A 131,822-nucleotide genomic window follows, 5' to 3' on the forward strand; every position below is an offset into this window, starting at 1 on the left:
TTTGTCTACATCCTCACCAGCATTTCTTTTTTTTAAAATTTTGATTGAGGTATGATGGGATTTCAGTGTGGTTTTAATACTTTTCTCTGATGTGTACTGAGCGTGAATGTTTCCTTGTATGTCTAATACCCACCTGTACCCATCTTTTGAGAACTGTTCTGAACCAAACCCGGCGCTACAAACGTTCTCCTTTAGAGGGCCATGTTCCCCACCTTTAATCCCAGCACACAGAAGGCTGAGGCGGGTGGATCTCTGAGTTCAAGACCACTCTGGTAAACATAACTGAGCTCCAAGTCACCTACACAGTGAGATCCTGTCTCAAAAAACAAACGGTTTCCTTTAAAAGGAACAATCTTAACCCCAGGAAAACATGGTTATTAAGGTTTCTGCAGAGTTATTCTTTTGTTGTTTGGGTTTGGTTTTGGGGGTGAACTCGACTGACCTTTAGCTCCTGATCCTCCAGCCTCCACCTTATAAGTGCTGGGGTTACAGGACTGCAGCGTCACACCGGGCCGGAGTGAGGATTTGAACCTGAGGTCCTAGCTCGTCTTATGCTGTTTCAGGTAAGCCCATCTTCCCCTCTAAAAGGCCTACAGAGTGAGATGAGACGCCTCCTGTTGAGCAGACTTGTAGTTTTAGGGGCCTGTGCATTTAGGAGCCAGTAAGAGCCAAGGACCAAGCCAAGGAGTAGACCTTAACTATCTGAGAGGGCAGAGAAGAGCAGAACCTATAGGCCGCTCGCAGGGCGAAGGAGTGGAGCCCCTTAATCCTACCCAGAGGACCCGGAAACCTGGGCGTGGCCGGGCTGTGCTAACAGGTCGCGGGCAAGCAACAGAAAAGTGACTTTGGTGAGGTTCCGCCGAAATCCTACTGCGCACTCCCGGGAGGGAAACCTGAGGTGTCCACGACAGCTAGCACGGCCTCCCTCGACTGTTTCTGGTTTCCTCACCTCCCGGCGAGTTATTTCCTTTACTTGGCCCCTCGAGTGAATTTCATCTTGGTTTGGCCTGACGCAGACCCGGCAGAAGTCCGCAAAGGCCCGCGTGGCTACCGCGCAAGCGCATCCGGGCGGGTTGGGGAGGGGCCGGAGCGGGCGCACACCTACATGGGCCCCGCCCCTCTGCCGCGCCGCCCGTGACGTCACGGGGCGCCGGCCTCCGCCCGGCTGCAAGCGGTGAGAGCTAGTTACGGTCCGTCCTGAAGCCACTGGATCGGGAAGGGATGCGGGTGTCGAGATCCTTCTGGAGGGGGCTTTGGGGAGGACGGGAGGCCGAGATGCACCAGCCGCTACTGCCCCTCAGACTCTGTCCTCCTTCTTCCTACCTTCCCCCTTGCAGAAGTTCCGGGACGTGGGGCCGCTCAGGGGCCGAGCATATGTGACACTTGGCCTTTCCCGGTGGCTTCCACACTCTCCCGTGCTCTCCCCCCACTCCTTATGCTGAGCTCCTGCCTTCCAGATGTTTATTTTCATCAGTCTATCGCTTCTTGCCTGGAATAGGGTACTCGGAAGTTGGAGACGGATTCCAAACCTTAACCCTACTACTTCTGTGTTAAAAGCCACAATATTACTTCTACTGGCTTCTGGTCTTAAGGATCAGTATGACACCAATAAAAAGAAAGGAGATGGATGTCTGTTGAATTCCTGCATGGCCAAGTACCGAGCAAACTACTGCCCCATCGAATCCTCATTACTTGGTGTTTTTAGAACTTCCAGTTCACATCTTAACCTCGCTAGAGAGCAGCAAGACGGAGTCATTGTTCATTCCTACTTAGCAGGTTAGCTTAGCTCCAAAGTACGATCTTTGACCCAAGACACTTCCAGTCTGGCTTCTGGCTGGACTGTTTGGCTGCCAAACCCCTGGCCTCAGATCAACTACTTCCTCTTTTCCAGGCGAGAATTCTTTTCATATCCTCTTTGCTAGTACAGAAGGCTGTCCCCTGCTTCTCCCTTGGTTATTTTAGCAACGAAATTGAGCAAGCATTTCTTAAGTGCTCTAAGGAGGTGGACTTTTTGAGTACAGAATCTTAGATTTTGTTCGTTGCTCTGGCACCTCCTGTGTGTCCTTGAGCAAATTAGTTGTCTTCTAGCTTTAGCTTGCCTTTGAGTAACATGGGTGAGGGCCTTCTGACCTGTAGGCTCTTGTCCAGTTCTCCCTCACTGTCCTCCAGCAGGCACTCCGCGGAGGCCCAGACCCCTCTGCTCCCCATGGGCAGCTGCCAGGCAGGGCACAATCTGCATCTCTGTCTGGCTCATCACCCACCTTTGGTCTGTGCCACTTTGATCCTGCTGCTCCTTGGCCTCTCTGGTCTGGGCCTCGGTGGCTTCCTCCTCACGCATACATCTGGCCTACGTAGCCCTGACATTCCCCAGGTAAGTGCCCGGGTGCTCACCCTACTGGTGTATGCCTGCCTCTGCTGCTAATCTCACTTCTCTCTTACTCCTCTTTTGCACACAGGATTGGGTTTCCTTCTTGAGGTCTTTTGGCCAGCTGAGCCTGTGCCCCGTGAATGGGACAGTCACAGGGAAGTGGCGAGGGCCTCACGTCGTCGGCTTACGTACTACTTTGAACTTCGGAGATGGTCCAGATAGAAACAAAACCCAAACATTCCAAGCAAAGATCCTTGGTAGTCAGATAGGATTGAAAGGTGAGAGCTGGGGAATATGGGGGTCCAGCATCAGAACAGGTAGGGTTGGGCCCCACCTCTGGCTTCACCAGACTGGTGACCTTGGGCACCTCTGTACATCTTAGCTACTCCTGCTGCAACACAGACCGGATAGAAGATGCTCGCAGTGAATATTGTCCACATTCACTATGTTTTGACTTTGCTTTTCCAGTTCCAAGGTTCTTCAGTTCTGTCCTAGCATGCCCCAGGAGGCCTTAGGTTTAACACCAAATACCCCTCCCCAGTATATATATATATATATATATATATATATATATATATATATATATATATATAGAGAGAGAGAGAGAGAGAGAGAGAGAGAGCTCAAGCATGCCAGTACTGCCAGGGTTACATTGGGAGTTCGTCTAAGACTACATAGCAAATTCTGAAACCACGTCACATACATATATATGTCTGACAACACTGAAGTATGAGTCACCGCGGATGTGTGTTCCCCTCATTTAAAGTAAGTCACTTTTAGTCTATTTACACGATTGGGAGTGACCCTGAGATCCATTTTATAGCTTTTTTGTTTGTTTGTTTTTGAGACAGGGTTTCTCTGTAGCTTTGGAGCCTGTGCTGGAATTAGCTCTTGTAGACCAGGCTGGCCTAGAACTTTTTTTAGTTGTCTAAGTAGATCTGCACCTTAGCTGTCCTTGCCCTCTTTTCCCCAGGTTCCCTGGCCTCTTGCTTTCTACTTGCTGTCTCTGGTGGTCTACCTATTCTGGACATTGCTACGACACATAGTCCTTTGTGACTTGAGATTTTTAAGGTTCATCATGGTGCTGCATACTTTTAATCCCAGCGCTGGGGAGAAAAAGGTGCGCAGGCAGATCTCTACAGATCCCAGGCCAGCCTAATCTGCATAGCAAGGCCCCAGCCAGCCAAGGAAGAAAGAAAGAAATTATGCTATTCTTTTTGTTGCTGTCGTTTTTTAGACAGGGTTTCACTGTAGCTTTGGAGCCTGTCCTAGACCAGGCTGGTCTCGAACTCACAGAGATCTGCCTGCCTCTGCCTCCCGAGTGCTGGGATTAAAGGCACGTGCCACCACTGTCCAGCTGAAATTATGCTATTCTTTTTTTTTTTTTTTATTTATTATGTATACAACATTCTGCCTCCATGTATCCCCGCACGCCAGAAGAGGGCGCTAGATCTCATTACAGATGGTTGTGAGCCATCATGTGGTTGCTGGGAATTGAACTCAGAACCTCTGGAAGAACAGACAGTGCTCTTAACCACTGAGCCATCTCTCCAGCTCCAATTATGCTATTCTTAACAGTGGTTTTTGTGTGAACATACATTTTAGTACCATTGAGAATATAGGCACAGCTGGAATATGGGGTTGTTCTGTGGTTAATCTTTTGAGGAACATCCAAACTGTTGTACCATCTTTTTTTTTTTTAAAGATATATTTATTATGTATATAATGGTCTGCCTGCATGTGTCCCTGCAGGCCAGAAGTTGCACCTGATCTTATTCCACGTGATCGTGAGCCATCATATGGTTGCTGGGACTGGAACTCAGGACCTCTAGAACCATCAGTGCTCTTAACTGCTGAGCCATTTCTCCAGCCCCTATTGTACCATCTTACAGTCTTACAGCTGGAGCTTTGCATTTTCTTCTGTCCTCACTAGCCCTTTGTTTTGTGTGTCTGTGTTTGAGGCAGGGTCTCTCCATGTGGTTCTGTCTGTGCTCACTGTGTAGATCAGGCTGGCCTATGCCCCAAGCGCTGAGCCAAAGGCGTGCACCACCGTTCTGCTCGACAGTGCTTACTTCTCATGTCCACTCTGCCACCCTGATCACTTAGAAGCTCTGGTTCGCTGTGGTTCTGGCAGTGATTTTTCAGGTGTCTTAGCCGTCCCTTTAAGTTGTTTACAGTCTAACAAGAATACAGACTCAGCAGGAGTACACACCTGTCAGTGTATGAAGTAGGCTGGTGAAGGAAGACCTTCCAAGGATACAGCATCCAACCTGAGGCTTTTAGAATGTTTAGCCATGTATCATCCAGGCAAAGGGAGCAGCAGACACAAAAGCATGTAGATGGAAAGGAACCAGGATGGCGTGTTTAGGAACTTTCCAGGGTCAGTTTGGATGGTGCCTACAAGGGACGGAACGCTGAGTTGGGAAACAGGTCCAAAGCAGGAAGTAGAAACTCATGGACAGTCTTTTAATTAATTAATTACAATTATTTAGTTACTTGTTTCTGTGTGTGTGTGAGAGAGAGAGCATAGGTATGTGCTGCGGCATACTTGTGTAAATCAGAGGACAATTTGCAGGCAGTGGTTCACTCCTTCTAGGTATGAGCTGCTGTCACTGGCGTCCCATAAAAGATTTTGTTTTGTTTTGTTTTTTGTTTTGTTTTGTTTTTCGAGACAGGGTTCCTCTGTGGTTTTGGAGCCTGTCCTGGAACTAGCTCTTGTAGACCAGGCTGGTCTCGAACTCCCAGAGATCCGCCTGCCTCTGCCTCCCGAGTGCTGGGATTAAAGGCGTGCGCCACCACCACCCCCATAAAAGATTTTGTATGTACTGGGCGATGGTGGTGCCCTGGCTGTCCTGAAACTCGCTCTATAGACTAGGCTGGTCTCAAACTCAGAGATCTGCCTGCCTCTGCCTCTCAAGTGCTGGGATTAAGGGTGTGCACCACCATGCCTGGTTTGCATATATGCATGTCTATGACTGCTGAGTGTGCATGCTTGTGTGTGTGTGTGTGTGGTATATGTGTATGTGTGCAGGCTTGTGGGGGGATTTGTGGGTGTGGGTGTGCGTGTGTGATATATGTGTATGTACGTGTGGTGTGTGTGGGTGTATGTGTGCAGGCTTGTGGGGGGTGTATGTGGGGTGTGTGTGTTCAGGCTTGTGTGTGTGTGGTATATGTGTGTGTGTGTGTGTATGTGTGCAGGCTTGTGGGGGGTATATGTGGGGGGTGTTTAGGCTTGTGTGTGTGTGGTATATGTGTATGGATGTGTGGTGTGTGGGGGTGTATGTGTGTAGGCTTGTGGGGGGTATATGTGGGGTGTGTGTGTGTAGGCTTGTGTGTGTGCGAGTGTGTGGTATATGTATGTGTGTGTGTGTGTGTGTGTATGTGTGCTGGCTTGTGGGGGGTAAATGTGGGGTGGGTGTGTGGGTGTGTTTGCCCGAGGAGATCTGAAGAAGGGATCAGATCCCTTGGAGCTGGAGTTGCAGGCATTTAGAAACCTCTAGATGTGGGTGCTGAGAACTGAATCCACAGCCAGTGCTCTTGGTTGCTGCCCATCTCTCTGACTGCCCACTCAGTTTTCCATCTCCTGTCTTGCGCCTCTTGTAGGGTCCTTTGCAGGAGAGTCTATCCTCGTCACAGCCAGAGTGGCCTCAGGAAGAACTCCAGAGACCTGCCTCTATTTCAGTGCTATTCCAGAGACCCTGCCCTCTAGCCAACCACCTATATCCTGCTCAGAGGAGGGAGCTGGAGATGCTGCCCTGAGCCCAGTGATGGGTGAAGAGTGTGTCAGGGTCTGGAGCCACGAACGCCTCGTGCTCACCAAGCTCCTTACTTCGGTAAGTGCCTCAGGTTGTTCCTCGAGGCTTTTTTTTTTTTTTTTTTTTTTTTTTTGGTTTTTCGAGGCAGGGTTTCCCTGTGGTTTTGGAGCCTGTCCTGGAACTAGCTCTTGTAGACCAGGCTGGTCTCGAACTCACAGAGATCCGCCTGCCTCTGCCTCCCAAGTGCTGGAATTAAAGGCATGCGCCACCACTGCCCGGCTCCTCGAGGCTTTATGTGGAGCGCTGTCCTCACGAAGCAGAGCTTGGTCTGTTGGAGTGCCAGCTCTCTTCCAGCTCTGGTTCTTCAGAGTCTGAGGCTGGAGGATTGAAACTCACGGCTGGTCTGGACTTTGTAATGACAGTATGTTAAAAAAGAAGAACAAGAGTGAGCAAGCATGGGTTTTTATAACCCCGCCTTAGGTTAGAGGCAGTGTGATCTAGAGCAAACATGGGAACCTCTCTAAGCTTCATCACCTGTGAAGTAATTTACAAATTCCAGTAACTGAGGACTGAGTAGGAACGACCTAAAGTACTCAGTGCAGTGCCTGATGCGAAACAGGTTTGGTCAGAGACCACAGCCATTTGGAGACTAACATTGTCTACGAAGAGAGTTCCAGGGCAGCCAGGGCTACGTGGTGAGACCAGGTAGGGGTCCAGCCTCTTTTCCCTGGGAAGATGATCCTTCAAGGCGGAAGTGAGTACAGCCAGCCTGTTGGGATTCACATGAGGGCCGCAGGAGATCGCAGTCTCAGCCGCTTTCGGAGCTGCTGTGAGTGTTAGGCCAAACGTTACTGTCGATACCGACGGAGCCGCCTAGAGCGCTCAGAGAAGAGAGGCACCTGAGTGGAGGAGGAGACTGGGTAAAGAGCTGCTACACTCTCACACCCATATTTTAAAAGGCCTCTTGGTGGCCTACGCCTTTAATCCCAGCACTCAGGAGTCAGAGGCAGGCAGATCTCTGTGAGTTCAAGGCCAGCCTGGCCTACCAAGTTCTCCGACAGCCAGGGCTACACAGGGAAATCCTGTCTTGAAAAGAAACAAACAAAAAGGCCATTGGGGAAGCAGAATCTGGCTCTACTTGCACAGTCCCTAAGCAGGTAAAGCCATTTGCTGGCAATGAAAGTTTTGTGGCTGAGAGATGGCTCGGTGGTTAAGAGCACAGGCTGCCCTTCCGGAGGACCTAGGTTCCATTCCCAACACCCACATAGTCGTTTACAACTATTTGTGACCTTAGTTCTAGGAAATATGATGCCCTCTTCTGGACTCTGCAGGCACTACATGCAGGTGGCACACAGATAATGTATGCAGACCAAACACCCATAATACAAATATACATATAAAACTATTTTAAAAGGGCCGGGTGGTGGCAGCGCATGCCGTTAATCCCAGCACTTAGGAGGCAGAGGTAGGTGGGTCTCTGTGAGTGTGAGGCTAACCTGGTCTGCAAAGTGAGTTCCAGGATAGCCAAGGAGAGACCCTGTCTCCAAAAAAAAAAAAAAAAAAAAAACCCAACAACTTAAAGGAACATGCCTGGATGTGATGGTAAACACCTGTCAGCCCAGCACCCAGAAGGCTGAAGGCAGGAGGAGCAAGAGGGTTGAGGCCAGCCTGAGCTACATAATAAGGCCTTGTTTCAATAAAAAGGGGGGAGGGAGGGAAGAAAGACTGGTGGAATGTGGAAAATAGTGACTCCTGGGAGTTCAGCTGATGACTGGGCAAGAGAGCCATTTGGAACCCATCAGGACAAATGTGCTCTTTGACCTGCCCCAGAGCCTCTCCCTGGGTGTCAGGAGGACTCTGCCCCCTGGGGCTTACCTCTGTTTTTCAGGGTGTGGGGCAAGCTGTCTTCCCACTGGGAGATTCCCAGCCCTCCTGTTGTCATTTCCCATCCCTCCCTGTCCCCACCGCCAGGAGGAGCTAGCTCTGTGCGGCACCAGACTGCTGGTCCTGGGCTTGGTCCTGCTTCTCTTCTGTGGTTTGCTCTGCTGTGTCACTGCTGTGTGCTTCCATCCGCGCCCAGACTTCCACTGGTCTCGAACACGGCTTTGAGGGCACCGGCCTGCCCTCCCTCTGTTCTCAGGTGAGATTCTGTGGGAACCGGTGGGAAGGGATGACAGTTGTAACTTGGTAAAGCAGATCCTTTGACTCCATCCTTAGATGCTGCTTCCTGTAAGTCCCTGAGAGCCCTATTCAGCTGTCTCCTTATGGGAACTGGAAACAATTTTTTTCCATAAACATAGAGTGTTTTTATTATTTTTCCTTTTTTCTTTGTGTGTGTGTGGCCGAGCATGTACCGTGGTGTGCATGTGGAGGTCAGAGAACCACCTTGTGGAGGTGATTCTCTCCCTCCACATTTATGTCGGGTCAGGAGAACTAACTCAGGCTGTCAGGCTCGCTTTCATGGCCGGAACCTTTACCTGCTGAGGCGTCTTGCTGGCCCTATTTTTACTATGAAATAAGTAACTTTCATGTAAAAAGAAAACCCAAGCCGGGCAGTGGTGGCGCACACCTTCAATCCCAGCACTTGGAAGGCAGAGGCAGACGGATCTCTGTGAGTTCGAGGATAGCCTGGTCTACAGAGCGAGTTCCAGGACAGAGAAACCCTGTCTCGAAAAAGAAAGAAAAACAATAAACGTATATTTTGGGAAATTATTGTAAAGTGGACACACGACCCAGGGAGAAAAAGACTATTACCAGCAATTCAGATGCCTCCCCTAAACTGGGTAGCAGCAGCAGTGATGCTTGCCTTTAAACCCAGCACACAGGAGGCAAAGGCAGACAGATCTCTGTGCGCTGCAGTTCAGCTGGTCTACATAATGAGTTCCAAGACAGCCAGGCCTACACAGAGAACCCCATCTCAAAAAAAAAAAAAAAAAAGGCGCCTCCTCCCCTTCATTCCTGACAGTGCTCCCGCTCTCTCTGTAAGTCCCTGCTGTTATCCTCCCCTTCATTCCTGACAGTGCTCCCACTCTCCCTGTAAGTCCCTGCTGTTATCCTTTCCAGTTTTCTTCAACTGTGCACTCGGAAGGCGTGATTAGTAAGTGACAGGATCGCAGCCAATGAAGGTTATTGGAGGAGTGGTTATTTAAACGAAAGCTTTCCCCAAGTATGGATGTGGTTTAATTTTATTTGTTTCTATTTTTTTAACCCCCTAAAAGCCTGCCCTTACTTTTTTGTAAGATTTATTTTTATTTATGTGTGTATGTGTGTGCCTGCATGAGTTTATGTACATCATATGTGCACAGGAGCTCAGGGAGGCCAGAAAGGGTGGCAGATCTCCTGGAGCTGGAGTTACAGGTGGTTTTGAGCTGCTACATGTAGGTTCTGGGAGCCAAACTCAAGTTCTCTTCAAGAACAATGGAACCACCAGCCCCTTACTTTCCTTTTTTTGTTTGTTTTGAGATAGGGTCTCATTTGTAGCCCCAGCCAGCTGACAGGTACTGTGTAGACCAGGCTGTCCTCAGAGTCACAGAGATTCACCTGCATCTGTCTTCCAAGTGCCGGGATTGAAGACATTTACCAACATACGGGGGCCTTATTCTCTGACTTGCTTTGCTTTTGTACACGTCCTCTGTGACTGCTGTCTTCCGAGTCATGTTCTGACTGTAAGACTCGTCGGAGCATCTTTTCACACCTACGCTTATGGCAGCAGTGATGAATTAAGAGGGTTCAGGTTTGGTGATCTGTTCTGAATATGTAGTCTTGCTTTTTTTCCTGAAATTTATTTAATATTGGTTGATTCATTTTGAGACAGGATCTCATTATGTAGCCCTGGATGGCCTGAAGCTTGCTGGGTAAGCCAGACTTAGTCCCAAAGTCACAGAGATCCACCTGCCTCTGCCTCCTGAGTGCTGGAATTAAAGGCATACACCAGTACCCCTGGCAAAACTATTATTTTTTAAACTCCTTTTATTTACTTTAGGAGAGCCATGTGTTTGTGTGCACACAACAGTGCACACATGAAGGTCAGGGGACAGTGTCCAGCAGTCTGTCCTCTCTTTCCATCCTGTGGGTCTTGGGACTCACACTCAAGTTGTTAGCCTGGTGACAACCATCCTGCTGGCCTTCCTGGAATTCTATTCAGACAGCTCGAAAGAATCTAATTAGTGGTGATGCCTATTAACTGGACTTTTCTTCATATAGTCATCATTGCATTTAGAAAACAGCTTTCTCTGCTAACCAGATTTTTGGAGGGAATGAGCTTGTCAAATGTAGCAAAGTATGGCCTACTACTGTTAATACCACTGGTTCACATCCTCTCATTGAGTGAAAAAATCAATCCAAAAAAGATCTCCATCTTGTTGGGAGACTTCCACCCCATTTGAAAGTATTATGCAGCCCGGTGGTGGTGGCGCACACCTTTAATCCCAGCACTCAGGAGGCAGAGGCTGGTGGATCTCTGTGAGTTCAAGGCCAGCCTGGTCTACAAGAGCTAGTTCCAGGACAGGCACCAAAGCTACAGAGAAACCCTGTCTCGAAAAAAAAAGAAAAGAAAAGAAAGTGTTATGCATCCAGCTCTTAAGTCCTCCTCAGGTTCTGCTGGCCTTTGTGTGCTAGGAAATTACTGTGGGAGAGTGGAAGCAGCCTAGACTGTGGAACCGCTCCAGCCTTTGTTAATGTTCCTTGAAGCTAGTTCTCACTGTCTCATCTTCTAGACTTAGAATTGCAAACAGTGGAGCCTGTTCAGTCCAGGAGCAGGAAAAGGCTTTCAGCTTTCTGGTCCTTGGGTGGTCCTAGGGTTCTGAGACCACCCCTATGGGATTAATGCCACAACCTGTCTCCAGATGTCCCTTCCGTTCGTCCTTCCTCAGTTTTTGGACTTTCTTACCTGTTCTGTTTTTTTCTTTTTCTCCAGGTGAAGATAAAATTCTTGGGCCTACTTCTGAGCTTAGGAGACCTATTACAAAAAAAAGAAGAACTGGAATGTGGGAAAATAAATGGCTTTTTGACCACTATTGTGTAAGGTATTTATTGGGGGTACTTTTCCTTGTTGACTTAAAGGATTTCCTTTTCTTATTGTGTGTGCACACGTGCATGATGTATGCACATGCCACGTCATGTACATGGAAACCACAGATCCATGACTGTGTTATCTTCTTCAGCTTTTCCGTGGGTTCAGGGGATGGAACTCAGGTCACCAGACTTTCGCGGCAAGCACCTGCTTAGCCGTTTTGATCCTGTCCCTTTTGTGGTGCTGTGAATTAAACAGAGGGCCTCAGATACGCTAGGTGAGCGCTCTGTCGCTGAATGATATCCCTAGCCTTGTTTCGTTTGTTATTTGAGATAGGATCTCACTATATAGCCCTGGCTGACCTAGAACTCACTCTGTAGACCAGGCTGGCCTTAAACTCAGAGATTTGCTTGCCTCTGCTTCCCAAGTGCTGGGATGAAATGCCTGAGCCATGTTGCTCCTTGAATTATTTTTTCTTTTTTGAGATGAGCTCACATTGTGTAGTCCATGTTGGCCTGAATCTCAAAATCTATGAATGTCACCCTCTTCAGGGTACAGATGACTAACATCCTTGTTATCCTTAGTTTGGAATATAGGTTGGCATAGAGCATAGGTCACTTACTACTTTGTCCATGTTTGTGGATTTGTTTTGGAAAACATTTGTGAATGTTTGTTTGTTTGCGAGACAGTGTTTCTCTGTGTTCCAAGCAGCCCTGGCTGTCTTGGAACTCACTGTGTAGACTAAGCTGGCCACGAATTCACAGAGATCTGTCTGCTTCTGCCTCCTAAGCGCTAGGGTTAAAGTCATGTGCCACCACGCCCAGCTTTTTTTTTTTTTTTTTTTTTTTTTTTTTTGGTTTTTGATACTGTGACTCCATTAGGTTACATGCTACTGAACTTGTATTCTGCTTCAGACTCAGCCTGCGAGTGCTGGAATTGTAAGCATAGGCTTCACTGTACCTTTTAGACATACCATACCCCCCCAACTGTGGCCATTTGGTCACTTGTTTTCTTCCATAAACTTAAATTGTTGATTCTGATTAGGTAGGGGCCTTCAGATAGCAGAAATACTTTGACATGAATGCATCATGACTTTTGGCAAGTTATGCAACCCTACTGAACCTCAGTTTTCCTGTAGGGATTTGACCTGTTGAGTTTCCCCAACTATGGTACGTCAACCTCGCACTTGAGAGCTCAGGTCTAGTTTTGATACTTAGTAACATCATAATGGCCCGTTTTCGCGCCTTTTCCGTGCAGCTGCCAGCACCCTTGCTTTACTCCTCTCAGCCTTTATCCTGCACGCAGGCGCAAACCACAGCTTTTCTTCCTTGCGCGCCCCCTCAGAGCTTGCCCTAGCAACAAGCTCAGTCGCAGCGCGAAAGCTGGGCGGGCGCATGCGCCACAGCTCTTTCCACCGGCAGCCGTCGGACTGCGCGCTCGGGCTCCTCCCCAAGCAAGTCCAGCCTTTCTCCTCTCCTCTTCCCACCCAGCATCCGCGTGGCGGGGCGCGCGCGCACTTGGGCTCCAGGGCAGCTTCTCGTCTTGGCCGCGGCTGCTGGAGGCGAGGGGCGGGGTTATTTCCTTTGGGGCCCCACCCCCTTTGGCCTGGCGTCCCTGCCGCGCCTGCGCGCTCCCGCCCGGTCTCCATCTTGGAATTGGGAGGAAGAGGGAGAGGGAGGCCGGGACGAGAGCAGGGCTGTGGTGCGGTGGGAAGCTGAGACGAAGAGGAAAGGGAGTGAGGACGCAGGGACGATCAGCAGCGCCTCAGCTACATTCTTTCAGCTGTTCCGGAGAGAGAGGACGGGAAAGGGAGGAGGCCCGGGCTGGAGTGGGGGCTGTCACTCTCGGACCCCAGCTTGAGAGGAGCCGTGCAGCCGGGCGTCCTCGGGGTGGGCCCCGTGTCGGTGGCCGAAGACCTGGGGCTCAGGCCCCTGGGTCCCAAATTTTGGGGCTCGGCCCCTCCTTTCTTAAATACCCAGGTATCAAGCCCTCATATATCAGATATCTGGGACTCGAGTCCCAACCTTTACAAACCTGGGTCTCTGTTTTATACAATTTAAAATACCTGGGATTCAGGACCTTGCGTGCACCAGTATCCGGGGCTCATTCTCCAGACGTCCAAATATCGGATTCATTTTTGGTCCTTGCAAATATTCGGGGCTCAGACCCCACAATCGGAAATCCGGGATTCAGCAACTGTCGCCCTCGAGTTGGGGGAGGACTGGACCGCGAGGTCAGATCAGGTTGTCACCCCCTCCCCTCCAGGGGAGGCTTCCCAGGCCCGCCCCTCAGGAAGGGCGAAAGCTGAGGAAGAGGTGGCAAGGGGGAAGGTCTCCTTGCCCCTCTCCCTGCTTGTCAGAGCAACTGGAGTACCTCAGGCGGAAGCGGAGGCGCTGGGGCACCATAGTGACCCCTACCAGGTGAGACATGGGTGCATGGGCATGAGTCTCTGTGCCAGCTCCTTTCTAAGAAGCTGGGGCTGGGTAGGCCCTCTCCCCAGGATGGGGAACCCCTGCTGGGCCCATGGTCAGTTTCTGGCCAGCCTTGCCTTCTGCTGCCACCTTTCTCCCTTCCTCTTCCCTTTATTGTGTCTGGTTGAAGGGGGACCTCGGGTGACAGGGCCTGTCATGTCACCAAGGGTCACGCCCTAAGATGCTTAGCTAATCCAATGGATTTCCACCTTTCGAGTCCTCTCCCTCGTTAATTTTGCCATCACCTCTTCTACATGATTTTATTATACTCCTTTCTCTCCAGACTGCTCTAGGGTGTTGATTCCCATGTTGGTGGGCTTATCTTTTTATTCATTCATTTATTTATTTATTTTTGGTTGAGACAGCCTTTCTGTAGCCCTGGCTGGTGAAGCTGGCCTTAAACTAGAGGCAGTCAGTCCTGCCTTAACCTCTCTGCTGCTTTGACTGGAGGTGCAAGTCACATTGGCTGCCTTATATTCTTTTCTGGCTTGGTCTAGTTGGAGTTTTTTTTTTTTGCCCGTGTGTGTGTGTGTGTGTGTGTGTGTACTTACTAATATTTTCCTCCAGCTGCGTTTACCCACCTGTCCCTTGCTGTGGCAGTGTAAATAATCTCACATTTGCCAAGTGGCCTACCCTTTACAAAGTACTTTAGAATACATTTTTCTCATGCCGCACTCAGACCCATTCAACCCATGAGAATTCTTTCATTATTGTCTTCCCATTTTACAGTTGAGAACATTGATGCCCAGAGAGGTTGTTCAAGGTCACCCAGTGGCAGAATCAAAATTTTAACCCAAGTCTTGGTCCCTGCTTGTACCCATTTCTTGCTATCCCTTTTCTTTGGAGCCTGGGCTTGATTAGGGCTCCACAGGAGGCGGTATCAGGGTGAGGTTTTAAAATGAGGGTATAATGATCTTCCTTTTCAGAAAGGTTATACTCAAGAGCTTTTCCTGAGAGGAAGCCCTGCTTGTGTTCTGCCCCATGGGTCTTTTTTCTAATGTGACCTTCATTTTTACCCTGTTCCCAGACTTTGGCCTGGGTTCCAGAGATAGCTTTCTCTTCTGACAAATGATAGTTCTAATGGCCTTTCTTAGCTGTTAAGTTAGAATGAGCCCCTCTCCTCCCCACAGCCCAGGATTAAGCCTTGTGGCAACCCTAGAATCAGGCAAGGAAAAGCATTTGTTTAGGGTCTACACAGTGTTCTGAGTGTGGGATCTCGTGGAGTTGCGCTCTGTAATCCACTTAACCAAAGAGAAGTACCTTTGCTATGCTGAATCTCTGAATCTATATGTTGCAGATGGGATGCACTGCCGGATCATTTAGGGACTCTTTTGCAACATGGATTTTAGAAGGTGATTGTGATTTAGTCCAGGCCATGGTAATTGCTCAGGTGTTATTATAAGGAAGGGGCCTGTATGATGTTTTTCCAATGGCTAGCACTCTTTCATGTGGCCTGAGGTTCTGGTTTGGCAGTCTTGGGCTTGTTACTGGTTAAGAAGTCATGAGGGCAAGTTGTGAGCACCTGCCTTTTGTGTGGGTATGTGGTGAGGGGTGGTTACCACTATTGCTCCAGAAGAAGGGGGCCTGCCTTGAGCAGACTAAAGGCTGCTGGGGGCAGTCAATCAATCAATCAAGGCTATTCTGAGCCCTTCACACCCTGGGGGCCCACCAAAGACTCAGGCTCCCTTCCTACCCTCCAGCTGCCAGTCGAGCTGAGGAGACAAAATTAACAGCATGGACAGGAAACAATGCACCACGGAATATAATTATATGCTGAAATTGTTAGGTACTTTTAAGTAGCTAGAACTCTGCCTTGGGAGTCCAACTCTGCTGAGGGCTCTTTGTGTCTAAATCCCCCACTAGTCCTTTAAAAAGCCTGTCTTGGAGTACCTCAGTGTTCTGGTTCTGGTGCCCTGCAGCAGCCTACTCTCTGAATTTGGCTTGGAGCACCCCACCCTCTAAGGGCTGGAATGACCTGGGAGACTTTCCTCTAATGGAGAGGCTAGGCTTGGTTGCCCTCCTAACAACAATGCTGTCCTGAGCAGAGAGAAAAAGGTCTTGTTCTGTGACCTTGGGAAAGCCTCAGTTACTCTGGAAAATGGTGATCCTGGTCATGCCTTGCTGGTTTTATATGGTTGTCCTGGATGCCTGGTGGTGGCAAACCAGCTTTGGGCAGATCATTTCACCTTTCTGAGCCTGTTTACTTATCTGTAAAGGATAAAGGTGACAATAGTGTTGATCTGTAAGGTTGTAGGAGCCCAGTGAGAGGTGATGCTTGTGAGATGCTCCAATGTCTATGCTTAGTACATGTTGTCTGTGACCCACAGCATCCATGCTCACGCATGCTGCTGATGCAGTGATTGAATAAGTGAGACAACCCAGAACACAGAAGTTCTCAGTCAGGTGCCTTCCCTACTGTCCCCATTCTAGATGTCCTCCTTGCCACAGTGTCCCTATGTTTTTTTGCAAATGAGTCTCCTGGTCCCTTTAGGCTAGTACCCACTTGTAACAATGGACGGATATCACCACATCCGGCCCGACTGTTTCCTGTTCTCATCCAGTGTGTGAGAGCTTGAAGGAGGAGGTAGCCTCAGCACCAAGGGGGACAGGAAGGTGCCTGGAAATCACTGGGCTGTGAGAACTTGTAGGGCAGGACATGTTGGCTTATGAAGCTCTGGCTGGGCGGCAGAAACTTTGATGTCTGAGGGGAATGGTTGTGTATAGGGAACTGGGAAATGGTTGAAAACTGAGGGGGTTATGAGGATGCTTAGATTCCCAGAATTATCTTCCTGGAAACTTTAGTAGTACAGGAACCCAGTGCCCCCTCCCCCCGCTTTTTTTTATTTTTTTAATTTTTAAGCTTTGGTGTTGCTCCTAATAGCCCCCTGCCCTTCCTCAGCAGTACCTCCCTCTTTAGCGAATGAGGGGCGGAAAAGGCAGAAACTTGAGGGAGGCTCTTCATCTCCCTCAGAGCCCTGTCCTTGCTCTAATGGTACTATCTACTTTTCCCAGGCAAGGTCCCAATCTCAGGGCCCCCAGGGGCCATCATGCCAGCTGGGGGCCGGGCCGGGAGCCTGAAGGACCCTGATGTAGCTGAGCTCTTCTTCAAGGATGACCCTGAGAAGCTTTTCTCTGACCTCCGGGAAATTGGCCATGGCAGCTTTGGAGCTGTGTACTTTGTGAGTTGGATCTTAAAAGAGGGTAAAGCCAGCAAGGGTGGAGTCTTTTTAACCTGTGGGTCGCTATTCAGGCTTTCTGCGCCACTCTATCACAATAGCCCTACCCACCCTCTCCTGCTGACTCAGCAGGTCCTCCTCCACACCATGCCCAAAGTATCTTTCCCATTCTCCAATCTGGTCCTCTAGGCCCGGGATGTCCGGAACAGTGAGGTGGTGGCCATCAAGAAGATGTCCTATAGTGGGAAGCAGTCAAATGAGGTTAGTTGGGTTCATTGAGATCAGGTTGTAGAGGGCAGAGGACCCTAGTCTCAGCATGCAAGCTAGGTAACCCCCTCTTCTCTTGTCCTCCTAGAAATGGCAGGACATTATCAAGGAGGTGCGGTTCTTACAGAAGCTACGACATCCCAATACCATTCAGTACCGGGGCTGTTACCTGAGGGAGCACACAGCTTGGGTGAGCCGACCTACAACTGTTACATCTTTTCCTGGTCCAGCCTCCTAATTGGGAAGTCTCTCCTGACCATATTAGTCCTCAGGAAAACCATGAGCCAGGCATAGTGGCTCACACCTCTAATCCCAGCACTGAGGCTACAAGCACAGGTAGCTCTTTGTGAGTTCAAGGCCAGCCTGGTCTACATAGTGAGTTCTGGGCCAGCCACGGCTACACTGTGAGATCCTGTATCAAAAAGAAAAACAAAAATATAAGCATTTGTATAGGCACAGGATGAGAGGCTGATCCAGAGAGGCATGGACAGTTGACAAGCTGCAAGGGACATGTGTTCTTTAGGAGGAGGTGATTGAAGGGGACTTTAAAGGGATCTGGATGGATGGGAGCAATGGTAGGTGTCTTGGAATCGTTCTCAGGGAGGCCTTGAATCCAGAGACTCTCCTACCACCTCTTGTTTTCTCTAGCTGCCCTTCCTCTCTGTCATTACCCTTTTGGCATTGCCTGAGTGGAAGATAAACAAGAAAGTTCTGTTTTGAGTTTCTGCTCAAGGGAGCTGGGCCAGGGGTGGCCAGAACCTGCTGATCTCTAACACTTGACCCTTCCTTAGCTGGTGATGGAGTATTGCCTGGGCTCAGCTTCTGATCTTCTAGAAGGTAAGTAAACCAAAAAGTGGGGTGAAGAAGATAAGCAGGAAAGCTTTGGGAGAAAGTAGCCTACTCCACCCCTGTGGCTCCCCCAGTTTGTTACCTCACTTCCTTCTACAGTACACAAGAAGCCCCTTCAGGAGGTGGAGATTGCAGCAGTGACCCATGGGGCGCTTCAGGGCCTGGCGTATCTACACTCGCACAACATGATCCATAGGTACGACGGTGCCAGGGCTGGGAGTGGGGTGGGTTGTACCAGACCTTATTTTACTGAAGCCTCTCCACATCTTTTCTGAGATGCATTTTCATCTTTTGCCTCTGTCAGGGATGTGAAGGCTGGGAACATCTTGCTGTCTGAACCAGGCTTAGTAAAATTGGGAGACTTTGGCTCTGCATCTATCATGGCACCTGCCAACTCCTTTGTGGGCACTCCATACTGGTGAGTGGGAGAGGAGAGGTGGTGGGTGAAGAGTCCAGAGATGTTGGAGATAAGACATGTACGATCTGGGTCAGTGGTCAGCCTTCCTTTCCTACTGTCCTCCCAGGATGGCTCCAGAGGTGATCCTAGCCATGGATGAGGGGCAGTACGATGGCAAAGTGGATGTCTGGTCCTTGGGGATAACCTGTATTGAGCTGGGTAAGGATGTCCTCTTCGCCTCCGCAAATTATTCTCCTCTCCCCATCCCACCCCATGGACCCAGTGCCTGTCCATTTTGACTACCCTGGAGCTTCTCTGACACAAGCAGTTGTCAAACACTACCTTGTTTTTTAAGAAACGGTTTCATTGTGTAGCTCTGGCTGTCCTGGAACTTGCTCTGTAGACCAAACTGACCTCAAACTCAGAGATCCACCTGCCTCCTGAGTTCTGGGATTAAAGGCGTGTACCACCACACCCAGCCCCCTGCCAATTCTTTTTTTTTTTTTTTTTTGGTTTTTCGAGATAGGGTTTCTCTGTGGTTTTGGAGCCTGTCCTGGAACTAGCTCTTGTAGACTTGTAGACCAGGCTGGTCTCGAACTCACAGAGATCCGCCTGCCTCTGCCTCCTGAGTGCTGGGATTAAAGGCGTGCGCCACCACCGCCTGGCCCCCTGCCAATTCTTTTTTTTTTTTTTTTTTTTTTTTTTTTTGGTTTTTTGAGACAGGGTTTCTCTGTGGTTTTGGAGCCTGTCCTGGAACTAGCTCTTGTAGATCAGGCTGGTCTCGAACTCACAGAGATCCGCCTGCCTCTGCCTCCCAAGTGCTGGGATTAAAGGCGTGCGCCACCACCGCCCGGCCCCCTGCCAATTCTTACACCTAAAAATTTTCTAACAGTTCTTGCCTCTTGCCCACTCCCTGGATTCTAAATCTGTTTAAGTGCCCAGTGTGCTGGGTTCTGGGGGCACAGTGGTAAAATTCCTGCCTTCGTTAAAACTAGGGAAGCTAGGCATGTTTTCTGTCAATGGGATAAGAGTGTAGAAGCTCCAGGAGTGGTACGGAGCCAAAACTTGACCTAGTTTAGGGGTTAAGGAAGCCCTGTGTGTAATAGAAATGTTTAAACAAACCTGCAAGACAAAGAACTGCTAGAAAGATGCGGGGTAGAGCGTTCCAGACAGAAAGCAGCGTTGTAGAAGCTGAGAGGGTGAGCAGGCCTGAGGAACTGAGACTAGCTTTTGGAACTACATGTGTAATGCAGGGAAGTGAGTTGACAGGTCCCAAAAGTTAGGCCCAATGAGTTAGGCCTCGGAGCCATGTTGGTGCTCTCTTTGCATATCTCTTTGCACTACCAAAGCAGTTGTCTAAGGTGTAAAGCTTGTAAGACTTCCAGCACAACACCAGTCCAAGAAAGAGTAGTTTTTACTGATTGCTTCCTGCAGAGATCTTTCCTCTACCAGTCATCCACCCCTCTACAGCCACCCCCCATAACACACACACACACACAGGCTGGCCTCGCACTCAGAGATCTGCCTCCTGAGTGCTAAGATTAGAGGTGTGTGCCGCCACTACCTGGCAGCCAGTCTCTACTTAATAGTCTGTGATATACTCATGCCAAGGAGGTCTGTCTATGCTCGGTGCAGTCATTTCAATCCCTCCTCAGAGCCATCAGTGGCTTCCTGTGGCCTCCTAAGCCGAAGCTATCTTATACCAGGCTAGAGCCTCTGCTTCCTCTTTCCTATGTGGGCTCTGCCATGTGGAGCATGTTAGGAGCTTGTGCCTGCCATCAGAGAGCTAGTTGTACTTGTGCCCTCTGAGGCCATGGCCAGACAGGTGGTGAAATGTGTGGAATAGGTCATAGAGACGAGCTGTCTACTGTATTCTTAGATTTTGTAGCGATGTGGATACACAGGTTCTCCCTATTGAAAGCCTCATTAGAAATGACAGCCAGTAGGGCTGGAGAGATGGCTCAGCAGTTAAGAGCACTGGCTGCTCTTCCAGAGGACCTGGGTTCAATTCCCAGCAACCACATTGCTGCTCAAAACTATCTGTAACTCCAGCTCCAGAGCATCTGGCATCTTCACATAGACGTACATGTAGGCAAAATACCAATGCGTATAAAAATAAATTATTAAAAAGAAAGGAAGGAAGAAATGGAGAAGAGAAAAAAAAAAGAAAGGCAGGAAGGAGGAAAAAAAGACAGACAGGAAAGAGAAAGGGCAGCCAGTATTCAGTGTCTGGATCAGTGTTGGAGGAGGCAGGACAAGCTGGAGGCCACCATTCCTATAGTGGACCACTATTGCTTAGTTTCTACTCATTGTTATATAGGGATAGAGACTCCATTTTACCATATCTGATTCTTTTTTTTCATAATTTATTTAACCTTATTTTATGTGCATTGGTGTGAAGGTGTCAGATCTCCTAGAACTGGAATTATAGACAGTTGTGAGCTGCCATACGAATGCTGGGAATTGAACCTGGGTCCTTTGAAAGAACGGCTCTTAACTGCTGAACCATCTCTCCAGCCCCCATATCTGATTCTTAAAGAAAGACTGCAAATTTATATTCTTGTAATTATTGTTGGCAAGGAAGTTTTTGAAATCACTATTTAGATCAAAAACAGCTAACCAGCCAGGTGGTGACGGCTCATGCCTTTAATCCAAGCACTTGGGAGATAGAGGCAGCTGGATCTGTATTGAGTTTGAGCCCAACCTGGTCTACAGAGCTGGTGTTTCTTTTTCTTTTTTTTTTTTTTTTTTAATTTTTTTTTTTATTTTTGAGTCAGGGTTTCTCTGTGGCTTTGGAAGCCTGTCCTGGAACTAGCTCTTGTAGACCAGGCTGGCCTCGAACTCACAGAGATCCGCCTGCCTCTGCCTCCCAAGTGCTAGGATTAAAGGCGTGCGTCACCACTGCCCACCTACAGAGCTAGTTCTAAAATAGTCAGAGACTACAGAGAAACCCTGTCTCAAAAAAACAAAATAAAAACATTTCTCTGGGCTGGAAGGAGTTCCTGGTCAACACTCTTAGAGCTGCTGCCAGTATTCCCTTTTCTAAACACCTCTCCTTAGTTTCCTAGCCATTTATCTGTTTCCCTCCTACCACAATTAACAATGCTAACTTGGTGTTACTGGTTTTGTTTTGATGGTTCTGGGAATCAAATCCAGAGCCTGGCACATGCTAAGCAAGTATTCTACCACTAAGATACATTTCTAGCTCTGTCTAGTGTTGCTTGTTTAGTTAATTTTAGACTGGAAGTTTCTTGAACACAGAACATATCTCTGTTTTTTTTTTTCCTTTCCCACACTGGTAGGTTTTGTTCTCTGATAATTTGAGTGTGCTTCTTTATGCCTCTTTGCTGTTTTCTCTAATCCTTTCTCTGCCCACGTGCAGCAGATAGGATGGGTATTACATTTTACTGAGAGCAAATTAAGACTCAGCAGGATCGGGAATTGCTGAAAGTCAAGCAGGAAGGAAGCTAGGGAGATGGGATTTGAACCCATGCTGTTTTGAGTTCCCTTCTAGTTTCTGATCATCTACCTCTTCTCACCTTCTTCCTTTGTCCTTTCTGTAGCGGAGCGGAAGCCACCACTGTTTAACATGAATGCAATGAGTGCCTTATACCACATTGCACAGAACGAGTCCCCTGCTCTCCAGTCAGGACACTGGTAAGGACTGGGCTTCTTGAGCCAAGGGGTTCTGGGGTTTAGCTGCTTGGCTCATGCCTGCTATCTCATTCTTCCTGGGATGTCAGGTCTGAGTACTTCCGGAATTTTGTTGACTCCTGTCTTCAGAAAATCCCTCAAGATAGACCAACCTCAGAGGTTCTTCTGAAGGTGAGCACTCCCTGGCCTAAGTGTTCTGGAACAGAAGCTGGTAGAGCCGCAGAAAATATGGGTCAGTGAGTCCCAATTCTTCATCCAGGAATCTTCCTTTATAAATTTTGCCCCAGGCCCTGATGCCTCAAGGCCCCTGTGTTTTGCTAGATTTTATCTGCCATACTATCTTACTTTAAGTAGTAATTTGTTTTCACATTTTTCTTAGTCAAAGATCATGGATAAATGTATGATTTCCCTGAGATGTTTTTAAGTTTTCCAAACTGGAGAAACCTCATTCCTTTCACAGACCCAAAGTGTCCTCTAAGAAGCCCTAGTTGGGACTAACAGGCTCCTAGATTGACCTCCTGGTTTTTTAAAGGGTAACTTTTGAGGGCCTGAAGAGGTTATGTGATACCTCCAAAAGCATTTAGCCTTTGGTACGCAAAACTAGATTGGGGTCTCCTTAATACCTTACCTATCAGTGATGCCTGGAGAAATGGAGCTGTTGGGGTAGTAAGACAGTTACTGTGAGAAACAGGGATGAGACAAAGGTGAGCATCCAGCTGCGGTAGGCATGGCCTCTGGCCAGGAGATACCGAGAGGCCTGGGATGTAGAGGGATGGGGAGAACTGACAGCAGATCTCAGGTGTTCTGTTTCCCTAGCACCGCTTTGTGCTCCGGGAGCGGCCACCCACAGTCATCATGGACCTAATCCAGAGGACCAAGGATGCTGTACGGGAATTGGATAATCTGCAGTATCGAAAGATGAAGAAGATACTATTCCAAGAGGCACCCAATGGCCCTGGTGCTGAGGCCCCAGAGGAAGAGGAGGTAACCTAGCTTGTCCTGACAACTCCCCATACTGGGCTTGGCCCTTCTTCCCCACCTGTCTTCACCTTCTTTCCTCGTGCTACTCCATATTCTTGTCCTTCCCTTTCACTGCCCAACAGCTCACACCCTGTTCGCAGGAAGCAGAACCCTACATGCACCGAGCCGGGACACTAACCAGTCTAGAAAGTAGCCACTCGGTGCCCAGCATGTCCATCAGCGCCTCCAGCCAAAGCAGCTCAGTCAACAGCCTAGCAGATGCCTCGGACAATGAGGAGGAGGAGGAAGAGGAGGAAGAAGAGGAGGAAGAAGAGGAAGAGGAAGGCCCTGAAGCCCGAGAGATGGCCATGATGCAGGAGGGGGAGCATACAGTCACTTCCCACAGCTCCACCATCCACAGGCTACCGGTATGCAGCTCACCCTGAGCAGCTTGGGAGGCAAGAGGCCAAGTTGGAGCTGTTTTACTGAGGAGCTGCCTAGGTCCCTATTCTCATTCCAGCCTGGATGAGTCTCCTTAGGTAACTCTCTGGGGTTCACTGGCACCTGAACTTTGGGCATCCCCTCTTTCTTCCCTTTTTCTAGGGCTCAGATAACCTATATGATGATCCCTACCAGCCAGAGATGACCCCGGGTCCACTCCAACCACCTGCAGCCCCTCCCACCTCCACCACCTCTTCTGCTCGCCGCCGGGCTTATTGCCGTAACCGGGACCACTTCGCCACCATCCGTACTGCCTCCCTGGTAAGTGTGGAAGTGTGGCCAACCTCACTCAGGGTTTTTTTTTTCCCCCTTTGGGTTTTTCAAGGCAGGGTTTCTCTGTGTAGCTTTGAAGCCTGTCCTGGCACTAGCTCTGTAGACCAGGCTGGCCTCAAACTCAGAGATCCGCCTGCCTCTGTTTCCTGAGTGCTGAGATTAAAGGCGTGCGCCACCACTGCCCGGCCTCACTCAATTTCTTTATAGTCTTTTTTTCTCTGTTACCTGGATACATCAGACAGAAGTCCAGAAATGACTTTCTCCCTGTGACACATGATTTACATCAAGATTTCCCCTTCACTTTGCTGCTGTCTTTGCCTGCTCCCTTTCCCAGCAGACTGTTTAGTCACATTGCCTGTTCTGGGTATTCTTAGCCTAGCGAACTATTGTTGTTTTTAGGCCTTGTTGAAATAACAGCTGTGGAGACCTTCCTGAGCTCTGACTGCTCAGGTGCTTTACATGCCTGCGCAGGCATGTGTCCCCTGCTGTGGTGCTCCTGGTGGCAGTGTGCAGGTTTGCTGGATTCAGTGTTTCAGAGTGCAGGGGCGGGGTTCAGAGATCTGCCTCATGTCAGTGACTTGTTTTCAGGCCCACGCACATGCTTATGTTTAATCTTTCCAGCTTTACCTGGGAGGGAAAGGGTTGAATCCCATTTAGGAGTTGAGGCTGCTGTGACTTAGGGAGGCTGTTTGCCCAACATACTTGCCCAGGCATCTTTGGGTGGGGTTCTGTTTGTGTAAATAGCATCTTAGTCTTCTAGAATCTCACTTTTCTCAATTCATAGGGGAAAAAAGGTGTTTATTTGCTTATCGAGATGGGTTCTACTAGTAGCTCAGCCTTGAACTTGTGATCCTTCTGCATTAGATTCCCAAGTCCTGGGATTTATAGTCATGTGTTACCATACCCAGTAAGTTCAGGCTTCTCATAAAACATAGTTTTCTGTTTCTGCTCTTGATAAAACTTTAGGTGGCATTCCAATTTGGGATGTATTTGAGCACCAACAATTCCCTTAGAGGCCACTGAGCAAGTCTAATGCATTTTTCAAGCTTTTGCTTGTGCCTGGCCAGGAGGGATGGTGGGTTGCTAGGACCACTCTAGAGCTGCTGTTGCCTTGTCATTCTGTGCAGAAAAAGCTGATTTTCCTGGGCCGTGGTGACCTAGACTAGCTTCAGAGCCACTGATAGAACAGTTAAGGTGAGACCAGAGGTTGGAGCCAGAGATCTTGATCTAACATATCAGGACTCAGAATCTGGCTTAGTACCTGGAACATGGTAGACCCTCAGTAGTGTTTGCTGAAGGGAGGATGCTAGCCAGCTCCCACTGGTTCATTTTTCTGTGTGTATTGCACTTGTCTATTGAGTACAATTGTTGGCCTGTGTCACAGATGAGAGTTGGTGGTTTGAGAGGTTAGCGTACTTGAGATGAAATGATAATAATGGACAGAGCTGGGACCTGAGCCCAGATGTATCGGATTCATTCTTTTGCACTTATCTAAGCTGTACCTACTTTTGCACCAGGACCTGTACTTACCAGTTTTTATCTTCTCAGTCTACTACACCAACCCATGAGGCAGATAATTATTCAGTTGAGGAAATAGATTCAGAGAGTTTAAGTGTAGGGAAGATATTTAATAATAAATAATAGTGAAACCTTATTCACCATATCTGTATAAGTGAAATGGGGGCTAGGACTGAGTCCCACTGTTTATTCTTTCTCCTACTCTAGGTCAGTCGTCAGATCCAGGAGCATGAGCAGGACTCAGCCCTGCGGGAGCAACTGAGTGGCTATAAGCGGATGCGGCGTCAGCACCAGAAGCAGCTGCTGGCCCTGGAGTCCCGTCTGAGGGGCGAACGGGAGGAGCACAGTGGGCGGCTGCAGCGGGAGCTTGAGGCACAGCGGGCTGGCTTTGGGACTGAAGCTGAGAAGTTGGCCCGGAGGCACCAGGCCATTGGTGAAAAAGAAGCCAGAGCTGCCCAGGCCGAGGAGCGGAAGTTCCAGCAGCACATCCTGGGGCAGCAGAAGAAGGAGCTGGCTGCCCTGCTGGAGGCACAGAAGAGAACCTATAAGCTTCGGAAGGAGCAGTTAAAGGAGGTTTGACCAGATCTGCCTTGGGTGAGCCAAGGGCCATCAGGTAGGCAAGACAATGGCAGGCCTTAACCCGTTCCCCCAATGCCCTTCCCAGGAGCTCCAGGAGAACCCTAGCACACCCAAACGAGAGAAGGCTGAGTGGCTATTGAGGCAGAAGGAGCAGTTGCAACAATGCCAGGCAGAAGAGGAGGCGGGGCTGCTACGGAGACAACGCCAGTACTTTGAATTGCAGTGTCGCCAATATAAGCGCAAGATGCTACTGGCTAGACACAGCCTAGACCAGGACCTGCTCCGAGAGGTAGACCTGGCCCACCTGCCCTTCTTTTCCTCACAGTCCAGGATCCTAGCACCTTTCTTCTCTCATTTGCCTTGCTAATGTCTTCTTTCTTCTCTGCTTTCCTAGTGTTTTGGTTTGGCTTTTTTCAGCATTATTCCAGCTTTCCATCTCTACTGGACCTTGCTAGGATGCCCTTAGGTGTCCCTTTCCTAGGCCAACCAAGAGCTTACACTCCTCACCTCCCCGACTCTCGGCTAAGGAATCTTGTGCTCTTAATTCTTCAGTACCAAGAAGGCTCCCTGACTGGGCTGTGGGTCCTGCCTCTTTTCTGCCTTAGGACCTGAACAAGAAACAGACACAGAAAGACTTGGAGTGTGCTCTGCTGTTGAGGCAACACGAGGCTACCCGAGAGCTAGAGCTTCGGCAGCTCCAAGCTGTCCAGCGTACACGTGCTGAACTAACCCGCCTCCAGCACCAGACAGAGCTAGGCAACCAGCTGGAGTACAACAAGCGACGGGAACAAGAGTTGCGGCAGAAGCACGCGGCCCAGGTTCGCCAGCAACCCAAGAGCCTCAAAGTACGTGCAGGCCAGCTACCCATGGGCCTCCCTGCTACTGGGGCTCTGGGACCACTCAGCACAGGCACCCCTAGTGAAGAGCAGCCCTGCTCATCTGGCCAGGAGGCAATCCTGGACCAAAGGATGCTGGGAGAGGAGGAGGAAGCAGTGCCAGAGAGAAGGATTCTGGGAAAGGAAGGGACCACCTTGGAGCCAGAGGAGCAGAGGATTCTGGGGGAAGAAATGGGAAACTTTAGTTCCAGCCCACAAAAACATAGGAGTCTGGTTGATGAGGAAGATTGGGATATATCTGAGGAGATGAAGGAGATTAGAGTCCCATCAACGGCATCCCAGGAGAGAAGTATTATTGGCCAGGAAGAGGATGGGGCATGGAGTTTGTGGGGGAAGGAGGGTGGGAACCTTGTGGATGTGGAGTTCAAGCTTGGCTGGGTCCAGGGTCCTGTTCTGACTCCAGTCCCAGAGGAGGAGGAGGAGGAGGAAGAGGAGGGAGGGGCTCCTATTGGAACCCCCAGGGATCCTGGAGATGGTTGTCCTTCCCCAGATATCCCTCCAGAACCACCCCCATCACATCTGAGACAGTCCCCTATTAGCCAGCTCCCTGGACTCCTATCTCATGGCCTCCTGGCCGGCCTCTCCTTTGCAGTGGGGTCCTCCTCAGGCCTCCTGCCCCTGCTCCTTCTGCTGCTACTCCCACTGCTGGCAGCCCAAGGTGGGGGTGGCTTGCAGGCAGCACTGCTGGCCCTTGAGGTAGGACTAGTAGGCCTGGGGGCCTCCTACCTGTTCCTTTGTACAGCCCTACACCTGCCCCCCAGTCTGTTCCTTCTCCTGGCTCAGGGCACTGCACTGGGGGCTGTCCTTAGTCTGAGCTGGCGCCGAGGCCTTATGGGTGTGCCTCTGGGCCTTGGGGCTGCCTGGCTCCTAGCTTGGCCCAGCCTGGCTTTACCTCTGGCAGCTGTGGCAGCTGGGGGCAAATGGGTACGGCAGCAAGGCCCCCAGATTCGTCGAGGCATCTCTCGACTCTGGTTGCGGGTTCTGCTACGCCTGTCACCCATGGTCTTTCGGGCCCTACAGGGCTGTGGGGCTGTGGGAGACCGGGGACTGTTTGCACTGTACCCTAAGACCAACAAGAATGGTTTCCGAAGCCGACTACCTGTCCCTTGGCCCCGTCAGGGAAATCCTCGCACTACTCAACACCCACTCGCTCTATTGGCAAGAGTTTGGGCTCTGTGCAAGGGCTGGAACTGGCGCCTAGCACGGGCTAGCCACAGATTAGCCTCTTGCTTGCCTCCCTGGGCTCTTCACACACTAGCCAGCTGGGGCCTGCTTAAGGGTGAAAGGCCCAGTCGGATCCCTCGGTTGCTACCACGCAGCCAGCGCCGTCTTGGGCTCTCTGCTTCCCGACAGCTACCACCAGGGACTGTGGGTGGACGGAGATCTCAAACCCGCAGGGCCCTGCCTCCCTGGAGGTAACCAGTTCTAACCCTCCACCCAAACTTAGGGCATTGAGCACTTTATCTCCTGCAACTCAGTGAAGTTTCTCCAATCCCCTGGCCTCTCCTCCCCTTTGACCTTTCTTCCTCAGTATATTTCCCCAGGTCCGGTCCCGGCCCCAGAGATCTCTAGTCAGACAGCCTCCTCTACTGTGGGGTCCAGAAATGACACTCTGTGTTTTCCCCCATTCCCTAAGTTATTGCTGTTCCCCTGCTGTGTGTGTGCTCATCCTCACCCTCATCGGCTCAGGCCTGGGGCCAGGGGTGGCAGGGAGGGAAGTCATGGGGTTTTTTTCCCCTCTTTGATTTTGTTTTTCTGTCTCCCTTCCAACCTGTCCCCTTCCCCCTCCACAAAAAAAAAAAAAAGAAAAGAAAAAAGAAAAGAAAAAGAAAAAACGAAAAACACAAATAAAATATCTGAGCGGAACTATACCTTTGGCCCAGGCTGCCTCTGTCTGCTTTGTCCTGCCGCCTAGCCTCCCTGGTTTGCCCCGAATCTGGACCCTTGGCCCTCAGCTCCATGACTCTTCACCCCATCTCCGTTGTCTTCACTCCTCTCACTCCTCAGCCTCATCCTCTGCCTTCATAGCTTCATTGCACCATGACCACAAACAGCTCTGGGCAGTGAGCCCCTGTGGAACTTCCACAGATCTTCCTGACCTCATAGTTCCCGCTGTGGGACCTTTGCAGAGAAAACCTAAGGTCTTTTGGTCACTTTGCCCCTTTACTGTGGACATGATTTGGAACTGCGTCTATCAGCTGGATCAGACTTTAGTCACGGGGTTGGGGGCTGGGACAGCAGATCCTCTACAGTCGAGGGTGGTGAGGTGGGACTAGGTAGAATGTGCAAACTAGAGGCCTGGGATTGCTGTGGACTTGGAGTGGGGGCTGAGTATGTTGGATCTGGTCAGGGTAGGGTGGCAGCTGCTCTCAGTGGAACTTCTCAGACCTTTTCTGGCCACCCCCTGCTGCCCTTTCCTTTCTGTGACCTGATATGGGGTGACCTCTAACCCAGCCCTCAGCACAGCGCTTTCTCCTGCCTTCCCTGAGGTGCTGGACCCGGGCCTTCCTCTGCCTGCCCTTCATCAGTGCTGTGTGCCTCGGTCTCACTCGTCTTTGCGTTCCTTAAACATTTGGTCACATGCTTCTGTCTCGGTGATTTTCTCCCTTTCTCTTTGCATGAGCAGAGCTTCTTTGTGTCCCCAGTCCTCTTAGACTCTGAGTTCCCTGTCTAAGATCTTACATTCCTTCCTGTGACACCCATGCACCTCTGATGTACTCTCAGAACCTCCCGTTTCTCCGCCTCTCTTGCCCATGGAGACTTTCTTCATCTCAACAGTTCCATCTCTCCGTGTCTGTCTGTGTACAGCTCCCCCCGCCCCCTCTGTCTAACATGTTTTCTGTTTCTCTCCCTCTCCCTGTCTCTGCTTCTGTCTCCTTCCTCTTTCTCCTTTCCCCTCGTGTTCCTCTTCTTCCTCCTTCTCCCTGCCCCATTTCCCTTTGATCCGTTCACTGCACAGTCGAAGGAGCTGCAGATCAAGAAGCAGTTCCAGGAAACGTGTAAGATCCAGACACGGCAATACAAGGCTCTTCGGGCACACTTGCTGGAGACCACACCTAAAGCTCAGCACAAGAGCCTCCTTAAGCGGCTCAAGGAGGAACAGACCCGCAAGCTGGCGATCCTGGCCGAGCAGTATGACCAGTCCATTTCAGAGATGCTCAGCTCACAGGCGGTGAGGCCTGGGGTCTGGGAGGGAGACTATGGAGGTTGGCCTTTGCTTTAAACGTTGAGGCAAAGGAAGGTGGGAGGTGTAAACAGAACTTTTAGGAGACTCATGTGCTCTTACTATTGACATTCTTCATAGTGGTTTTATTTCGTATTCTTTGCAGTGGTCTTATTTTTTTCCCTTACTATTTTCCTAATGTCTTAACAAAGTCATCCTGCCTGCTCTGCCAAGAAACACCAAGGAAAATAATGGCTGTAATATTTTTTTTTGGACCAGAGTTTACTTTGTGTGAACAGGGAGCAGGGGAGCAGATTACTGTGAGTGTGGCTCTCAGGCCTTTTACTCAGACTTCCGGAATCTGGAAGGTTGCTTTTAGGAAAACTGTACACAGCACTGGAGTGGGCTGCTTCAAATGCACATTGACTCCAAAGAGCTAGAGGGCCCCACTCTCACCCAGTCCTGCCTCTCAGAGGTAATTTTGTAGTGATTAGCTTGCATAGTTTCCAATGCATATCTGGAAAATTACATACAAATTTTCAACACAAAGGAATCAGACTTTACATAGTTTTCTGACTTCCCTTCCACCCAGTATTTCTCGGACATCATTCCATGTCACTATACATATCACATATCTCATTTTTATACAGTATAGAATTTTCCATGGAATGGCTGTACCATAATTTATTTAACCCATCCCTTATTGGTGGACATTTAGGTTGTTTCCAGCATTTTGCTATCACAACGCTTCCGTGAACACTTGGAGCACATGTGCAAGTATACCTGGGGGATAGATTCCTGCAAGTGTAATTGCTGTCCACAGGGTATGACCATCTTCCATTCTGGTAGAGGTTGAGACTGCCGCGCCTTGCCACCTTAGGGCCCAGGCCTACTGGGGCAGGGGAGGATAGTGGGGACAGAGGAGGAGGTCCCTAAACCCTCCCCTCCCTGTCCTCCAGCTCCGGCTTGATGAGACCCAAGAGGCAGAGTTTCAGGCCCTGCGGCAGCAGCTCCAACAGGAGCTGGAGCTCCTCAATGCTTACCAGAGCAAGATCAAGATCCGCACAGAAAGTCAGCATGAGCGGGAGCTGAGGGAGCTGGAGCAGAGAGTAGCACTGAGGCGGGCACTGCTAGAGCAACGGGTAAGGGGCTTGCCCCCCAACTGGGAAAGGGAGAGCGGGTTCTCCATTCCAGTACTCTCACCCCTGTTTTGGGCGTCCCAGGTGGAAGAAGAGCTGCTGGCCCTGCAAACAGGGCGTTCTGAGCGAATCCGAAGTTTGCTTGAGCGGCAGGCCCGTGAGATCGAGGCCTTTGATGCCGAGAGCATGAGGCTGGGCTTCTCCAGCATGGCACTGGGGGGCATTCCAGCTGAAGCTGCTGCCCAAGGCTATCCTGCTCCACCCCCAGCCCCTGCCTGGCCCTCCCGTCCAGTTCCCCGTTCAGGGGCCCATTGGAGCCACGGTCCTCCTCCACCAGGCATGCCCCCTCCAGCTTGGCGTCAGCCAGCTCTGCTGGCTCCTCCAGGGCCTCCAAACTGGCTAGGGCCCCCAACACAGAGTGGAACACCCCGTGGAGGGGCTCTGCTACTGCTAAGAAACAGCCCTCAACCCCTGAGGCGGGCGGCATCAGGGGGCAGCAGCAGTGAGAACATGGGCCCACCTGCTGCAGTACCAGGGCCGCTGAGCCGAAGCACCAGTGTTGCTTCCCACATCCTCAACGGTTCCTCCCACTTCTATTCCTGAAGTGCAGGGTGGTGAGCTGAGGAATAGGGCAAGGTGGGAGTGGGTGATGCCTGATCCTACAGGCAGGCTTGCAGCCTACCCAGTGGGGGTGGGGACAGGATGTTGGCTCCAGCTCCCCATCAGACCTCCACATCTCATGAGCTTCTTGGGGCTGGCCAGTGACCCCAGGCCAGCTTGGGCATTGGTGCCCCAAGGCTGACCAGGAGCCCTGCCTCCCCACCATGGTGCCAGGGTCTCTCTCCATCACCACCTACAAAAGGTGGAACTGTGAGTGTCAAATATTCATCTGGTCCCCTGGGGGAGGGGAAGGGTGGGTCTAGATATATTATATTCAGAGAACTATACAACCCTTGTGATGGGGCCATGAACTGGGGACAACAGGCTCCCCAGACCTGGATATGGCAGGGCAGGTCTGGTGCCCAAGGCAAGGAGAATGGGAAGAGGCCTTCCTCCAGAAGGATTGGGGGTCTTGAAGTCAGGATGCCTAGGTCTCACCATTCTCCTGTTGCTGTCTGATGTCCTGTGCCGTCTTGTCTTTTTTTTTTTTTTTTTTTTTTAAATTGGGGTCAGGGCTGGGGCGGGGTACAAGGGAAGGACCTTGGAAAGGGCTGCTGCCAAGCCTGGGAGCAGTCAGGGGAGCCCCTCTCAGCTATGGGGCTGGCACAGAGCCCTAGGGCAAGCTTTTAATAAACTGTTGGTTATTCTAACAGACCCTGGGACTTCTCCCTTTCTGTCTAAGGTGTGTGTGAAGGACCGATGAGTAGCAAGTGATAGTGTTACTTGTACTTAACTGGGTCGTGTGATTAAAAGTTCTAATGATTTTAATGACTGCACATATGATTGGGAGATCATCAGCTTGTTGATCCCTTTATTTCTGCTTTGCTTTGGGTTCAAAGCTTCTCAGAAAATCTTAGTACAGAAACTCCCCAGCAGCCCCATGTCTGTATCTTACTAGATGCCTGCCTGGACACGGAATTCTGCAGAGGTTTGTCATGCTCTGATTGGTCAGTGGTTATCTACTATGCCTACCTCTTGAAGGCTAAAAGTCCCTGGCAGTGTGGGGAAAGAAGATGAACTGAGCCGGGGGTGGGGGCGGTGAGTGGGTGCTGGGATTGAGACCAGGCCTTTGTTGATGTTAGGCGTATATTCTACCATTAGGCTTCGTGTTGGTCAGGCCAGTTTGACTAGAGACCTGGTTGCACTGAAAGGACAACTGTGTCCTCCGATACAGCCTGGCAGGCCCGGGGCTGGGGCAACTGGGAATCCATAAGAGACTACTAGCTAGTAGCAAGGGCTATCTCCCAAAAGATGGGGCATGAGAGTTGGGGTCTAGTTCAGATGAAGTAATTACAAACATTACTTTATTGACTCTAAAAACAGAAACCCACAAACCCCCAAACCTTAGAGAACATAAAATTGAATACTGTGCCTACAACTTAGGTCCTTGGGGCTATAGTATCTTTTTAAGACTGCTTCAGTGCCACAGGCTCTTTGTATAGCAGGACAGGGTCCCTGCTGGAGCATGGAGTTCAGCTACTCTCACCATCACTGCTAATGATGCCCCGCATATGGGACCAGTCTGGAGGTGCTTGGCGTGGTCGCTCCTCTTCTGAATCCAGGGTTCGGCGATAAAGCTCCCCTGGGGCGATTCCTTCCCCTGAAGGGTTCCAGGCATTACTTCTTCGTGGTCGGCCTGGGAAGTGGGGGGAAGAAAATTAATTATCTGACCCCAGCCTCTTCCTTTCCTAAAGAGAAAATTACTTACCCGAACTGCTGATGATATTGGCAACATCCAAGGAAGCCACCTCAGCTGCCTCTTCTCGCTGCTCCTTCAGGGCCCGACACTTCTCCAAAGAAGGATTGCCTGGAGCAGAAGTGGCTCATGAGCTTCTCTTCCCCCGTGCCCTCGCCCTCCTGCAGCTCTTGGGCACATCCAGTCTCACCCTTCATGCCCAGCGCTTCCAGCTCAGCCCTAAGGACACTAAGGCGCTCCTTGTGGGAGCGGCAGGACCCCAGGAGCTTCTTGTAGTTCCGATGGGCACCACAAGCCCGAATATAACGCTTTAGTCTCACCACAGCTGGATGGTCCTCTCCACAGCGTCGAGACCTAGCCTAGTAAAGGAATTTGCAGCTGAAGGCCCAGCCTTTCCCCTGGTGGAGGCCACCCACCTGGTTTGCCCTCTCACCTTCTGGCTTGTGGGTTCTGGACTTGAGTCTGATGAGGAAGAAGAACTTCGTGCTTTGCCTTTCTTGGAGCTCTTCTTGGAGGAGCGGTTCTTCCTCTCCTCTTTGGTGCTCTCTCCTGCCTGGGAGTCACTCCCTTCCCTCTCCACATCACTCTCCCCATTACTGCTGTCTAGCGTGCCTCGCGTGCCTGTCTCTGTAGTGTCCTGAGCAGCTGCTGGCTCCTGCGTGCTGCTCTCACTGTCCTCGCTGCTGGCACTCTGCCTTCTGCTCTCAGTCTGGGACCCGGCCTTGCTCCTGTTTTCCTCCTCTTCCTCCCCACTGCTGTCCCCACTACTTACTGCCCCCTTTCCCTTCTCTTCCTCACTGTCTCCCATGCCTCTAGTTCGCCTCCCAGCCCGGCTTTTCTGCTTAGAGCTCTTTCTCTTCCCTTTGTTGCTCTTCTGTCTGGGTTCCCTGTGCTCTTTCTTCTTGGCTAGGGTCTCCTCGTCACTGTCGTCACTTTCCTTGTGGCGTTTAGCACCTGTTCTTTCCCCCATCTTTGCTCTACCCTGCATAGCTTCTTCACTGCTTCCACTTTCTTCCCTAACCTGCTGCTCAGTGGCTGAAGCCTTGCTTGGTGCTTGCTCGTTCTTGGTCCCAGCTTTCTTTTTAGCCCCAGCCTTCTGCTCTTTTTCCCCATCCTCCTCCTCAGTGTCCTCTTCCTTCCAGACAGAGCCCTCCCCTTCCTCCTCACTGCTCTCTAATCCCATCTTGGGCGCCAGGTCTGTTTGCTGTTCTTCATCTGTGCTCTCAACTGCTTTCTTTACGGCTCTCCTCAAACATGACTTCTCCTTGGTTGTGCTGTTCTTTGTTGGGCGTCCTGAGCAGTCTGGACTGGATGGTGTAGAGCTGGAGTCTGGAATATGGGGACAGGGCTAGGATAGGTTCCTCCTGCTCCTTACATTTAGGATAGGGTACCTTTAGCTCTACTCTGGTTAGGAGTGAAGGACAGCAGGGAGCACCACAGTTGTGTATGGTTCCACCTGGTCCCTGCCTCCCTGACCCTCATTTACTGCGGTGCAATGGAATACATGCACCCTGCCTTATCAATAAACCAGTGATGCTGTAGTCACACACAGATAAATGCAGGGGAGAAGACACTAACCTGACTCTGAATTGAAGCGGAACCTTTTTGCCTCTGGGTCACTGCCGGGAGCAGGAGACCTCTTCACTTTGATGAAGTCTAGCTTTCCTTCCCTGGTACCAGCATCCGTCTGTGGGTGCAGCATGAGGGCAAACCGAACCAAGGTTGTCCCAACCCCGCAGCAACAAACCCTGTCTCTCCTGGCCCAGGCTCACCAGGCTCACGCCCACACCTGCATCTTCAGCAGCTCCTCCTCCACCAGCCGCTTCAAAGCCTGCTTCTCCTCAGGTTCAAGGTGATCCTGGCCCACGTGGGTCAGAAATTGCTGTCGCACGATGGCGTGCGTAACCGTGCTACAAAGACACGTGTCAAGACAGAGTCCCAGTCCGACTTCTGCCCTTTCCAATCCAAACTCTTCCCTATGCACCTGAGGTCAGGGGAACCTCAGAAGAAGCTGTGCGTGAATTCCAGCATCTCACCTCCCGGCGCCATTTTGCGCCACCGGGGATTGGTAGCTCCCGCCTTTTTTCTTCCGGGCCGCCTTCAGTGAGTTTGACAGCAGTTTGCGCACGCGCAGTGACGCCGCTCCTGAGGGGCGGGACCGTTGGGCCTCCGCTGTTCAAGCGCTGGGACGGAGGACTTTGCTAGATCTTGCTTTCCCTAAGCAGTTGGTGGGTCTCGAGGTTTCTGCTCTTTGCTAAAACTACTTATTAAAATTCAAACTAGAAGCGGAATTCGCCGCCGGAAATCTCTGGCTGTAACGTAATCAACTCTTCACGCTGCTCTGTGGTCAGGATATCCAAGTTAGGTCTCTGTTGTTTCGGAAGGCAGAAGGGAATGGGTATCCTCGCCAACACAATGCATTTCTGGTTATCTTTTATGGCTCCCAATCTTTAGTCAGTTTAGAACCAACCGCCCTTTAGCGTCCGGCTCCTCTGTGACCTCAGCGCACCGCGAAGCCATTGGAAGCGGCGTAACTTTCAGGTCTTTCCCTGGATGACCGGCGGTGTGATTACGCGCCCTGCGCGCTGAGCACGCCGGGAGTTGTAGTCCGCTTCGTACAGCGTTGCCAAGTCTCCGGAAGTGGAAGTGTAAGAGGCCGGGCCGATTTGGCTCTGGGTAGCGGGACTCCCACACTGGGGCGATACTCCCAGGCGGGTCATGAACGGACCAGCGGACGGCGAAGTGGACTACAAAAAGAAATACAGGAACCTGAAGCGGAAGCTTAAGTTTCTCATTTACGTGAGTGCTGGTGTGAGGAGGTTGTGGAGTGGGAGGCCTAGCGCTGAGAGGACCTCAGTTTACCCATGTGGTAAAGGGGGTAGGTAGGGAGAGATGGAAGAGATGTCTTTGGGTTCTGGGCATTTTACGGATTGCTCTTGGCTCAGCACCTGCCCTGTCCGATACAGGAACACGAGTGCTTCCAGGAGGAGCTCAGGAAGGCACAGAGGAAATTGCTGAAGGTTTCCCGGGACAAGAGGTAAAAGGCTTCTTGAGGGACAAGAGCGATGCTACGCCTAGGGAATCCTCCTCCTGGCTCCATCCTGAAATAGGACCACAAATGCATGCCCTCCTAGGAGGATCCAGTGGGCCTTCTAGGAGGAACTAGATAGATATCTTGCCGGAGAACATTACTAAAATGAGAATAATTCTTCTCTTTTCCACTTCTCCCCAGTTTCCTTCTAGATCGACTTCTGCAGTATGAGAATGTGGATGAAGATTCTTCCGGTGAGCAAAGTCATGAACATTTGCAGGAAGACATGAGATACTGGTGCTTTAAACAAATTGTGCCTGGTCCGTCCTCCTAGGATGTGGAGCTGGTGCAATCCCTTCAATAGTTTTGGTTGTTTTTTTGTATTTTTTTTTCCGAGAAAGGGTTTCTCTGTAGCTTTGGAGCTTATCTTGCAACTAGCTCTTGTTGTAGATCAGCCTTAAACTCACAGAGATCCGCCTGCCTCAGCCTCCTAAGTACGGGGATTAAAGGCGTGCGCCACCACCCGACCCTCCAATAGTTCTTAAGTCTTATTGCTTACCTTCTGCTGCTGCTTGCCTTCCTCCTTTTTTTCTTCTTCTTCTCTCTCTCTCTCTCTCTCTCTCTCTCTCTCTCTCTCTCTCTCTCTCCCTCCCTCCCTCCCTCCCTCCCTCCCTCCCTCCCTCCTTCCTTCCTTCCTTCCTTCCTTCTCCCTTTTCTCTTTATTTCCTTTCTTTTCTCTGTGTAGCCCTAGCTGTCCTGGAACTCACTCTATAGACCAGGCTGGCCTCAAATTCATAGAGCCCCACCTGCCTCTGCCTCCCAGGTGCTGGAATTAAAGGCATGCAACTGATAATGAGAGTTTGATGAAAAGTAAAACAGGATTAAAGGGTAATAATTATAGTATAACAGAAGTTGATAAATTTCCTTTGCAAAGGATCAAGAAAATATTTTTGGTTTTGTAAAATATTGTCTCTGAAACAAACTTCATAGTTCATGTGAAAGCGGCCATAGCCAGCATATTAATTAACAAAATGGCTGTTTTATTAGAACTTTATTTGTGAACATTGAATTTTATATAGTTTCATAACATTTTTGACATTTTTTTGAAGTGTGTTTTTCGTTTGTAGCTTTTGTTGGTCCCAAACTCACAGTCCTCCCTCAGCTCCCCAGTGCGGGATTTCATGCTTGTGACACCACCACCTCCTCCACCACACATCACCCCTGACCCCCACCACTCAGACACCACCTCCTCCTCCACACACATCACCCCTGCCCCCCAGCTTCTTCTGTTTTTTCAAAGATGTTTTAAGTGTATGGGTGTTTTGCCTGCATTTGTGTCCTATGTATGTGCAGCTCCTGTGGAGGCCAGAAGAGGGCACCGGATCTCTTAAAAAATGAGTTATAAATGGTTGTGATCAGTGAGGACTCGGAATTGTTCCCAGTTTCTCTGGAAAAGAAGCCAGTGCTCTTAGCTACTGAGCCTTTTCTCCAGCCCCTCAACCAGCTTCTTTTGATATGACTCAATGAGCAAAGACACTTGAGTTCAGTCCCCAGCACCCACAATGAAGGAGAGAATGACTCTTAGGTTGTTCACTGAACCCTACATACATGCGCTCCTATACACACAAATAAGTAAATCTAATTTTTTTATATTTAAAAAAAAGCAACCTAGTTACTTTTAAAAAGGAGGTGGGGAGTAAAAAGCAAGACATTGTATCTTGGCCTTTAATCCCAGCCCTTCTTAGGAGGTAGAGGCAGGAAGACCAGAAGTTCAAGACCAGCTTCAGCTACATAATACCCATCTCTAAACAAATAAAAGTGAAAAGCTACAAATGCAGTCACTGCCTGGGAATGCTGCCTTATACCTATGATTTAGCACTGTGAGGATGAGGCAGGGGGATAGGGCTAAGTTCCAAGCCAGCTTGAGCTACAGAGTAAGATTCTGTCTCAATAATAATAATAAAATCAAATAAATGAAAGCCAGTTGGTCATGGTGGAACATGCCTGTAATTTTAGCACTCAGGAGGCTGAGCCAGGAGAATCACCACTTTGAAAGCTAGCCTCATCTACACATTGAGTTCAGACCGACGGATTACAGAGAGCCTAAAAGACAACATCCAGCGGTGCTAGAAACATTCCAGCTTGTAAATCACACAAGCGTGATGTCTGAATTATGTGCGGATGAGAGAGAACAGTTGAGGGTTTAGGAATTAGGGTCAGTTCCACCTGTGAAGACGCGGCTGGAGCTTTCCGGGTGAAAACTGATGAGAGGAGGCCAGGTTGGTGTGCACCAAGGAACAGAAACAGGTTGATCTTTTTCCAAGACGGGCTTGCTCTTTGTAACCCTGGCTGTCCTGGAACTGCCTCTGTATACCAGTCTGGTCTCAAATGCTAGGATTAAAGGTGTATGCCACCACCAGCGCACAGCCCAACTTGAGTATTTATTTTTTTTTAAATATTTATTTATTATGTATACAATATTCTGTCTGTGTGTATGTCTGCAGGCCAGAAGAGGGCACCAGACGTCATTACAGATGTTTGTGAGCCACCATGTGGTTGCTGGGAATTGAACTCAGGACCTTTGGAATAGCAGGCAATGCTTTTAACCACTGAACCATCTCTCCAGCCCCACTTGATTATTTTTTAACAATTAACTTTAAATTGCAACCAGAGAACTAAAGAGATGGCCCTGTAGTTTAGAGCACCTCCTGCTCTTGGAAAGGACCTGGGTTCAGTTCCCAGCACCTGCATGGCAGCTCACAGCCACCTCACTCTATTCCAGGAAGTTGAATGACTCCCTCAGGCTTGGGCATGCACCTGGTGCACATAGATACACTCGCACGGAAACATCTAAGTAAGAATATTATATTAGGGAGGCAATAGCAGGAAGATCTCTGAGTTCGAGGCCAGGGATACACATATACTGAGACTGTGTCTCACATATAAATTAAGGATTTGAGTAGGAAATAACATATATCACGTACAATGATCAGTAAGTGAAAGGCGAGCCTTCTAGGAAGAAGACTGAGCTAGGAAATAGATGTGGAAGAATGAGGGCCTGCCGCTGTGGAGGCCAGGATTGCAGTTCTGAAGTAAATTAACTAGCCCAAGTGCAGGAGGTCCTGCACTTAGTCCTTACCTAGTCTTCCTTAAGGGAGACTGAAGACAGATATAAGAACCTGCTAAAACATGTGGACAGAGTTATTCAGTTGTGTTGAACAGTAGGGGCAGTGAGTGGTGAGGTGGCTAAGTGGGGGATTTTGATATGTTGGTGGCCTGAACTTGTGGCAGTTGGAATGTGGAACAGAGAAAGAAAATATAGTTTTGAGGGGTGTTTGTTTGTTTGCTTGTTGTTGTTGGTTGGGCATTTCTTTTCTTTTCGAGACAGGGTTTCCCTGTGTAGCAGCTCTGACTGTCCTGGAACTCACTTTGTAGACCATGCTAGGCTTGAACTCAGATCTTCCTGCTATTGCCTTCCTAATATAATCCGCTGCCTCCGTCTTCTAAGTGCTGATATTAAAGATGTGCGCCACCCCCGGGCTTGAGGGGTGTTTTAGCGGGTATCTGGATAAAGCTGAAAGTTCCTTAGAGCATATGAAAGGGTGGTCTGAGATGGTCACAGAGTCCCAGACCTGCATTCAGGCCCATTCATACCTTCTGAGCTTAAAAAGACCAGGAGAGTGTCTAGGAGCCTGTATGTGGTGTGTGTTGGCTAATGTGCCATGGAGGTTCTAAGTAGGGAACGGGTGTGAAAGCCGAGGGACGCTCAGAATCACATGCTCTGTATTCTCGGGGTCACAGCCCCACTGACCAGCCCTCCCCACAGATTCAGATGCCACTGCCTCTTCAGATAACAGTGAGACCGAGGGGACGCCCAAGTTGTCTGACACACCAGCCCCCAAGAGGTAAGAAGGAGCTGTAATTGTCCAGAGTAGGGGTTGGGGATCTGGGCTTTCCAGCTGCCTCTGACCCTTCTTCCTATCCCTGCTCCAGGAAGAGAAGCCCTCCGATGGGCGGTGCCCCGTCCCCTTCCAGCCTCTCCTTGCCTACTTCAACAGGATTTCCGCTGCAGACTTCTGGGACCCCATCCTCATACCTGAGTTCGGTGAGTTGGGATCAAGACCAGGAAGTAGTGCATGCACTACCGTGCCTGGGAAAACAGTGGGCATCATTTGGGCAAAGGGACTAGGTCTCAGGGCGAGGCTTCCCAACTCAGGATGTGTCCACATGTGGCCAGCAAGTAGCCTTTGGAGGGTGTGAGTCAGGCTGCCTACATCTCTCCTGGGTAGGACTAGGGGCAGACCCAGGACACAGTCCTGCTGCTGTCCCTCCCCTCTGTTCTCAGGAGCCTGGGAGCCACACTCATCAGCATCTCTTGTTTTTCCATTCTCCTGTGTACATTTCCGCCCTTCACCCCTCGCCTTTACCTACTCCATTCCCATCTCCATCTTCCTACTCCCACCTCAGCTGGCTTCTCCCCCTTACCCCCCATTCCCTTCTGACTACCTGGCCCTGCAGCTGCCTGAGCCCAGCCCCCTGAGGCCCAAGCTGGAGAAACGGCCCCGCCTACCCCGGAAACTCAAGGTACCCTGATGTGGGAACTCTAGGGAGGGGCCACAAAGGCAGGATATCCACCTGGAGGAAGCTTAAGACTAGAGGGCGCGCACAGAGACTTTGGGTGTTTTGTTTGAGAAAGGGCCTCTTGTAGGTAGTAGATGACTTTGAACTGTTGGCGTTCCAGGCGCTAGGATTACAGGCATATGCACCACATTTGGTTCACACAGTGCTGACTTGAGCCCAGTGCTTCATGCGTGTTAGGCACACACTATACCAGCTGGGATGTATCCCCAGCCTGATATCCAAAATTTGAAAGATTGGTTTGAAATGCTAAGACTCGGTCCAAGGCTCAACCCTGAAGGGCAGAGCAGAGGAGCTGCCAAGTTAGGCTGCTTGAGGTTCTGCCTCACAGCCGGGCTCTCTGAGCAAGCCCTACAGCATAGCTGGAGTGAGACAACGTTTGTACATAGTCCTGTTGGAGCTGGGCAGGACTGTGGTGTGTAGAGTCCCTGCTCCCCAAGTTCAGAGCAGTGTGACTTTGACAGGGGATCCTAGGCTCAGAGTGATGAAACAGGGAAATGAGCAGGTGGCCATGGAGCGCCTCCTGTGCCGAGAGCCTCGCTGCCCTGCTGCCGCTCGTGACAAACAGGGAGCCAGACCCTGTAACCCTGTATCGAGCTCCTGCTCTGTCTGCGGAATGGGCAGAAGGTAAATAAGGTGGATTGGCCCCAGCAGAGAAAATGAAGACAGTGGTAGGACTTTGAAGGTAGATTATCTAGGGTGCTGCTGAGTGGGTATAGGAAGGACGCCGTGAGTGTGCTTGTTGAAAGACAAGGGGGAACACAGCATGCTGGCACACGTCTTTAGGCCCAGCCACCTGGGAATCAGAGGCAGATGAATCCCTGTGTGTTCAAGTCCAGCCTGGTCTGTAAAGTGAGTTCCAGGCCAGCCAAGGCTACATAATGAAGTTGTATTTCAAACAAGAAAAAGAAAAGTGGGGGAGGGCTGGGCAGGTGGTCAGAGACCTGGTGCCTGAGGGAAGCACATAGGACCCTGAGGTGAAAGAGAGACAGGAGTGAGAGCCACTTGGGCAGGTTAAGCAGGGCAGGATGTAGTTCCGCTTGCATTGTAGACACATGGACAACATGGCTGTGTGGAGATAGGCCTGGAGTAGTCAGGATGGTAGAAAGGAAGGGCCTTCAAGAGACCCAGAAGAGCTCCATGGCTCCATGTCAAAGACGGGCTGCAGGGTTTCCTCAGAGACCCAGGTTAACTGTGAGAGGGAGAAGGGAGCCCAGAAGGGCTCCAGGGCTCTCTTCCCTGAGCAGTGAAGAAGTAGGGGGCAGTGTTTCTGGGATGAGGATGATGGAGGAGCTGATTTTAGAGGGCCCGTTGAGAAGGTGTCTGCAGTGCTAACTAGACGGCGGCCTGTGTGAGCTAAGTCTCTAGGTGAAGGGAAGAGGCCGGCCATGAAGCCCCAGGAGTGATGAGAACTGAGCCAAAGATGAAGGAAGGTGGGAATGGCCATCACTGGACCAGGCTAACCAGCTCTCGGTGCTCTGACACCACAAGCAGAATCAGAGGTTGTATTTATTAGTGGCTAAGAGTGGGGATTCTGCTTGGCCTAGTGGTGTGCACCTTTAGTCCCAACTCTTGGGAGGCAGAGGCAGACTGTATGAGTCTAAGGCTATCCTGCTCTCCATAGTGAATTCTAGGCCAGCCAGGGCTATAGCCTCAGAGAGAGAGGGCATGGGCAGGCAGGGGAAACCATGGAAGGATGAATTGTAGGGCTCGGAGAAGTGACTCTGCAGTTAAGATCATTTGCTGCTCTTCCAGGGGACCCACGTTCAGTAGTTCACACCAAGCAGCTCACAACTTCCTGTACCTCTAGTTCCTGGGGGTTAAGTATGAACTCAGGGGACTAGGCATGTGACTCAGTAGCAGTTCTTGCCTGGCATTTTCAAGGCCCTAAGTTTGATCTCTGGTACTGGAGGAAACGGTGGGGCAATAATACACATGGCCTTTCCTGAGAGGTTTTGCTTCCTGCCTTCAGGACAGGTGGGAGAAAACAGCTCAGCAACTTAGGGTAGGTAAGAGGTTTGGGTGTTTGTCTGGGTTGATAGGGAAAGACTAGAGTCAACTGCCTTAGGTGGGGGCATGGGAGGACCCAGGAAGGGCTGATGCTGGAGCATGGGGTCTGAAAGATTCGGTAGTTCCAGCTGAGGTGGCATGGGAGTGTCACTCAACTCTTACTCAGTCTAAATGAGTGAGAACATAGCCTAGCCAGCGCCCGGCCCCGGCAGCCCATAGAGCCACACTGACTGAGGAAATACTGGCTAGGGTAGTTCCTGGGGAGCAAGGTGGTGATGCAGAGGGGGGCCAGCAGAGGCCTGGTCCTCATGACGCATGTCATCTCTGGCACATGGGGTTGTCCTGGTTACTTTCCTATTGCTATGACACCATGACCAAGGCAACCTGTAGAGTCCATGATGCTGGGCAGGGGGCAGCGGGAGGGAGAGATGGAGAATGAGAGCATCTGCGCTGAGAACAGTGAGGGCTTTTGAAAAGTCAAAGCTCACCTCCAATGACACACCTCCAGCAAGGCCAACTTCTTCATGCTATAAAATTTCAACAGCTGGGGATCAAGTACTCAAACATTAGAGCCTCTGGGGGGCGGCATTCTAATTCAGATCACCACAGGGGTCCCGGTTCTTCCCAGAGCTGGCCCTCCAGTCCACATCCATGTTTCCTGAGGCCTTACCTACTCTAGCACAGTCACATGACCCCACAAACAGGTAAGGGTCTGGAAGCAACCAGGAGGCCACGGGAGACCACACAGATGTCGTTTGCTACCTCAGTCCCAGTGAGGACTAGCGTTCTGTCCCTTTAACTTCCCTTTCCAGGGTGGTCCTATAAAGTAGAGATTATTGATAGAAGTTACCTGGGCATTGTAGGTGTTTAGTTTGTGCCCATGACATGGGAGCTGTCACAACATGCAGAGAGCTCTCTTGAGGGAGGATGTGTGAGGATGCGGCAGGGCGGGGCAGAGCAGAGGCCCCAGCTCAGAGGACAAAGCATGACCTTGACAAATGGAGCAGGGTCAGCCTGTTAGGCACACCCCACTGACCATCCTGAGGGTAGCCAGGGCCCTCAGGCAGAGGAGTGACATGCTCAGGTTTGTGTTCTAGAGTGATCACTCTGGCCGCAGTGTGGAGGAGGAGCTGGATCTGGGAGAGGCTGAAGGCAGGGAATCCAGTTAGGAGGCTGGTACCTAGACCAGGTGAGCTGAGAGGAGCGCCTGACCCAGGCCTGTGACTGCTGGGGTCCCAAGGAGGGGCTCATCCACAATGCCATAGAAGCTGGGGAACAGAGCTACTGCTTAGGCTTCTGGCTCAGGTAGCCTGTGATGCCCACCATGAAACAGTGAATCCCACAGGAGGAGGAGGGAAAGCTGACCAATGGTGGCAGGTGATACCCAAGGTGCCCAGAGGCAGGAGGAAGGCACTCTGAGCTAGTCCTGAATCTGGCTTTACCTGCTGGCACAGAGCAACCATGGTGCTTTGCTAGCGAGGAAGGAGCCCAGCTTTTCTGTCAGGCTCCCTATGAGACCCCTCACCCATCCCCATCATGCCTCCATCACTGCCCCTCACCCAGGCACTTCACGGCTTGAGACTGAGGGGCTGCGGTGGGGCTGCCCTCACCCCTCGAGCTGCCTCTCAGTGGGCGTTGTGCAGCTGCCTAGTGCCAGTGCATCTGACAAGTCCTCCTTGTGTCTCTCCCCTGCTGCAGATGGCTGTAGGACCCCCTGACTGCCCTGTGGGTGGGCCACTGGCCTTCCCTGCCAGGGGTTCTGGGGCCAGTGTTGGGGCAGCCCTGACCCCCCTGCCTCCTCCCAAGATGCCCCCACACACGATCCTGAGCACCGTCCCTCAGCAGATGTTCAGCGACACAGGCAGCGGGGATGACGCCCTGGACGGAGACGACGACCTGGTAATCGACATCCCGGAGTAGCCGCCCATGACCTGCTGAGCCCCGCACAACACGCACGAGCAAGCCCACTTCTTCAAGAGATGTTTATTGATGCCCAGTTGCCATGCTTCGGCCACTGACAAAATCAGAAAAGGCGTAAACATGCACAAATGTCCCCGAGGAAGGTGGCAGGGGTCCTGCCCTCACATCCCAGCCCCATCCAGGGGACAGTTATTTAAATGAGTGGCCAAGAGGATCTGCCACATCTTAGGGAGCAGAGACCCTGTGGAGGCCGCCCCTTTAGAAGAGCAGCTGAACAGGGCTGGGACTTTGTAAAGAAGGCTCTGTATTAAAGGGCTGGCTCACTCTTTCCTTGTTCTTTCCTCCTTTGGAAATGTCCTCCTCTAATCTCCCCTAATCCGACCTCATCCCTGTGCAGCAGGGGGCCGGGCAGCCTGGAGAGGCCAAGAGAGGAGTAGCAGGGTGGGGTAGGGGCACTGGTAGGACACCCCACATGGCCCCGTGCGTGGGGGTTGCATATTTGCGCTAACAGCAAGTCAGGCAGGAGAAAGTTTGCATATGTGAAATAGGCTCTCCATGGACCCACGTTCACAGAGACTCACAAAAATAAGACAGGTAGTGTGGGGCAGGGGGCATCCCACCCCATGTAAACGTGCAACACACTCGTGCGAAGGTTGGGTACTGGACCCGGCCCCAAGGGCCTGTGCTGGGCAGCTACTGTCTGCTCAGGCCAAAGGGAAAGCCCCTGCTGCTGGGGGCAGCTCGCTGGTCAGGGTGTGCCAGCGCTCCAGGGCTGTATCCGGTTGATGTAAACAGTCACTCCAGTGTTTCTGCGCTTCTCCCCGGGCTCCTGGCCCCAGAGACACACCACCTAGAGAACAGCCAAGGCAGGCAGACCCAGTCAGTGCCCATTCTCCTGCCCCACTTCCCTCGGCACCTGGTGGGCCCCCCCACTCACCGATGAAGTCATTGGATTTGCCAATGTCGTAGTCCCAGACTGTGACTTCCAGGGTCTTGGTGGCCAGAGTGGAGAGTTCCATCTCATAGAAGAACTCCTGAGAACAAGGCAGGCAGTGCTTTCTGTCAGGCCTTCTGACCACGTCCCCACCTCCAGCCCATCTTCACTTCTGCTCCTTGTCATGTTTACCTCATTAAATTCTGGGTTTAATGTCTTCTTCTTTACACATGTTTTATGCTTGGATTTCTTATCCACATCTGGTCTCAAGTACCTAGGGAGAGAGGGGAACCATGAAGTTAGGGATAGGCTAAGCCCCAGAGCAGTCAGGCTGGGGTCAGGCTTGGGCAAGGGCTCACGTCTTCACATAGGGGTCAGAGTAGCCGTTAACATCCATGGCAGCCAGGTGGGCACAGCGAACAATGCCCACCAGCAGCCCGTGCCGCCTGGAGCTGTAGCTGAGGCTCAGCAGGATGCGCCCACGCTCTTCCAGCAGCCCAGGTCCCTGCTCTGCCTGCTCTAGCTGCCAGAAAAGGAGGCAGGGATCAGAGGTCAGTCTAGGGCCTCTCCCACCTCCCACCGAGACAGGGTTCTCAGGATGTGCCTCACCTCCTTTAGGTAACAGGAAATGCCCCTCAGTGCCGCAGACATTGAAGAGGGTGAAGGAAGCTGAGGGGGCAAAGACAAGGTTCTGGCAAGCTGACCTCTCCAGGTCCCCTCCCCCATACCCATTAGCCCCACACGGACCGGGACCTGGCGCTCAAGGCAGATGTTAAAATGCTTCTTCTGTGAAGGCTTGAGGCGGCGGAGGGGCACTCGGATCTCCCCGATAAACTCATTGTGGCTCAGCTTGTCCTCGTCACAAACAGAGATCCTGGCGGGGAACTGCAGGGTCAGGGCCCCTGGGTATCTGAGCCCCGCTCCGGAGGGAGAAAGGGGTCCTTGGACCAGTCCCAGCTCTGCCCTAAGTTTGTCACCTCATCTGTAAAATGGGTGGAGGCTTGAGAAGGGCAATTGGGTCCGCCCTGCCTGCACTGAGCTGTCTTGTACCCATCAAGAATTACCCAGCTGGACAGGAAGTCCTCACAGCTTCCATAACTCCCATTCCCCACCTGGGGACAGGTGCCAGCTGAACCCCGCGGGGTGTGGCTACAGGCACAGTGGTAGAGTCCCCTGTGGGTGTTTAGCTGCTTTACACAGCCAAGGACTGCCGACAGACTTGGGTGCCCTGCTCTTTCCTGCTGGAGTAGGGAGCCAGCCTGTCCCAGATACAGTAGTACAGGCTTAAGGGGTGAGTAGCTATGGTTTGAAGGTGTGTTAAAATTCCAGCCATGCCCATTAGCTGGTCACCTGACTGTCCATTTGTAAAGTGGGGGTAGAGCATACCCATCTCCTAAAACTGTCACGAGGTAAAGCAAAGAAATGCTCCCTAAGCCGGGTGGTGGCACACACCTTTAATTCCAGCACTCAAGAGGCAGAGGCAGATCTCTGTGAGTTTGAGGCCAGCCTGGTCTACAGAGCAAGTTCCAGGAGAGCCAAGGCTACACAGAGAAACACTGTCTCAAAAAAAATCAAACCAAACAAAAATGCTCCCTAATAATGGGCTATGGTGGCACACTGCGAGCCTAGCACTCAGAAGGCTGAGGCAGAGGGATCTGAGTTCAAGACCAGCCTGGGCTGACTCTGTTGAAACCAAAGCCGCGTTCTGCAACCCTGAGGTTTCCTCATCTACCCTGAGGAGCATAAGGTCAATTTTGCTGCTTCTGCCTTTGTCTCTCCCACCTCTGATATCCAAGGTGGGCTCGGTAGAAGAACCCTGACAACAATGGTGAGAAACCCTTGTGGTTCCCTATTACCCAAGAATAAAGGACGAGGTCTCTCTGGACCTGCACTTGGCTGATGCGCTCCTCTTTGAGGTACTTCTCACACCTAGGGTGACAGGGCAAGCTCCCTGACCTGAAGACTTTCCTCCTCAGAGAATGCAGGTAGCAGTTTGAGGTGTGAAGGTCTGACTAAAGCCAAGGGCTCTGGGGATGGGTCTTGGAGTGCAGAGAAACCTTTCCAGGGGCAGGTTTGGGGTTGAGCCTCAGAGGAAAGATTGAGGTGGGCAGAGGAAGCCATGAGCACAGGCAGCACCTGGCACCTCTGATAAGGTCTTCAGCTGCCAAACCAACAATCCTGTGCTAGAGGACCAGAGGACATTTGGGCCGCTGTGGAGGGGGCTTGGCAGCCACTGGTTATCATGGGGTGTCAGCAAAACAAGCTTAATGGGACACGGGGAGACTGACCAACAAAAGGTTCCAATGACAGCTATCCCAGAGGTGCTGGCCTGGAGGAAAAGCCCTCACCTGAGCACCTTGTGTGTGATGTCATCATCCGTGATGCCGCTGTACGTCAGCTCCTCGTTCCACACAGGGTTCAGTGTGTTCCTCTGGGTCTTAGTTTTTAGCTTATTGGCCTGTGGCATGGGGGACAAAGGGCTCTGAAGCATGGACCCTGGGGCCCCAAAGGCTGCAGGTGGGGGCTGGGAGGGACCAATAAGTCAAGCCAATGCTGGAAGGAGACATACCTTGCAGGCTCCTGGCAGGAGGTGCAGTTTGACATAGGGGTCAGCCAGGCCATTGAAATCCATGGGCTTGAGGCCCTGCAGGATATGTGCAAAGGGGGCTTTAGACTCCCAAGCCTTCCTCCCTCCTTCCTGCAGGACTGGATCCCCACAGAGTACAGTTCCAGAGATGCAGGAATCTGCTCTGGTTGGGGGAAAATGCAGCCCCCACCCTAGGGTAGCAGCCCAGGAAGGAGGGACGCGCACCTTGGCCCTGAGGATTCTACAGTGCAGAGTGCAGGAAGCCTGGTCATAGAGAAGGTCGAATTCCAGAGTGCCCAGGGCAGCTGCAGACAAGGGAAGAGAAGAGGGAGAAGATAGTGTGTTTTTGGTCCAAGTCCAGGGTGTGAGACCTAGTGGCTAGAAGACCGTGTCCACATCTCTGCTGGCCTGCCAGTGTGTGTGTGCAAGAGGCTGAGCAGCCATGTGAATGCCTGCGTCTGGGTCCCTGGCTCGGCCGCAACTGACTGTGTGGGTGGTGGAGTGTCTCAGCAGAAATATTGAATATTGAGCCTTGCTGAAGCTGTAATCTGCACCCAGACTGCAGCTGTGGTGGCAGGACTGTCCCCCCTCCTCCCCACCCTCCACACACACACACACACACACACACACGCTCGGAAGGCTGCTCCCTTCCACAAGCCCGCTGAGCCCCAGACTCACTGGTATCATCCGAGTCGTAGCTGTCTACCTCAGCTCCATCATCAGGTGTGGTGGCCCCAAGGAGAGCGGCAGGGGGGGCCAGAGCCAGAGGGGTCAAATGAGCTGGGGCATCCCCGCAGCCCCTGCTGCCAGCAGCCTCTGGTCCTGGCCCCCTGCGAGGGAAGTAGTCCGAGATCTGGCGGATGGGCCTGATGGGTCCAGGACACACGTTGATGGCCATGTGCTCCTGGATGTTGATGGTCATGCGGTCGCCCCTGCGGCCCCTCATGCAGCACCTCTGGCTGGGAGACGGAGAGACGGGTGCAGGGCTGGCGTGGCTGGCTGGGGTCTGGAGAAACCTCACTGCCCTCCCTGGATGTCAAGGGAGAGGTGATATCTGTGCTGGCTGATGGGCAGGCAGGAGGCCTGGCTTCACAAGGGGCTGCCTGGGTTGCCAGATCAGTCCTGGCAGACAGGTCGTGACTCCCCTTAACACTGCCCCACTACCTGTACATTGTCCCTCTGTCACCTTCCCAGGACTTTCCTCTCATTCTAGACTCCCCCTCTGTTCCCATCCCCTCAAACCCCACAGCTCCCCCTCCTTTGCTGCTCTGAGGCTCTGGCCATCTTCTCCATCAGGCGCGGGTCTGGCCAGGGTGTCACCCACCTCTGCTTGTCATCGCTCAGCCCAAGCTTCTGCCTGCCTGCCTAGTCCTTAACGCGGGCCAACCGCCCTACCAAGGAGGGAACCTCCTGCCTCGGTTTTTTCCTCCTCTCACCCTCACCCGCGCTCCCCTGGCCGGCCCAGCCCCCGCACCTGTCCCTGGGCCTCCAACAGGTGCCCGGCACGGGCGGCCCGCGGGCTCAGGCTGGGCGGCAGCGGCGACTGCGGCGTGGCGGGCGAGGACCGAGTGACAGGCGGCGCGGGGCGGGAGTGGCGGGAGCTGCCGCGGGCGGCCGGGAGGGGCGCGGGGCGCAGAGGGCCAGGCAAGGGCCCCAGAGCGCACGCGAGTGCACACCCGACACGTGTGCTCGCGCTCACACCCGCCCGTGCTCCTCGGGCCAGCTCACACGCGTGCACACTCACCCGAGAACTTGGCGTGCACCTCCGCGAGAGGCGCCCGGTGTTCCCCAGCTCCTCCCGGGAGACCCAGGCCCCCGCCCCACCGCGCAGCCCTGGCGCCTCCCGCTGCCCCGCCTCTCGCCTTCTCTGGCTCCCAGGGCTCCAGGGCCCGACCACCCGGCCTAGTTGCCATAGCGACGCTGGTTCTCACGCACACCCCCAACCCACAAAGCACCCGAGGGGGGAAGAGAAAAGGGCAGCTGTCCTACCCCTCGGTGTCCGTGGGCGTGGCTTAGAGATCCGCAGTGACCTAGGGACCCGCCAGGGAAGGAAGGACCTGCCTGCCGCTCCAGCTGCGCTGGGGAAACCTCTTCCGAAGGAGACTGATTTCCCCACGCCTGCTTCCTTCTGGTAACCGTAATTCAAACCAGCCCCTACGACCTGGTCTCTTTACCTCCGGCCACCATCTGCCATCTCCAGTTCTGTCCCTCAAGCGGGGAGGACCTCAGGGCTTGAACCTGCAGTCAGGAAGAGTCTGCACCGCACTGCTTCCCGCCTCACCCCAGTAGGTGTTTTTTACTGTTAGACTGAGTCTAGATAGGCAGACCAGGTTGGCCTTGAACTCCTGACCTCCTGCCTCATTGGGGTTACAGACTGGTGCTACCACCGGAGTCTTCCATCGTAACCTTTGATCCTCTTGTGTCCGAAACTTGCCTCCTGGAAAGATCAAGTCCTCCGAGAGGTCCTTCAAGCCAGGAATTCCCTGCCCACCTCAGGCCGGCAACATGCCATCTGAGGTTTCAAAGGACGCCTCCTGCCCTAGCTCTCTGGGCCTTTGGGTCCTCTGTTCCTGAGAACAGGTCGTTCCAAGTCACCTGTCCCTAGCACAACCACCTTCCTTTCCCTTTTCCCTTTAGCCTAAAGATCCCCCAGACTCAGCCCTGATGACAGTTGCGTCTGCCTGTTGACGTCCTGTCTCCCATCAGCCCTGGAGTTGTCGCAGTGAAAAATGGGCTGATTCATCTCTGAGTCCCAAGTGGTCCAAACTGGGCCTGACATTAAGTCAGCCTCGCTAAATACTGGGACTCAATAGAGAAATTCTGCTGCCCATAACGCTGACTAACTAACTGTACCCTTGAAGACAGCCGACAGTGTGTGTTTGGTGTACAACAGCTGATCCCCAGCACTGAATAAAGAAGATAGTATGGCAAATGCTACCTGTAAATGTTATATGTTCGTATTTTAAAACTCTTTAAAGGAGTACTATAAAGTCAAATTATATAACACAACACCCGTCACCTATCAAATGCTGGCACACTGATACTGTGGGTAAGTCAGTGACCCTTCTGCTGCAGCTGCTCTGACAATGGCTGCCAAGATCACAAACACACATACTCCTTGACCTGGAAGGCCCAGCTCTTTGACCTTATCCTGTGCATACCAGGCGATATGTAAAATAATAGAAGTTGAAAGATTCTTCCCTAGAGCTTCTGAAAAGGAAACAAATGGAATGTTCATGCAAGAGAGACTGGTCAATTAGCTATGACATAATTTCTCATATCAAAATAGTATGCAGCCATGAAAAAGGAGGTGGTAAGTATATAGGTAGGTAGATAGATAGATAGATAGATAGATAGATAGATAGATAGATAAATAGATCTATCACACACACATACACAGATTCATCTTCACAATCTCATTCCTTAAACCGAGATGCAGAGTCAGAGCCACACACGTGGAAAATGCTGCCATTCGGTGAGGAAAGACCCTACACATGTTTAATTGTGCATGTATTATCTCCAGAGGACTGCACAAGAAAATGGTAACTATGGTGACTGCTGGAGAATGAGGCTGCTGGGGAGCAGGAAAGGGCAAGCATAGGAAAGACTTAGCCTCCAACATGCAACTTTCCACATGTTTTTTCTTGTTGAGTGAGGGTCTCACTGTGTAGCCCTGGCTGACCTGGGACTCACCATGTAGACCAGGCTGGCCTCCGTTATCTGCCTGCCCCTGCCGTCAAGCACTGGGATTAAAGATAGATGCCATCTGAATGCTTCTAAATTGTGCCACGTGCGTGTTACCTCTTCGAAGAGCATACACATTTGAGGAAGTGAGATAACTCAAATGACAGTGGCACGTGCCACACGAGCCTGAGTTTGGCTTCCAGGAGTCTGCAAGGTCGAGGAGTTCCAGACCAGCCAGAACTATAGAACAAGGGGCGGGCGGTCAAGGGAGACACAGGGGTGGGCAGTAAGGGGAAGAGTGTGATCTGTGAGTCCCCCACTGCTGTCTTATGGTGCACATCTTGGAACCATCCCAGCATGCCTTGCAAAGGCTCCCCAAAGGCAGGAGCCCAGGAGCATGGCAGACAGTGATGAGCCTTACCGATTCAGAGTGGGAAAAGCTCTGTCCCACACACACTTATGTCCCGTTCCCCTGTCATTTCTTGAGTACTTTCTAGGCAGCAACCTCCAGCCTCACAGCCCTTTAGGGAGACAGACACACAGGTGATTCCAGCAAGCCAGGTAGGCAGAAGGGTGAAGGACGGCCCCGAGCGTCTGAGAGCGTCTGGAAGGCAGTCAGGACCCTGAGTGTCTCATGAACAGTAGATATGGAGGGCATGCCTGTGATCCCAGCACTCAGGAGGCGAAGGCAGGAACCCAACCCTGAAGCCAGCCTGGGCTATGAAACACAATCCTATCTCAGAAAAAGTTAATCAATCAATTGAAAAGAACTTAGAATATAAAGAGTGGCCTGAAACCAGTGTGGCTAGAAGCTTGAACGATGGGAAATGGGATGAACAGGTAGACAGGCTGGCGGGGAAAGTCTCATACAGGTGGTTTTCGTGTAGCATGTTGGGTGGGAATGGTTCTTGCTGAACAGGTTGAAGTTGGGTCTTAGGAGGCAGGAGGCAGGAGGCAGTGTAGCTTAACCAGAACAAAGGCCTTGGCTTGAACAGGAGGGAAACCTGGAGAGGGAGGTTTCTGCCTTGCCTTGCCCTCCTCCTTTCCCCTCTTGCCCCTTCCTCTTCATCCCCCGACCCCACTTCTTTGAGACAGAATCTTGGTATACATCCCAGGCTGGTCGGGATCCCTGATTCTCAGCCTCTCCTACCTTGGATTGCAACTGTATGCCCCATCTACACAGAGAAGCTTCCTATCAGAAATAGCACTGGCAGATGCTCACCTGGGAACTGTCAGGTAAGAAGGAAGACCTAAGATAATTCTCGGATTCCCGGTAGAACGTCTAGGGAAATCATGGAAGCACTGATTGAGATGGAGAGAGAGGAGCAGGCTTGGAGAAAGAGAATGGAGAGCTTCGTGTAGGGTTATTGCACTCGAGATGTTTTTCGACACGGAGACATAAAGCAGGAAGTTGGGTATAGGAGTCTGGAGCGCTGAGGAGAGGTCTGGGCTAGAAATATACATTTGTGAGTCATCAGCATATAGATGGTATTTAAAGCCATGAGAATGGATGAGATCACCTAGGGAGAGGGAATATACATGGAAAGAGAAGGCCGGGGCCCAGCCAACAGAGGAGTGTGTGTGTGGGGGAACTAGTGAGGGTCAGGGCACCCTGCTGAGATGCAAAATAAAAAGGGAAGTAACCCCCACTGGTGGACATCAGCAAAGGGGCGCTAGTGAGGCCAGTGGAGAGCAGAACGCCCCTCAGGAGGACTGAGGGTGCGCAGGTAGCAGGTGTCTACCAATCCTGTCAGGTGTCTCTTTCCCAAAGCAAGGTGCACCTGGTGAGCTATTTCTCAGGCTCCCACAAGGCAGAAATTGCCCATCCCTCCCTCCCTCCTTCCTTTCTCTCCCTCCCTCCCTCCTTCCTTTCTCTCCCTCCCTCCCTCCTTCCTTTCTCTCCCTCCCTCCTTTCTCTCCCTCCCTCCTTTCTCTCCCTCCCTCCTTTCTCTCCCTCCCTCCCTCCCTCCCTCCCTCCCTCCTTCCTCACATGTTGGTGTGTGCCATGGGATGTATGTGGAAGGACAGCCTCACGTTTCTGCCTCACCTTCTGCTTTGAGACAAGGTCTCTTTCTCTACTTTCCCCAGCTGGCCAGAGAGCTTCCAAGAAGTTTCTGGCCCCATCCCTGTCCTCTCGTCTCCAAGTAGAAAGGCTGGGGTTACATGTGTGCAGATCTGTATGGATTCTGGGGACTTTGGTTTGTTTTGTTTTGAGCCAGTGTATCATTATGTATACCTGGCTGTCCTGGAACTCACAAAGATCCTCCTGCCTCTGCCTCTCTGCCTCTGGAATCATGCTCTAAGCCATAAACCGAGCCCAGTGCAACACAGAGCAGGAGCCCCGTATTCTCTCTCTCTCTCTCTCTCTCTCTCTCTCTCTCTCTCTCTCTCTCTCTCTCTCTCTTTTCTTTCTTTCTTTCTTTCTTTCTTTCTTTCTTTCTTTCTTTCTTTCTTTCTTTTTTTCAAGACAGGGTTTCTCTGCAGCTTTGGAGCCTGTCCTGGAACTAGCTCTTGTAGACCAGGCTGGCTTCAAACTCACAGAGATCCTCCTGCCTCTGCCTCCCGAGTGCTGGGATTAAACGCATGCGACATCACTGCCCAGTCTCCAGTACATTTTCTAATTAATGATCAGACAGATGAAAGGATGGGAGATCTCCTTGAGGGAGAAGGGTCGCAACTGCCTTACTGACTGGCTGGTAAAATGGGGGTGGGTTTTTGTTTGTTTTTGTGCATTGATAGTTTGCCTGCATGTATGTTGTCTGAGTGTGTCAGATCTTAGAGATAGTTGTTAGCTACCATGTATGTGCTGGGAATTGAACCCAGGTCCTCTGGAAGAGCAGTCAGTGCTTTTAACCACCGAACCATCTCTCCAAGACCAGGGGTTTTGTTGTTGGTTATGTGTATGTGGGTGGGCTGTGCATTTTTGTGGGGTCACATGCATAGAGGGCAACAGGCACATTTCCTCAGGACTTCTCACTTTGGCTTCTTCCTCTTTTTTTTTTTTTTAAAGACAGGGTTTCGGCTGGGCAGTGGTGGTACACACCTTTAATCCCAGCACTTGGGAGGCAGAGGCAGGTGGATCTCTGTGAGAGCTAGGAGCTAGTTCCAGGACAGGCTCCAAAGTTACAGAGAAACCCTGTATCAAAAAAAAAAAAAAAAACAACAACAACAGGGTTTCTCTGTAGCTTTGGAGCCTGTCTTGGAACTCGCTCTGTAGACCAGGCTGGCCTAGAACTCATGGAGTGTTGGGATTAAAGGCATGTGCCACCACCACCACTCGGCTTCCACTTTGGCTTCTTGTTTGTCTTTCTTAAGCAGAGTTAGGAGTTGGTAAAGCTGTTTTAATATAACTCAGACGATCACACCTGAGTACACAGGCTTCTCAAAAATCGCAAAGGTAAACCATGCCAGGTATGGGTGCTATGCTATCCCCAGAGGGTAGCTTCTGCCTGTTTGTTTTTTTTTTTTAAAAGCAGGGCCTCTCATACATTTTTTTAAATTTCAAATGGGATCTTTCTTTTTATATATATAGTTTATTTATCTATTCCATGTGCATTGCTGTTTTGCCTGCATGAGAGTATCAGATTTAGAGACAGTTGTGAGCTGCCATGTGGGTGCTGGGAATTGAACCCTGGTCCTCTGGTAGAGTAGTCTGTGCTCTTAACCACTGAGCCATCTCTCTAGCCCCCAAATGGGATCTTTCTATGTGTCCCTCCTGCTCTAACCTCCAGAAAGCTGGCATTTCGAGGTGTGCATCCCCTGCCTAGTTCTCTAGGTGTTTTTGTTGAGAAAATAAAAGCTGAGCCAGATGTAGTGGCACCCGCTTTTAATCCCAGCAGGCAGAGGCAGGCGGATCTCTGTGAGCTTGACGCCAGCCTGGTCTACAAGAACTAGTTCCAGGACAGCCAAGGCTGCATGGTGAGACCCTGCCTCAAAAAAACAAAACAAAACAAAAAGAAAGACAAGAAAAGCAGATTGTGGTAAGGTTGTTAGGTGGAAAACAGGTGGGTTGTCAGTGCGGGAAAGACAGAGGCGCCTTTAAGGAGGCGCCACCTAGGGGCCAAGCGGAGTAACAGAGTAGTTAGGAGTCTCAATAACAAGCGCAGTTACCGGCGCTACCAAGGAGATCCTGAAGTGTCCTTGGCCCCGCTGGGCTGGAATACATTTGTGATAGACAGGCCTAACTGCCAATCAGAGGCGAGCTACCTCTTACAACTCGGGAGGGGAGCGCAAGTCGCAATTAGGGAGTGACACCAGGAGGACTGTGGGAGCTAGAGGGGTGAGGCGGGGATGTGGGGGTGTGGTGTGGTGGTGGGTGCGCACACATGCCAGCAATACCACCAACGGAGAAACTGACCTACGATGAGGTGAATCAACTAGATTCTTTGAATGGCCACAAGACTAGCCTTGGGATAAACTGGGGGGAGTTCCCAGAACGACTCCTGACAGCCAATCCCGAGAGAGGAACCTGCCTGCCGCACCCGGTATGACCTGCGGGAGCCAGGGTAGCACGGAGGAGCATTGCTGCCACCTGGTGGGGAAAGACGGCTATTTCTTTTGTTCCTCATCTCTGCGCTTCTATCGTGGCTGAGTGCTAAGACCAAGCCTGGAGATGGATGGATGCAGACCCCTGAATCTGGGGACAGAAGGCAAAGGGGAACCCCAGATAGAAAAATGCACACCCTTGGGAAGCGTAGAGCCTCAGCGCACCTCTCTTCCCACTGCACACTGGTTTGCTCCTCCCTCTTAGGGCTTCTGCAAATTACATGAGCCAATCTGTGCAAATTTCTTGGCATTTTAATAAGCATTCGATAAACAACAGTTGTGGTTGGTCCAAAGGACAACTGGAGGTGTGTAGCCCACTTCACCTCCCAAATACAGCTGCGCAAATACATTGTCGTATAGTCCCAGTAAGTTCCGGGACGCCAGCCGGACGCCAGAGACCGCTTGACTGAACCCAAGGCCTTGTGTACACTACTGAGCTACACCCCCAGCCCCCACAACTGTTGTATCAGTACCATCCCTGAGGATGAGGCTCAGGGGGTTCTTCTGCGTCAGGAACTGGAAGCACCCCACAGTCAGACTCCCGGAATGACTCTGGCCTGTGACATCATAGAATCCTCCGCACTTAGAGCAGGGAAGGGGTTATGGAGCTGTGGCAGTGGGTGCCCGTGTGCCTGTGGATGTGGATGACTGAGCTGGGGGCTGTAGAGACAGGTGGGAAGCTGGGCTCAGGAACGGCAGGAGTGAAGGAGGCTTGAGAATAAGGAGGAAGCTTGGCTGTGATCAGGAGGCTAGCCCAGCCCCAGGCCTTTTTCCCTTCCTCTCCCCTTCCCTTTCCTTCCCCTCCCCTCCCTCATTCTTCCCAAGTGATAGGATTAGAACCGGGAGCCAAGGCACTTGGGCAGGCTTTTCTCTTCCATTCTGCATCCAGGTGCTGTCCTCCCTGTCTCAGACATGGTGGGCATCTAATAGGAGCTCACCCAGCCCAGGCAACAAAAGGAGCAGGGCCCTGAGTTTGCCTGGTTTCTCGGGGTAGGCACAATGGGCCCAAGGGACTCTTGTCACAGATTTTGCTTTGGTTCCTAGCACCCAGAAGAGTTGGCACCGACGCCTCAATACCAGAAGCCAACTCTGGACTCTTTGTAGACAGGCCTGACTTCTTTGATTACCCAGACTCAGACCAAGCTAGCCTTTTTGCTGTGGCCCAGTTTATTGGAGAGAAACCGGTGACCTTTGTAAGGACAGGTATGAACTGCCTTGATAGAGGGGCCTGCCTCCCAGCAGGACCTGGGAGAACTCTGCTCTTGTCTAGCAGATTCCGGCCCTGGGCTCTTTCAGCACATTCTGGTGGGCGCATTGCTGTTGGCCTTCTTCCTCTTCCTTCTGCAGTTCTGCACGCACGTGTGAGTCCTGTCTCCATGCCTTGCCCTACCCCTTCCAGAGAATGCAGGTCTGCTATGAGCCCTCCCCATTTGATCTCTCTCCACACTCCTCAGGAGCTTCCAGAAAGGGGCCTGAGGAGCCAGACAGGAGCCGTGGATTCTGCTGTGTGCTACGTATCTACTGGTCTTCTGTTGAGAAATAAAGGCAGTGCCTCCTTCCTTCTTGGCTGCCGCAGTGACTCTTTATGTGGCCATCCGCTCCCCACCCCCTCCTCCTTCCTTGACTGCCCAGTGACCCTCTTATGTGGCCATCCACACCTCCCCTTCCTTCCAGGCTGCCCAGTGGTTCTCCCTGTGGCCATCCACCCCACCCCCATGCCCTCTGTCCTCCCTCTATGTATCTGTCCCCTTATCTCCTCCCTTCCCGGCCCCCAAAAAGTGGACCGGAGAGCCTTGCTGGCGTTCACGAAGATCGTCTTTATTAGCGGTCTGTAAAAGCACCTCCCAGGGTCTGTGACCCCAGACCGGAGGAAGCCATGAGAGATCTGTAGCACCAGGGACAAGCCAGGGCCCGAGGGCGAAATGTGCAGCCTAAGAAGGGACTGGCGCCCTTGCCTGCCCCCAGGGTTGCTCAGCACTGGGAAGGTTGTAAGGGAGCCTTCACCTCCCTCCCCCTACCCCAACAAATCGGAGACAGGCGAAAAAATAAATAAGGTTCCTCAGATCGGTCTCCGCAGGAAGGAACTGTAGGGGTCACCTGCCCACATGGAATGAGTTAGGGTGTCTTCTCTCTCCCAGGTGATGGGGAGCAGGGAGGGATTTGCAGCAGCGGAGCTGGGATGTCCTTAGCAGCAGGGCTACCCCCTTGTCCCTGACACCTTGGTCCCACTGAGCCCAGCTCTCCAGATCTCGGTACAATGTCTGACACTCCCGCTTCCCTTCCTTCTGTTAGCATAGAGGCCGGAAGAAGCTCTTCATCCCGGTCCAGGTCCCCTCTCTCCTTGCCTTCCACTCCTCCGACCTCAGCTCCTGAGGGTATTTAGTTCCTCCCTGTTCTGAGTCTTTCTGTCTTGGGGTTGTCAAGGCAAGGGACTCCTGGCTCTCACCCCCTACCCACTGGCCCCAAAGCCCTGTCTCCGCGGGGCTGGGGAGGAGGGCTCCCAAGCCCCAGCCTCAGTCCTGAGTCTGACAGGGAGAGGGTGGTGGGGGACCTCGAGGTCGGAAGAGGCGGCAGGCCCCGCGGCAAATGAGGAAGAACCAGTACAGCTGGGGTGCGAGGAGCAGCGCGGCACCCAGGTTGACGTGGGCCGGGATGGCCAGGGGCACTGAGAGCAGGGGCAGGCCGGCATGGCGCCCATAGGCCCAATACAAGTAGGGGAAGAGCAGCACCCGGCAACACAGGAAGCTGAGCAGCATCAGGGCGCCGTTCACCTTGTGCAGCAACGTGTGCTGTTGCTTGTACTGTGGACAGAGCAGCATGGCAGGGCAGGGAGAGCCGTCTCCTTGCCTGTTCCAACAGCTACCTGCCCTCCATGCCGCCTATGGCTCCTCCCACACCCGGCCAGTGCTCTTATTCTTGGTCTTATTCTTTTTGTTGTTTTGTTTTCAAAACAAGGTTTCTCTGTGCAAACACCCCCGGCTGTCCTGGGAACTCACTTTGTAGACCAGGCTGGCCTCGAGCTCACAGGAATCCATTTGCTTCTGCCTCCCAAGTGCTGGGATTAAAGGCATGCACCACTGCCACACCGCCCAGCCTTATTCTTGCTATGTAGCCCAGGCTAGCCCCAAAGTCATAATCTTCCTGCCTCAGTCTTCCTAGTGCTAGGGCTGTAGGCACACACCAGCATGCTGGGAGGTTGCATGGTCTTTGGAGGATTCCCTAAAGTCCCTGGCCATGCCCACCCCACGGGCCCTCAGGCCCTCAGATCCACTCTCACCTGGATGAGGATCTTGCCCAGGCAGACGAAGGGCGTGCTCACTTCGGCCATCAACATGCAGCCCAGAAAGAAATCCCCCTTGCCCTGCCGCCACACCTGAGGGAAAAGGCAGGGCCTGAGGAGCTGTGTCTGCATGCCTGGCTCCTGTCACCTTCAGAGACTCTGTGTGTGTGTCCATGTGTGTATGCACATGTGTGCAGGCATGTATGTAGAAGCCAGAGATCAATTTCCTCAATTGCTCTCTGTCTTATTGTTTTGAGGCAGGGTCTCTCACCGACCCCGGGGTTCAGTCACTTGGTTGCCCTGGCCAGCGAGCCCCACTTCCACTGCTTTCACTTCCCCAGAGCTGGGATTAAGCCCAGCTTTTCAAGAAGACTCAGGCCCTTGTGCTTGAGAGCAATTATTGTATCCTCCTCGGCCCTATTGCCAAGCCCCACCCCTTCTCTCTGAGACAGGGTTTCTCTGTATAGCCAGAGACTGTACTGGAACTCATTCTGTAGACCAGGCTGGCCTCAAACTCACAGAGATCCGCCTGCCTCTGCCTCCCGAGTGCTGGGATTAAAGGCGTGCACCACCACCGCCCAGCAGCCTTTTCTTTTGTAAGACAAGAGTCTCGTGTACCCCAGACCAGCTTCAAACCCACTGTGCAGCTGAGGGCGACTTTAAACTTTTGTGTTCTCACTTCCACTCTCAGGAGCGAGGGTTACAAATGTGCTGTCTGGCCTTACAAAATGCTGGGGATTAAACCCGGGGCTTCACACATGCTGCAGAAACACTGTCAGCGGAGCTACCTCCTCTGCCCAGAGAGACATGTCATCCTGGAATTTGAGCCCTCTGAGGGCACTGCCAAGCAGGGGTACTGCCTGTTTTACAATTCTCCGACTTAGGAAGGCTTGCCTCACACCACAGAGAAGGACAACCTCCCAGACTGTAGCCAGTGCTCTGAAGCACTGCAGACTGACTTGGAGCTCCTGAGGTCCAGGTAGAATGCTGCTCAGGAAACCCACCCTAAACCCCACTGCCCGGGACCTCTGCGCTGCAGTGCTGGCATGCTGGGGCGCAGCAGCTTTTAGCAACCACCCCTAGCTCTGCTGACTCCAGGAGGGAGGACTCACCACTGAGAGTGGGAAGCACACCAACACCATGGCCGCATGGTGGAGCACCATGAGGAACTCCTTGTGCAGGTAGCCGCGGACCACGGCCCAGGTGCTGCCCAGGGCTCTGGGCGTCCCGTCTTCCCCTCCGTGCCCTTTGACCTGGTGTTTGTGCCAATGGCAGAGGAACATGGCGTAGATGTCATAGATGAAGTAAGGAACCGCAAACTGTGTGTAGGCCGAGGACAGCCAGTGCCTGCAGGGAGGAGAACGGGAAGAGGAAGCAGACAGGTCAGAGGGGAGCAGGATGCTCAATAGGAGTGAGCTAGCATCCCCGGGGTTTCTCAGAACAACCCCCAAGGCTTGAGTTGCAGATGCCAGAGTTGAAGGCTGCTAAAGGTGGGGATCCACCATTCAGCTTCTGAGGTTTGGGGCAGACATCACAACCCACATGTCTCTGTCCTTTTCTCTCCAAGGGTCTTTGCTTCTCACCCTCCACCCACCCCTGCCTCTGCAGTGTCGTAGGGAGAGGAGACCAGAGCATCGATGAGAATGAGATGCTGGCAGGTACAAAGATGGCCCCCGTTAGCACTTCCAAGCACCATAGCGATCCTGTGGCTCAGCACCAGCTGATGCGACAGCTTCTCACATGCCAGACACTACACAGGTACTTAAATCTTTACACAGCAGCAACTCGGTCACTGCTCGTGAAACCCTCTGTCATGGAGAGGCTAAGTAATGCAGCCAAGGGATAACCACAGGAGTCCTTGCCATCAGCCCCACTGTCTCAAGAAGGTTAGAGAAGGGTTGGAGCCCATCCCTAGTGAAGCAGAGGGCCGTCATGGCAGCTAGCCTTAGCTCTGAGGTGGTGTGCCTATTGTTAGTTCAGGTCCGGCCAGCAGTAAAGAGAAAATGCTGAGCAAAGATGCCAAGATGAGAGAAAGTTCTACAGACTTTGGAGTAAACAAATACGGGAAGCACAAGAACAGGCAACGCTGCGCTTTTTCTCTTGAGTCAGCAATGAGGCTTTCTCAAGGCCAGGAGTCCTCAGGCGGGCCTGGGGTGGGGGTGGGAGATAGAGGGAGCAGAGCAAAAGCCAACTGAGCTGGCCACCGTACACCAAGTGAGGGTTTTGGAGAGGGCAGGGGGAGAACTGAGGGTACAGGCTGGCTGGGGATGGGATGAGCACAAAAATAGCCCCAGCTTTCCCAGGATGGCTGGCTAGAAGTGGGGAGCAGCCCACCCTCAAAAGGACCCACATTGCAATGGTGTAGGGGAATGTGGCCCAGAATCATGTAGGGAGAGATGGGGAGAGGCTTTGGTGAGAGATAGAGAGCAGAAATACTGGCAGGATCCAACCATGCTCAGAGAAGACTCAGAGCCTGCCTAGGGACGTGCTGGAAGAATGATCCCATGAGACTCTGGGCTATGGGGGAGCCAGAGGGGCTCAGGCTCCTGAGCTGATAAGTGAGGTGTCAGATTCTATCTCTGCTCTGTCAGCAATTAGATGCTCAGAAGCAAGAACAGCTGTTACCCCGGATTAGCCCTGACCCTCCCACCTACCTGAGGATTTAAGGGGGAACAGGGTCAAGACCGGACTAGGGGGTGGGAATGCAAGAGCCAAAAGGTGGCCTCTAGGTGGGAACAGGTAAGGAGGAACTGCCTGGTGCCCAGGCTCCTTTTGAACCCTCTGGCTGCGGAAGGCATTCAGAGAGGGCAAGCGAGAGTCAAGTCACGGAGAAGGATCCTGAGAGTTAAAGCCCTGCACCATGGAGCCAAGAACTGTTCTAGGCATTTAGCGCTCAATTCCTCCATGCAGAAGCCCTTCTGGGGAAGGATGTGACCTCACTCTAGGGCTTAGGAGGAGAGAACTCACTCACCGGAAAAAGAGACAAATAGACACCAGAAGGCGGGTGGAGACCAGGGTCACCCAGACAATGTCCCCTGAGGCTCAGAGGACACCACAGAAATCCAGAAGAGCCAGAAAGTATGAGTGAAACTGTCCTGAGCACACCGCAAGCTTGCAGCAGCCCACCGCCAGATAAAAATAGGCTGTTCAGCACCACGGACAGGGCCAGTGTTTTCCCCTTCGCCCTCCTCCCGCCCCACCTTTCAGGCATGGACCTTTTTGGCAAGCACCAAACACTGCAGTCGCTGCCAGTGCCAAATTTTGGCCTCTTCACCCCACCCCGCCCCCACTGCCTGACCCTCAGGGGCCTTATGTCATCTCTTTCTCTTCCCCCTGAGACAACTGGACTCCAGAAGAAGTTGAGAGATGAGCCTGGCCTGGTGAGGAGGCACTCAGGAAGGTTCTGGATGGAAACAGAGTCTGAGGGATGCAAGAGTTGGTTGGCATTTAGAACTCATGACAGGAGGCCAGGAAGCTGCCTGGGAATTACTTTGAGGAGTTTCTTTGGTACCCATCCCTGCTTCCTTGCTTCTGACCTTTAGGACAGGGTCTGATAAATTTATCCCTGGTATTGAGTTGCAATAATCACATGAACTTGCATGGGCCCAAGTTCAGGGACCACTACAGATCTGGAGGACCCTGGTTCCCACACCTCCGCTGCTGGGGCATGGCAGATTTGGTCATGGGGCACTTACTGGTCGTCAATGATGTGCTTGCAGGAGGTGGAGACTATGTAGCCAGCTGTGGAGGCCATGATGGCTTGGACAGAGGACACCAGCCTAGGGAAACAGAAGGAGGGAAAATAAGGCGTGTGCCTCCATTTCTCTTCTTGCTGCCACAGTGGACCCTGTGCTTCTCGGGGGCCATTTCTCATCAGCCTCCCCCGAAGCCACGCTCTCTCGCTATTGCTTTCAGTAAAGCCACGCTTAGCTGCGATCCCTCAGTTCCCGCCTCTCCAAGCCTTCTTCACTCCTAGTTTGTGAGAGTAGAGTCTCCTTCCTCCCAGGACACCAGGGAGATCATTCTGAGGTGAGCCAGTGCTGGGAATGGCTGACAGTGAGGTCTCTCCCTGGGGGGGGGAAGGGACCCATGAGGGACACAGGAGTCCCCAGTTGCTCCTGCACCATTTGGTTACCCCGTCACTATGCTTGTACCTACAGTAACTGGCCCCACAGTGACCCCAAGTACCCCCGCCACTTTCCCACTATTTCCTTGACTGTTCCCATGGTCCTCTTCCTGATGGCCCTATTCTGAGGATACACGAGTTTCCCCATCTACTTCTCCGTGCCTTGACCCGCAAACACTAGCCCCAAAAAATGCGATCTCGCCCCTTGACTTGCTCCTTGTATCTTGTGGGACTCTTTGGTCACATGCTGGCCTGCTTTAGAGGGTGGGAGAGGGACAAGCAAGAAGATCAAGCTGGATAGTAGACCAGATGGCCGAGTTTCAATGAGGTCTCGGGGGAAGGTGAGGTCCAAGGTGGGGAGGAAGCTTGCATCTAAACCTCCCCACTGCTGCAGAGCCCAGGGAGGTGCTGGGGCCCCTTCCCCACGAATCCTGTTTGGGGGAGAGGGGCTGAACTCAGGGAAGGCATGCCATTTACCTGGCGGAGACAATGACAGCATCGGCTTCCTCCCAGCGCAGCTGGGGCAGCCTCTGGAGCGTGTTCTTGGATAAGAGGAAGAGTCCGGGGAACACCACCCCCCCAGCCACCATTGGGGTGAGCATGGTGACTTGGACCCAGGCAGGGAGACCAGAGGGGCCAGAGAGGACAAGAAAGCCAAACTGAGGGAATCAGAGGTGGAGAAAGGATGGCAAGCCAGAGAAGGAGAGAGAAAGAGGGAAGGGAAGGCACAAAGGGGCCAGGGCGGGGACAGGAGGGCTAGTCCAGGGCGAGGGAGAAAGGGGCTTCAATGAGGCTGGGGACACAGAAAGCTAGCTAGGCAGAGTGGAGAGGGGGTGGGAGGACGCCAGTGAGAGGGATGGGAAGAGATGGCCAAGGGAGGACCTGGTGAGAGGACCAAGCAGGAGAGGGGACAGGAGGAGGAGGAGGAGGAGGAGGAGGAGGATGCAGTTGGGGGAGGGGAAGGAGAGCCGCGGCAGGTGGGGGGGCTTACGTGGAGAGGCTGGGAGGGCCCAAGGAGGCGGGGTGGGGGGGAATGATGGTGCCAACCCAGAAAAAAAGGAGGGAGGGAAGGACCGAGGCAAGCCGAGGAGCAGCCGGGCAACTGGTCACCGGTCAACGCGGCTCTCCCGCCACCACAGGGCACCACCGCCTCCTCTTGCTGCTGCCACAGCCCCAATGCCCTGTGCAGACACTGCACATGGCATGGCAGAGTTGGTGCCCAGCCCCCTGCCCCCTCTGTGAGGAGGGGGAGGGGGAGGGGAAGCCACCAGCTTGGGGAGGGTGGGAGAGGGGGAGGGAAATGATGGCACCGACCAGACACCAAGAAACCGGACCTGCGGCAGCTTTGTCTCCCATGCAGCTCTGAGCCACAGCAGCGGCTGCGACAGAGATGGGGGGGGGACAGAGAAAGAGGGAGGGGGAGGCCCTTAAAGAGACAGCAGCTGCAGCGCAGGGGGCTGCTAGGGACCAGGGCTAGGGGAGAGATGGCTCTTCTCTTGGGAAAGAAGGTGGCCCCGGACTCCTTCAGCTGGCAGGGCGTTCTGAGCCCCTTTCCCATCAGCACTTTGGAAATGTCTGGCACTCCTCCTGCTAAGGCTTATAAACATTAATGTGTGTCCTTTAGTGACCTGCAGGGATCTCAGCTCAGGGGTGCCCACTCCAGCTGAGAAGATTCCCCGGGGAAGGCAGCCCAAGTAGGTGGGGCCTCTTGCTTTGCCCCAAGGGAACACTGAAGGCATGGCTAGGAACACAACCACCGCACAGTGCCCTTCAGAGCCAGAGCCCCCCCCCCCCCAGTCAGGAGTGGAAACTCACACGCACCAGGCACCTCCCATGTCCTCCACCTCTCTCTACCTTGTGTCTTTGCCTTACTGTGAGGACAGCACCAGGCTTCTAGCTCAGCCACTTTCTAGAGGTCAGGAAATGGTCCTAAGGCGTGAGCCCACATCGCCAGGGTCAGAAAGTTAAGAAGAACTAGAAACAACGCAGGAGGCTCTCACGTGAAAGCTAGCCTGGGCTACAGGGAAAGTGCCAGCCTCGGGGAGAGGGGAGCGAGAGTGGGCCTGAGAAAAAGAAGATACTGCCTCGAAAGCCCCTGTGGCTCCATGGAAGCCGGACCCCTTCCTCAGACTGCGCGGCCTCCTGGGTTCCCTTCTCCTGCTACCTTGGCTTCTTTTCTCCTGCCACTCCTCAGAACGGTCTATGAAGGAGGAAGAGCCTGGGGGTTGGTTGACTCAAACCCCTCATCTAATCCAAGGGAAAGCAGGGCCAGTGCTTTGGCCAGGGTAGCTTAGGCCGGGTACCCCATGGCTGCTCCTCGCTGGAACATGACCTTCCTGGAGGCCTGCCTTTCCCAAACCCAACAGTCCTTCAGACTTGTATAGCATGGGGCCTGACATCCTAACACTGCAGTTTGAGTTTCTGGATGACCCTGAGATAAGTCTCAAAAATCTACTGACAACTGACCTTTCTAGCCCACAGCCTACTCCCTTGTGCGCCCTAGAGGAAGGGGATGATTTGCTGTTTTGTGCTTCCCTCTAGTGGCAGTTTCTGGGAATGGCTGAGGGAAATCTAGGCCCAGGCAAGCGCTGGAGTCAGTGTGGGCACCCATTGTAGACCTGAAGATCTAAGAGAAAGAGCCCACCCTCCTGGGGATTACTACAGTCTGGGCACGGAACAAGAAGATTTTATGTTGTTGTTCCTTTGACATTTTAGGGTTGAGGAAGGAGAAACCAAAGCTTAGACCTTTAAAAGAGCCTTGCCAAGATAACATAAACTATGTCTAGCTTGAGTTTGCTTTAATCCAGGAATTGCAGGCAGATTCCTGGGAGTTCCAGGCTAGCCAAAACTACATAGGGAGATCCTGTCAGTAGACAGATGGACCTAGCCTAGCCTGAAATCCTAGTGCTCGGAAGGCCGAGGCAGGAGGCTCACCAAGAGTAAAAGAATAAAACAAAAACAAGCAAATCTGAAAAAGAGTTAAAAGATAGCCTGGGCTACGGAGTAAGATCCTACCTCAAAACACAGAAACACAAAAACCCAAACAACGAAAACATACACAGCGAAACAAAGACGAGCAAAAGTACAGGAAGCCCAAAGTCGGGCTGATGAGCTGGCATCAAAGCCCCTTGACTGAGGACTACAGACCTGGTCAAAGGGCCGTAAGATGACTGTGGACAATGTAGATTAAAACAGAGGGAGACGGGGGGGGGGGGCGCTTGGGTGTCTACGCTTCTGATTTGTGTTATACAAACACCTTGGTAAATTCTGCTGTTGGGGACAAGAGACACAGCTCAGTGGTTGTCTAGCATTGCTGAGGCTCTGGGTTCCGTGCCCAGCACTACGCACTCCCTGTCCTCGCCATGCCCTGGCAGCGCTCAGGTTTATATTAACAGCCTGAGGGTCCGACCCATCCCACAAACATGTTTGCCCAGTGCGGTGTTGCCAGCAGAAGATAGTATCTCCTTAAATTGCAGTCTGAGTTATCAGTTAAAAAGCAACACACACTTGCTAGAAGGTGATGGCGCACGCCTTTAATCCCAGCACTCGGGAGGCAGAGGCAGGCGGATCTCTGTGAGTTTGAGGCCAGCCTGGTCTACAAAGGGAGTTCCAGGACAGGCTCCAAAGCTACAGAGAAACCCTGTCTCGAAAAACCAAAAAAAAAAAAAAAAAGCAACACACTTCAGTCCAGCAAATGAAGCTGACTGTTGCCAGGCCTCATGACTGAGTTCATGGAGGACTGGAACCCACGTGGAGGAGGGGCAGAACCGACACCTGCAAGCTGCCCTCTGCCCTCCACGTATGAGCAATGGCATGTGCACCCCCTCTGACAACTCTTACAAAAACTATTAGCTGATTTCACCTAAACACTGAGTGGCAAGCACTTTGGGAGACCAAACCAGGAAACCCCTGGTATGAGGCTCAGTTGGACTACAAGGTAAAGCTGCATCTCAGGAGAACAAAGATTGGGAAGCAGCTGGGTGGTAGAGCACCTACCTGGCTCACACAGGCCCTGGCTTGGGCCCACATGTTGGCTCTGTGATACCTTGCTGGGGCTAGGACCCTTCTGCTCTCGCTGGGTGCCCTGTGAGTCCCACCCTCCACCTCCCCAGAGCCCAACGGCCCTTAGACACTCATTCCCATGACCCACGTATGTCTCCGTGGAAAAAAAGAAATGGTCGTTAGTATTAAACCCATTTCCAGATGAGGGTCTGAGCTCAGAGAGCCAGTGACTTGCAGAAGATTCTACTGAGGCAGCTCCACTCACTCTCCCCTGCAACCTTCTCTGAGTCCACTCCAATTCCTCAAGCTGCTGCCTCAGTTCCACCAGCCCTGGCCCCAGGAGAGATAGCCCACCTTCCCCTCTTACTTTGATGCCACCAAAACAGCCTCTTGCCTCTCCATCTGCAAGTTGCTTTGGTTCTGCAGCCCCCAACAGAGGCCAGCAAAGCACAGTGGGAAGAAAACACAGCCCAGCAGGAAGAGCAGGGCCATGCTGGTCTGCAGGAGAGAAAATATGACCATGAAAACAATTCTCTTTGGATACTCCTCCCCACCCCCAGCTATGGTCTGTAAAGACACAGGGCCCATGAGTCCCGCTCCTGGCCTTGATTGTACTTCACATTTATCCAGGACATCTGGACATGTAGCTCAGGCTAGCCCTGAGATTACTATATAGCCAAAGCTGGTCTTGAACTCCTTGTATTCCACCTCCACCTCCTCAATGCTGGGGTTAAAGTATGTGTCAACACACTTTACAGCTGTAACCCAGTTCAGACTATTTCAGTTTTTCCTAAACCCCTGGAGCTGGTGTAGACCCCTAGAACTTATCCCAGTACTCAAGAGGCTAAGGAAGAAGAATCACAAGCTGGCGAGAATCATGGGCTACCTTAGAAAGACCCTATCCCACAAATCAAAAACAGAGGGCTGGAAAGATGCTTCAGTGGCTAAGAGCACTGGCTGCTCTTGCACAGGACCTGGGTTTGGTTCCCAGCACACACGGTGGCTCACAACCGTCTGTAACTCCAGTTACAAGGAACCTGTTCTGGCCTCCTTGGGTACTGCATGTACGTGCAAGCAAAACACACCCGCAGACATACAATAATTTTTTTTTGAACAGGGTCACTCTATGTAGCCTGGCTGTCCTGGCTACATAGACCAGGTTGGCCTTGAAATAACAGAGATCTGCCTGCCTCTGCCTCCCAGTGCTGGGATTAAAGGCCTGTGCCACCATTATTGGCTAATAAATCTTTAAAGGGGGGGGCACTTGCCTAGCATGTGTGAAGCCCTGGTTCAATCTTTTGCATGTGCGTGCACACACACACATGAGAGGGGGGGAGGGGAAACAGAGAGAGGGAGAGGGAAGGGAGAGAGGAAGGAGGGGAAGGAAAAGAAAAAAAGTAAAGAGAAAACTCCACAACCCAATTTCTCTTTTTTTTCACCCTAGTGATCCATGTTGCTCAGCGCCCCCCACACAGCCTCTGCAGATACACACCCGGCTCTGTGTTGTCTCTCAGACTTGTCACGAGCCTCACCTCCCTGGGACAAAGGTGGGAGGGCAAGGGAGAGGCTGATGCTTCTCCTCGGCACCCAAACTTGGAAAATGGAAGGGAGGGGGTGTTCAAATTGTCAAAATACTTGAAAATTTAAAACATTAAAAGAAAGATTTTTTTTTTTTTTTTTTTTTTTTGGTTTTTCGAGACAGGGTTTCTCTGTGGTTTTGGAGCCTGTCCTGGAACTAGCTCTTGTAGACCAGGTTGGTCTCGAACTCACAGAGATCCGCCTGCCTCTGCCTCCCAAGTGCTGGGATTAAAGGCCTGCGCCTCCACCGCCCGGCAAAAGAAAGAAAATTTAAAAGATTATTATCCCATAAAAATAAAAAAAGGGCCAGGTGGTGGTGGCACATGCCTTTAATCCCAGCACTCAGAAGGCAGAGACAGGCAGATCTCTGTGAGTTCAAGGCCAGCCTGGTCTACAAGAGCTAGTTCCAGGATGGGAACCAAAAGCTACAGAGAAACCCTGTCTCGAAAAATTCAGAAAAAAAAAAAAAAGAAAAAGAAAAAAAAAAACTACAGTGAAACCTTGTCTCAAAAATCCAAAAATAAATAAATAAATAAATAAATAAAAAGGAAGCAGAAACCCTGGAATGCACATCTTTATATATTATGTTTGCCTGGAAAAGCCTCTCCTCTCATCCACAGCACGGAGGAGAGGAGTCGGGGAGGCCCAGGAGCGAAGGAGGGAGTTTGTAGCCTGCCATCCTGCTTCCTATGAGGGGTTTTTAAGGGACCATCCCAGCACAGAAAGAAAGTGTCGAACTGCAAGGGCGCATCCGCTGAGGCAGCCAGACAGAAAGGAACGTCAGCCTCCCATTGGCGCGGAGGTGTCCTCACACTGTCCTTCCATTGGCCAATTTCTTGACACAGCGCCCTAGCATTTGTTTCTGTTCTCGAAGAACGGAACGGGGCAAGGAGTTCTAGTGCTTTAGGTAGAACTGACCAATTGGAATTTGCTGATGATTTGATAGACAGTTACATTTCAGGGTGGAGCCCGCAAGAAATTTGGAAGACCGCACGTAATAAGCTGACAGTTTCAAGGATGGGAGGGTCTGCATCTCAATATCAGATGTTACAGATAACTAGAGAAACGCGTAGCATGGAGGGGTGATGTGCCCCAAGTTCCAGCTACTCATGATTCTTTTTTTCTTTATGAGACGTGGTCGCTCATGTACCCCAGATAGATTGGCCTCAGATTCATTACATAGCTAAGAATGGGCTTGAATGTATTTTGTTTGTTTGTTTTTTGTCTTTGTCTTTCTTTTATTTTTTTAAAGATTTATTTATTAATTATGTATACAGCATCTGCCTGTATGTATGCCTGCAAGCCAGAAGAGGGCACCAGATCTCATTACAGATGGTTGTGAGCTACCATGTGGTTACTAGGAATTGAACTCAGGACCTCTGGAAGAACAGTCAGTACTCTTAACCTCTGAGGCATCTCTCAGCACCTTTGTTTTTGTTTTTCAAGATGGGGTATCTATAGCTTTGGAGCCTGTCCTGGAACTCTCTCTGTAGACCAGGCTGGCCTCCATCTCAAGGAGATCCACCTGCCTCTGCCTCTTGAGTGCTGGGATTAATGGCCTGCACCGTCACCTTCTGGTTGGCCTTGATCTTCTATCTCCCAAGTGCTAGGATTACTGAAGGGCATTACCGTATCTGGCCTCATGCAGTGGTGGCATAAAAGCCAGGGCTTCACGCTTGCTTGGCAATGCACATTGTAACTGAACTACGTCTCCAGCGCCCAAGACCCTGTCTCTGAAAGTAAATGTAAGAGGAGCTGAGTAGCCGGGTGGTGGTGGCACACGCCTTTAATCCCAGTACTCGGGAGGCAGAGGCAAGCGGATCTCTGTGAGTTCGAGACCAGCCTGGTCTACAAGAGCTAGTTCCAGGACAGGCTCCAAAACCACAGAGAAACCCTGTCTCGAAAAACCAAAAAAAAAAAAAAAAAAAAAAAAAAGAGGATCTGAGTAGGCTCAGTGGTAGAAGCGTTCCCAACATTCACAGGGCTCTGTGTTCTCTCCTTGGCACCCGCCAAAGGAGAAAACCAACAAATAAAACACACACACACGGCCTGTCATTCCCAAAACTTGGAGACTGAAGCATCAGATCACAAATTCTGGGCTAGCCTGTGCTATGGAGAATCCTGCCTCCAAAACCCCAAGCCAAACCAGAGCAACCAGTGGTGGGGTGTGGTGGTAAGCAGCCTGCTGTATGGCTTCACTGCTGTGATGTAACTGAGTGAAACCCACCAGAGCCTTCAGCTTGGGGAACCGTGAGGATAGCAGATCCCAGAGAAGGGTGAGAATGCAATGTGTCCACGAGACTGTAAGATTAGACATGGCAAAACTTTGGTATTGTTTCTAAGTCTCACTGTGTAGCTCTGACTGGCTTGGAACTCACAGAAATCCTCTGAGATCCACCTGCCTCTGCCTCCCCAGTTCTGGGATTAAAGGGGAGCTATACCACACCCAGTGATTTGCTGGTTTCTATAATATTATTCAGATGTAGAAGTTCTAAAGGAACTGAAAGGGGTTTATTTGGTTTGGTTATTCTTTAGTCCTGGGGATTGAACCCCTGACAGGGCCGTCTCCATGCCCTGGGACAGCTAACTGTTTTCTTCTGAACGTGAAGCTTACCCTGAAATGTAGGGCCAGGAGCAGGGATGGATGGGTCAGACCAGAGTCTCACTGGAACCTTCTAGAATCTTCTACATTCCTTTCTTTCACTGTCAGTGCCGTGTGACTTCAGCCAAACAGCCGGCAGCTGCCCAGGGTTGTCTGAGATGTGAAAGACAGGAGACACAATAGCTCACTCCAGCTTCAGGACCCACGGAAATATGCTCTCCCCTGTGCTCTCCCGCCGAATTACCCCCAGCCCAGTTCACTTTCTCCCAGTACTGATGGCCCTTCTAGGCAGAGTCCTGGGATTTTTTTTTCTACATTCCCTGCCAAATACATTTCATGATTTTGCAACCCACCAGTGGGTAATGGCCCGCTTAAGAAAATCTGGCTTTATTGCAATCCTCAAAAGCTACATCCCTAAGGCAGCTTTCATTACTTTACCCTAATCTATGCCTATAAGGAATTTTTTTTTAAAGATTTATTTACTTATGTAATGTTTATTGGGGGGGTTGCCTGCATGTATGTCTATATGAGGGTGTCAGATCCCCTGGAACTAGAGTTATAGACAGTTGTGGACTGCCATGTGGGTGCTGGGAATTGAACCCAGGTCCTTGGGAAGAGCAGCCAATGCTCCTAACAGCTGAGCTGTCTCCCCAGCCCCAAGGAAAATTTTAATAACACATGTATACTGTATATCTGTTTATATGTGTGTGTGTGCTTCAAAGAAACTTAATAGGTTTTTTTGTACACTAAGAATCAAGTTTTCATCGAATCTGGTGGTTCACCACTGTAGTCTGGAACACTCAGAAAACCGAGACAGGAGGATTGAAAAGTTGATGCCAGCCTGGGTTACATAGTGAGAACTTGTCTCAAAAACACAAGGGCTGGCTGGGCAGTGGTGGTGCACGCCTTTAATCCCAGCACTCGGGAGGCAGAGGCAGGCAGATCTCTGTAAGTTCGAGGCTAGCCTGGTCTACAAGAGCTAGCTCCAAAGCTTCAGAGAAACCATGTCTTAAAAAAACAAAACAAAAAAACAAAAACCAAAAAACAACAACAACAAAAATGCACAGGACACCATCATGAGACTCAGGTTCTGAGCCACACATGGGCCTGGTAGCCAATAGGACAGTATCAGTTCCAGCTGGATGGGTTATTTCCCCAGCACAGGGGAGGCCGAGGGAAGAGGATTGCCATGAGTTTCAGGCCACTGTTTGAGACATACTGCGATTCAGAGCAATCTAGGCTACAGACCGAGACTCTGTCCTCTTCCTAAATAAATAACAAAAAAAAGCAATAACATACAACTTTAATCCGGCACTCAGGACCCCGAGACATTTGCTTGCTTTTTTCCTTTTTTTTTTTAACCTTTACCAATGCCATGCAGAATCTAAATTCTTTAATATGTCTCTACTGTCCTCACAATTCCCTAGATGCCCCCACCCTCTGCACAGAGAAGTTGTGTGACATGCTCCAGGTTGTGTGTGTGTGTGTACTTGTCGTAAGTAGTTCCTGACATAGCTGGGATTTGTTGTGTGTTTGCGGCAGTGGGGAGGTTGGTTGTTTTTGTTTTATAAGACAATTCTTGCCTAGAACTCAGAAGTCTACCTACCTCAGCTTCCCAAGTGCTGGTATTTTTTTTCGAAAAAACCAAAAAAAAAAAAAAAAAAAGACCCTGTCTCAAAACAAAGCAAAAGGGGAGGATGGGGGAGATGCCTAGCCATGGTAAGCTAAATAGAAACAGATCACCCAAAGGACGTTCTTTACTTCCAACCATTATCACCTGCCAGTGTAGGACTCAGCCATCGAGTTTAATGGAGGCCTGAGTCTCAATAGTTCACCCTGAAGCGATACCTGGTTGCAGGAAGAACCACAAACTGAGATAACCTGAGCACCACCCAAGAACAGACTGTCCCGAGGAAATGCCTAACATTCCAACCGCTGTAGATAGGATCACCTTGCCAGCACACACCAGGACACCCCTAGACAAATGTCAGCCAATCAGGGTTCCTGAACCTCACTCAGAAACCCCTCACCCCCACCTTTCCTAGTATAAAATCCCAACTCCAACTGAGCTCGGTGTCTCTTTGATTATTTCAGTATGTTGCACACATGGAGAGACTGAGTTTGCAAACTTGTATAAAATAAAGGCTCTTTGCTTTTACATAGGAGCCTCTGTCTCCTTGTTGGTTTTGGGGAACTTCGCTGATCTGGGCATAATACTTAGTGGGTGAAAGTGTTTGCTGCTAGCTCCTGTTCAATCTCCAGATCCCACACAAAGGCAAAAGAAGAGAATTGACCCCACAAAATAGTCCTTTGCCTTCCACACTGTGGCATGGGGCACCTGTACTCACACATACCACACACACACACACACACTTACATGGTAATAATAACATTTTTTTAAAGAGGCCAAACAAGCAAAAGTATAGAAAGGATAGAAAGGGGGCTGGAAGGAAAATAGTATATTTTAGCAGGCATGTATGCCTTGGAGTGTGTGTCTTTGTGTGTGTCTGTGTGTCTCTGTGTGTGTCTGTGTGTCTTTGTGTGTAGGTATGTATGTCCTTGCTAAACTGGCGTGCCACCTAAAATAAACTCAGGATAGGGTATCCTCCGCCCATTGCTCAGGTTTAAGTGTTCTAGAAGTCTCTGGCCATGCCCGGAACTACAACCAGGTAGGTTTGTAGCCACTGGACATGGCCTGTGAAGGGGCCATGTGGGTGGTGCTCAGGTGACTTCTGTGTCCTTCCCTCCCTCTGCCTGGCTCACCAGGGAAGTCTCTCACCCCTGCCCCACCCTTGCAGACCTGTCCGCAGGTTCCTCTGGGGCTGGGGAGTACCATTTCCTGTTGCTTTGGGCTCCCTTATCCAAAGGCTCCCAGGCTCTTCTTCAGGACCCAGGCAGATGGCAGATGGGGGCAGAGGCAGGTGTGACATCCCGAGGCTGTAAATAAGTAACGGCTGAATGGGCCCTGGTGTCTGTTTCCCACCTAATACTCCAACCCGGCGCCAGCACATTCATTATTTAGTTCTGTTTGTACCTGTCCTGAGTTCGTACAGTTCCAAGAAGGTCTGGTCCTCCCCTTTTTCCTGACACCAGAAAAAAACCAAGCTTCACAATAGGTGGGATGGAGACCGACAACCACGGGTACACTAATCTGTTCTTCCGTAGCTTGTCTGTGTGACCTTAGCTAAGCTTTGGACGTTTCCTGAGCCTGTCCTATTGCCTGGGTCTGAATCCTGGCTTTGCCACTCACTCCCTTGCCGGGAGTATGGGTGGGGCTCGACTCCCCTGAGTCTTGGGATGCTTATGTACAAATAGGGACACCGGCAGGAACTCTACAGAGGGCTTCACAAGGCCGGCATAAAGTGCAGTTCCGGTAGGAGACCTCTCTGGGGTAGTCATTGATGACTGTCCAGTTATGTGTGTTTCCATGGGACTTGGGATTAAAGCGAAGAGCCTTGGGCATGCCTTGAAAAACTCTACCGTTGAGACACCTTGCTCTCAGCCTGTGAGACAGGGTTTTGCTGTGTAGCCCTGACTATCCTCAAATTAAGGCTCTTCCTCTCTTCTCTCCCGTATTCTGGAACCACAGGTGTGAGAGATGCTACTTTGGCTCAGTGCAAGAGCAGCTTCTTCATTCTCACGTGGTCAGGGCCTAGATACAGGCCTTTCATTTTCTTTGTGTTGTTTTTTTGAGATGGTTTCTCCGTGTAGTTTTGGCTGTCCGGAACTCTCTCTGTAGACCAAACTGGTTTTGAACCCAGAGATTCACCTGTCTCGGCCTCCTGAATGCTAAGAAGAACAAAGGCATGGCCTCCACCCTCTGAGGCTTGCATTTTCATATTAGGAATGCTGAGAAAACTCCCCCCTTCTCGTGTGTGTTTGTGTGTGTGTGTGTGTGTGTGGAGAGAGAGAGAGATGCACTCATGCTACAGCCTGTGTGTGTGTAGATCAGAGGAGTCTGTTCCTTCCTCCCACCTTTCCTTGGCTTTTGAGGGTTGAGTTCAGCTCATCAGGCATGCATGTCTGAGCCATCTTGCCAGCCCAGGAGCCTTTTCTTAGTATCTAGAAGCAACGCTGTCCGATAGCCAATGGAGAGGCCGAAATTATTAGATCAAAATGATGCTTGATTGACTCCCTCTCAGGGTCACACCCAAGCCTGCCTAAGCTTCCCTCATCTGCTGGTCCGTCTGGATCTCCCATCTCTCAACCAGTCCATGATGATGGGGAACATGGTATCCTCTTCTCACTCTTCTGGGTCAGTTCAACACTATCCTATGTGACATCTTCAGCTGTGAACTTCAGGTAGAAGGAGCATGGCAGCCATTGGTTACAGTAAAGTCAGTGTTCCCTACCTCCTACTGATGGTATAACGTGGGTAGAAGTGGGGCCTTGGCAAAGCGAGACACATACATCATCCCTCCTATTGGCTTGTCTGGTGCACTGTCTGCCCTCCTACACACTGGAGGAGCCAATGGTAGCAACAGAATACCGTCAGCAGTGAGTCTGGCCACTGTAGAGCATGGGTGTGCCTGGGGTCCTTGCCAAGGCTCACATCTCTCTGTTGGAAGGGGCTGAAGACAGGCAGTGGGGGGCTGGGGGAGCTTTTCCTTTCCTACAGCAGAGAGGAAACTGCCCTCATCCTGGTCCTTGAGACTCAGAAAGAAGAGAATCTCAAGGAAGCAATCTGATACCGCTTCAAATTAACCAGCAATGCTGACTTCAGGGACTTGCCGAGCACTGTTCCCTGGGCTCAGTCATTCCTGAGAAGGCCAGAGGCGGCATAGGAATGGCTGGGACCCTGCTGGTGTGATTGAAGGCTGAAGGGGCATTCAGGACACAGAAACTGTTGTGTGACAAAACTTTTCTCTGGGGAAACACACACCCCACCTACTCACCATCTACTCACCCCAGATAGGCAGCCCAGGAAAGACCCAAGTACACATATCGCCAAAGTCCTACTTGGTTAGCCAATGAGTTTCGTCAGGGTTACTTACAGAAATATGGGTGTGGAGTTACTTAGAGGAGCAGAAATGACTCAAAGACATGTGTATGGTCAGAGCCCACCCCAGGGTAGGTAACAGCGCAGAAAGCCGAGAACCAGGAGCACACTGCACTAAGCAGGCTGCTCAAAGAGTGTCCTGCCCACGTGACTCAGTTGGCCTAAACCTACTAGTCTCAAGGATCTTCACAGTTTGTCTTGCTGGAGAAGGACTCTCAGCAGGTGTCACTTACTCCAGCAGGTAGGTAGAGGCCTAGTGAATCTGGTCAGATTCAGAGACTTCCTGAAGCTGTTTTGAGTTGTCTACCTTCCTGTTTCAAGAGCTTCCCTGCAAGACGAAATGCTTCAATCTTGGAGGAATCTGTATATAATAGCGGCACAGAGCCTGACATATATTTATTTGTTTGTTTGTTTATTTTCCTGAGACAGGGTTTTTCTGTGTAATAGCCCTAGCTGTCCTGAAACTCACTAACTCACTTTGTAGACCAGGCTGGCCTGAGCTCACAGAGATCTACCTGCCTCTGCCTCTGCCTCTGCCTCCCGAGTGCTGGGATTAAAGGCGTGCGCCACCACCTGACAATTTCTGTGGTGTAAGGAGGCCCATGGGAGCAGGCATAGTGGTGCACACCTTTAATCCTAGCACTGAGGAGGCAAGGCAGAGGCAGGCACATCTCTATGAGCTCAAGACCAGCCTGGTCTACATAGCCAGGGCAGCCAGAGCTACAGTGAGACTCTGGGGCGGGGGCGGGGAGAGAGAAAAACAACCTAAAATAAAATAAAAAGCAAATAAAAATATAAAATAAAAAGGAAGTCCAGGGGAAGCCGCTTTGGTAAGTACATCAGGAGAGGGAACCCTTTCACACAACAGGTGTGGGTGACACTGTATCACAGGCCTCCACAAGAGCTGTGTCTGTGTGTGTGCAAATGCACATGCATGCACACATGTGCAACCAGAAGGTTAGGAGTGACAAGGAAACTGAGCACAGCAGCAGCCGAGGGAACAGGTGCCAGATAACGCTCCCTCCGCAGGTAGAGTCAGAGCTGGATTTAGAGTCTTTAGTGTCGGGGACTGTTGTCTTCTGGGCGGTCCCAAGGCCAAGTACCAAGAGCTTGGGTCATGGAGATGAATCAGGAAAAGCAGTGCAGCCCAGGCAGTCTGACCCAGGGGCCAGGCAGATATGGAGACATTCAGTACCTGCAGAGAGCGGAGCCCAACATGGTAACTTCCGCCGCAAGTGGGCAGCAAGACCCTGAAAGGGCACAGCTGAGCACAGGCCTGAGGGACGAGGAAGGAGTTCAAGAGAGGGAAAGGGAAGGGTGTTTTGGGCAGAGGGCAGAGCATCCCCGAGGCCTCAGAGCTGAGACAGTGCATGGCTCAGCATCCCTGAAGTAGATCTTCCGTGGACCACCGAAAGAACTGATCAGACACAAAGTAGTATCTATTTCTAGACGTATGTATGCCTTGTCCTCCAATAGAAAGACAGCAGGAGGGAAGGAAGTTTGCTTTATTCTCCGAGCTCTGGAGAGAAGCCAGGGGAGGCTGAGTAGATGCTTTGAGTCTACTAAGGCTGTGTTTTATCCTGCAGTCAGTGGGTGTTGGTGGTTCAGCATAGAACAGGACCAGGTGTGAGCACCACACTCAGGGGGCTGAGGTCACTGCCGTGAGACCCAGACCAAATTACACTACATGGTGTGAGTTTCAGGTCAGCCTGGGTCACAGATCTCGTCTTAGCAAACAAAACGTGAATGTAGGAGAGAAAAATGCAAAAAGCGGGGTGTGGTGCGTGGGGGGGAGGTGGGGAGGACGGACAGCCGGACGGGGGATAGGGACAAGACACACGGGACTGGACAGGTGGACTGCCGCTGGTGAAGTGAGAGGGGCTGAACTATTAACGAGAAGCCTGGCAGAGAAGAAAGGGAAGGCCTTGGAAACGAGGAACCTGGTGATCCCCTCAGTTGCAAGCTTTTATCGTGAGACACCGTTGCCATTTAGTCAGAGCATCTGCTTTTTCGTGGGACTTGGGGAGTCTTGCTCCTTGTCTACAATTGATCCTGCTCTTGCCCTTCTCCAGAAAATGAAGTTTAAAAACGCAGTATGTCTGAGGCAGGCAGTTCCCCCTTTGCAGAAGAGGGAGTGGACCCAGCCTGCCTCCTCCGCCATCCAGCATCTGACGAGCATCCTGCCTGAGCCAGCGGTGGCGAGAATCCGCTACTTCCAATTCTGGAGGGAAAGCCGGGATGGTGGCGATTACCTAGGGTACATGGTCGAAAAAGGCAAGGAGAGTACAGTGAGGCGGGAATAGAGAGTTTGGGTCTCTGCGGCCGCCGTAGTGGAAGCACTGTGGTCCCCTTGGCAACGGCAAGAAGCAGCGCCAAGCTCCTGGGCGGTGCTGGCGCCTTGGCGGTTCGGACCCAAGGCAGCGTGCTACCAGTAAACTGCCCGCGGGACTTGGGGACTGCTGAGGGCGTGGCTCAGGCGAAGAGAAGGTGCTGGATCCCGAGACCCCTGCCTGTCCAGCCGCCATCCGTAGGCCTCAGATTTCCCACTCAGGAAGAGAGGGAAGACTGGGCACCCCGGCCTAAGGGTACTCGGCTTTGAGCCCAGAATCTTCTCTTTTCTGCAGCTCCTGGACGGACTAGTGTTGACCTGCCCCATGGACGTGAGTCCAGTGCTATGTGCTCTCCTGCCTTTGAGCTTGGACTGGGGAGGGGGCTTTCTTTCTATCCAATACCTTTTACTTTTCTTTTTTTCTTTTTCTTTCTTTCTTTCTTTTTTTTTTTTTTGGTTTTTCGAGACAGGGTTTCTCTGTAGCTTTGGTGCCTGTCCCGGAACTAGCTCTTGTAGACCAGGCTGGCCTCGAACTCCAGAGATCCGCCTGCCTCTGCCTCCCGAGTTGCTGGGATTAAAGGCGTGCGCCACCACCGCCCGGCTATCCAATACCTTTTAGCTCTGGACCAGAGCTGTGAGACAGTGCCCAGGGTGCACTTCCCGGGAGGTGGCACGTTTTAGGGATCCCTAGCAAGATAGTGTGCTAGCAATCAAAGAGACAGTAAGCAATACAAGCAGAGGCCTAGGGGCCAGAGAGAGGATGGAGCCTGATTGCAGGGTATGGGGTGGGGGACGGAGTAGCTAGGACTAGGGTAGGGAAGCTTTGTCCCTGAAATAAGCAGTTGTTGGGAGTCGCTGGTGGAGATGCCAGGGCAGTCTGATGTGGAAAGAAATGAATTAGAAGAAGCGGGGTGCACGGCTTTAATCCCAGCACTTGGGAGGCAGAGACAGGCAGATCTTTGTGAGTTCGAGACCATCCTGGTCTACAAGAGCTAGTTCCAGATCAGGCTCCAAAACTACAGAGGAAACCCTGTCTCGGAAAAAAAATAAATAAAAAGAAAGAAATGAGTTAGAAGAGGGGCGAGGGCAGAGAGAGATGGGAAACCTGTCAGATCAGAGCTAGATACAAAAATCTGTGCAGAGAAGTGTTCTACAAAGGAGAGCAGTGTTTCGCAGATATCTCTAAACCGACAGCAAGTACGTGGTAGTAAGATGAGGATGGCTGAGATGGCCGAGGGACAGGGCGGAGGTGAGTCAGTGCCCTGTGGACCGCTCACCTAGCTCTGTGCTCCTCCTGGCATCCTGTACAGCTCTTGCCCCACCTCACGCCCTCCTCTGTGCTTATCCAGACCTCTTCTGGCCCATGGAATCCAGCCCCAGCATCCATCAGCAGCCCTCCCTTGCTGCTCCCCATTCCGGCTATCGTCTTCATCGCTGTGGGCGTGTATTTGCTGCTGCTGGGCTTAGTGCTGCTGATCAGGCACTGCCTGCTGGTGAGGAGCCTGGAGGGGCAGGACGGGACCAGGAACCTGGTGATTAGTGTCCCTCACCTGCCATTTAGTCAGCGCATCTGCCCTTTTCGTGGGGCCAGGAGAGCCTTCTTATCTCCAGTTAGTCCTTCCCTTGTAAAGAGGAGGGCTGCCTGTCCCTGCTGTCTGGTTCAGATCCTGGCTTTTGTCATCTCCCAGGCTCAGGGCTGCTGCACAGACTGCAGCTCCCCATGCAGGAAGCAGACTGCCTCAGAGACCCAGGACTGTTGCTGGAGCTGCGCAGAAGCCTGCGACTTCCCTCTACCCAGTCCAGCCCACTACCTGGATGCCTGCTGCCCTCATCCCAGCGAAGCTGTGAGTTCCGTTCTTAACACGTTCTTAACCCTCTGGTCTGGGCATGGTCTGGGCCTTCATTTCTTTGTCCAGCACATTTATTACTGAGCCCAACCCTAGGCCAGGTACTGAGTCATACATAGGCAGATAGCTAAAGACAACATGGCCGCATATCAGATTGTGTTCGGAGATGAATGGTACTTGAAAGAAAAGAAAATAGGATGACAGCTGGAGAAAGGTGATCTGTGTGGCGTGCCCAGAGCATAATCAGGACTTTTTTTTTTTTTTTTTTTTGAGATAAGGTTTCTCTGTTATATAGTGCTGGCTGTCCTGGAACTCACTGTGTAGACCAGGCTGGCCTTGAACTCACAGAGCTCCACCTGCCTCTACTTCCCAAGTGCTGGGAATAAAGGTGAGAACCACCATACCCAACCTTATCAGGACTTTTGAACAAAGTAGTCAAAAGAAAACAGGGTTGTAAGTGAAGCGTTTGTCTGGTGTGGCCTGGTACCTCGCACTGACCTCAACAAAACGCCTTCTGTTCGTTGGGAGATATATTCCAGAGAGCTCACTGCTGTAGGCCCTGTGCTGTTTCCACCAGCAACTCTGAGAGATGAGATTTATTTAAATTTAACATTATTTAAAATTGTAAAATTTCACTTGCAGCAGGGTCTCGCAGACAAAGCTAGCCTTAAACTCCTGATCCTCTTGCTTCTGTCTCCTGAGTGCCAAGCCTACAGATGTGCGCCACAACATCCTGGCTTAACTGTAATTTTTTTCACTTCTGTTTACTTCCTTGTGGTTAGTTTAAATTTGTGAGAGGAGTCTGTGTCCAGTGGCCTTGGCGAGAAAGTTGCTTTGGACTTTGGCATGAACCCTGCCACTGTTTCCGTGGGTCTGAGTTCCTTTTCCCCAGACCACTCTGGCTTTTCAGTGTGCTTATGGGAGGTGGTGCTGTTCTTCCTTTATGCACATTAGCTTGTCTCTTCCCAAGTAAAATTAAATTTCATCTCAGCCGTAACCAGCTCTAGACTTCAGAGCCAGGGGCCCCCTTTGGTTCCGGAGACCTCGCTTCTAGCCAGCTGAAATGACACAGGACCACAGCCTTCCAGACATATTTGCCTTTTAGAGGTTCTGTTCCCAGCAGGACTTCATAGGTGCCAAGACGGTGGAAGGCTTAATTTTATTTCCAAAATTAAATCATATTAATTATCAAGCAGGCTGGGTTTTTGCTGGTTTAGTTGTTTTGTTTGGCTTTTCTTTTTTGAGACAGGGTCTCACTATGTAACCTAGGCTGGCCTCAAGCTCACAGAGATCCTCCTGCCTCTGCCTCCCCAGTGGCGGGATTACAGGTGGGTTTTGTAATGAAAATCTATTTTTATTACTAAAGGTATTGTCTACGAAATACTCAGGTAGAAAGACAAAGTGGTAGAGCACTCGGCTAGCGTCACAGGAAACAAGGGAGGGGCAGAGATAGGAGGAGCGGTCATCTTCCAGGTGCTCTGTGAAGTTGTCTTTGTGTGTGTGCGCTACCCTCATGCCTCACCGTGACTACCATGCATTCCTCCCTTCCTGCAAAGATGGAGCCCCGCCACACAGTCTGCTTCTCTATGACCATTTCAACCGCACACCGCACTTGGCCATGTGTCCGTGCCTGAAGCTGGAGCTACAGATGTATTGTTCTGCTCTCCTTGCGGAGGAGTAAGAGGGCTTGGGGATGCTTGTGGCTTTCCCAGTGTTACACAGAAAAGCCTTGGCTCGCAAATGGCTCCACAGTTTAAGCTGCAATAGAATCCTAGAGGGAGAAGCTGACCTACAGAAGACAACAATTTTTATGTTTGTGGGTTTAAAAATGTTCAGTGTGATCAACCACCTTCTTGGACAGGGACTATTTTGGGCTCAGAGATTAAGACAACAGAGTTCCTGTCCTTGGAGTGATGACCTTTCTTAGCAGGGGGTAACAGACTGAGCTGCAGCAAATTCATAACTTGGATTGACTGTGCTTGGTGCAAATCCCTGGCAGATGTTTTGACTTTCAAAATAAATGATGAGGGTTGGCGATACAGCTGAGCTGGGAGGGTGTTTGCCTAGTGTGCAGGAGGCACTGGGTTGATTCCCAGCACCATGTAAACTAGGTGTGGATGCCTTCCGGTTCACAGGCAACGGGCATGCATGTGTGCACAAACACACATGGTCAGAATACTCATACACTCGTAATAAAAATCAGAAGTTCAAGGTAAAGCAACATAGGAAGTTCAAGGCCAGTATGGGCAAGCTACCCTATCTCAAAAAATAAATTTGAGGGCTGGAGAGATGGCCCAGCAGATAAGAGCACCGGCTGCTCTTCCAAAGGACCTGGGTTTGATTCCCAGCAACCACATCAGACTCAGAACTCTTTCTGAGTCTATTTGAAAGAAGATAGCCACTGGCTGGGCGGTGGCGGTGCACGCCTTTAATCCCAGCACTTGGGAAGCAGAGGCAGGCAGATCTCTGTGAGTTCAAGGCTAACCTGGTCTACAAGAGCTAGTTCCAGGACAGGCTCCAAAGCTACATAGAAACCCTGTCTCGAAAAACAAAAAAACAAAAACAACAACAACAACAACAAAAAAAAAAAGATAGCTGTTCACCCTCACTATGAAGCCACTGCTGGAACTTGTTGTGGAGAGGCCCAAGGGATCCAGAACACCTATCTTAAGGAGTTACAGGATGATTCATGGTCCCAACACCATCTCCTTCCCCCCATCTGTCCACATGGGGTGACAAGTCAGGGAGGCAGCTTCTCAGGAAAAGCGATGAGCTGAGGTGCTGAGGTTGACTATGAAGACAGGGTCTCCCACCTGTTGGTGCAGGGCTTCAGAATCTCGTGTACCTATGAAAAGACAGGGTCTCCCACCTGTTGGTGCATGGGCTTCAGAACCTTGTGCATACGAGAAACTGGTCCTGTCCAGTTCCTGCTGGATCCAGAAAGAGATGTAGAGTGACCAAGGGGAGGCCAAGCTTGCCCCGTCCTTGGTCTGTCTTTCCTCCAAGGATATTAAAGTGCCTCTGTTCTCCAGGTTCCTTATGGTAACAATGCCAGCCAAAAAGGTTACAGAGCCTGTCTGTTTGGCCAGTGTAGACACTGAGGCTCACAGAAGATTGGGTGACTCCCTCGCCTGGGGTCAGATGCGCCAGCCAGACCACAAACCCGAGGTTTTCTTCCTCTCTGTAGGAGAGCCCTGCTCTCTGAGCGATGGAGCCTTCATTTCTTCCCTCCCTCATGTGTACAGTACACATGGAGCCACCGTGTGAGGCTTTGTGCTGACCCTGGGGGCTTAGCAAAAATAAGCCAGACCATCTCCCTGTGCTCCCAGGGCTTACAATGTGGTGAAGGGCAGAGATAAATGAGCAGACAGTTCTAGGCGCAGAAGGGGGTGACCAGAAACAAGCAGGACCTCGCACGTCAGGCCTCCAGGCTTCTCGCTCACTTGTAGGTAGGTCTGGGGCAGGATTCTAGTCTGTACTTTTTAACAAGCTCCTGTAATTCGGATGTATGTTAGAATTAAGAACTACCGCTAAAGCAGGGCATAGTAGCACACGCCTTTGATTCCAGCACTCGGGAGGGAGAAGCAGATGGATCTCTGTGAGTTCGAGGACAGCCTGGGCTACATAGCGAGTGGGGAAGAACAACCTGCAGAGGGAAACCAGATGACAGGTGTGGCTCCCTTTACCGAGTGCTCACTAAGGATCTCATTTCGGTCCACTGGCACTCTAAAAAGTCAGTGCGGTATCTGTCTCAGAGACAAGGAAACAGGCTCAGAACATAATTTAGCCAGGCAGAATTCACACCTAGGTCTTACTATTCTAGTGCGTGAGCACCAACTAGCCAGTAAAATGTCCAGCCCTCCCGAAGTCCAAAAGGTAAAAACCCGACCCAAGAACACAGGGGTTAACAGGCTGCAGAGTCATTAATGTACTTAAAACAGCAGAGGTCTTCCAGGGTCCACTGCTCATGAGAGTCAAGAAATCCATTAGCCAGTTATTAATGGCTGGACTAAACCCTTCTGTGAACAGAGCCAGAAGACGCTTTTAATACCCTCTTTCCTGAGGTAAGGGCAGTGAAGTGTTCTGGCCAGTGGCTCTGTACACAGAGTGGTGGTGCGGTCCTCTAGAAACCCACAGACCCCACTTCATCCCCAGAGATGCCCAAACCATGCTCTACACAAAGAAGCCACTTCTCTTTCCCCTCCACCGACAGCCTTTGCCCCTGTTGACAGTAACAGGCCAGTTTAGACCCCTTCCCCTGGGCTGGCTGGGCTCCCCCCCTTGCTGGAGCCTCTCCTGACAGCCGATCTCTCTGGTCATCTGACACAGTACCCCGAAATCTCAGCTGTTGGAAAGGTCATTTCCCTATTCCTGTCTTGGCCTGGTTTCTGATGCAACTGTGGCTGTCACTAGCTTTGCTCGTGGCCTCAAGGAGCCAGCCTTCTGTCACACAGCCACCGGGGTGTGTCCACGCCAGTACCTTGGCCTGCCTCCCATCCATGCCTGGGGCAGTTGCAGATCATCCCAGTCCCAGGCCAGAGGAGCGAGGGTTGGCATGTTGAATGTCCCTTCCTATCTCTCAGGACATTATGTCCACGAGACAGTCATCTCTCCTGGAGTTGAGAGGCCCTCTTCTTCTGCCTTTCCCTAAAGAAGGCAAAGTGATATGCTTAGCTTAGTTCATACATTCAGCATCTATCTGTGGCTCAAACACCTGTTGAGCGTGTCTTCACCCTAAGTAGAGAACATGAGACCAACTGTCCTTGCCTTTTAAGCCTTAGAATGAAGCCAACATTCCTGGCTTTGGGAAAATAGGCACAGGGAATCCCAGGCCCAGGGAAACCAACTCCAGTTCAAGCCAGTTTCTCTCTTACTATGCATTTCCATTTTGTTTTGTAAAAAGCTCCTTTCCCCATTCAGAGTGGTTCAAAAGTAGAGCATTTGCCTAATGTTCATGAGGTCCTAGATCCTATGCACTGAGGGAAAAAAAGCCTTTTTTCTTTAGATTTATTTTATTTTATCTATGAGTGGTTTGCCTGAGGAAAACCCTACACCGTGTGTGCCTAAGGACATCAAAAGGTGTCACAGCCCCTGGAATTTGGTATCTGGAGTTACAGTGACTCCGAGCAACTATGTAGGTGTTGGGAACTGAACTCAGGTCCTCTGGAAGAGCGAAGATTGCTCTTAACTGCTGAGCCATTGCTTCAACCCCTCGTTTTATTTTTGTTTGTTTGTTTGTCTTGTTTGTCGTTTAGAGACAATTCGTGTAGCTCAGGCTGACTTGAACTTCTGCCTTCTCCTCCAAGTGCTGAGATTACAGGCTCAAGGCTCAAGTCATGATACCTGGCTTTAAAAGTCAGGTTTATTTATTTATTTGTTTGTTTTTTTTTAATATTTATTTATTTATTTATTTATTTATTTATTTATTTATTTATTTATTATGTATACAACATTCTGTCTGTGTGTATGCCTGCAGGCCAGAAGAGGGCACCAGACCCCATTACAGATGGTTGTGAGCCACCATGTGGTTGCTGGGAATTGAACTCAGGACCTTTGGAAGAGTAGGCAATGCTCTTAACCGCTGAGCCATCTCTCCAGCCCCCTATTTATTTGTTTTTTGAGACAGGAGCTCCCTGTGTCTCTGGTTCTCAGTCTGTGGGTCACAACCCCTTCATGATCACACAGTCCTTTCCCAGAGGTTGCCTAAGACCACCGGAAAACACGAACGTTTCCGGCTGGCCTCGAACTCACAAAGATCCGCCTGCCTCTGCCTCCTGAATGCTGGGATTAAAGGCGGGTGCCACCACTGCCCGGCACAAAATTAGTTATGAAGTAGCAACAAAAATAACTGTATGGCTGAGGGTCACCACAACATGAAGTGTATTAAAGGATCGCAGCATTGGGCAGGTTGAGAGCCAATGCTGTTATGTAGCCCTGGCTGCCCTGGAACTCAAGATGTAGATCAGGCTGGCCTCAAACTCACAGAGATCCAAGTGCTTTAGCACTAGGAAGTAAGTGAGTTCCATTATGGCAGGCCACACAGTGAAATTATGTCTCAAAACAAAGGCCAACAGAAGCCCCAAGTACTTGGTAGGTGGAAGCAGGAGGATTGTCAGGAGGATTGACAACCTAGGTGTCATAGTTCCAGATTAGTGTGAGCTATACACTGAACCTGTCTCACAAAGGAAGGAAGGAGGGAAGACATCTTGCAGTTTGGTTTGATGCCAGCAAAGTCCAAAACCCAGAAGTTACCTTCATGAGGATCGAAATGTGCTCTCTGTGTCCTGGCTTCCTCTGGGTTGCACAGGGCTCAGAGCAGAGCAGAGCTGACCCCCCCAAATTCTAGTCAGACTTAAAGCCAGTTCTTCACTGGTCTGCTCACCCATGGAGCCCCTGCGCACTGGAGCTTGGAGGCTACTGGAGTAGGCTGGTGTATTCCCTACCGTGTGTGTGTGTGTGTCACTGCTGGAGTAGGCTAGTGTACTACCGTGTGTGTGTGTGTGTGTGTCACTGCTGGAGTAGGCTAGTGTACTACCGTGTGTGTGTGTGTGTGTGTCACTGCTGGAGTAGGCTGGTGTATTCCCTACCGTGTGTGTGTGTCACTGCTGGAGTAGGCTGGTGTATTCCCTACCGTGTGTGTGTGTCACTGCTGGAGTAGGCTGGTGCACTACCGTGTGTGTGTGTGTGTGTGTCACTGCTGGAGTAGGCTGGTGCACTACCGTGTGTGTGTGTGTGTGTGTGTCACTGCTGGAGTAGGCTAGTGTACTCCCTACCGTGTGTGTGTGTGTGTGTGTCACTGCTGGAGTAGGCTGGTGTACTACCGTGTGTGTGTGTGTGTGTGTCACTGCTGGAGTAGGCTGGTGCACTACCGTGTGTGTGTGTGTGTCACTGCTGGAGTAGGCTGGTGTACTACCGTGTGTGTGTGTGTGTCACTGCTGGAGTAGGCTGGTGCACTACCGTGTGTGTGTGTCACTGCTGGAGTAGGCTGGTGTACTACCGTGTGTGTGTGTGTGTCACTGCTGGAGTAGGCTGGTGCACTACCGTGTGTGTGTGTCACTGCTGGAGTAGGCTGGTGTACTCCCTACCGTGTGTGTGTGTGTCACTGCTGGAGTAGGCTGGTGTACTACCGTGTGTGTGTGTGTGTGTGTGTGTGTGTGTGTGTGTGTGTGTCACTGCTGGAGTAGGCTGGTGTACTCCCTACCGTGTGTCACTGCTGAATTCTCAGCGTGGAGAATTGCTTTGTTTCCAGAGAAGGTGGATGGAACCCTCTGTTCCCCTGGGCAGGGGGACCTCCCTTCTCCAGTTGGAGGAAAGCAGACCCAAGTCCTGGTGCTGCTTTATCCACCCTTCTCTTCTCCCTCAGGGTTGGGCTCCTCGATGTCCTCAATGCTGCCCCTTGTGTGACTGTGCCTGCGCCTGCCAGCTTCCGGACTGCCAGAGCCTCAACTGCCTCTGTTTCGAGATCAAGCTCAGATGAAGGATGGGAGTGGGGGGCTTGTTCTTTGGGGAGTGGCCAGCCCCTAGGGCCCCCTCTAAAATGGCCCTCAGGACACCACTGCTAGGCCACTGGAATCACAGCTGGCAGGTCCAGCCTGACCTGGGAGCCTTGAGTGGAGGGCCTGGTTCCCTGCAGGACAGGATTCTGAGAGCCCTTGGACAGCTGAATTCAGTTCCTTCGGAGGGCTGGAAGGAAAAGGGGCTGGTGTTCGGCCCGGTGCCCCTACCCCTCGTCCCCTCCCTCCCTGGTAAACTATATAAGTGAGGGTGAGGATGCAGGACGTCGCTCACCCACGCAACAGTATGAGAGGGCTCTGCCAACCTGGAATATCAAGATATAGGGAAGCCAGTCGCAGCCTGCCTATAGACTCCGAGTTATTTTAAGAGGTGAGTATCCTGCCTGTATTTGCTCTTCTTAAAAAAAAAAAAAAAAGATACAGCCACCAGCAGGCCCAGAGTAAGAGGAGGGAACCAAAAGAGTCAGTGGGAGGCAACAACCAGACACCCCAGCAACCTTCCGACTTGCTCTGCCTTATAGATCCCAGGCCGGAGACTGATTTCTCTTCACCGCTCTGTTTTCAAGGAAGAGGTTCGTTCTTCTAAAGACCGGTGAGTGGGCAGGGGCACCTCCTCCCCTCCAGGCAAACCAAAGCTTCCTTTTTCTTCCCCGACTCAGGGGCCCCACGCTGGCATGAATGTCAGGAGCCTCAGGTTTCCCTAAATATAGGTCCCTGCCGCGGGATTCGTGGTGGGGAAAGGGCAGGGGTTACCGGGCAGGGACACCGGTGCGGGTGTCTGCAGGGGAGGGGGGTGGAGGAGAGGCGCTGCCTTATAACCCAGCCCCGGGCCTCCGGGCTCACTCGCTGACCAGGCTCTGCCGGCTTCATTCACAGCGCCACAGGTGGGCCGCTCGCCAGATCCCAGGGTAGGGATGGGGGTTGCAGATTGGGGTCTGAGGGAACTGGATGCTCTGAGAGTAAGTGGGTGGCAGAGAGCTCGGAGACGGCTTTTTATTTTGAAGAAGAAAATCAGGTTCGGGGAAGACGAGTCTGGCTTGAGCCAGACCCTGTCGATCATTTCCTCAAAGGTGGTGTTTAGCTGTAGCGGGAGGTGACTCCCGCCAATCTGCTAGTTTAGCCCGGACCAGGCTAGGCCACTCTTTAGCGATGAGGCTGGCGCGCCGGTCCGAGGAGGCTTAACTTGCGTACCCCGCTAGCTAAGTCGCCCTCTCCCACTCCTTGTGGGTGCTCCGGCCGGGGAGGGGCCGGTTGCGCCCCGTAGCCACACGAGGAAGGCAGGCGCGGAACCTCTGGGTTCTTTGCAGTGACGTCAGGCTGCCACTGCGCAGGCCGGAAGCCAGGGGTCTAGAAGGGGAGGCCAGCCACCATCTCCCTCTGACACTCCCACCCCCTCGCCAGCCCACATTCCGGCTGAGTCACGACGCTCGCGCGCGCGCCGGGCAAGAACTGGGGGAGGGAGGGCCCTGGTGACCCGAGGGATGTGGCTCGAGTCACGTCCTAGCGGAGCGGAGGAGGGATCGGGTTCTGACCGCTAGTCTCCTCCCCAGCGCCGCCTCCTATCGTTGCATCTTGAGGCGGTGCCGTGCACAGTGCCTGCCTGCAATTGGACACTTAGTGTCCCAGCAAGGAAAAATACCCGCAGAGGGCGGAGCGGCGCCTTTAAATGTCCGAGGCCCCGCCTCCTGTCGTCACCCCCTTCTCCACCCTCAGCTCAATAGGCTGCGTTCTTTTGGAACGCACGCAGATCGGGGTTCTGGTGACTTTATCCGCGTTCGGTCCTCCGTCCTTTCGCTCACCCACCGCCGTAGCCGGCAGACTCACCCCCTCCTGTGCCAGGTGAGCGCCATTTGACACGTGCGCGGGGAAGGGACCTTGGGGTAGGATCCCGGGCCCGTGGCGGGCAAAGCAGCAGCGCGGAGCCTCCATCCCCCACGGCCCCTCGCTTCTCCCTTCTCTACCCCCACGCTCGCCCCCAGCCCAGCTTCTGCCCTCCAGCCTGCGCCCTGGGAGCGCGCTGCGCCACGCAGCAGCTCCGTGCGCTGAGTCATGGCGGGGGAGGAAGCCAGATGATATGGAAAATTAGACCCCCTTTTTTATTTTTGCAAGAACTTCCCCCACCTATGCAAACATTAGGGTCTCATTGCCAGTTCGAGGATCCCAAGAAGCGATGGGTGTGGGAAGGTCAGCTCGTATACTGCGTTAGGGTTCCTCGATGGGGTGGGGGAGTTTGCTTCGTTTCGGGGGATCCCCTGTGGAGGAGGGGGAAACTCCTCTCTGTCTTGCTCCGTGGCCCATTAACACCTCGCTATCTTTTCTTATCTTGTGACCTTGATTCTGAGCCTGGAACTGCCACAGACGCAAGCACGGGAGCACTTTTCAGGGAAGGGGTGGGGCACGTGTCTCACTTCTACCCTTTCCCCTTGGGCAGTGTGGAGGCAAAGCTTCCTTTCCACCTGAGCTCCATAGCCCTTTCTCTCTGTTTTTGATTACCTTGTATTTTTCCTAACACCCCCACCAGGAGGGAGAAGCCTGACCTTGGGGTGTCCTTGAAGCCTGGGCCAGACCTGGGTAGATTACAAGGGACGCCCCACCTCAGTCAGAAAATCTGGGTTCTAGCTCCTCTCTTTGCTGTGTGACTTCAAACACAGATGATTTCTTTCTTGGGCTCTTTCAGATGATGGTATTGGGCTCTCTGCCCTATATGATCCTTATATTCTAAAATACTCCCGGTTCAATTTTGTTTCTAGGCAAGGTGACCCATGGCAACGCGCAAGCCAGATGGGTCCAGCTTCAACATGACCCGCCTGTCCCTGGCTCTGGCCTTTTCCTTTCCCCCAGTTGCCAGTGAGCAACCCCACTCTGAGCTGGGCAACACCCAGCAACAGACAGAGTTAGGAAAGGTACAGGAAGAGGCAGGTCTAGTATAGGGAAGTTGGGTGTACGGGAGAGCTCTGGGACAGGAAGTAGCCCAGGACCCTCAGGGAGTGGGGCAGGGGAGGTGGGGCTGCTTCCCTGCCCTCCAGGGAAGGAGTCCTCATTTACCAGGGGAGACTATAGGATGGCCCAACTAACCACTTGTCCCTGTCTGTCTCCTTCCCTCAGGAACGTGCTGCCACTGGCACCATGCCCTACCCATACCCAGCACTAACCCCGGAGCAGAAGAAGGAGCTGTCTGACATCGCTCACCGAATTGTGGCTCCGGGCAAGGGCATCCTGGCTGCAGATGAGTCCACTGGTGCGGTAGAGGCAGGAGAAACGGGGGAAGGGGCGGGGGACCCGGGGTTGGAGGTGGCAGGCTGATCCCCTTGTTCTTCCACATGATTCAGGAAGCATTGCTAAGCGGCTGCAGTCCATTGGCACTGAGAACACCGAAGAGAACAGGCGCTTCTACCGCCAGCTGCTGCTAACTGCTGATGACCGTGTGAATCCCTGCATTGGGGGGGTGATCCTCTTCCACGAAACACTCTACCAGAAGGCGGATGATGGACGTCCCTTCCCCCAAGTTATCAAGTCCAAGGGCGGTGTTGTGGGCATTAAGGTAAGGGCCCTGGAGGTGTAAGATTAGAAATGGATCTGGGGAAGCGGATTAATAGGGCAGGGATTGGGTGCTGAGTTAGCAGGGCCTAGGGATTTAGGTATGGTCTGCTCCAGACTTAGGGTGGTCCTTTTGCATGCTAGGCAAGTGTTCTATCTCTGAACTCTACAGCCCCCTATGGTTCTAAGGTGTTTCCTTATTTACAGCTGAAAAAGTCAAAGTGCAAAGCAGTGAAGTGGTTTGCTTAGTGAGAGGCAGCGCCAGCTCCTCCAATTAATGTTCTCTCAGATAATACGTGTATCTTTCCTCGTGGGACTCATAAAAAAATATTTGTAGGCCCTGAGAGGCTGCAGTGAGGGATGGAGCTGGTTGAGTAGAGGAAAGGATGGTAGAGCTGAATTGCTGCCCTGTATCCTGGCAGGTAGATAAAGGCGTGGTGCCCCTGGCAGGAACCAATGGCGAGACCACCACCCAAGGTGAGTGTGACCTGCCTCCTTCCCTTCCTCACCAGCTCACCAGGGTCCCGGAGTGGAATCATGACTCTGCCTCTCTTCATTTTGTTCCTCTTCAGGGCTGGATGGGCTGTCAGAACGCTGTGCCCAGTATAAGAAGGATGGAGCTGACTTTGCCAAATGGCGCTGTGTGCTCAAGATTGGGGAGCATACTCCTTCAGCCCTTGCCATCATGGAAAATGCCAATGTTCTGGCCCGTTATGCCAGCATCTGCCAGCAGGTGGGACTGAACGACTGGGCCACAGTAGACCACTTCCTACGCCATTTGGTTCCAGTGTGGGCTAGCTTTCTGTCCATCTGCCAGGACATCTCCCTCCCCCAGAGCAACTGTTCTCAATCCCAAACAAGTGGAGGCCACTCTGCATAGCAGTGGTGGGTGGGAAGGGGGGGTGGGGAGTGTGGGAAAATCTGAGGCTGAGGCCTTTGAAGCCTTGATTCACTATCATCATCAAGATAACATCTTGGCTAATGGGGTAGAGATTACTAGGCGGGGTTCCCAGTCAAGAGACCTCACTACCCTGTCCCTCCCCACAGAATGGCATTGTACCCATTGTGGAGCCTGAAATCCTTCCTGATGGAGACCATGACCTAAAGCGCTGCCAGTATGTAACCGAGAAGGTAGGTTAGGTTGCCTGTCTGTGGCCAGGGTAATGTGGGCTGGGTCCACTCACAAGTGATCCTTGTCCTTTCACCTCACACCCTGCCCTGTTCCAGGTACTGGCTGCTGTGTACAAGGCTCTGAGTGACCACCATGTCTATCTGGAAGGCACACTGCTGAAGCCCAACATGGTCACCCCAGGCCATGCTTGTACCCAGAAGTATTCCAATGAGGAGATTGCCATGGCAACTGTCACAGCCCTGCGTCGCACAGTGCCCCCTGCTGTTACTGGTGAGGCCTACTCCCTCATCTTGGTTGGTGAAGTGGATGGCTACGCCATCACATTTGACTCCTTTCCAGGGTAGCTTCTGGCAGCTCCTCCCTGCCCTGCACCTCTAGTGAAAGCCACCCCTCTCCTTCTGCCCTTGATCTTCAGGAGTCACTTTCCTGTCTGGAGGGCAGAGCGAGGAAGAGGCGTCCATCAACCTCAATGCCATCAACAAGTGCCCACTGCTGAAGCCATGGGCCTTGACTTTCTCTTATGGCCGGGCCCTGCAGGCCTCTGCTCTGAAGGCCTGGGGCGGGAAGAAGGAGAACCTGAAGGCTGCCCAGGAAGAATACATCAAGCGAGCCCTGGTAAGGCAGCATGAAGGTGGGAGCGCGTGCCTGGGTGAGGGGGGCACCCAGAAGAACTCTCACCTGGTTTCTCTTCCCTTTTAGGCCAACAGCCTTGCTTGTCAAGGAAAGTACACCCCAAGTGGTCAGTCTGGAGCCGCAGCCAGCGAATCTCTCTTCATCTCTAACCATGCCTACTAAGCAGAGGTGATCTGAGGCTGCCCCATCAACACTCCAGGCCCCCGCCTACCCACTTGCTTTTGAAGAGGGGGCCTTCAGGCTTTCCCATCCATCACTCTTGCTGCCCTTGTGACTGGTGTGGTGTTGTCTGCGAATGCTAATTCTGCCATCCCTTCCAGCCCACTGCCAATAAACAACTATTTAAGGGCGAGTCTGTTGTCCATGTCTTGTAGGGTATAGGGGGAGCTAGGGAAGTAGCAAAGTTTAGGAAAGAGCCTTATTTTGGGTTCTTCCTGTGCCGTTAAAAGGATGGAGTAGGGCCGGGCGGTGGTGGCGCACGCCTTTAATCCCAGCACTCGGGAGGCAGAGGCAGGCGGATCTCTGTGAGTTCAAGGCCAGCCTGGTCTACAAGAGCTAGTTCCAGGACAGGCTCCAAAAACCACAGAGAAACCCTGTCTCGAAACCCCCCCCCCCAAAAAAAAAGGATGGAGTAGGGTTTTGTTGGTCTGTGTATGTTTGGGTGAGGGTTTTGAGAAAGACTACTGTGAAGTGTGGTAACCCCTTCTAATTGAAGGTAACTGATTTGCTCACCTTCTGAGTGCTGGGTTTATAAGCATAGGGCACAGTGCCCAGTTTAAGCCATACTGGGATCCAATCCAGGGCTTCATCAGTACTAGGCAAGGACTTGGCCACTGCGCTATATCCCCAGCCCTCTCATTCCTAACTTAGGCTTTGTTATCTTGCCCAAGATAAAAGTTTATTGGTGGGATAAAGCAGCTATTTCCCGTTTGTGTGCAACATGAAATGGAATTACAGCTTTTTAGGTTTTTGAGAACATGGATCTTTTTGAAGAATCGAATCTTCTCCCACACAGACAGACATGGATACACAATTCATAGGTCCACACCTGCAGAACTCGGGTTCCGGGTTGAGAATGGAGCCTCTAGAGCTGCTGGTGTTCCTTGATGGCTAGAGCAAAAGAGTCCCACACCAAACCACGGGCCAGTCTTTGAATCCTTGCTATCCAATGTTGGGTATAGGATTTTTTTTTTTAAAGTGTCTGTCTGAATGTGTGTGTGTGTACAATTAGTGCCTGATGCCCTTGGCCAGAAGAGGGTTTCAGATCCATTGAAACTGGAGTTATTCATGGTTGTGAGCCAGTATGTTGGTGCTGGGAATTGAATCTGGGTCTTACAAGAGCAATAAGTATTCTGAAGTGCAGCCCCATCATAGCTCTAATAATGTAATGTGGCTGATGATTCTAGATATTAAATAGGGACTTGTTTAGTCTGAACCATTTTGTGTCCTGTAGTCTCTCCAGCCTTCCTGCTCTGCATCCTTTCTGTTCTGATTTCCCTTCAAGAAAGTTTTTTGCACTTTTTCTGTTATAAGTTATGATCTGCGTAGGACAGTTTAGTAGGGGTATCAAAACATGGTCTCTGCTGTCCTCATCTTTCTATGTATTTTCTATAGCCAAAGCCAAGCCCAGGCTGGGGATACAGCTCAGTGGGTGAGCACTTGGCTGGCATTCATAAGCCCTGGTTCCATCACCAGCACTTCAAAGAAAAAAATCTCTAGTGCTCCGAAATTTCGTTTCACTTCTTTGCACACCACACGTAACTAACTCTAGGACAGTCTTTTTGTCTTCCAAGATGATTTCTTCATGACTTTGGAGCCTGTTCTACCTCTTGTAGACCTTGATCTGCCTGCCTCTGCCCAAGTGCTGGGACTAAAGGCCTGCGCCAACACTGCCCAGCTCTGATTGTGTTTTTTTGTATGTGTGTGTGTGTGTGGTTTTGTTTTGTTTTGTTTTTTTCTTGAGACAAGGTTTCTCTGTGTGGTCCTGGGTATGCTGGAACTCTGTAGACAGAACACCTGCCTCTGTGGGGATCAAAGGTGTGCACCACCATCTCCTGGCTTTTGGGAAGCAAATCTTACGCCACATAATTGAGGGCCAGTAAAAAACTGAAAAAGATTTCAACTGAGCACTCAGGAGGCAGAGACAAGAAGTGAGTTCAAGGCCAGTCTGGTCTACAAAGCAAGTTCTGGAACACAGAGAAACCCTGCCTTGAAAAACAAAAACCAAAAATACCAAAGGTGATGTGCAAAAGTGGAGACTTGGGAGATTAAAATCAGTAACTTGGCAGAAGACTAAGGAAGCAGAAGACTTCCAGTGTGAATTTAGAGAGTGTTGGGTCTTAGCTTTTATGTTGCTTTGAGTTTCAGAAAGTAAATGGGAGATGGGAATCAGACTTGAAAACCGCTTTTTCTGGGTTCACATTTGAACTTTGGTTCAAACATCAAATTTTTAGTTTTGCAACTGTACATGTTAACCTGAGCCATCGCCACGTTGAAGGAAATATGGCCAGGCAATAGGAAGTTATGTTGGGTGTGGGTTGCATAACACCTGTAATTAGTACTTGGGAGGCTGAGACAAGATTTGCTGTGAGTTAGGGTCAGCAGAGATGGATATTTTGTAAATTTTGGGCCATTCTGAGGCACAGTGAGACAAGAAGAAACATGTTAGACTATTTTGGGTTGCAGGGAATATTAAAAAGAAGCTCGGTGTGAGTGGAGTAGGCACTTTATTTTTTTCCAATTAGACTTAAGCTTGTGTGTGTTTTCTCTCTCTCTCTGATCACCCTGTGTGTCCTGAGGGTCCAGTTCAGATCAGTTAGGCTTGGTGACAAGTCATATTTATCAAATATGTCTTCTTGGTGGGTTTTGTTTGTTTTTGTTTTTGAGTATTTACTATGTAGCTGTGACAGCCTCAAATCCACGATCCAGCCTCAACCTCCTGTATTCTGGGATTACAAATAGGTGTGCCACATACCTGGCCCAGGTTCCGAAATCCCGTGGCAAACGTTTAGGGCCGCGCCATGCAAGATCCGTGGCTAGGGTTGGCCCATTCATTGAATTATACATGTCTGCAATACTTGGCTTTATTCTAAACGGTGGAAAAGCAATGATGAACATGGCAGCTTCACCCTCGGACCTGTAGTAGAAGAAGGGCAGAAAGCAGGCAAGAGAAAAGTGTAATGTGAGATGGCAAGTCTATCAGAGCTCACGTCATTTGGCGTACATAATTGAAACACGGTAATGCTTGCCTCCCAGACTCCGTCGCCCGCCCACTTCCGATTCCTTAGTTCCTCCTTCCGCATGCCGCGAGAGGGGCGTGATCGGATATGTCACTTCCGGCGCGCGACAGACCTGGCCTCCCTTTGCTTCCGCGGCGGGGCCGGAAGTAGAGGCGACGGTGGCGGAGGCCCAAAGCGAAGGAAAGTGGGGAGTCGGAGAGACCCAGCCGGAGTCCTAGCGGCGGTAATTGTCCGAGGCCCCTCTAGGCCACCGTCCTTAGCGCGGGCCCGCGGGGTTCGACGGGAGTTGGCGGGGTACGGCCAGGGCAGCGGGACGCCGAGGGTCCTGGGCCGCCGTGAGGGGAGGGGGGGGCGGTCCCAGAATCGAGTCCCCCCTCCCGCACGGGCCCTCTGATTGGCGGGCTCGCCTTCGCTTTTCCCAGGAGACCCCTGTGCGGTCCGGAGGGGGCGGCGGCCCCGACTCTGACCCGCGCCGGGGGGTGGGCCATGGCGGAAATCAGCGACCTGGATCGGCAGATCGAGCAACTGCGGCGCTGCGAGCTCATCAAAGAGAGCGAAGTCAAGGCCCTGTGCGCTAAGGCCAGGTGAGCCCGCGGGCCCGCAGGAGAGAGGCCAGCCGGTCGCCCAAGGGTTCCGGCTGGGCGGACTAAGCTGAGAACTTTAGGGCTTGTCCCATCCCGGAAGCATTCCCGGAGAGGGGGCCACTTCACTCCAGGAACCACGGATCAGATGTAGATGCGTTTCTAATGGAGTAAGAGCGAGTGACAGAAAGTTTTTAGGAAACTCAGGGAAACCAGCCTGCCTTGTTGGGGCGAAAGAGAAAGTTTCTTGGAGAGACTGAGTTCTGGGTCAGGCCTTGAATAAAGAGCTGGTCAAGGCAACAAAAAAACCTTGTGGTTTGTAAAAAGTCTCTCAGTCCCATCAGTCCTTAAAGAGAAAGTGGTTTTGTGCTCACTTTACCAAACACGGACTATGATTGTTCCACTTACCAGCAAGGAAGGAATGCAACTGCCTCTCCGAATACTGGTCCTTTTAGTTGTGATTCAAGAAGATGGAGTTGGGTCAGTCTCGTGTTTGGCTGGTACCCTAAGAAAAACATAGTAGATAAACTAGAATAGGGCATAATGAATCCCAGACCAGTTTGGTTTGCTGCGTGGAGCCCTGTTAAAAATAAAGAAATAAAAAGTCACAGTCTCTGCACGCCTCTACTGCCAAGCACTTGGGGGGGGGGGCTAAGGAGTTTAGGGTCATCTTCAGCTAGGTCGAGGCCACCACGTGAGACTGTGGCTCACAAAGGAAAAAAAAACCTTAAAAGGGTTAAGCGCTATACGTATGGAGAGAGGCAGCGTTTTCTAGGAAGTTTTGGATGCAGTGACTGTGGACTTGAGTCTGCTCTGCCACTTTATGCGGTGATGATTTTGAAGTCAGTAAAGCGGAACAGATTGTGTTCAGTAAAATGGTTGTGAATATTCTTCCAGTGGATATGGGCTCGAAGTAAACTTGGCGTGCTCTTTGGGTAGTGGAAGTCAGAAGGTGGTGATACTCGTGGTGGGAAGGGGACTAATGGCGTATTTGTGGATTGACGCTATCAGGGGTTTCTAAGAGATGCCAGTCCTTGAAAGACTCCAGCTGTCAGAGCACAGTGAGAAGGAACCTTCAAGCAGGGTAAGGGTGAAAGGGAAAGGCATAGGCTACAGTTGAGGCTGGTTACCTGCCTCTTCTGGGAACTGCTTCAGTGTGGCTTCTACCCTGTTTAATGGAACAGTAGCTTGGTCCTCACCCTTGCCCTCCAATCCTGTGTGGCAGGGAGTGGGGGGTGGAGATAGAGACTGTGTCTGCGGTGGGTGTTTCCTCCCACTAGCTCTAGATGGCCTTGAACGAGGCTGGTCTTGAGCTCAGCATCTCTGTGCTGGGAATCCTGGGATCTGCCCAGTGTTGGCCGTCCCATGACACTGACCCTAACACAGTTGTCTATACTGTCTTGACCTGCGTGTGAGCTTAGTGCTGCGCTTAAGCTCAGGTTTGGAGATGGGAGGGCTGCTGAGAGTGGACTGCAGGAACTGCCGAAGGGATTTTGAGAAGTAGTTCGCGCTACAAGAACTAGAGCCAGTTCCATATGCTGTAAATTCATGCAACGGTGGTGCAGTCCTTCAATCCTAGCACACAGGAGGCAGAGACAGGTAGATCTCTTGTCCTTGAGATGATCTTTTTTAAAAAAAATATTTATTTATTTATTATGTATACAATATTCTGTCTGTGTGTATGCCTTCAGGCCAGAAGAGGGCACCAGACCCCATTACAGATGGTTGTGAGCCACCATGTGGTTGCTGGGAATTGAACTCAGGACCTATGGAAGATCAGGCAATGCTCTTAACCACTGAACCATCTCTCCAGCCCCCTTGAGATGATCTTGGTCGACACACTAAGTTCCAGGCTAGCCAGGGATACAAAATGAGACCCAGTCTCAAAAAAAAAAAATTGTGTTTTTTTTTGTTTGTTTGTTTGTTTGTTTTGGTTTTTTTTCCTTTTAATTGCCAACAGTGAAGGAGCAACACAACCCTTTGGAAAGGTGCATCTGGGGCACCCTGCCCTGGGCCTTACCCTTACTTTGGATAGCCTGAGAGGAGGGCTCTGATTGGTAGGGAGTGAGGTCAGCTCAGCCTAGGGACAGTCAGTGCTCTAAGGAAAAGGGACCTCCCTCCCAGGGGTGTGTGCTCTCCTCTTGAGAGGAAATCACTGGGAGAATCAAGGCTGGAAATGTCCCAGCCTGTTTGGAAGGACTTGAATGGGGGGTGGGGGCGGGGTGAGAACTTGGACTTTGTCCATTTGGCTGCAGGTATTGAGTGGTGGAAGGCCATGGTCAGTGCTTTCTGACCAAGTCATGGGGATTTCCTTCTGCCCCATGGAGGTTCAAGGACTACCTCATGTCCTCCCTCCCTCCAAAAAAGGTCAGGAATTGGGCTGGGCTGGCCTGACTGTGGTGACCCTGGTCTTCTCATGTCTCCAGAGAGATCTTGGTAGAAGAGAGCAACGTGCAGAGGGTGGACTCGCCAGTCACAGTGAGTACTTTGTCTCTTGGAACCTGACTTGGTATTTTTTTTTTTTTTTTAATTTATTTATTATGTATACAATATTCTGTCTGCGTGTATGCCTGCAGGCCAGAAGAGGGCACCAGACCTCATTACAGATGGTTGTGAGCCACCATGTGGTTGCTGGGAATTGAACTCAGGACCTTTGGAAGAGCAGGCAATGCTCTTAACCACTGAGCCATCTCTCCAGCCCCCTGACTTGGTATTTTGAGGCACATGGACATCCTAAGTGCTTTGATAACAGCCCCCACCTCTAAATTTATGAGAGGCTAGAACATCCCTGGCCTCCTGCTTCTCGACCTTCAGGTGAGCCCTGATATAAGATTAGATGGTAGGCGAGTTTGCAGCTTAGTGATGGGGTGTTTTCCCAGTATGCATGAGGCCCTGAGTTCTAGCTTGCGCAGCACAAGAACATAAAGGGTGCTGCGGCAATTGCGATTTGTTGTGGGGTGCTCATAGCCAAAGCAGAAGTTTGTGAAACAGTAGCCCTGTGTTAGTAACTGTGCTGGACACAGGAGCAGACAGATGAAGCCAGTCTTCCTGACGCTGCTGCAGGTCTACCTGGAAAAACACATCTCCTGCACCAGGGCGTTTGGCTTTCACTGAGGGGCGATAGATGATACCAGAACAGGCTCACTTGGGACTAGAGGTGGAATTTGGGTCCTAAGATGGAGTGATAGAGCCCTGGCTAGCCTGGAGAGTAACAGATGTTTTGAAAGATGATCCCTGGGACAAAAAGACTGTGCCTTTGTCCATTCTGTCTACCTATTCTTCCTTCCCAGGTATGTGGTGACATCCATGGACAATTCTATGACCTCAAGGAGCTTTTCAGAGTGAGTGGGGGGATGCTGGGGCTGTGAACTAGGGGGACTGGAGGACATGATCTCTGAGAGGCCGTAGGCTGCATGGTCTCTGGGTGAGACAAGGGGCTCAGCTAGACTCTGGCCACTGCAACCAGAGAGGATAGATTGGGGCCAAGCAGAGCCATATCCCTCCTCCCAGGTAGGTGGCGATGTCCCTGAGACCAACTACCTCTTCATGGGAGACTTTGTGGACCGTGGTTTCTACAGTGTTGAAACCTTCCTCCTCCTGCTGGCTCTTAAGGTGAGGACACTTGACCCCTGGAACACGAGCCTTGGCCACTACTTGCTGCCCTCATCACCCTCCCTGTCTCCTACCTTGGAGCTTTGCTGTGGCTGTGGACTGTGTGCTTAGCAGGGCTGGTCATGACTGCGGCCATGAGTGGGGCCGTCTCCTGAGCCTTGAGGAAGAGGCTGGTGATGTGAGTTCTGGGAAGCAGGCAGAGGCCATGTGTTTGGGGAGCAGTAAGAGTTGAGTGAACTGGGAGAGTTCATTGGTGAGCGGCCACAATGGGGCGGGGTGGGGCACTGAGGACTGGAGCCTGAGTCTGGCAGGTGAGAGGAATCGTTGGTCTTGTAGTTCTCTGGAAAAGGCCCCTAGGAGCCTGTGAGGCAGGGACACCATGATTATTACAGATAGCAGGAGTCTAGGTTAGGCAGATCATAGTGAAGACTGAGTGAGGCTGGTGGATACATCTTGGAGACTTGGGAGGGGCTAAGTGGGGGATGGAGACTAGAACCAGTCCTGGCTTGGTGCTGCCCCTAGGTTCGATATCCTGACCGCATCACTTTGATCCGGGGCAATCATGAGAGCCGCCAGATCACCCAGGTCTATGGCTTCTATGATGAGTGCTTGCGCAAATATGGCTCAGTGACTGTCTGGCGCTACTGCACTGAGATCTTTGACTACCTCAGCCTGTCTGCCATCATCGATGGCAAGGTAGGTTGGCCAGATCTCCTTGGGGGCGGGGCAGTGGTGGGTCTCTGGGCTTCCACCTCCATTCTCTGTGGTATTACATTCCCCTCTAGATCTTCTGTGTGCATGGGGGCCTCTCCCCTTCCATCCAGACCCTGGACCAGATCCGGACGATTGACCGGAAGCAAGAGGTACCCCATGATGGACCCATGTGTGACCTCTTGTGGTCTGACCCTGAAGGTGAGGGCGGTACCTGAACTGGCTGTCCCTTTAGCTGTGGAGACTGGATTAAGCAAGTGTATGACGAGAGGAGAGTTGGGGCAGGGAAGAGAAAGGCAAGTTTGGTCCACACTGGTTTCTGCCTTCCACTGCTTGACTGGACCCTCCATAAGACAGCATGAGTGGTGGTGTACTGAGGCCTGTAGTGGTGGCCCTGAGTTTCATGGCTCACAGGGTGGAAAGAGGCCGTAGACCTTAACAGTAGCTTCTCTGGAGGGGAAACCAGTTCCCCTAGAACAGTGACCTCTGAGGGTTCCTTATTTTGTTTGGGGCAGAACTGAAATTTAAAGCTTGGCTTTCTGCATACCAATCCTAAGCATACCCTCCAACCCCATCATTGCTACTGCAGTCTGCCCCATGGGGCTAAAGTGACCTAACTGCCAGGGGTCCTTGCTGATGGCTGGTGCTCTGGCTGTGAGCGCCTCCTATCCCTAAGTGCTGCTTGGACAGTCCACTGTATGGCCGCTGATGAGGAGGCCAGCCATGAGGCAGTCTTTCTCCTCAGAGCTATCCTGTCTCCAGGATTCCCTAGAAGAAGACAAGGTTGATGAGGGAAGAGGCACAGGCTTTTAACTCTGGTATAGTAGTTAGCCAGAGAAGCCCACACGTTGTCCTTGTCTTGTCTCAGACACCACAGGCTGGGGAGTAAGCCCCCGTGGGGCAGGCTACCTGTTTGGCAGTGATGTGGTGGCCCAGTTCAATGCAGCCAATGACATTGACATGATCTGCCGTGCCCACCAATTGGTGATGGAAGGTTACAAGTGGCACTTCAATGAGACCGTGCTTACTGTGTGGTCAGCACCTAATTACTGCTACCGGTAAGCTGGCAGGACCAGGAGCTAGGGTGAGGGTAGAAATCTAGGTCACTGTTGCTAACGGTGCTGTTCCCAAATACAGCTGTGGGAATGTGGCAGCCATCTTGGAACTGGATGAGCATCTCCAGAAAGATTTCATCATCTTTGAGGCTGCACCCCAAGAAACACGTGGCATCCCCTCCAAGAAGCCGGTGGCCGACTATTTCCTGTGACTCCTTGGCCCCAGCCCCTCTGGCCCTTGGACCACTGTGACTGCCCTCTTCCCAGGCAGAGGCTGGTGTGGAGGGGCTGCCTGGCTTGGCTGGCCCCAGGGTGCGGACTGCTCTGGAGAGGTTGGGGCTTCTGCTCCGGCCTTCTCTCCTTCTCCCACTTTGTCCATGAAGTTTTCCAGTCATTTTTCCTTTTTTTTTTTTCTTTTTTTCTTTTTTGGTTTTGTTTTTAGATAAAACATTTTGAGAAAAAAAAAAAGAAAAAAATTCTAATAAAACAAGAAAACTAGTACTGGGGTTCTGGGATTTCTGTCAGGTTTGACCGAGGTGGACGTGGAGGCCTGTCCTGTTTGTCCCCTGGCGCGGAGCCTTCAGGCTCCATCTGGTGATCTTTCCCAAAGGCTTGCTTAGTTCTGGGTGAAGGCCAGGTTCCAGGACAGCCTTAATTCTTAAAAAGCCATTGTGAGGGAAGTTACCCATCTTCCTGAGCAGGAGACTTCACATCCACAAGGACAAGCATCTGGAAACTGCTTGGGTCTCCCCTTAAAGCTGTGGCTCCCCCAGGCTCCCCCAGGGCCAACACCATTAGTTTCTGAGTCTTTGGAGTTTTATTAACAAAAAATACTCTGATTCTGAGAACAAACTGGTGTGACTTACACCAGTGATGAGGCCCCCAGGTGGTGGGGGTACTGGGCTGGGCCCCATTTGGCCAGGCAAAGTCTCCCTCCATTCACACTGAGGTGAGAGCTGAGAAGGGGAAGCTGGCCCCAGCTGGGCTCTGAGCAGCCTTGCCTGAGCTTTGAAGCCAGAGGGGGTGGAGTGAAATCAAGGTGTGAAGTAAGGGGTGAGGAGAGAGAGGCCCAAGGCAGCCATTTGGTGGTAGTGGGGGCACTTGAATGAGGGTGCTACCAGGCTGGGGGAAGGGAGCAGGAGGTTTTAAAGGGAAGATGGCATAGGCTCCGTCTTGGCTTACTATGTCAGCTCAGTACATTGGCTTGGATCCCATGTCCAGGTAACTTCCAGGTCCTGGGTATGGTAGAGGGAAGGGGCCCCCCTGAATGAAATGTGGAGCAAAGGATGTTACAGATGGAGCGGCCTGATAGGCAGAGCCCCCTGATCCAGGCTGTAGCTCCAGGAATGCAGCTGAGTAGGGGGCTGGGCGCCCAGGGTCTGGAGCCTCAGGGAAGCTGGGGTTCCTGAAGTCAGGAGAGAGGTGTCAGAAGAGGAGAGGCCACCCCTCCTGGAGCACCCAGCCCTCCTGGAGCACCTTACCTGGCTGGTAGGTGACTGGGGGCTCCATGGAAAGCTGCAGGGTGTAGGAGATAGGCCTCAGCACTGGGACCACCACATGGAGGAGCTGGGGCAGAAGCTGGAGTCTGCTCTGTATCTGAGTCCCGAATGTCCCCACCTAGGGTGGAGTCACAGGGTCCCCCTGGTGTATCTGAGGAGACAGAAGGCACAGGTTGGCTAGGGAAGGCTCAATGTCTCAAGTTGGCCTCACTATCAGGACGGCACTCACCCCTACTCCCACAGGCTTCTGTGGCTGCCGGCTCTGGACCCCGAAGTTTCCTCTTCACACGAGCATCTCGCTCCCTGGGGAATGATGATGATGGCACTAATAGTACTTAACTCTCCCAGGCGCCCTGTTGGGCAGGTGCTATATTATACCCACTTTACAGAAAAGAAACTGAAGGCCAGGGAAGCCACTAAAAGGCAGCAGAGCAGAGGTTTCTCTGACTTGGACTTGACTCGTCAGTGCTTTCCCCCGTGGGTATTAAGATCCGAGACAGCACCTTCCCGACTGCAAAGACCAGGCTGTCGGCCGTATCGCAGCCTCTCCAGAGCCTTGCTGCACCTGACTTTGCAGGCAGAAATGCCTCCCTCATGACGTGCCACTGTCTACATGTGAGCCAGTGAACCAGTCACTTGTCTTGGGGTAGACCAGAAGCTCTCCCGGGGCCCACACCCAAGTCTCTCATTGGTAAGCAATCGCTTCCCTGACTTGCTTTTCCTTTCCCTGCTCACTGTGGTACACTTTGCCTCGGGGCCTTTGCACTGCTTTGGCAGGCACCCACATGGCTCCTTCCCCTTACTTTAGGTCTTTCTCTAATGTCCCCAGGGTGCCTTTTATCTGCTGCCTCCTCCGGTCCTTCCCATCCTCCCCATGGCTTATTGCTCACTAGAACATCCTAGGTTTCTCTTGGTTTTGTCTGCTGCACTGCCCACTAGAATATCAATTGTATGAGGGCTGAGAAACCTCGAGTATTTCTTGAATCAAGAGTGGAGAAGTGTTTTTACTACTTACTGTCATGTTCCCAGGGCCTGGCACACAGTAAGCAATTAGTAAACACCCATTGAATGAATGATGCCCACCTCTTAGAGTTTCTGCCATTCTCTCGGAAACCTTTGGCAAAGGGGTTGGCTGCAATCTTCAGCTGTGTGATCTAAGAACACACATCCAAGTCAAGGCCCCAGTAGCCCGGGCGGGGCGGGGCACTGCCCCTCCCTCAAGCAAGGTTACTCACCCTAGGGTTCTGGTAGGCTGTCACAGAGATGAATGTGGTCTCGGGAAATCTGAAGGAGGCTACACCCCCCCAGTGTTGGCTACAAAGCTGGGTGGCCCTCACCAGGTGGATTCGGGGCTGGTACTTATGCATGGAGTGCAAGATCAGCTGGGAGGGAAGACATGGGGTGATTCCCTGACCTGGGCTCCAGCCTGTCTTCCACCCAGTACCACCCTAAAACCCAACCAAGGAGTCCAGCCTGGGCCTCACGTGGCCATGGGGGTCCAGCGTGCTGTTGGTGAGCTTAACGCGATGGAAGGATACTGGCTGCCGCATCCAGTGGGCACCCGTGGCAGGAGAGTCAGGGTGAATGTAGACACGGTCTGGCAGGCGGGGCTCAGCCTTGCCACTAGGCTCCCAGTGCTGGCCCTGCCACCTGTATCGAGCCCCATCCACTGGAATCACATCCAAAAGGAACAAGTAGCGGGCCTCCGGATCCAGGCCAGTGACCGACACTCGGCAAGCAGGGAACATGCGCCTGCACAGGGGAGGGGGAGGAAGGGAGAGGGCTGGAGCTACCCACTACCACAAGTGAGCCCGGCACCAGCAAAGGGACTAGCAACAGGCACCTCAATTTTGGCACAGTAAAAGTAAGAGAGGTGTGATTAGATCCTCAAGTGCAGAATCTAAGAGCTGGAAGACTTACTCCATTTTACAGATGGGGAGATGGGACTGACAGGTTAGGGGCTCTGACAGGCCCCAGCAGGTTCATCTTCCCCCTTGCCCCTTCACTCTCCAATCTGTTACAACACCTTAGCGTCCTGTCTCAGAGTCCCTGCCCCTTCTGCCCAGACTCCTGCCCCCCTCAAACTCTGCAGAAACAAGGGAGACTGCTTTCTTCCTGAAGCCTGAGTTGCTTGCTTCCACCGTGGTGCAGCGCTGATCCCTGTGGCTGCAAGACTAACTTTCCTCAGAAACAATAGGTACCGGGTCCTGGAAACAGGATTTATCGAGGGTTCAGGCCTTAGAGACCTTGCCAGAGCTCACACACTGAGCACTTACCTTCTAGGATGAGCTGGGACTTAGCCACATACTGACCCTGATCCTGGACAGATTTTCTGACACTGGTCACTGGCTGCTCTTTGCCCCTTTTCATAGGCTGTTTCTGAGTTACGCCACATGCCAACCTATAACCCATCCAGACTTCCTTGCCCCAGGCCGACTGACCTCTCTGACCCTTCATAGAATGGCTCCCAAACCTAGCTACAGACTCTCTGAACTGATCCTTGAACCTCGTTACAGTGTAACTCCCGTCCATTCAGGGTCACAGATAGTGTCAGGCCCCAGTCAGATTCTGCTCTCTGGGTTCTACTACCCCTGGAGAAACTCGTAAACACAGCTCTGTCCCCAGGAAGTCTATCTCTTCTAGAAACTGACTTGGCCATCCCTCACCTGCCAGCCTTGGTGATGATCATCTCTGTCCCCACAGCGCTGAACTCCTTCCACAGTTCCTGGTTCTCCAGGCTCAGGCTGACCCCAGGAAGCGAGTGAAGGGCCTCTGGAGGTGGTGGTGCTGTCTCAGGGCCCAGAGAAGTTGGCAGAAGGGGCAAAGGAGGGGGTGCAGACAGAGTATGGGGGGCTGCCTCAATCCCAGAGAGGAAGCAATCCAGTTTAGAGGTATCCAAATCTGGAGATGTGGGAAGAATGAGGATCCAGGGGAAGACCACATATTCCCAGTCTCCTGCCCCCTACCCAGAGCCGATCCAACCGCTCACCAGGGTAGCGGTAGCCCTCTGCCAGGGCAGGTGGGAAGCTAGAGTCTGCCCCAGGCTGGGGGTGTCCCAGACGGTAGCCAGTCCCCAGGGAGGGATACAACTCTCGTGGATGGTACATGTTGTAGCTTCTGGCCTTGTGTCCCGTTGCTAGAGTCCAGAGTCTAAGAGATGCCCCCTTTATAGCTCACAGCACAGCCCCTTCCAAACCAGAGATCACAGCCCCTCCCCTCCCTGGGGCCCGGGAGGTGGGCTGGAATGGAGACCCCTGGGGCCTCGAAGGGGTCCAAGAGGAGGCCGGATACCTGGGTACCCTCCCCTCTCCCTCGCGGCTTCACTAGTCCCGACCCCCTGCCCCCTCATTACATAATTAACTCCTCGGCCTGATTGATCCCTAGGGCTAGGACAGGGACGCAGTTTGGCGCTTCCGGCCAGCTGGTCTCCGTTCCCACGGAGGGGGAAGCCCAGGTGGGGGGCAGGGGTGGGATCTGGATCTGGTTGGACCCTAAAGCCCCAGACTTTCTGGAAGGTGACCCTTCTGTTTTTTTCACTTGGAAGACTAGCCTTGCGAAGTGAACTGGAGGACAAGTGCAGGGTTGGTGCCTGAGCAGACATGCCATGCCAGACACCAGGCATCTTCACAAGAGACCGCAGCAGAGGGCTAAAGCCTAGAGTGCTACTTAGTTTACAGTTTCAAAAACTTCCAAATCTCAGAAGTTGAGGGGAGTGCACAACTCCAGAGTCTGGTATCTCAGCTAGGCGTGAGGGCTTGCGCCGAGAAACACTTCAACTACATTTCCCAGTAAGCACTGCGCCAAAGGCACGCAAAGGTCACGGAAAACCTGTGCTGGGGTTGCTGGGAATTGTAGTCCAGGTACGGGTATAAAGCCAGAGAAGTGGTGGCCTTCCCTGAAGCTGCCTCCTAGGCACTAAAGCCAAGACATACACTGGCAAGAGGTCAAAGGTTAGACCATCTTGGCCTACTGTTCCTACCCTTCCCTCCTGCTGAGGCTCAAAATGTAACCTGTCTATAGGAAAGGAGCTTGAATTCCAGGTCCCCCTTCTTGTATTCCATGTGAGCCACGGGCAGTCTCCATTCCATGTTTTATTATTTACAAACGCTACAGAATGAGAACAGACACGCTGCGGATAAGAGGGATCCAGTGGGAGAAGTTCACAGAAAGATAGTGCACCAGGGCCATGAGAGCAGCACACAGGCCATATCTATGGGGCAGGCAGGACAAGAAGGGGTTAAAAAATGAGATCCAAGCCAGCCAGATCGCAGGGAGGTGCTGGGGGTGCAATTCCCCTCCTGGTCTCCCCCCAAGTTCACAGTGCATGCAATAAAATATATGTACAGGAGCTGGATCCTTCCCCTGTGGGGGCGCCAAGGTTACTGAGCTCCTTTGAGGAGGAGCGAAACCAGTGGCTCCCCCTGGCGGCCAGGCCAGGGTGAAGCCACATGCGTCAGGGGCTAGGTCAGTCCCAGCCGTTGTCTTTGATCATGTGGTTGAGTTCAATGATGTACTTCCCCTCTTTGTATTTCTGGCTGCTCTCAAAGGCTTGCTCCTGAAAAGGAGAGAAACGGCTGCTGTCCATGGACAAGACTTTTACCGCTAGGCAATGGGGCTGGGAAAGGGCTATGATTGGTCTTGTTTTATATATGAAAAAACTGTGGCCCAGAGAAGCCCAGCTACCTGCCCACAAACACAGAACTGGCAGGGCCGTTTCTCACTGGGACTGGAACGTGGAGTCGTGGGTACCTTTAGAACATTAATGACAGCTCCAACAGGGAGGACATGGAAGTTCCTAGAAGACTTCATTTCACAGTCCAGGGATTGCAAACTGGTAGCCTGAGGGCCATTTCAGCCTATAGATAGTTTTGTTTAGATAGCAGATCGCCTAATATAAATAACTTTAGGGGTTGGAGATGGTTTAGCATGTGGGAGGGCCTGGATTTGTTACAAGCACCACATTTAAAAAAACACAATAAAACTTACATACTAAACTAAATATACATGCTCACTCCATTCTGCCCCAGCCTGCTTTTCCTGCCCTAAATCTATGCTGCCCATAGATTTACAAACCCACAATATCTGCTTGGCTTTCTAGACATTTGAGGGTTTTTATTGTTTTTTGAGATAGGGTCTATATATCCTGAGCTGCATTGGAACTGTCTATTCTAGGTGGGCTTAGAACTCAAGCGATCACTTGCCTCTACTTCCTGAGTGCTGGGATTAAAGGTATGTAACACCACACCCTGCTGACATTTGAGTTTGTTTTTTTGTTTTTCAAGACAGGGTTTCTCAGGGCAGCCCTGGAACTCAGTCTGTAGACTAGGCTGGCCTTGAACTTAAAGAGATTCACCACCTTTGTCTCCTGAGTGCTGGGATTAAAGGCCTGGCTGACATTTGAGGTTTTTTTTTTTTTTTTGGTTTTTCGAGCCAGGGTTTCTCTGTGGCTTTGGAGCCTGTCCTGGAACTAGCTCTGTAGACCAGGCTGGTCTCGAACTCACAGAGATCCGCCTGCCTCTGCCTCCCGAGTGCTGGGATTAAAGGCGTGCGCCACCACGCCCGGCGACATTTGAGTTTTTAACTTCTGGCCTAGGGCACATTTTTAGGAACTTCAGAGGGTCCAGGGGCACACAGAAAATTCGCAGCAGGGCCAGAGGTAAAGTTAGGTTAGGACTGTCTGTCTCTGACTGGGGCCTCTAGCTCACAAGAACCACTCCAAGTAATGCTTTTCCCAACCCAATTCCTTGTACATTCCCAAAAGCACCCACTTTGTTACATCCAATCTGATATTCATAAAGATCTTCCACCCCAGCTACTGGCTTTATGCTCCAGTGCCACATACGGAAATGAGACTTGAGGTTGTGAAATCAGATGCTAGACAGCATGAGAAGCAATGTGAGCTGTGCGCAGAGATCTGTGCACCTAACTTCCACCTCGATGCTGGGTCTTAGCTATGTAATCTGGGGCAAATGTCCTAACATCTTCAGACCTCCCTGTCTTCTGGAATAGATTCTGCCATCAGAAGCGTTGTAATGACTGAGTGAGAGACTATACGCCAAGTGTATTCATGCGTGTGGCGTACAAGCATTCAATAAATGCTGACTCTACTTGCTCTTTGTCTCTAGGATGGGGCACTGGTGCCTCTGAGGTAAGCGGAACATCCTCAAAGCTCTGCAGAATGCAAAGGACCAATGGCAGTCACTGGGGAGAAAGTCTGTTTTGTCTGTGCTGGGCCAGGTCCTACTCTGAAAGGTGAATGCTTTCGAGGAAGAAGGGATGTGAGGTCAGGTCAAAGGCCAGCCTGGGGTCAGAGATCACGAACTCACATATTTCCAGCCCAAGGTGGTCTTGCAGTTCTCACAGTGGATGTCCGCAACAGCATGAAGACCTGTCAGCAGCACCCGCTCCTCTGCTGGCCCGCAGCCCACATTCACCCTGTGGGGACAAAGGGTGGTCCCAGGGAGGGTCTCAGCACCCCCAGAGCCCCCCTCTAGCTAGTATGCTGAGTGTCTGTGTTTGGCTCTAAGAGAGGCCTGATCATGGCTTCCTGTCTGAAACAAGGGACTCTGGGAATATGGGCTGGGCACGATGCCAGGGGTCACAGGTCACAACAGAGGTCAGGAAAAGAAAGGAAGGAGGTGAATACTCACACAGAATTGAAGAGGTAGGCACGCCCCTGACTGCCCTGGAAGGACTGGAGGGTAGTGGGAAGACGAGAGGAAGGGGTTAGGGCTATCGATGGGGAGTTGCCAGGCAGCCCACTGCCATTCTAGACTCAAATGTGGCCTACTCACCTTGGAGATGAGGTCGTCGTGGTTGGCCAGGTGAGCTCGGCAGTGGGCACAGCTATACCTCCGGTGACAATCATCCAGGTAGGCCTGAAACGTCTTGGGCTTCGAAATCCGCACCATGGCGGGGGCCAAGGGCAGTGGCCCCACGCGGGGAGCAGCCCACGGGGAGCAGAGGGAGCCCAGTGCCTGCCAGGGAAGAGAGGTGGGCTGTCAGGACCAAGGCCACACATCTGTAGGCAAGCCCAGAACTATGGGGACTCTGTCACACTTGGCTGCTCTCTCCTTTCCCTAGAGCCAGCAGTCTCACCAGGGACCAGAGTCATTTCAGTTTTGACTCACTGAGGAGGCCTCAGGTTGCATCAGCGGGTAAACTGAGGCTAGGAGGAGTTCCAGGTGAGTCACCCACCTGCTTCTGGCCTCACCCCTGCTGAGCTGGCATCTGAAACGGGAAGAAGGGGCTTCAGAGTGGATGGGCTGCCAGTTTTCAGTTTCGAGGGAGTACGGGGCTTGACTAGTCCTTGGGACCCTATCTGGACGAGGGGCAGGGCATATGTGGGATATGTGGAGTTCGCTTGGGGAAAGGGTCTCACACCTGGAGGAGGCAGGAGGCCTCATCAAAGGAGGAGGGTCCCCTGGGGAGAGGAGGGGTTTTTACCTGGAGGCGCCGAGCCTCATCTGCGCCGAGGGCATCTTACCTGCATCGCCAAGCCTTACCTGAGACCCCGGGGCTCACCTGGGGCGAGGGGATGGGGGGGCGCGCGCGGGGGAAGGGGCAGTCCTCGCTTGCGGGGCGGGGGCGACGCGCAGCGACGTCGGCGCAGGCCTCACCTCGCCTGGGCGCGTGGAGGACCCGGTCCGCGGGGTAGCCTGGCCTGGGAGTGGGGGGCGCTCCTGATGGGCGCCGTCCCCCCCGGCCCGGATCGCAGCCGCCTCGACTTGTTTACACCGAGACCAGCTGCTGCCGCGGCTGCGGCGGGAGGGGGAGGGGGCCGGCCTCCTGTCCCGGCGGCCGCCGTGGCCAATCGGAGGGCCGCATGCAAATGAGGGGGCGCGTCATACGGCGGCCAGCGCAGGCAGGGCTGCCCTTCCCCCTGCTCCCGGCTTCAGTTTGCCTGCTCGCCCGGAAATGCGGTTGCGACTCGCAGCCTAAGCTCGGGAGCCAGTCGGTGCCGGGGCCTGATTTCGCCTATAGCTATCCCTGGTGCTCGAACAGACAAGGATTCTAACCCGACGTGGGGTTAGTAGGAGGTGGTGTTTGTACACGCACCGCCCCCCCCGAGAAATAGTCGTAATTGTTTTCGTTAATCCGCCGGCCGGTCTGGTAATCCCTCCCACAATCCTGTAGTTTCTCCATTTGAGGTTTGAAGAAGAGATCCTCTCCAGAGATTATCCAGATGATAAGAGTCAAAGTTGGAAGTCTCACTTTCCCCAAGCACGTGGAGCAGACTCTTAGAAGGAAAGACCTAAAGGTGTCCTTTTGCTAGTAGACTCCCAGAACCAAAGCTTTAGGAGCCAGTCTCTACTGCTGGGCATCATCTATTCCAGACATCCTCTGGGATGCCTGGCCCCCAGGCTATTGTAGGTCTGACCCCAGTGGAAATGTCTGTTTTAACATGTGTCTGGCTTACATAGACTTGTGTTCCCTGCAGAATCCCAGTACCCAGCAGGCCTGAAAAATACTGCATCAGGAATACCCATTAGAGTTAAGTCGCAGTGTTGGAGCTCAGAAAGTGGACAGTTGGTACAGTGGGGAGCCTGTGAGATCCCCCATGCCTGCCTGCTGCAGCTCAGTGTGTTAAAGGAGACCGACAGCAACAACATGAGGGAAATCAGGTCCCTTGTATGCCTGGGTCTCTTAATGGCTTCAGGAAAACCACTGAATCTGTGAATCTCTAGAGTCTGGGCTCAGGACACCGGGGTTAACATGCTTCAAAGTGGAGGCCAAGCTGCACAGGGTGTGGAATGTAGCGGAACAAGTGGGCCAGCCTAATTAGGCCCCCCAGACATTTTTGGGGTTTGGGGGGGTCTCACTTTGTAGCCCCGGCATCTAACTCACAGATCCACATGCTTCTGCCTCTCAAGTACTCAGATAAAGATGTTCATGACCAGGCCCAGCTCATCCCAGGTGTTTTGATCTCTTCAAAGATGTGTGCCCTCTCACGCAATATGCATCTAACCCAGAGTTGCGTTCATGGTGTGCAAGCATTACATGCTGGGTGACAGTCCCATCTTTTTAGTCTTCAAGACTGACCCTCCAACCCTTCGATCCGTGACGAGAAAATATTTATTTTTCTTAAAGAGAGAACAGGCCTCAGATTGAGGAGGCAGGGGGCTTTGGTTCTTCCTTCTTGTCTAGGTAGTGTCTCAGGGCTGTGGGGAAATCAGTCATGACACCATTGGCCCCCAGATTGAAGGCCACTTCAAAATCCGATTCTTCATTAAGGCACCAAAATAGCACCTGAGCGGGAAAGAAGGACCAACTTAGTTTCCAAATCTACCCAATGCTTCCTTTAACTTCCAGGAGGTGGCACCCCCTCTTCTGCACAGACTTCTCAGCAATGGTGAGCTGGAGCTGATGGTAACCTTTTTAGGAATTTTCAGACTGGTTATTAAACATAGTTATTATTGACGGACAGTGGTGGCACACACCTTTAATTACAGCACTGGGGACACAGAGGCAGGCAGATCTCTGAGTTTGAGACCAGCCTGGTCTACAGAATGAGTTCCAGGGCAGCTAGGGCTACACAGAGAAACCTTGTCTCAAAAAAAACAAAACCAAATCAAACCAAGACAAAAACCCCACAACTGTTATCAAAACTTAAATTGTATGATCTTAGAGTCAAGTGTTGCAGTGTGTACCTATAAGCCCTGCACTCGGGAAGCTGAGGCAAGAGGGTGGAAGACTCTGAAGCCATCTGGGTTACAGTGAGTAGCTGGCCAGCCAGAGTTATATAGCAAGACCTGCCTCAAAAATAAATACATAAATAAGTGCATGAACTTAAAATTAAGGAGTCTCAACACTCAGGAGGGCAGAGGCAGGTGAATCTCTGTGAGTTCCAGGGCAGCCTGGTTTATACAGTAAGTTTTAGGCCAGCCAGGGTTATAGAATGACTTTGTCTCAAAACAAGTAAGAAATTCTATTAAAAACAAAGGTAAAAGCTAGGTGGACGACTTTAATCCCAACACTTGGGAGGCAGAAGAGGCCGATCTCTGTGAGTTCGAGGACAGCCAGGACTGTTAAACAGAGAAATCCTGTCTTGAAAAACAAAACAGAAGGTGAAATCTGGGTGCAGTGGTGGGTGCTTGTTTCTTTTTATGGCACTAAGAAGCAAGAGTCAGGAGGAAAAGGAGTTCAAGGACACCCTCTGCTCTATAGGGAGTTGGTCAAGGGCCAGCCTGGGCTACATGAGACCTGTCACAAACAAACAACCCAAGAGCTGGGGATGTTGCTCAATGGTGTAACACTGTTTCCAAAGCCCTGGAAAACAAAACAAACAACACAACCCAGGGCCAGTGAAGTGACTCAGCAGGTAAAGGCACCCAAGGACCTGAGATTTATCTCCAGCATCCACAAGGTAGAAGGAAAGTCCTATAACTGACTCTCTGACCTCTGTGTGCGCGCTGTGGGATGTGCACCTCCCACATACACACAACACACACACACACATACAAATGTAATATATTTTTTTAAGTTGAATACTCAACAGCCTATCACTAATTATTTTACAGTTTCCTAGGTCTCGTCTCTCTGTTAGGGTCTCTTGTAACCAAGCTGGCCTCAAACTCTCTACGCAGCTGGTGGTGACCTCGAACGTCTGTCATTCTTCTTCCGTATCCTGGTGCTCAGGTTATACCTGTTGTTTTGTTTCTGTTTTGCTTTTTGTTGTTGTTTTTTTATGATTTATTTGTATTTAAATTGTTTAAAAGGTTTACTTATTTATTTTATAGGTATGGTGTTATGTCTGTTACCAACAGAGTCCAGAAGAGGGCATCTGATCCCTGGGAGCTGGAGCTACTGATTGTGAACCACTGATTAGGGGTGCTGGGAGCCAAACTTGGGTGCGCCAGAAGAGCAGCCAGGCCGGGCGGTGGTGGCGCACGCCTTTAATCCCAGCACTCGGGAGGCAGAGGCAGGCGGATCTCTGTGAGTTCGAGACCAGCCTGGTCTATAAGAGCTAGTTCCAGGACAGGCTCCAAAACCACAGAGAAACCCTGTCTCGAAAAACCAAAATAAATTAATTAATTAATTAAATTAAATTAAATTAAAAAAATAAAAGCAGAAGAGCAGCCAGCGTTCTCAGCAGAGAGCCACTATGTATGTTACCTGGTGCTGGCGACTGAACCTAGGCTTTGTGGGTGCTAGGCAAGCGCCCTGCCCGCTGAGCCACACCCCCAGCCACTGGGTTTTAATTTTTAAGCATCTGATTATGTTTGTTTACGTGGGGGTGGATGCACAGCATCCCGGGTGTGTGGGTCAGAGGATAGCTCGTAGGAGTTACGGGTCAAACCCAGGTCATCAGGTTTGACAGCAGAAGCCTTTAAGCCCTTGAGCCATTGTACTGCCCTCCTTGTTTGTCTTTGTTTTGTCTCTTGGGTTTTTTCCTGTTTGCTTTTTTTCTTTCTTCTATCTCTCTAGTCACATGTCTTGTTCTTTTGAGGCAAGGAATGTTATTTAGCCCAAACTGATCTAAAACTCACCATCCTCCTGCCTCAGTTTCCCATGGATTAGGTATGTGGGCCAGGGCACCTGGATGACATGGGATTTGATTCCAGGAGCTCACCGGATCTCTGCTGTCTGGGTTTCACAGATGAGGGTCCCATCTTTAAACACGTGGAGGTCAGCGGTGAGCGAGGGCTGGTAAGGAAGAGCTGTTCTCTAGAGCCTCACTGACACCAGGACAGGCAGGAGCCAAGCCTGGCCTCTCCCTGCTCTTGTCACCCAAGGTTGACTCCTGTCCATGATGGCCTCAGGCTCTTAATGACACTCTCCCCATCATCATAGGGTCGCCATGTTGTGAACAAGTGAGTCTCACTCTGTGAATTATCTAGATTGGGTTTCCTGCACCAGCCTTCAAAAGCTTCCCTTCCTGGGTGCTGAGGATCACGGTCCTGCTGGATGTGAGGCCATGGGCCTAACTGACCTCTGCTGCCCTTAGCCTAGGGAACCCACCCAGTTCCTCTGAGCCCAGACTTTTGCTCCTCCAAGCTTTAGCTCTGGAGATGCCTGCCTGTCATGTCCTTCTCCTCAAGAGCTGTCTTCCTCTGTCCTTCTTCTGACTGATCCCACCTCCGTCTGCCCATGACCCATAGCACTGACTCCTGTCCTTAGCTGTGATATCACATCCCGCATGGGGTTGTCGGTCTTCATTTCTTTTCCCCACATTTGGTAGAAAGCTCTCAACCCAGGTAAATGCCTGGAACCATCTCAATGAGGCTTGCTGATTTAATGTCCAAGGTCAGGCACAGTAGTTTATGCCTGTAACTCCACCATTATGGAGGCAGGGGCAGGATGATTGCCATGAGTTTGAGGCCAGCCTGGTCTACAAAAAAAAAAAAAAAAAAAAAAACAGGGGCTAGAGACACGGCTCAGTGATTAAGAGCACTAGTTGAGGACCTTGCTTGGATTCCCAGCACCCACATGGTGGCTCACAGCCATTTGTAACTACACTTCCAGGGTATCTGATGTCCTCTTCTGACTTCTTTGGGTACCAGGCACACATGTGGTACACAGGTATACATACATGCAAAACACCCATACACATAAAATAAGACAATAAAAAAATGAAAACAAAACCATGGCCAGGCATAGTGACGCACGCCTTTAATCCCAGCACTCAAGAGACAGAGAAAGGCGGATCTCTGGGAGTCAGAGGACAGGTTGGTCTACAGAACAGGAGTTATATGGTGACACCTTGCCTCAAAACAACAACAACAAAAAGGGGCCAGTGAAATAGTTGAGCAGTTAAAAGCACTCTGCCCTTCCAGAGGGGATAGATTTGATCCCAGTATCTGCATGGCAGCTCAAAACTATTTGTAACCACGACTTCAAGGGAGTTGACACCATCTTCTGGCCTCAACGCCAGGCCAGATATATATAGGCAAAATACTTATTACACATAAAAAATAAAACAAAAAAACCCACCAAAACCCAAACCAAAATGCCTTCACTATTCCCATAGACCACTGATGAAGGCAGAGCAACAGGGTGGGCTGGGCCTGGTTTCCCAGCGCCTTTCCAGCAGACGCTAGGTTATCAATCCCTGATTAATCCCAGGTGCACATTCAAAAGAGCTACAGGTACCATTCTCTGCATTCAAACGGGCTCAAGACAGGGTTTCACTGTGTTTCTCAAGTTTCTTTCCTCGCTGTTCTGGAACTTGCTCTGTAGACCAGGCTGGCCTTGAACTCAGAGCTCTACCTGCCTCTGCCTCCCAAGTGCTAGATTTAAAGGCATGCGCCACCACTGCCTGGCTCATTCTCTGCATTTTATAGGCAAAGAAACTGAGACTCAGGGGTGGGATCCTGCCCAATGATCCATCTCCGATTGCAGTGTGATGGAGATTGTGCTACCAGGTATATACTGGGAACCAGCTCCTTGCTGGGGTAGTTTCGGAGTCCTCACCTGCACCCCACGGTCCTGCAAGTGCTGAATCAGACTCTTCCTCATGATGATCCTTGGGGAAGGATGGGGATGGCAAAGGCAACGATGAGAGGAGACAAAGGACAGTAGCAGGTCCCTGTGTGATACCTCCACCCGGCAGCCCTGCCTGCCTCACCATTTTGTAACTGCAGCTGACAGCTGGTTCATCCATCCACAGGAAAATGGGAAGTAAGTCCTGTGGAGAGAACTGGTGAGGTCAGCTCCTCGGTGTTGTCTGTGCCCCCTCTACCCCCGTCACAGGGGTGTGGTGGGAATGACTCCTTGACCAGTGCACCCCTGGCCTAGCCTGAAGAAACTATGAAGCTGCCTGGAGGAATAATTCATCCCTCAGTGAGAGCCCACTGTGTCCTGGAGTCGTTGGTTTAAGAGCTTGTCCCTCTTCCTGTCTTCAGCACAGGGAACTGAGTTTAGACAGTGGGACACGCTGGGGGTCAGAAGTGCATCAGCGATGGGCCTGGAACCAACTTGATTCCAGGACGTCACGGGGGTCCTCCTGGTTGAGTCTGTGTGGGGTTTTAAGAGTAGCTGAGGCTGGCCTGGAACTTGCAACCCTCTGGCCTTGGCCTCATGAGTGCTGGGATTACAGGTGTTTGACACAGTGCCCAAACGTGGACAGCTGTTTCAGATGAGATACTGCTTCTTGTCACGGCTTATTTTCCTCCCTGGGTGATTTTAGAGCCATGTCCTAGGTCAGGCTCTGGAGTATTTCAAGCTGTGTGACCCTGGGCAAGTCACAGAAACTCTCAGCATAGCTGACACTAACAGGGCTGTCGTGCCTCTTCCCTCCCAGGACGGGCTACTATAAGATAAAGGTCAAATACTCCCCGAGTCTGTGAAAACCTTTAACCCTGTGTAAAACACTGCCAGTGCAATGGAAGGGCTGTGTGGCTAGCTAGCTTTCTTGAGAACCACATAGCGGAACCAGAGCTTTGGGGACAATCCTGGAGAAGTTGTCAAAAAGGCCAAGGACGAGGCAGGCCCCCTCCCACCCGGCTAAGGAAGTATCTAGTTCCTAATACTTCCCCTTACATTACTTTGTTAACAGTGCTGCTTGCTGCACAGTGGACTGACTCACCTTTAGAGAAGGAGAAAGCCAGGCTGTAAGCCCAGAGGGCCTGACCCAGGCACTAGACTGGCCTGCCCACGTTATCATGTACTACAGCTATACTGACCAGAGACATTTGCCATCAACGTATTGAGTGAGTGAATTTCTTCTACAACTGCATACTGATAACATACTTGCCTGTAAGTCAAGGGGTCACAGACCCTCTAGTTTTCATGAATGCCAGGCAAGAACTACAGTGTGCAGGCCCATAATCCCAGCACTAAGGAGGCTGAAGCAGGAGGACTGAGAATTTGAGGCGAGCCTGGACTACATAGTGAGACCCTTGTTTCAAAAAAACAAGATCATCCCTTTTCAATGGCTTAGTGTGGGGGTTTCCTAGTGCTGTGCCCCTTCAGTATAGTTCCTCACGTTGTGGTGACCCCAAACATAAAGTTAGTTTCATTGCTACTTCATAACTATAGTTTTGCTACCATTATAAATCATGATGTAGATACCCGTGTTTTCTGATGATTTTAGGCTACCCCTGTGAAAGGGTCATTCATTCCCCAAAGGGGTCTCGACCCATAGGTTGAGAAACACTGGCTTAGTGAATAAAGGCCCTTGCCATGAAACCCTAGCAACCTGAGTCCAGTCCCCGGAACCTACACAAAGGCGGAAAGAGGGTTGTCTCTGGCCTCCATATGCACACCATGGCACGCACACACACACCCCATAACAAATTCAAACAAACAAACAAACAAGCCAGGATGTGACTCAGTTGGTAGATTGTTCCCCAAGTACATACAAAGCCTTGCATTCACCGGGTGGTGGTGGCGCATGCCTTTACTCCCAGGCGGATCTCTGTGAGTTCGAGACCAGCCTGGTCTACAGAGCTAGTTCCAGGACAGGCTCCAAAACCACAGAGAAACCCTGTCTCGAAAAATAAAAAAACAAAACAAAACAAAAAGCCTTGGGTTCAGTGTCTGGCCCTGACTAGAACCAGCTGTGGTGGTATATGACTATAACTGCAGCTCTAGTGATGTGGAGGCAGGAGGATTAAAAATTCAGTGCCTTAGCCGGGCGGTGGTGGTGCACGCCTTTAATCCCAGCACTTGGGAGGCAGAGGCAGGCGGATCTCTGGGAGTTCGAGACCAGCCTGGTCTACAAGAGCTAGTTCCAGGACAGGCTCCAAAACCACAGAGAAACCCTGTCTCGAAAAACCAAAAAAAAAAAAAAAAAAAAAAAAAAAAATTCAGTGCCTTCCTCAGCTACTTAGTTCCAGGCCAGCTTAATATACATGAAACTCTGTCTCAATAAAACAAAACACTGCCCTCTCTAAAGGGCCTTGGGGCTGGAGAGATGGCTCAGTGGTTAAGACCACTTGCTGTTCGTTCAGAGGACCTGAATTTGGCTCTAAGCACTCATGTGCTGTTCATAACCACCTGTAACTCCAGTTCTGGGGGATCTGACACCCTCTTCTGGCCTCTGTAGGTCACTGCACACATGAGGTGGGCATATGTACACACGCGCGCACACACACATACATGCACGCGCACACACACTATTTAAAGACTCTTGGGGGACTCTTAGGGAACTGGGGATCCTGGGTCTCCTCCACAGGTCCTGGGCAGTGTGGCCTGAGCAGGGTGTTTCCAAGCCCCCTCTCACCCCTGGTACCTGTTGATGATGGTGGGCAGGAAGCACAAGAAAAACTTCTCAGGAATGGAGACAAAAGGCAGCAGCCCCAGGTAGTAGAGCAGAAGTATCCAGATTGATCGCAATATGGTAAAGGCCATTGGCATGTCAGAGTTCTGGGTGGCAAGGAGAGAAGTGAGAAGTGGGGACCAGCAGAGTTGGCATGGGCCAAGGGGACCAGGCAGGACATCAAAGTCACACCTTGAACAGTGTAATGGTTAATTCTGTTAACTTGATTAAGAAGTAGTACCTTGGAGTTTGGTGAAACACACCTGTGGGGTGTCTGAGGATGTTTCCACAGAATTAGCTAGGGGAGGGAGGAACCCTACCCTGAATGTGGGCAGTGCCATCTCTGTAGGCTAGGAGTCTGGATGAAACAAAAGGAGAAAAAGGAAGAAGCCAGACCAGGCACTGTCTTCACTTCTCAGCCGCCATTAGCGAGTGGCTGTTTCTCATGCCCTCTACCTCTAGCAATTGGACCAAAGTGACTACTGTGGGTTAAAGTCTCCAAAACTGTGAGCCATGAGATGTTTCCTGAGGTTCTGTTACAGTAACAACCGACCAGCCTAGCCAGTGTTTCCTGAGGTTCTGTTACAGTAACAACCGACCAGCCTAGCCAGTGTTTCCTGAGGTTCTGTTACAGTAACAACCGACCAGCCTAGCCAGTGTTTCCTGAGGTTCTGTTACAGTAACAACCGACCAGCCTAGCCAGTGTTTCCTGAGGTTCTGTTACAGTAACAACCGACCAGCCTAGCCAGTGTTTCCTGAGGTTCTGTTACAGTAACAACCGACCAGCCTAGCCAGTGTTTCCTGAGGTTCTGTTACAGTAACACTGACCAACACAGCCAGTGTTTCCTGAGGTTCTGTTACCGTAACAGCTGACCAGCACAGCCAGTACTGGGGGTTCCCTAGAACTGGCCGCATGGCACCAGTGCACACAGTCACGCTCTCCTACTTCTCCAAATCCTACTCTTGGGGACTGTGCTCAAACCTAGTTCCAGGGGCCATGCTGGGCCCTTCTAGCGTAGGCTCCTTGGACTGGGTGGCTTCTAGCCCCATAGCAGAGAAAGAGGGACTCACGGCAGCCTTGCACTTCCTCATGATTGAGTTCTTCTCTGAAGCCCAAATAGTAATCTCACTGCGGTCAAAACTCCTAGCCAGGTTGGCTACCTAGGATGGGAACACAGGGAGTAAGGGAAGCCAGGCCTCTCTTGGACCTGCCCTCACCTGCCTGGCTTCAGTACCACCTTGTGAATGAGCTCTTCATTTTTTTCTTTGATCTCCACAATCGCGGGAATCCTTGGAAATTTCTGGAATATATCCTCCAACCGTATCATGTGCCGATCAGACCCATGGGCAAAATGGCCTGGGAGTTGGGGCACAAAAACTGGGGTCAGAGTAAGATAGATGAGCTGTGTGGGGGTAGGGAGAGTATATGAGAGGTGGCTAAGCAGTGCGAGGCTGACTGTCCACACCCTACCTGGTGAGAAATAAATCTCCAGTTCTGTCTTGTAGAGGGGCAGCTCCTGTGGAGGGCAGAGACTGACATCAGGACACGTGCACGAGCGTCAGTTCTCAGTATGAGGGGCTGCAGAGCTCACCTGGAAGTCCAGGCTGTCCACATCCTTATTTAGGCCCGACTGGCGGGACAGGTTCTTGTCGTGTGACACTACTACCACGCCATCCCGTGTGAGCTGGCAGTCAAGTTCCAAGATATCTGCTCGCTGGGCCATGGAACTATGGGAGCCAAGGTTGGTGGGGGAGGAGGACAAGGGAAGGACCAGGGCATGTAGTGGAGGGGAGATACTGGGACAGAATTTATGGTGGGACATATGACCCCACCTGTACAATTCCAGGGGCTTCAAGACACCCAAATTAGGAAGTGGATAAATAGCACCCTTGGTTGCCTTGCAGAGCTCACCCCACAACCTTACATGTCAGACTTACTTCTCTATAGCCTCCATGGTGTTCTCTAGCCGCTCTCCGGACCCTGTGTGAGGCAGTTTGGGTGGGTCCCTAGGGCCTGGCCTGACCTTCCTTCCTTTCTTCCTGATGGTTTCCTACTTGCTACCTCTCTTCCCATCAGCCATGCTGAACTGGCTCTCCCTCCCTGCTCCGTGCCTCCCAGGCCCCCATGGCTCTCCTCACCTCTGTCTTTATTTCATTCACTCCCGCTTGCACCTCTGCTATGTGCTGCCCACTGTGGCACCTGTCTTCTTAGGCTCACACCGCCCCAAGTGGCTGCCAGCGCCTCCCGCCTCCCTGACTCAGCTCACCTCCACGGTGGGCAGCCAGGCGGATAGGGAAGGTGGGAGCCCGGGTTGTGTGCAGCAGATGAGGTCGGCGCAAGAAGAAGAAGGAGAGCATGATGTAGCTGCCCAGGGTGGGCAGAGCCAAGTACAGGATAGGGATCATAGCCTCACTCCCACCGCAGGTGCCTGCCACAGCACAGCCTCCCCAGTCCCAGAGGGCTCTGTTGTCTGCTGCTGCCTGCTGCTGAGTCTGCCCGCTGAGCCGGTGTAGGCTGGCTCCACTATTGGGCAGCACCACGCCCCAGGACCTGCTGAGCCTGCTGCTATGCCGCTGGCACTCGGCCAGACTGCAGTATGCCCCAGAGCTGGGGCAGGCACAGGAACCCAGGCAGCCCTGGGCTTCATGTCCACAGACCTTCTGTAGATCCCAGTACCCCTTCTGTTCTTGACTGTGTGTGTGTGTGTGGGGGGGGTGAGCAACTCCCCTCACCATTTTTAGAACTTCCTGTTTTCCATGAGTGCTTGTGGCCAGGATCTGTTAACTACCTTTGCCACTTCCCAGGAATGTTGGGGTGCAGGGTGCCCCTGAGTCACGACAAATCACCCCAGCCAGTTAAACAGGAAGCTGTTAGGGAACACAGTGACTGAAAGAAAACTGACCCCTTTCCAGGAGTCTGGAGCACCTTATAACCCATCCTCACCCCTGGCCAGCTGAGCCAAAGACCACAGGGCCATGTGAGGCCACAGCTGCATGCAGGGGTCAGTCGTGAAAGCAGCACACTAGGGGTAGCATTGGCACACAGAGACGGAGGCAGGGACATCCATATACACATCTCTATATTTATATATTAGATACAGGCACGGGGAGGTGGGGAGGGGCACCAGCTCTCCGCGGGCCCCACCTCCACTTCCAATAACCCACACACAGAAGCAGCAAGGGCGTTACATGTGGCAGCTTTGAGAGGGAGAGGGTTTGGCCTGGCCTGGCTCCTCAGGGAAACTAGCCCTTGAGACTTAGGAATGTTCCTTCGGGGAAAACAGGGTGGGGTTCCAACAAGTTGAGTAGGGCAGAGCTTAGCCTGGGTCCCTACTCAGTGCCCTCCACCCCTCTGTAGCACAGGTCCTAGGGCAGTCATGGCCCTTCCGTTCCAGAATGGTCTGCCAGAGCCAGGGCTAGCAGGGGTAGATAAAGGCAGAGCAGCGGAGATCAGCTCTGGGGCCACCTCACCACTTAGGCCCCAGGGAGATGGGGCAGGGGTTGGGGTGAGGGGAGCCTGCCTGAAGCAGGAGATCCCAGCGGAGTGGAAGAAGATGGCCAGGCCCACCCTCGGTCCAGCCTGGGCTGCCAGGGTCCGGGTTGAGCAAAGTTCATTACTAACGATTTGCAGAGAAGGACCAGGTAGGAGCAGGACCTGAAGGAAGAAGAGCAAAGTGAGCTGGGGAGACCCCACTGAGCCCGAGGCCAGTGCCTTTGATCGGCCCGTGGGTCTTGGCTCCCTCCTCTGCAGCAACAGCAGCCACCACCAAGTGCTACCGTGACTGCTACCTCCTCTCAAAGCCATCGTGGTGCACCCCGTCCTAAGGCCTGGGGTGGCTCCTCAGAGCGGGAGGATCCCTCGCCTTTGTGGGTCTCCAGTGGATGCTGATGACAGCAGGAGACGGACGGGGCGCGAGGAGTGGTTTACAAAGGACCAGGTGGGCCGCAAATGACTAGCCAGCCCTGGCCCTTCTGTTGCTACCACACACATGGATGAGGCACCCAGGCTAGGCAGCCAAGGGCATTGTGAGCCACTCACCAGGTCCCGGGGGACAGGGGTGTCTGTTCTTGTTAGGGGGCCTCTGAGGCCCCTGGCTGGAAGCGGGCTGTCTCTTGGAAGATCAGTTCCTTCAGCCGCTCCTTGGGGAGATCATCCAGCTCCATGTCAAAGGTGAAGGGCTCCTCAGCCACTGGCTAGGGGGCAAAGACAATAAGGCACAGGCCAGCACTGGGGATACTGATGCCCCTCCCAGCTCCTGGTGGCCAGCCCACCTCATCTGTTGGGTCATAGTACTGTTCCAGGTACGGGTGAGCCAGCGCTTCCTCTACAGTGATGCGCTTGTTGGGGTTGAAGGTTAACATCCGGTCCAGCAGGTCAAGTGCTAAGGCAAGGCAGGAGTAGCAGTCGTGAAAACAGCTGAAGGAGCTCCCAAAGGCAGCACCTGTCCCGTGCCCAGGGGCCTATTTACTGAGGCAGGCCTTAGGATAATACACCTTTCTTTGTTACTGAGGCAGGCCTTAGGATAATACAGCTTTGCCGCTGGGCTCTCGCCTACCTCCAGTCCTTTGTCTCACTCACCTTTGGAGTCAGATTTGGGGAAAAGCTTGGCCCAAGCCACCTTAGTTTTCGAGGGCAGAGATTGTAGATAGTTTCGGGCCTTCATGTTGATGATACAATTAAGGTCCTCCTGGGATGGGGAGCCCAAGATACCTGTGGACAAACCAGTTGTTTTGCTAAGATACCAAGTCCTGTTTTTGGGAACAGGTCAGGAAGCAAGAACAGGAACCCAAGCCCAGCCACCTGCAGCCACCTCCTCATCAACCCACTGGGGCAGTGACGGAAGCAAGGAGCTGAGGACCAGGGAGTGCTGGGCTCAAATCCTGACTGCAGTCTTCCTTAGGTGTAGGCCTTAGCCTTGCTTTTCCCATCTTTCAAATGGGAAAGAACACCTTACAGAAATACTGTGAGATGCTGGGGAGGCTCCACATGTGGTACCCCAATTCTCACCCTCCAGTAACGTCATCTCCGGTAACTCCCATCCCTGTGAGCCAGTCAGGTCATCTCACCTAGAATGTGGTTGAGCTGGTCCAGGTAGTGCTTGCCAGGGAAGATGGGCCGGTTGGAGAGCATCTCAGCCAGAATGCAGCCCACAGACCAGATGTCAATGGATTTGGTGTAGCCCTGGGGAGGAGAATATGCTCAGCTCCTCGGTCAGCCTTATCAGTGCCTTCTTGGCATTTGGGCCAAGCACTACAACCAACTTAGATCCAACACCAAGCAAAGGGCAGAGAACAGAGGCTAGGAAATCTCTAATCTCCAATTTCTACATTTTGCCAGAGCCCAAGGCCAAAGGGCTTATGCCAAGGCCCAGAGATAGCTCCAGGACTTTCTTGTAAAAGTGGGCTGCTTTCCTACCTTGGAGTTAAGCATGATCTCTGGGGCTCGGTACCAGCGTGTGGCCACATACTCCGTCAGGAAGCCTGTGTGGTCATGTTCAGGGTCAGCGATCCGGGCCAGGCCAAAATCACAGATCTGGAATCAAACCCAGGCCACTGAGTTAGGTGCTTAAGGCCCCCACAGCGCAGGAGGTGCCCCTGCTCGCCGTGCGCCAAGGATGCTTCTACTGGTGGTGTCCCACACCCAGGGAAGAGGAGGCAGGCATGCAGCCTCTGACCTTAAGGTCGCAGGTGGTGTTGATAAGCAGGTTGGAGGGCTTCAGATCCCGGTGGAGCACGTTAGCTGAGTGGATATACTTGAGGCCCCGAAGGATCTGGTAGAGGAAGTAGCAGATGTGGTCATTGCTCAGCTGCTGGCTCTTTAGCAGCTTGTACAGGTCTGTCTCCATGAGGTCCTGAACAATGTAGCTGAGGAGGATTCCAGAGACCCCCAGGTTGGGGGCAGCAGGAGACTTTGTTAAGGAAAACAGGTTCTGACCAGAAGGTCACATACTCCTTCCAGCGAGGGCCCCTTGGCCTCATGAGCCTTACAAAGCGAAGCCTGGAGCACATCTATTCTGGGCCCTCAGTTTCCCTATGGGGCAAATGAGGGTACTGACGGATTGCAGCGGGAGAGCTTCAGAGGAACAGCAGTTCTGAGTTAACCCACTCATGTCTGGTGTGCCCATTCTACCTGTCCACGTCTCAGATTCCTCATCTGACAAGCAGGGAGAGTAACTGTGCCTTAGAGCCGGCTGTGAGGAAAAAGATGCCCCATGGAGATGCTCAGCAAACAAAACACGCTGTTACTCTATGGGTCCAGCCATGTGGAGGCTGAGTGGGTTAAATGAGATAATGCATGAACGCCATCTGGCACACAGTAACTGTTTGCTTTAAAATAAATGCCTGCCTTATGGGAATGATTTGTGCCAGAAAAGTGAGGAGACACTCCCTCCCAACCATGCTCCTCCGGAGTGACCATACACCAGAAGGCGGAGAACGAAAAGTCCCTTTAGACTTGAAGATAAAACAAAGATTCAGCACAAACAGCTGGGTGGTGGTGCACACGCCTTTAATCCCAGCACTCAGAAGGCAGAGGCAGGTGGACCTCTTGTGAGTTTGAGGCCAGCCTGGACTACAGAGTGAGTTCCAGAATATCCACGGAAAACACAGAGAAACCCTGTCTTGAAAAACCAAAAAACCAAAGCAAAACAAACAAACAAAGTAAATGTCATCTTGCCTGACTTTGGAGGAGCAGCCAGGGGCTGAGCACCAAACCTCATTCTTGTAATCCCACACTTGAGAGGCAGGCGCAAGAGGATTATTCCCTAGAAATTTAAGGCCAGCGTGGTCTAATAAGTTAGCCTCAGGCCAAGCAGGGAAACATAGTGATACTCTCTCAAAAAGGAAGCCTGGACTGTCCTACACAGGACATGGGAGCTGGGCCTGGTGGTACCTGGGAGGCAAAGGCACCTGGACCTCTGAGTTCCAGGCTAGCCTGAACTATATCCTGTATTTCAGGCTAGCCAGAGAAAGTGAGGTCCTTTCTCAATAAAAACAGCAGCACATGGCCCAACCCTGCTGCTTCGTGAGTGTGGGAGTCTAGAGGTGCAGTGACCCGCTTAAGATCACACCGCAAGCCAGAGTGTAGAGATTTCACGTGAGGAGAGATACAGATGCTGTCCAATGAATCCTGGGACTGGGAGGGGTTAGGTAGGGAAGAGGCCACGGGTGTTACGGACTGCTAACATGGCAGCCAAGCAGGAAGTAGATATGGACAATGAACTAGATATTTGAACTAGGCAAGCAGTATCAAGCAAGGGCAACAAAGGCTGGACTGCATTCCCTGGGCAAAGTGCAAGTCCACAGGTAATTAGGGTGGGGCTCTCAGAAAAGTAGGAAGGCTCCAAGAAAGCCATCTGGGAAGAGAGGAAGCGAGAAACAGCCAATTTTCTGCTTTCTAATCCAGACAGACCCTCCAGCCCCCTTATCCTTCCTTGTGCCCTTGGTGAAGCCAGGAACAGGGGTGCAAAGACTTGGCTCCACCCTGTGACTCTAGAGCCCCCCCCAGATGTTCCTTCTTAACAATACACAGTGGTTTCAAAGACTCCACACGCTCCCCCTCACACCCCGTCCCTCAGAAGGCACTGCCAAACTTCCCATGAGGGCCTCAGTTTCCTCATCTTTGAAATGGAAGTGGCACAGTTCATCCCTCAGGGACGTTAGAAGGTTGAATTAGTACCATCAAAACCCTAGGCATGCCCAATGCCAGCGTTCTTCCCCGCCTGCCTTCCAGGCTGAGATCTCCAAAGAAAGAATCATGAGTCTGTTAAGCAAGAATGGGCTGTGGGCAGAGACTGGGTCATGTCACAGAACTGCAGATGTCGGTAGACAAAGCGCCCATACAGATCATTTTGCCCAGCACTTCCCCCACACAATACCATACTGGGACACAGCGCAAAACCAACTTGTCCAAGGCCACCTCACTTGGCTGCTACACACCAGGATCCACTGAAGGCCTGCCAGTGTGTGCTTATGCGCTGTGGGCTCTCTGCTAAAGTTATTTTTGCTGGGTGTCACAAAAGAAGTGAACCCAAGTCCCCCGATCTAGCTTCGGGGCTGTGACCAAGCTGGAGGATACACATCCCTCATAGCTTCCAGGGTGGGTGCTCTGAGGATGTCTCTGATGCCTATGACATTCTCATGGCGGAATCGCAGCAAGATCTGGATCTCCCTCAGTGTACGCTGGCAGTAGGTCTGGTGCTCGAAGGGGCTGATCTTCTTGATGGCCACTCGAGTCTTGCGCACGTGGTCATAAGCAGAGCTGAAAGGGCCAGAGAGATGTGGCCTTGCAAAGGGGGAATCCAGGCCTGGCGGCCCCACCCAGGCCTTGGCAGGGCCAGGGAGAGAGCAGGAGAGGGCTCTGGCCAAGTTGTAAACAATGCTGGCTCCTTCCTGCTGTGAAGGCCTGGAATCTCCAGGGGAAAAGCTGGGGACCAGCCAGGCAGCCTTTCAGTGACTTCACAAACAGAGGAAGAGTGGCCACCACTCACTGACTTCCTTTCTCCTGGACCCTCTTCCATTCTAGCTGCCCTCACCCTCCTCCCCTTTCCCAAACAGGGCTCTCTCAATCCAAGACAGGGCGAGGGGATGGGAGTCCGAGCGGAGGATGTAGACGAAGCCAATATAGGCTAGAAGATTCAGTAATGGGACAGGAGAAAAGAGATAAGGAGGGGTAGGTCTCTGTGAGGTACCTGGGTCGCAGGGCTGTTCCCACATGAACAAAGGCCCAGAGCACAGAGTGGGGCAGCGAGAACTCACAAACCCCGTATCCCACAAAATAAGGTAGACCCCCACCCCTCCGGAACCCTCATCCTTTTGTGGGCTCCTGCCCTTGTCAGGGGCAGGGGTGTAAAGGTTTGCCCCACCCTGAGCTTTGCTCTTCTTTCTAAAACTCTCTGACACCGCCTCACCAGGGGGAACCAAGGCTCCCACTACCTTCTGAAGGGTCCTTCACTCCCCCTTCAGCAAGAACACTCATCCTCTTAGCGCCACCCTGTTTCTCTAGGGTCCCCCAGCTGCCCCTCCCTTAACAATCCAAGGTGGCTTCAAAGCTCCAAAACCCCTCCCCGGAGAAAGTAGCGCCCGACCCCCAGAAGTCGCTGCATGATCCCTCCCTGCGACACTCCCCAGACCCCCACGTCCCGGGCACGCACCTGCTATCCCCCCACTCTGAAGCCCCCTCCCCGGGACGCCCCCTCACCTGACCATGCCGTACGCGCCCTCGCCGATATACTGCAGCTGCGTGTAGCGTGGGCCCACGTCGAATGGCTGTCCCTTCACCACCTCCACCTCCCCCGGGACCCCCGGGCCGACCCCAGCGGCTCCCCGGGGCTCCCCGCCCCCGCCCCCCGGAGCCGCCGCCGCCGCCATCTCCACTCCTCCCGCCTCCCCCCGCGGCCCCGCCCGCGGCCCCGCCCCTCCCGCCCTCCCTGTCACCCGCGGGGCCGCGCGCCAGGCTCCGCCCCCGCCCCCGCGCGCCCCGCCCCCGCGCTTGCCCGGCGAGCCTGCGCGGGCCCGAGGAGTCACGTGGTTTTCTAGGCGCGCGCCCGGCTTTCCCGCCTAGGTACCCTGGGCCTTCTATGCCTTGGCCACTGGGGTACCCTGGTCTGCCTGGAGAGTTCTGCAGGCCGAGAGGCCAGTGGCTCTCAGGGATGCTAAGGGAACGCACCCTGTTTCCATTACCTTTGGAGACCTGCCTCTTACCTTCTTTCGTAGAGACAGTGGTAATCCTGGCTACCTGCTGGAAGTTGGCCTTGAACTAGTCCTCCTGCCTTTACCGCCCTAGTACCTGGTTTGAGCCATCATATCTCCATCTTCCTATTCTTTTTTCTTTTTCTTTTTTTTAAAGCAGGGTCTCTATGCATAGCCCAGACTGTCCCGGAGCTCACTATGTAGACCAGGTTGGCCACGACATGCAGAACGTGTAGAGATCTACCTTCAGAGCACTGGGATTAAAGACATGTGTCACCATGCCTAGCTTCTTTTTTTTTTTTTTTTTTTTTTTTTGGTTTTTCGAGACAGGGTTTCTCTGTGGTTTTGGAGCCTGTCCTGGAAATAGCTCTTGTAGACCAGGCTGGTCTCGAACTCACGGAGATCCGCCTGCCTCTGCCTCCCAAGTGCTGGGATTAAAGGTGTGCGCCACCACCGCCCGGCCATGCCTAGCTTCTGTACCTTTTCTTTGGTTGCTTTTTTGAGACAGGGTTTCTATGTGTAGCCTTGGTTGTTCTGGAACTCACTCTGTAGACCAGGCTGGCCTCAAACTTCCAGAGATCCACCTGCCTCTGCCTCCTGAGTGCTGGGATTAAAGGCATGCACCACCATACCTGGTGATATTTCTTATTCATTTGTTTATTTTGCGTTCTGGGGCATGAGCATGCCACAGAGCCCATGTGGTCATCAGAGGACACCTGATTCCTTCCACCAAGTGAGTCCAGTATTCAACTCAGGTGTCAAGCTTGGTAGAAAGTGCCCACACCTTTGTCCTGCTCCTCCCCACATGGTATTGGGAGATCATCTCTTCTTACATTTCCTAATGAAGAAGCAATCTGGAAGGGGGTAGGTGGAGGCACACTAGAACGCTGCGGACTCAGTCCAGACTCCGGTGTGCAGGGGCAGGTCTGTAGCCGGGGCCAGGTGTGTTCTGAGGCCCTGGTGCCGTACGTGT

At 51.9% G+C, this 131,822-nt stretch overlaps 14 protein-coding genes across 43 annotated transcripts; 7 read left to right on the plus strand and 7 right to left on the minus strand.

Moving 5' to 3' along the window:
* The first annotated feature begins 1,121 nt into the window (after positions 1–1,121).
* Positions 1,122–11,146, plus strand: Tmem219 (transmembrane protein 219). 5 transcript variants are annotated; one of them, XM_057779750.1, is made up of 6 exons: positions 1,122–1,174; positions 2,170–2,371; positions 2,457–2,646; positions 5,972–6,201; positions 8,095–8,263; positions 11,039–11,146. In XM_057779750.1, exons 2-5 carry the CDS (start codon positions 2,207–2,209, stop codon positions 8,230–8,232), a joined length of 723 nt encoding a protein of 240 aa, XP_057635733.1. In that variant the 5' UTR covers positions 1,122–1,174; positions 2,170–2,206; the 3' UTR covers positions 8,233–8,263; positions 11,039–11,146. The 5 variants fall into 5 exon arrangements, with proteins under 5 accessions (XP_057635733.1, XP_057635734.1, XP_057635732.1 ...); XM_057779751.1 differs by having other exon boundaries at positions 1,126–1,174; positions 2,173–2,371; XM_057779749.1 differs by lacking the exon at positions 11,039–11,146 and having other exon boundaries at positions 1,141–1,190; positions 2,173–2,371; positions 8,095–8,244.
* Taok2 (TAO kinase 2) lies at positions 11,056–32,413 on the plus strand. 7 transcript variants are annotated; one of them, XM_057779744.1, is made up of 19 exons: positions 12,778–13,554; positions 16,618–16,784; positions 16,971–17,042; positions 17,137–17,238; positions 17,840–17,885; positions 17,997–18,093; positions 18,202–18,315; positions 18,422–18,513; positions 21,858–21,951; positions 22,038–22,119; positions 22,765–22,932; positions 23,070–23,336; positions 23,512–23,670; positions 25,408–25,773; positions 25,865–26,068; positions 26,385–26,624; positions 29,635–29,847; positions 30,798–30,980; positions 31,062–32,413. In XM_057779744.1, exons 2-19 carry the CDS (start codon positions 16,653–16,655, stop codon positions 31,578–31,580), a joined length of 3,150 nt encoding a protein of 1,049 aa, XP_057635727.1. In that variant the 5' UTR covers positions 12,778–13,554; positions 16,618–16,652; the 3' UTR covers positions 31,581–32,413. The 7 variants fall into 7 exon arrangements, with proteins under 7 accessions (XP_057635723.1, XP_057635725.1, XP_057635722.1 ...); XM_057779743.1 differs by having other exon boundaries at positions 12,779–13,554; positions 23,052–23,336; XM_057779746.1 differs by lacking the exon at positions 31,062–32,413 and adding an exon at positions 30,557–30,662 and having other exon boundaries at positions 12,779–13,554; positions 23,052–23,336; positions 30,798–30,940.
* Positions 32,414–32,923: 510 nt separating this feature from the next.
* Positions 32,924–35,489, minus strand: Hirip3 (HIRA interacting protein 3). 2 transcript variants are annotated; one of them, XM_057777523.1, is made up of 6 exons: positions 35,123–35,489; positions 34,912–35,020; positions 33,767–34,662; positions 33,524–33,692; positions 33,346–33,444; positions 32,924–33,273 (listed from the first exon to the last, which is right to left on the minus strand). In XM_057777523.1, the coding sequence occupies exons 1-6, from the start codon at positions 35,126–35,128 to the stop codon at positions 33,110–33,112; spliced, it is 1,443 nt and encodes a 480-aa protein (XP_057633506.1). In that variant the 5' UTR covers positions 35,129–35,489; the 3' UTR covers positions 32,924–33,109. The 2 variants fall into 2 exon arrangements, with proteins under 2 accessions (XP_057633506.1, XP_057633504.1); XM_057777521.1 differs by having other exon boundaries at positions 34,912–35,489.
* Positions 35,490–35,507: 18 nt separating this feature from the next.
* On the plus strand, positions 35,508–46,075 carry Ino80e (INO80 complex subunit E). Of its 4 annotated transcripts, XM_057777534.1 has the most exons (8): positions 35,508–36,132; positions 36,300–36,370; positions 36,566–36,618; positions 40,191–40,269; positions 40,358–40,469; positions 40,832–40,948; positions 44,110–44,201; positions 44,711–44,849. In XM_057777534.1, exons 1-7 carry the CDS (start codon positions 36,052–36,054, stop codon positions 44,179–44,181), a joined length of 585 nt encoding a protein of 194 aa, XP_057633517.1. In that variant the 5' UTR covers positions 35,508–36,051; the 3' UTR covers positions 44,182–44,201; positions 44,711–44,849. The 4 variants fall into 4 exon arrangements, with proteins under 4 accessions (XP_057633517.1, XP_057633514.1, XP_057633515.1 ...); XM_057777531.1 differs by lacking the exon at positions 44,110–44,201 and having other exon boundaries at positions 44,711–46,075; XM_057777532.1 differs by lacking the exon at positions 44,110–44,201 and having other exon boundaries at positions 40,883–40,948; positions 44,711–46,075.
* Doc2a (double C2 domain alpha) lies at positions 45,637–50,648 on the minus strand. 7 transcript variants are annotated; one of them, XM_057777527.1, is made up of 11 exons: positions 50,443–50,648; positions 49,132–49,412; positions 48,679–48,758; positions 48,436–48,510; positions 48,215–48,324; positions 46,614–46,740; positions 46,476–46,535; positions 46,226–46,389; positions 46,059–46,140; positions 45,870–45,966; positions 45,637–45,782 (listed from the first exon to the last, which is right to left on the minus strand). In XM_057777527.1, the coding sequence occupies exons 2-11, from the start codon at positions 49,397–49,399 to the stop codon at positions 45,637–45,639; spliced, it is 1,209 nt and encodes a 402-aa protein (XP_057633510.1). In that variant the 5' UTR covers positions 49,400–49,412; positions 50,443–50,648. The 7 variants fall into 7 exon arrangements, with proteins under 7 accessions (XP_057633510.1, XP_057633508.1, XP_057633509.1 ...); XM_057777525.1 differs by having other exon boundaries at positions 49,132–49,482; positions 50,443–50,647; XM_057777526.1 differs by lacking the exon at positions 50,443–50,648 and adding an exon at positions 50,198–50,283 and having other exon boundaries at positions 49,132–49,482.
* Positions 50,649–57,284: 6,636 nt separating this feature from the next.
* Positions 57,285–58,158, plus strand: C8H16orf92 (chromosome 8 C16orf92 homolog). Its single transcript, XM_057777020.1, has 4 exons — positions 57,285–57,354; positions 57,727–57,885; positions 57,956–58,043; positions 58,137–58,158. The coding sequence occupies exons 1-4, from the start codon at positions 57,285–57,287 to the stop codon at positions 58,156–58,158; spliced, it is 339 nt and encodes a 112-aa protein (XP_057633003.1).
* A 321-nt stretch (positions 58,159–58,479) lies between these two features.
* Tlcd3b (TLC domain containing 3B) lies at positions 58,480–65,453 on the minus strand. Its single transcript, XM_057778521.1, has 5 exons — positions 64,566–65,453; positions 63,658–63,741; positions 61,075–61,309; positions 59,960–60,055; positions 58,480–59,483 (listed from the first exon to the last, which is right to left on the minus strand). The coding sequence occupies exons 1-5, from the start codon at positions 64,688–64,690 to the stop codon at positions 59,196–59,198; spliced, it is 828 nt and encodes a 275-aa protein (XP_057634504.1). The 5' UTR covers positions 64,691–65,453; the 3' UTR covers positions 58,480–59,195.
* Positions 65,454–79,769: 14,316 nt separating this feature from the next.
* LOC130879759 (keratin-associated protein 4-3) lies at positions 79,770–89,089 on the plus strand. The gene is made up of 3 exons (XM_057778558.1): positions 79,770–79,929; positions 81,287–81,442; positions 88,809–89,089. The coding sequence occupies exons 1-3, from the start codon at positions 79,924–79,926 to the stop codon at positions 88,920–88,922; spliced, it is 276 nt and encodes a 91-aa protein (XP_057634541.1). The 5' UTR covers positions 79,770–79,923; the 3' UTR covers positions 88,923–89,089.
* A 386-nt stretch (positions 89,090–89,475) lies between these two features.
* On the plus strand, positions 89,476–94,613 carry Aldoa (aldolase, fructose-bisphosphate A). 3 transcript variants are annotated; one of them, XM_057778557.1, is made up of 9 exons: positions 89,476–89,551; positions 92,065–92,197; positions 92,289–92,500; positions 92,919–92,973; positions 93,069–93,229; positions 93,544–93,627; positions 93,724–93,898; positions 94,044–94,243; positions 94,328–94,613. In XM_057778557.1, the coding sequence occupies exons 2-9, from the start codon at positions 92,086–92,088 to the stop codon at positions 94,421–94,423; spliced, it is 1,095 nt and encodes a 364-aa protein (XP_057634540.1). In that variant the 5' UTR covers positions 89,476–89,551; positions 92,065–92,085; the 3' UTR covers positions 94,424–94,613. The 3 variants fall into 3 exon arrangements, with proteins under 3 accessions (XP_057634540.1, XP_057634538.1, XP_057634539.1); XM_057778555.1 differs by lacking the exon at positions 89,476–89,551 and adding an exon at positions 89,726–89,843; XM_057778556.1 differs by lacking the exon at positions 89,476–89,551 and adding an exon at positions 90,679–90,798.
* Positions 94,614–97,617: 3,004 nt separating this feature from the next.
* On the plus strand, positions 97,618–103,958 carry Ppp4c (protein phosphatase 4 catalytic subunit). Of its 3 annotated transcripts, none has more exons than XM_057779887.1 (9): positions 97,618–97,794; positions 97,923–98,084; positions 100,508–100,559; positions 101,372–101,422; positions 101,592–101,693; positions 102,216–102,389; positions 102,479–102,605; positions 103,273–103,462; positions 103,542–103,958. In XM_057779887.1, the coding sequence occupies exons 2-9, from the start codon at positions 97,987–97,989 to the stop codon at positions 103,669–103,671; spliced, it is 924 nt and encodes a 307-aa protein (XP_057635870.1). In that variant the 5' UTR covers positions 97,618–97,794; positions 97,923–97,986; the 3' UTR covers positions 103,672–103,958. The 3 variants fall into 3 exon arrangements, with proteins under 3 accessions (XP_057635870.1, XP_057635869.1, XP_057635871.1); XM_057779886.1 differs by having other exon boundaries at positions 97,618–97,723; XM_057779888.1 differs by lacking the exon at positions 102,216–102,389 and having other exon boundaries at positions 97,618–97,723.
* Positions 103,959–104,266: 308 nt separating this feature from the next.
* Tbx6 (T-box transcription factor 6) lies at positions 104,267–108,917 on the minus strand. Its single transcript, XM_057778944.1, has 8 exons — positions 107,948–108,917; positions 107,625–107,859; positions 106,443–106,710; positions 106,194–106,340; positions 106,042–106,112; positions 105,188–105,261; positions 104,941–105,109; positions 104,267–104,864 (listed from the first exon to the last, which is right to left on the minus strand). The coding sequence occupies exons 1-8, from the start codon at positions 108,063–108,065 to the stop codon at positions 104,651–104,653; spliced, it is 1,296 nt and encodes a 431-aa protein (XP_057634927.1). The 5' UTR covers positions 108,066–108,917; the 3' UTR covers positions 104,267–104,650.
* Positions 108,918–109,036: 119 nt separating this feature from the next.
* On the minus strand, positions 109,037–112,742 carry Ypel3 (yippee like 3). 6 transcript variants are annotated; one of them, XM_057778940.1, is made up of 6 exons: positions 112,578–112,736; positions 112,156–112,188; positions 111,753–111,935; positions 111,609–111,652; positions 111,285–111,393; positions 109,037–109,513 (listed from the first exon to the last, which is right to left on the minus strand). In XM_057778940.1, exons 3-6 carry the CDS (start codon positions 111,867–111,869, stop codon positions 109,424–109,426), a joined length of 360 nt encoding a protein of 119 aa, XP_057634923.1. In that variant the 5' UTR covers positions 111,870–111,935; positions 112,156–112,188; positions 112,578–112,736; the 3' UTR covers positions 109,037–109,423. The 6 variants fall into 6 exon arrangements, with proteins under 6 accessions (XP_057634923.1, XP_057634920.1, XP_057634926.1 ...); XM_057778937.1 differs by having other exon boundaries at positions 112,089–112,188; XM_057778938.1 differs by lacking the exon at positions 109,037–109,513 and adding an exon at positions 109,542–109,814 and having other exon boundaries at positions 112,089–112,188; positions 112,578–112,742.
* Positions 112,743–114,060: 1,318 nt separating this feature from the next.
* Gdpd3 (glycerophosphodiester phosphodiesterase domain containing 3) lies at positions 114,061–123,565 on the minus strand. The gene is made up of 10 exons (XM_057778899.1): positions 123,427–123,565; positions 123,098–123,140; positions 122,752–122,887; positions 122,631–122,676; positions 122,398–122,516; positions 122,231–122,320; positions 121,133–121,266; positions 118,526–118,585; positions 118,372–118,423; positions 114,061–114,207 (listed from the first exon to the last, which is right to left on the minus strand). The coding sequence occupies exons 1-10, from the start codon at positions 123,563–123,565 to the stop codon at positions 114,061–114,063; spliced, it is 966 nt and encodes a 321-aa protein (XP_057634882.1).
* A 642-nt stretch (positions 123,566–124,207) lies between these two features.
* On the minus strand, positions 124,208–130,544 carry Mapk3 (mitogen-activated protein kinase 3). The gene is made up of 9 exons (XM_057778053.1): positions 130,359–130,544; positions 129,237–129,419; positions 126,835–127,024; positions 126,576–126,692; positions 126,227–126,341; positions 125,739–125,870; positions 125,432–125,541; positions 125,199–125,353; positions 124,208–124,814 (listed from the first exon to the last, which is right to left on the minus strand). The coding sequence occupies exons 1-8, from the start codon at positions 130,526–130,528 to the stop codon at positions 125,231–125,233; spliced, it is 1,140 nt and encodes a 379-aa protein (XP_057634036.1). The 5' UTR covers positions 130,529–130,544; the 3' UTR covers positions 124,208–124,814; positions 125,199–125,230.
* Between the last annotated feature and the right edge of the window lie 1,278 nt (positions 130,545–131,822).

The sequence above is a fragment of the Chionomys nivalis genome, chromosome 8 (assembly GCF_950005125.1).
Source record: "Chionomys nivalis chromosome 8, mChiNiv1.1, whole genome shotgun sequence".
NCBI lineage: Eukaryota > Metazoa > Chordata > Mammalia > Rodentia > Cricetidae > Chionomys > Chionomys nivalis.

Excerpts from the sequence above, each read along its gene's own strand:
- Aldoa (XM_057778557.1), top strand. The coding sequence starts at position 92,086 with ATGCCCTACCCATACCCAGCACTAACCCCGGAGCAGAAGAAGGAGCTG. Across the intron at positions 92,198-92,288 it reads GGCTGCAGATGAGTCCACTG|GAAGCATTGCTAAGCGGCTG; the intron begins GTGCGGTAGAGG and ends CACATGATTCAG. Across the intron at positions 93,230-93,543 it reads ATGCCAGCATCTGCCAGCAG|AATGGCATTGTACCCATTGT; the intron begins GTGGGACTGAAC and ends CCCTCCCCACAG.
- Doc2a (XM_057777527.1), bottom strand. The coding sequence starts at position 49,399 with ATGAGGGGCCGCAGGGGCGACCGCATGACCATCAACATCCAGGAGCAC. Across the intron at positions 48,759-49,131 it reads CTACGACTCGGATGATACCA|CTGCCCTGGGCACTCTGGAA; the intron begins GTGAGTCTGGGG and ends CCTTGTCTGCAG. Across the intron at positions 48,325-48,435 it reads TCCTGCCAGGAGCCTGCAAG|GCCAATAAGCTAAAAACTAA; the intron begins GTATGTCTCCTT and ends CCCATGCCACAG.
- Tmem219 (XM_057779747.1), top strand. The coding sequence starts at position 2,111 with ATGGGTGAGGGCCTTCTGACCTGTAGGCTCTTGTCCAGTTCTCCCTCA. Across the intron at positions 2,647-5,971 it reads TAGTCAGATAGGATTGAAAG|GGTCCTTTGCAGGAGAGTCT; the intron begins GTGAGAGCTGGG and ends CGCCTCTTGTAG. Across the intron at positions 6,202-8,094 it reads TCACCAAGCTCCTTACTTCG|GAGGAGCTAGCTCTGTGCGG; the intron begins GTAAGTGCCTCA and ends CCCCACCGCCAG.
- Ino80e (XM_057777531.1), top strand. The coding sequence starts at position 36,052 with ATGAACGGACCAGCGGACGGCGAAGTGGACTACAAAAAGAAATACAGG. Across the intron at positions 36,619-40,190 it reads TGTGGATGAAGATTCTTCCG|ATTCAGATGCCACTGCCTCT; the intron begins GTGAGCAAAGTC and ends CCCTCCCCACAG. Across the intron at positions 40,949-44,710 it reads GCCTACCCCGGAAACTCAAG|ATGGCTGTAGGACCCCCTGA; the intron begins GTACCCTGATGT and ends CCCCTGCTGCAG.
- Ppp4c (XM_057779887.1), top strand. The coding sequence starts at position 97,987 with ATGGCGGAAATCAGCGACCTGGATCGGCAGATCGAGCAACTGCGGCGC. Across the intron at positions 98,085-100,507 it reads GCCCTGTGCGCTAAGGCCAG|AGAGATCTTGGTAGAAGAGA; the intron begins GTGAGCCCGCGG and ends TCATGTCTCCAG. Across the intron at positions 102,390-102,478 it reads CTGCCATCATCGATGGCAAG|ATCTTCTGTGTGCATGGGGG; the intron begins GTAGGTTGGCCA and ends ATTCCCCTCTAG.
- Mapk3 (XM_057778053.1), bottom strand. The coding sequence starts at position 130,528 with ATGGCGGCGGCGGCGGCTCCGGGGGGCGGGGGCGGGGAGCCCCGGGGA. Across the intron at positions 126,342-126,575 it reads AGATCATGCTTAACTCCAAG|GGCTACACCAAATCCATTGA; the intron begins GTAGGAAAGCAG and ends TCTCCTCCCCAG. Across the intron at positions 125,542-125,738 it reads CCCCAAATCTGACTCCAAAG|CACTTGACCTGCTGGACCGG; the intron begins GTGAGTGAGACA and ends GCCTTGCCTTAG.
- Tlcd3b (XM_057778521.1), bottom strand. The coding sequence starts at position 64,690 with ATGCTCACCCCAATGGTGGCTGGGGGGGTGGTGTTCCCCGGACTCTTC. Across the intron at positions 63,742-64,565 it reads GCTGTCATTGTCTCCGCCAG|GCTGGTGTCCTCTGTCCAAG; the intron begins GTAAATGGCATG and ends CTGTTTCCCTAG. Across the intron at positions 59,484-59,959 it reads TGGGCAAGATCCTCATCCAG|TACAAGCAACAGCACACGTT; the intron begins GTGAGAGTGGAT and ends CTCTGTCCACAG.
- C8H16orf92 (XM_057777020.1), top strand. The coding sequence starts at position 57,285 with ATGGAGCTGTGGCAGTGGGTGCCCGTGTGCCTGTGGATGTGGATGACT. Across the intron at positions 57,886-57,955 it reads GGTGACCTTTGTAAGGACAG|ATTCCGGCCCTGGGCTCTTT; the intron begins GTATGAACTGCC and ends CTTGTCTAGCAG. Across the intron at positions 58,044-58,136 it reads CTGCAGTTCTGCACGCACGT|GAGCTTCCAGAAAGGGGCCT; the intron begins GTGAGTCCTGTC and ends CACACTCCTCAG.
- Taok2 (XM_057779740.1), top strand. The coding sequence starts at position 16,653 with ATGCCAGCTGGGGGCCGGGCCGGGAGCCTGAAGGACCCTGATGTAGCT. Across the intron at positions 17,239-17,839 it reads TGAGGGAGCACACAGCTTGG|CTGGTGATGGAGTATTGCCT; the intron begins GTGAGCCGACCT and ends ACCCTTCCTTAG. Across the intron at positions 18,316-18,421 it reads TTTGTGGGCACTCCATACTG|GATGGCTCCAGAGGTGATCC; the intron begins GTGAGTGGGAGA and ends CTGTCCTCCCAG.
- LOC130879759 (XM_057778558.1), top strand. Across the intron at positions 81,443-88,808 it reads GCCCTCATCCCAGCGAAGCT|GGTTGGGCTCCTCGATGTCC; the intron begins GTGAGTTCCGTT and ends CTTCTCCCTCAG.
- Tbx6 (XM_057778944.1), bottom strand. The coding sequence starts at position 108,065 with ATGTACCATCCACGAGAGTTGTATCCCTCCCTGGGGACTGGCTACCGT. Across the intron at positions 106,711-107,624 it reads ATCATCACCAAGGCTGGCAG|GCGCATGTTCCCTGCTTGCC; the intron begins GTGAGGGATGGC and ends TCCCCTGTGCAG. Across the intron at positions 105,110-105,187 it reads AGAAGCCTGTGGGAGTAGGG|ATACACCAGGGGGACCCTGT; the intron begins GTGAGTGCCGTC and ends CTGTCTCCTCAG.
- Ypel3 (XM_057778937.1), bottom strand. The coding sequence starts at position 112,109 with ATGCAACCTGAGGCCTCCTCA. Across the intron at positions 111,653-111,752 it reads ACGACGACCTCATCTCCAAG|TCCTTCCAGGGCAGTCAGGG; the intron begins GTGAGTAGGCCA and ends ACTACCCTCCAG. Across the intron at positions 111,394-111,608 it reads GCCTACCTCTTCAATTCTGT|GGTGAATGTGGGCTGCGGGC; the intron begins GTGAGTATTCAC and ends TTGTCCCCACAG.
- Hirip3 (XM_057777521.1), bottom strand. The coding sequence starts at position 35,035 with ATGCTGCACCCACAGACGGATGCTGGTACCAGGGAAGGAAAGCTAGAC. Across the intron at positions 34,663-34,911 it reads CCGCTTCAATTCAGAGTCAG|ACTCCAGCTCTACACCATCC; the intron begins GTTAGTGTCTTC and ends CCCATATTCCAG. Across the intron at positions 33,445-33,523 it reads GGAAGCGCTGGGCATGAAGG|GCAATCCTTCTTTGGAGAAG; the intron begins GTGAGACTGGAT and ends CTTCTGCTCCAG.
- Gdpd3 (XM_057778899.1), bottom strand. The coding sequence starts at position 123,565 with ATGATCCCTATCCTGTACTTGGCTCTGCCCACCCTGGGCAGCTACATC. Across the intron at positions 118,424-118,525 it reads TCAGCTGCAGTTACAAAATG|GATCATCATGAGGAAGAGTC; the intron begins GTGAGGCAGGCA and ends TCCTTCCCCAAG. Across the intron at positions 114,208-118,371 it reads TGCAGGACCGTGGGGTGCAG|GTGCTATTTTGGTGCCTTAA; the intron begins GTGAGGACTCCG and ends TTTCCCGCTCAG.